Source organism: Hippoglossus hippoglossus, chromosome 19 (genome assembly GCF_009819705.1).
Source record: "Hippoglossus hippoglossus isolate fHipHip1 chromosome 19, fHipHip1.pri, whole genome shotgun sequence".
NCBI lineage: Eukaryota > Metazoa > Chordata > Actinopteri > Pleuronectiformes > Pleuronectidae > Hippoglossus > Hippoglossus hippoglossus.
In genome coordinates, this window is record NC_047169.1 from 17097981 (window position 1) to 17242159 (window position 144179).

A 144179-nucleotide genomic window follows, 5' to 3' on the forward strand; every position below is an offset into this window, starting at 1 on the left:
CAATGAACAGCTACTACATAGCTATGGGCACTCAACGTACCGCCCGCAAGCCGCCTAATACCGACGGGGAAGTCAGAGTCGCCCCGAGCGGACGGTGGGTGCAATATTTATAATAATAGGTAGAACTTCAGCAGGAGGGGGAGTCACGTGGCTAGTGCACAGGCTGGTCCCAGCCTCAAGGCACTGGAATTCGCCAATGATGAGGAGCCGCTCCCCGTTTCGTCCCTCCTTTGACAGTAGCTGGGAAAATCTTCACATTCTGACAGTGTTTGGTTTGGTGTTTTAAATCAAGCCTTGAGTCGGCTGACAGCTTGTGAGCTTTCAGTATGGCATGCGCCTTTCCTATCTGTCCTTCAGACCCTAGTGGCCGCTGCTTGAATTCTTTCTAAGGGTATGTCACAGTTTTTTAACAAAACAGTGCATTCATCTATGTGTGATTTTTGAAATAAAGCTAATGGAGTTTATGCTGTAATATAGTAAGTTAGGTATGAGAACAAGTTAAAGTACAGTGTATTGTCTGCCACAGATGTACAGTCTTCTCAAACAGGCATTATCAGACAGGTGCAAGACTGAACTGCGATGTGACGCACACACCCACACACAACAATCAACTTCAAGATTAAAACCAGCCAGCAACGGCTACTATCAGTCACTATGTGAAGGCCGCACATTCTCCCACATATTCAGATTCAGCCCAAACTGCCCCTGCCCCCACCCCTGTCCAACATACTGCACTTGTTTAGAGTTCAGTTTCATTGCCATCTTCACAGACACATATTCAAAGAAAAACATAGATTTTAGTCTTAACAAATATTCAAAGGAAAACATAGATTTTAGTCTTAACAAATATTCAAAGGAAAACATAGATTTTAGTCTTAACACCATCTCTTAGCACGTTTCCCAAATATGTAACCTCTGGCGAGCAGATCTGTAGCTTAGCCAGGGATGCTCTGTGACCACATTCAGGAAGTCTCTGCAACAGCAAAATAGAGAAATAGCGACAAGCGTCATTTGACAGGGAGACTATCAACAGGTCATCAGCATACTGCAGGAGTGTACTGCCACCAGGCAGGTGCAGGTCATCAGGTCACGTTTTACCACTGCTGCATACACTGCCAGACTTTCCCTGAACAAACAAGTACGGGCTGTCTGTGTGGAATTAAGATAAGTCTGTGCTCATATCGACAACTGTATAATACTTTGAATCTGGCAGCAATAAAGCCAAAATCAAATTGGTATCTGAATAATTGATATCATTAATAGCTTGCAAATGCTGAACAAATCTTCACTCATCAGTTTGGTTTTCTTTTGGAATCGGCAAGATGGGAGTATTGAAAGAACTGGTGATTTATACCAACAAACCTCAGTCCAGCAGAGATGAATCACTCCTTCAATGTCTGTTATCGCTCTGGGAGGCAAGGCATACTATCTAATTCCATGTAGCTTAGCATTAGCATTTACTCTCACTTTGTGAGGCAAGAAAATTCAACATTAAGATGCACTATGTAGAGATCTTGGCTAAAAGACTTGTAATTGGTTGGTTGTGAATAGAGAAGCTACATACTGCTTCTCTCTTTGGCTGGCATGTAGCCACCATCTCTTTGATATGTTTTGGTTCACAGACGCATTTCACAACCACAGCAACATGTGGATATGTGTCACTTACTCTAAACAAATTACTTTGACTATTGAATTTGCAAGGTGCACCATTGTGGACCAACAAAATTTGTTCATATTTGAATGATTGTTTTGCATCCCAAAAAGCATTGTCTTCTTGATTGTATTTATCTGTAGAATTGAATGCTTCTAAGCAGTAACACTGCAAAACAGGTCTCATTGCAAACATCAATGCCACTCAAGCTGGACATGTTTGTATTAGGGTGATGGGTAAAACAGTAAACAAAACTTTGAAGGCTAAAACAACTATTTTAATTGAGTGTAAAGAGAGATACGATCAATTGTGTAATTTTCAATTTAAATAGTGTTGATTTATATTAGAATTGTATCTATTTTGTAGAAAGCACAGTGACACTACAAGTTTTTTAAAAAACGATTATATATAAATTGTTTTATTTTAAATGAGTGTAAACCAAACTTTAGGATTAGTTGAAGATAACTTAAGGGATTGAGTCATACAAATTCAATTGTGGGATTGATTTGAAAATTATTATTTATTGTTATTTTTCTGCAAAGTTATCTGCATTTTATTTCAAATCACCCTTAAGATGGATACAAGTTTTAAGTTGTGTGGGTTTTTTGTTTCAACTGGAGGGCCTTTACATCGACGGTGTTTGCTTTAGTATCGCCCACTGGAAGTGATCCGCTTCTTCCCGTTTTATCAGTTTCATACAGAACAAAGTGAGAGTAACTTCTTAGTTAATGGCTTTAAACCTTTCATACAATAGAACATGAGGCACAGAAACCTTGGGAGAGTGCTCATTCATCTGTGTTACTTTAAATACATTTGAATTTAGTAAGGTGTGTTTTACATTTTGCAGATTTTTAACAGTATTGATTATTATTCTCTATTTCATCATATGTCTCAAATAGAAGAGAACAGTATTTAGACTGTCTGTCTCTCCCTGCTCTCCTTTGGATCTGAACTCGAAGGTCATCTATCTCTTTTTTGCATACTTATTTGATACAATGAAGCTTAACTTAACTATCTGAGTGGTAAACATTTATCAGGAACATTTTATCCCTGATATTTGTGTCGATTTTGTAAATCTGGGAGCATCATGCTTCATCTGCTCTAGCTTCTTTAATCCCGTCTGATTTTGATAAGTCGTTAAAAAAAAAAAAACTTTCTGGGGCATATGGCCCAGCAACTGGCCATTCACCATCAGTCCACTCACACATGAGTGCAGTGAAATGGATAACATGCAATAAGTCTATCTTTTTGTCTGACTATCAATTAATCAATCAAATTTTTTTGTATAGCCCATATTCACAAATCACAATTTGTCTCATAGGGCTTTAACAAGGTTTGACATCCTCTGCCCTTAACCATAAGAGTAAGTAAAAGCTAAAACAAAAAAGAAGTTTTTAACAGGGTAAAAAGAACGTAGAAACCTCAGAGAGAGCCACATGTGAGGGATCCCTCTCCCAGGACAGACAGAAGTGCAATAGATGCCAAGTGTAAAGGAGAACATCAGAAAGATATTTGTTTCTGAATCATCATTTACAATACATGTAATTTATTTCTTTGTCACCGTGTGGGTGCTGCATGAAGGACGCAGGAAGCCAAGCATTTATCCGTTTCACCCGGTCCCTGTCCGCCCTCCCCGCGATCGCATCAGGTGCCGAGTTCGCAAGTGCTCGGGCCCGCCCTGTGCTGCTCGCAGGTTTTTGTGTGGAATTCCTCTTTTGCTTATTTTTGATTTACAGAATTTAACAGGGCAGGAGGCAGACACTCTCTATGGCAGTGTTTCTCAACTGGTCTGGCTTCGGGACCCACCATCACCCCTTAATGACAAGACGCGACCCAAATCGAGGAACATTTTTAACTTCTCAATTTTATTTAATGAAAAGATGGTGCAGTTTGAACCTGAGATAGTACAGAATATCACAGTATGCCAACACAAAAAAACAAGTTTAATGATAAACCAAAATGACCAGCAGGTGGCGATGCTAGAGAGGGAAATATTCCCTTTTATACTAAATTAGCTGCATTTTAATTAAAAACCAAAAAGTGCATCTTAAGGAAACAAGGTAATACAACATACATAACAATTCAGTAACTTCAGCCTTTTTTAACAGACTCAACAGTGCTTTCATGCACAAACATGAAATAAAAATGTCCAACTACTGAGAAGTAGTTTCAAAAAGACTCAAATTATATAGCTTTAGCTGAGAATACTCACTCACTGAATCTATGACAACCAACACTGCACTATGGAAAAAATTGAGTGTCTTGAGTAACAGCTTTTATCCACAAACTCAAAATAAATTAAACAAAAAGTGCAATTCAAAAAGATTCAAGTATACAAAATTAACTTTTCTTCTGATTACCTTATCAGTAGGTAAATACTGAAAAACATTTAGCTTTGAAGAAAATTAAGCAGCACTCACTTCAACCTTAGGTGTAACGCTGACATAGACCTGAGTTTGGAGGAATTAATGGGAGAACTGGGCATTTGAAAAGAAACTTTGCGGGATTTCTTCTTTGCTGTGAAATGGCGGGTGTCTATTAGCATTACAAGGCATTAATGCCAAATACTGTTTCACCGGAGTGTGAATAGACGGCACTCAGCTGCATCAAAAATCCCCTTCAAAATAAAAGAACAGGATCTTCTTCTTAACTTTTTTTTTCTTTTTTCTTTTTTCCCAGGCAAAGGCCCCGCAACCCACTGGAAACGCGCTTTTGGGTCGCGACCCACCAGTTGAAAATCACTGCTCTATGGGACTCTATTGTGTCTATTGTCTGACTGATCTAAAGGGAGCACTGAGTGTATAGCACTGCAAGTCTGCTTTCTGGTCCCAACTCTGGGTTGTCAATTCGGATTTATAAGCTGTGTTATATTCCTAGATAAGAGAGCCACTCCATCCAAAGTGGGATGAACGTCTTCTCACATCATAAGACCAGGTTTCCTCCAAAAAGTTTTCAGATTGTCTACATAGCCCACACCATTGGCAGGACACCACCTCAACAGCCAGCGGTTTAATGACAACATGTGGCTAAACATTCATGACCAGTCATCACTGGTCACATTAGGTAGTGGTCCAGAGTAAATTCCGTCCAACATTGTTTTGGCAAATGCACACACCAATTCCACAAAAAATTTTAGTGACCTCCGACATACTAAGCCGTCGCCCTCTCTGGCCCCTAGCATGCAATCGACTATGGTCGCTGGTGTCGCTAACCTCAGGTTTCTTAAGACTGAGTCACCAATGACCAGAGTTTGCTTCTCAAAAGGTGTGTCGTTCGAAATCTGTTCGAAATGTGAACTGGTGTGTCCTTAATAATGGGCTTTGGTTTAGCACTATGCCGCCTCTGGACAGTCACTCAGCTGCCCTGGGCTCCCGGCTGTTCAGGAGAAGTCAAGGGACTGCTAGCGGGGAGCTAAGCTAGGTGGCTAACTTCAGCTAAAGAAGGTTCCAAGCTGCGGAGCCGAGCTTCTTAAACTGCTTTTATCGCTGCCACATGTACTATCATTATTAAAAGAGGCAGAGGAGTAACTAAACATTAGACACACAGAGCAGGAGAGAGCAGCAGTGCAGGAGGGAGGGAGAGAACCCATCGCTAATAGATTAGCCTTGAGGGTATGCTCAAACAGAAAAGTCTGGTGAAACGCAGATTGAAATACACAAAGTCACTTGAGCACCAGAGAGTAGGGAGTGATGGAGCAATATATGTGAATGTTTAACTGTAGATAAGCGATTAGAAATAGTGATATAGAAATTATCAGTTAGCGGAGGAGTAGTTCAGAGAGGGTAACCACCACCAACGATACGTCCTAATGCACACAGTTTAAGAAGCAACCAATGCATTCGATTTAGGCATGATGTGTCCACAGAAATAACAATGACCACTCATGCTAGTCAGCACTGAACATACCCCACGCGTTGGGGAAGAGTAATACCGTCATTGTTTGTTTTGACTTATAATGTTGTGACCAAGACCTACACTTTAGCCACTACTGGCTGCTGATGAGTGAGATTGTAATGACTGGTACTTTCGTAAAAATCTACTTCTTATTCCACTTTTTCCAATACTTTAATTATGAAATGTATTTGCTCACCAAAGTGTCAGTCACTTCCAATAAGGTTTGTAAGAAAAAGTAAAACAATAACCCAAAAAACGTAATTTCGAGCACCAGCAAAAACTGTTTGCTTCCCTGCTCTTTCATCATCAGCAACACCTGTGATGGTTGTCAGAACTTAAATATCCTGTAGCCAAACTGGCATCACCATACACCCCCTACTGCTTGGAGGAGTATTACGTCATTTGAACCCAAATCAAATATTGATAAGATAGTCAAATAGTATGGCCAGCTGGGGGTCAACCAACCCATGTGGGCCCTTTAAGTGAATTGGAGCATGAGCTAGGTGAAAAATCGGCAGGTGAAAAATGACAAAATGTCCAGTTTCCAAAACAAAGGTGATTTATTACTTACAATCAGCAGGGTTTCCAAAAACAAACAGAGCACAACCACTTTCTCTGTCGTAAGCCTATTTCCCAAAAACATGGACAATAACAATTGTTGTAACAGCATGAATACCACAAGGTACAATGACATCTGGCATGAGGTGGTGATCAGACCGGTCCTTCAATACTTCAGCAGTTGAGTAAAGGATTGCAAGATGAGTAACAGGTGTGTTGGGTTCTGAGGTCACCCACTAGCAGCACACACAAACAGGGGAGAACAAAGAGTGGGCACAAGGTGTCCAGAAAAAACATACAAATCACATACTTACAATAAACCAGCATAATATCAGTTTTAACCAATGGGACATGACTCGGTACAGAGAACTACACAAAACTAGTCCAAAGGGATCTTTAGCTTGCATTTACTAGAAAGTGGAAAGCATACTCAGTGGCAATAACTCCTGCCACTCACACTAAAGAATTGTGCAGTTCAGTTGGTGGACATTTTCTGTTTAATTTTTAATTGGTCACTCCAACTCCACAGGGTTTCTCGTCTATAGAAGCACTCTATAATTGTGTCTGTACCAAAAAATAAAGCTCCAAGGTCACCTTATAACTGCTAACTACTATAACTACTCTAGTAATTAAAGCTTTCGAGAAGCTTGACAAGGATGTGCTGTTTAATACAGTCAAATCAAACTTGGACCCATTCCAGTTTGCTTACAGGTCGGGCAGGGGCGTGGATGATGCAACAGGCACTCCTTTAATCATGATTTTTGCACACCTTTAGGGCCCAAAGACCTTTTTGAGAGTTTTTTTTATTGATTAACTTTCCTCTGCTTTTAACTGCATTCAATTGCTCTTCATGGACTAAATTCTCCTCTGTGAGCTTCCACTCTTTTCCAACTGATGCTGATCTTAGGGCAAAATGGGAAGTAAACATTCGAAGGGAAGGGTTCACTGTCACAAATCGGTCCAGGGTGTGTGGCAGGGATTTTCTACCAGAGGATAAGATTGAAACTCTGTGTGGACTTCATCGTCTCAGAAAAGGGGCCTTGCCTGTGTTAACCACGCTATTTACAGACACTAAAAAACATTCAAATGTACGAACAACGAACTCTGTATACATAAAACAAACGGTAGATACTATTTATGATATATACAAAGTTAACTGTGAGAGTGAAAAAAATATTGAAGCACGAGAAAATACTATGTGGAGATCAAGATGGATGTGAGATGACCAGTCTGGTGTCGACAGGAAGTGAACAGACGGGCAGTGCGGAAAGCGGAAGTATTATTGAAATATAAAATTTGAGAATTTTCTATAAGATTCAGTAAGAAAAATAAAATCTAGAAAGTAATCTGTCTCATGAACGCAGCAGTAAAGAAAAATGTTGTTATGAAGATATAGAAAAACTAATGGCACTACAAGCCAAATTAGATGATATGTATCTCATAAGAGCCATGGGTGCTTTTGTAAGGTCAAGTCAAGAGCAAAATAGATGGAGGAAGGCAAACAGAACACTTCTTATTTCAGCAATCTGTAAAAAAGAAGACATGAAAATAAGGCAATATCAAGTTTACTGATAAATGGAGGTGAATGCAAAGACACAACACTCATTGAAAAATACGTTTTCACATTTTACAGTCAGCTCTATACTTCTGCATACTCTCATACTGACACTGCTAGCTTTTTTGGAAAAAGTAAAAAATTCATACCAAAAACTGACATTTCTAGACAGTGGATTTATCGTATTCTTGGACTTTTATTTATTTAAACATTATGGGGGGGGGGGGGGGGGCATTTGCAGATGACACAACCCAATTTTTTTTTTTTTCAAAGATGAATTACAAATTTCCATAGTACTGGATTATATCAATCAATTCTCTAAAGCAGCAGGCGTACAATTTAAAATTGACAAATGTGAAATATTTGCCTTACATCTAGCACCCTCAATTTGTAATATAAAAGTTAAAACTGAAATTAGATATTTAGGCATCACTGTCTTGAGGAATAAAGAAATGAGGGAGCAGCACAGAGGCAGCAGAACGTCATGAAACGTCTGCTGAAATTTTTGATTGGGTAGTTCGCTTCATATTTGCATTTACTTAGTGGCCTAATTTTGTTAATGAGTTTGTTAAATCAGGAGGTCAGGAAAAGAGCAGGTGATATTTTTTACCAGGAAGACAAACACAGATATGACCCGCTTTTATCGGCCTGTGATTGGCTTAGAGGCAGAGTAGGGCGGGTGATGCTTTTGCTATCCAAGGAAAAATATTAACTTGCAGGACACGAATGAATGATGCGCACAACAGGCGATTTAGAAGTGGGTGTACACTATGCTGATATGCCGTATACCCTGCACCACACTACTGATAAGGTCAGATAGTTCATTACAGATACAAACAGCTGTGTAAGAAAAGTCTGACCTGTTACCTGAAATATTGAGCTTATGACGAGAAGTGTATACATTTTGCATATACACACTTCAGGAAGAACCAGTAGAATGTCCTGCCATGCCATTCTCTTGCAGGCATAAAACGCTGGCATCTGTCTTTTGCCTGGACTGGCTATTTTCCCAGTAGAAGTAGCCTTAACCTTATTAAACAGTAGCTAATTTAAACCATGTATATTCTCTCATAGAATATAATTTATTTACCATGTATTTATATTTACATTTATTTTATTTGTTGTTTTATTTATTCTATTCGAGGGTTGACAAGCTTTCTTTTCCACTTTGACATTACAGACAAATTCACAGAATGCCCAGATGTCCCAATTTTCCAGTAGCACTTAAAACCAGCAAGCATTTATGAGTCTCTGTGGAGCGGAGAGCAGAAGTAGTCTCAAAAGTCCACACACATGTGTAAGCTGATAAAATATAAAATATATATATTATTCAGTTTGTGATATGTGTATGTATAAAAATCTCCATATATATATATATATATATATATATGGAGATTTATATATATATATATATATATATGTATACTATATGTGGAGAAAAAAGGATGCAAATTATTTAATTGATGGCCAGACACCTCAGACCCAGACACATTTTGACACCCACACATTTTAAAGAAACCAGAAAATGAGACTGTGTTATCTGTGACATCCATTGAAAGTGTACCTCTCTTGTCTTTACCTTAAGGTAACGGTAAGCTGAGCAGGAGGGAGACAGTCTGGTGCGGTGGTGCTGAAGTCCAGATGATGGTGCATGGTATCGGTGCTCCCTTTCATTGCCATTCACTAACTGAGGTCCAGCACAGGATGAACCATGGTCATGTCCTTCTCAGCCTGTGACAGCAGTAAAACATACTCCATGGTTCTTGAGTAGCATAATTACATTTTAGAATAAAACTCAAAACTCATAATATATTTATATTTTTACAGCTCCTATCATCATCAGAGCTCACATGTCTGAGCATTTGACCTCAATTTGAAAATAAACCTATAGGCTCCTATTTTCAAATACAAGTATTGTTGGGGCAAATCTGTGTGTTTTACTGCCTTGTGATAAACTAATAAATGAAAAATGATTGTATGGTTCGTTTTTCAGATTGTATTGTTTACTTGATTGACACATACACAAATCTAAGAGTAACTCTCCAGTAAAATGTGCTATGAATGCTAATATCTGACTAAACTGAGGATTAAGGGCAGAGGATGTCACACCTTGTTAAAGCCCTATGAGACAAATTGTGATTTGTGAATATGGGCTATACAAATAAAATTTGATTGATTGATTGATAGATAAAATGTATACTGTGCATGAATAATAATTATAATCATCGTAATAATTATATTATTATTAAGGTTAGAAGGCTAACTTTTCCTGTGTAAACAGGGATGCTAGACATGGAGCCTACATGTGGATGAGGACATAGGTAGGGCCTTTGAAATGTTTACAGTTGCAATGGCAGCATGTGGCAGCATATCAGCCCATTACTGGCAGCTTGAATACAATAAATTAAAAGGGTGTGCTGGTTATTGCAGTAGAGGGAATAATATGTGAGAGTAGCAGCGACCCTTTGCTGGGCTGCCTAAATTAGCTCAAACAAGCTTCATTAGATGGGTAATGGAATTACTTTCAATGAAACATGGGCTGTAAAATAAATTTCTCTCAAAGACATGATCTGTAAAATGTACTTCTGCTAAAGAATATGAGACAAGAAATAAATTTCCGAAAGAAGAGCTATTTATGTTAAACTCAAATCTTATACTTGGTGATCATTGTGTTTATCATCATTATTTATCATTATTTGACATAATAAACTGATTAAGAAGGCTGGCTCCGTCATTGGCTGCAAACCAGACTCTTTTCAAGTGGTGGTGTTGGAGAGGGGGGCACTGAACAAACTGTTATCCATCATGGACAATCCCAAGCACCCTCTCCACCACCTAGTGGACAGAGGGCGGAGAACTTTCTCCAACAGACTGGTTCAGCTCGGCTACCGCAAGGATAGTGTTAAGATTAAAATCTAGGTTTTCCTTTGAATATTTGTTAAGACTAAAATCTATGTTTTCCTTTGAATATTTGTTAAGACTAAAATCTATGTTTTTCTTTGAATATGTGTCTGTGAAGATGGCAATAAAACGGAACTCTAAACAGATGCAGTATGTTAGACAGGGGTGGGGGCAGGGGCAGTTTGGGCTGAATATGTGGGAGAATGTGCGGCCTTCACATAGTGACTGATAGTAGCCGTTGCTGGCTGGTTTTAATCTTGAAGTTGATTGTTGTGTGTGTGTGTGCGTCACATCGCAGTTCAGTCTTGCACCTGTCTGATAATGCCTGTTTGAGAAGACTGTACATCTGTGGCAGACAATAAACTGTACTTTAACTTGTTCTCATACCTAACTTACTATATTACAGCATAAACTCCATTAGCTTTATTTCAAAAATCACACATAGATGAATGCACTGTTTTCTTAAAAAACTGTGATATACCCTTAGAAAGAATTCAAGCAGCGGCCACTAGGGTCTGAAGGAAAGATAGGAAAGGCGCATGCCATACTGAAAGCTCACAAGCTGTCAGCCGATTCAAGGCTTGTTTTAAAACACCAAACCAAACACTGTCAGAATGTGAAGATTTTCCCAGCTACTGTCAAAGGAGGGACGAAACTGGGAGCGGCTCCTCATCATTGGCGAATTCCAGTGCCTTGAGGCTGGGACCAGCCTGTGCACTAGCCACGTGACTCCCCCTCCTGCTGAAGTTCTACCTATTATTATAAATATTGCACCTACCGTCCGCTCGGGGCGACTCTGACTTCCCCGTCGGTATTAGGCGGCTTGCGGGCGGTACGTTGAGTGCCCATAGCTATGTAGTAGCTGTTCATTGCTTCTAAATAAATACTTTTTTGAACCAGACCGACTCTACCATCTCTACCTAAGGAAAAAAGAACACGACAATAGATACAAGAAATCTTTCCTGCCCAATGCAATAGGACTGTAGGTGAACCCTCAAAAACATTAGCCCTATAGTTTCTGTCCACACCAAAACTCTCAGATTACTCCTGTGAATCAATTTTGTGCACATTTTATATTTATATTTTACTGCACATTTTATGTTCATATTTATTCATATTCCTATTTATTTATTTTAGTCATGTTCCTAACTTTAACTTTGCAAATAACTACTGCAATTTTGCATGCTTGTGTCTGTCTATCTATCTATCAAGCCAGTCTATAATTAAAGAAATGCTCTATGATTTCATCCAATGAACCCATTTGTCTGTTTCACAAGTGAACAAAGGTCACAGTGTGCTTATTACGCCTGTTATTACTGTGTTACCACAGTAGGTCAATGGTAAAAAGAAAATCAAGCATGATGCTTTGTTAGAACATCATGCTATGTGAAGTCATGAACTCCAGTAACCCAGAGGAGTCAGACGAGCTTTTCTGTCTACGTCATCCTCAGGGCCCCGCCCTGTAATCACCCTATCTCCCAGCAGCACCCTCCCGCCTATTGTCATTGGATTAAACCTCACACCCCCAGCCTGTGATTGGCTAATTTATATGCTTCCCAGAACACTTCGGCGTGTGTACCCACGTGTCCCAAACCAGTTCTGCACTTTAACGTTCGGAAAGCCTAGTACCGTAAAATTCAACAGGAACATGTAAAGCTTGATGGGCTGCTTTTTAAGAAAAGGAAAAAGACGAATGCCTGAAGAAGTAAAGCATATGATATCTGTGTTGTAGGCTGTAAATGGTACAAATAAATTAATGAGAGGCACACTATCACTGTTTCACATTGCCAGTTCCACAATTTATAATTATTGATAAATAACAGGACAGGACACCACGCAAATAGGTTACTATATTATATTAAACCCTAAAACATCAACATGATTTAGCATTGACATGACGAGGTTATTAACGTGCTCTGTACAATTTCTCAATACCACTATTACCGTTAATACGTTTATTTTGAATGCCAGATTAATAGACCAGAAAGTCTTTGGACAAACATTATAAAAAGTAAAATAGAGCTGAGCAGTTGAATGCGTTGTTACTTCCAGTGATCTATGGAGTAACTTGCAACTACTTTATCCCAAGAAGATATCAACAGACCTGCAGACAGGAAATGCGTTAAGTTAAACGTTCTTATTTCATCTTTGGGGAGAAAACTTTGAATGCCATTTGATCGTCTGATGCAGCTGTCACCAGCAGTCTGGGTATCGTAGGAGGAGGGGGAGTATTTGAACTCCAGTAACCCCATCTCCACCGTTTTTTTCTTCTGTCCGACTATACGGGGGCGTTCAACGAATTACTCCATCACTGGCTGTATCCAAGAGGCCTGCCTCTTTTCTCATTGGACTGTGCGAGCTGTCAGCCCATGTGGCGTGGCCAGACAGAATGTGAGACATTTAAATTCATCAGAGAAAAAAGATTCACTGATGCGCCGAAGGTAACCCTTCACACAAGGGGACACGACAGAGGCAGCCTTTCCTCCCTACAGTTTAGGTTCGAGGAACACTACCGTGGACTATCGAGGTGTAGCTGACGCAAATAACGAGACAATACATCTCACCAAGTGGCCCGAAGTATTGCTTTTGCAGAGACGTCACACCGTCGGTGAAACAGGTAAGTTCACTAATGGTTACTAGCTTTGGTGTTCAGCTAGTTATGTCGTCACTAACATGCATGAATGTGTCGCTTACGGTTAAAACCTGTCATTGTTATTTGTTTGCAGTTAATGACAGTGTTATATTAAACTGAAACTCCTTTAATTTGGCATGGCAAGGCAATTGCATCTATGAAAGGGATGACTGGACATATTTTCTTTGGTCAGTATTTTTGTTCACCTCGAGATCACCATATGCAAATGTTAACTCGTTTGTTTCCTCTTGATGGAGATAAACTGTGTTGATGGGTCACATTCAAGCCAAAATTTGAAATTATTTCTTAGTAGTAGCTTATTCTTCAAATATTATGATATATATATATTATATAATATTAAGTATTGATTATGACTAGCAACCTTTATAAATGACCAAAAATGTTAACAAAGATTGATAAATGCCACAACCCCACAGTCATCAGGGTCATCAGGTTAGATCTTATTGATTTACTGTACTCAGAGTAGCTTAGACTGGTACTTGTACTGGATAATTGGGGGGGGGGGGGGGGCATTATAACTTGTAACAATTTGTAAGAAATAAATGTGTTAAAGAAATGCGTTACTTTCTCAACAGCCATATAATCTTGCACAGTTTATAAATCCTCAGCATACTTTCATGTGCAATTAGTGGCTGAACATTCAACATGCACACTGTAACAGTAGTGAGGGGAATGTTTAATATAAACTGTGACATATCTCTGCATGCATCTGCAAGGATGCATTGTAAGAACTGGATACGTATTGCACCAAAATGTTTGTATATTTCACCAAGAGATGGCTAAAACAGTGTGGACAGGGCTCCTCAACATAGTCCATTATTACTCTTTGTATAGTATATTTCAAGCCAAAAAGCACTGAAAAGTCATTTAATTTCTGAGTGACAGTACGGCTGGTATTCAAATATTTCTGAGTTAGGTACATCTGAAGAGAGTAGTATATGTGACCATTGGGTGTCACATTATGTCATAGAAAAAAAGATGTGGTGAAACTAGTGCAATAATAGCAATCAAGCTACATTACAGTCAGTGGTGGAAGAAGTGTTCAGATCCTTAAGTACTTTAGGATCATTACCAAAATGTGAGCTGCTTAGACATGCACTGAACTCCAGGGAATCTCCGTAAATTCTCGCAGAGGGCTGTATGTGAGATGTGAGAACACAAATGTCTAAGTGAGAGCCTCCATGAGTATTCTCGGTCAGACACAGTTCATGTCTGAAAACTGCTGGAGTTAAAGTATTAAAGTTGGGGTAAATAATTCTGGGGAAGGACCAAAACAAATACACCCCATTTCATCCCTTTCAACTCTCTGTGGTCTCTTCACAGTTGAAACGCATCACTGATGTTCACACAGGTCTTCGCCCTTTCACTGCTTCGTTATCTTCATTGGGTTAGCTATGAAAATTATAGTGGGAATAACATTCTGTGAGATATTTGAATGTTGTCCTCTAATCCCTTGATAGTAGAAGGCAGAGGAATGATTACGTTATGTACCTTTAGCCAAAGAGGATGTTTATGACTGTTCCCAGGGGAATCGCTGTATTCCCCCTGTCCTGTGCACAAGCACAAATACCCACATTGCTTATTGGTTGGAATAGTGATGTGCTCCTCGGGTAGCCCGGTTTTCTTTGTTTCCCAAATACAGAAACAGGCCTGTATATTGAAACCAGTATTAGAATTTGATAAAAACTTTATAATTCAAGTTTTTTAGTACATCCTTCCAGGCTAGCAGTGTGTTGATAACAGTGAAATAATAATAATAATAATAATAAGTCCTTTATCAGTCCCACAATTGGGAAATTTGCAATATTACAGCAGCAAAAATACATCAGCAGTAATACGTAGAAATATAAAAGAAATATATAGAGATATAGAAAAATATAAATGTAATTAAACTAATATATACAATGTAAAGAAATATATTATGTGAGAGAATATGTACAGTGAATGGATTGCACATGAACCGTTTATATTACACAGACAGAATTTTGCACAATTGAGAAATGTTAAAGTGATCTATTTATAAAGATAAGACAGTCCAAAGGCAAGGGGTCAATCATGTTGGCTTCCATCTCGACCCACAGTGAGTTCTGTCTCCCCAGTGACCCTGAGGTCACTAAATGTGGTGTAATATTTATTTCCAAATATTGAATTACATTGTAGACTTTAGCATTTTTTCTGTTGGTGTTATATGTAGGAGGTAAGTGTTGGATTTGTTAAAATAAATTTAAAATCCTGAATATTTTCTATATTGTTCTATTGTGCTACATATACATAAATACATGAAGGATCCATAAATATGTTAAAGAAGTATATTATTATTTGTTGGTTATGTTATAAGATGTAATGGGTTTGTATTTTGGGAGGATTATTTAGATTATTTGTTATTTATTGTTTACTTGTGATCCTATTAATTTGGCAGGAAATAGGTCATAAGGATAGGGGCGGGGTTTCATAGTTGATTGAAGCACCTGTTCAGGAAGGAAAGAGGGTGAGTAGGGACGCTGTATTTTTTTGTTGACCTCTAAACTTCGTTACGCAACCTGCTATTTTCTGTTTGATTGATTTAATCTATGAGTTTGTGCTAAGTCCAATAAGTTGATCTTCTTTTTCTTTAATAAAAGTTAAAATGGATTTTACGGATTGCAGTGATTTTAGATCAGCGCATCATTCAATTTATTAGGCCCAACCTCAGTCTCTCAGCAACATGTTTTTTTTTCACGAAGTCGCTGCAATATATGTAAAATTGTTTGGATCAGTTATATATAAAATTAAGTCATTAGCATATAGGGATAATTTTTTGTTCATTATTATAAATCCTCATCCTTCAATATTTGTATTGTATTGCAAAATGCAAAGGTGACAGTGGACACCCCTGTCTTTTCCCTCTGGATAAAGAGAAGAATTCAGAGGTTACACCAATAGTAATAACTAGTGCTTTAGATTTTTATAACTGGATTTGATCCAATCTATTAAATTAGAACACACATTAAATTGATTTAAAGCTTAAAAAAAAGTTTAGGGGGTCATTGCCACACAATGATATGTGCTACGTTCATAGATTGAGGAAGTGTTCTTTTGTGAATCATTGACGTAAAAATAGGCAGAAGATCAGTCCCGAATTTGATATAGAATTTGGCTGAAAAGTCATCTGGACCTGGGGTCTCATTTCTAAAACATAAAACATCAGGAGAATAAGTCACCTTCTCACTCAGAAGGTGGCGCAGGTTCTGGTCCAGGCCCTGGTCATCTCACGCCTAGACTATTGTAACTCCCTCCTGGCAGGTCTACCTGCTAGTGCCTTCCGACCTCTGCAGCTCATCCAGAATGCAGCAGCTCGACGGGTTTTTAACCAACCTAAATTCACTCACACTACTCTGCTCCTCCGCTCCCTTCACTGGTTACCAGTGGCTGCCCGCATCCGTTTCAAAACATTAGTACTTGCGTACCGTGCTGCGAACGGATCGGGTCCAGTCTACATCCAGGACATGGTCAAACGTTACACCCCAGCCCGTTCACTCCGCTCTGCTTCTGCCAATCGGCTTGTTGCTCCCTCACTGCGAGCTAACCACTCACACAAAATCACGACTGTTTGCTGTCCTGGCTCCTAAATGGTGGAATGAGCTCCCCATTGACATCAGGACCGCAGAAAGTCTACACATCTTCCGCCCCAGACTAAAGACACATCTCTTCCGACTATACCTTGGATAAAAATAAATTAAAAAAACACTATATACATATTAAGTCGCACTTATATGGCACTTACAGCACTTTCTAGTTTTGCCTTCGTAAAGTAAATTGTATTTACTTGATTGTTGTTCTGGGTTTGTACCCTCATGGTTGAATGTACTTATTGTAAGTCGCTTTGGATCAAAGTGTCAGCTAAATTAAATGTAATGTAATATAATCACATCAAATCCAACCTCCCCCCCACTCACTTTCTACTTATATGTTTACACCGGGGATCAGAGAGCATTTCAATCCTGTTTATGTCCTGTACATATGGCAGAATTGACAATAAAGCTAACTTTGACTTGAATTTGAAATTATTTCTCCTCTTAAAGTGGCTTTTGCAGCTTTCCATGTAATATTAGGATCTATAAGGGTGTCATTGTTTTCCTTTACATAGTTTGTATAGCCGAAGCAGTTGTGGCTGAGAGGGGTAGAACGGTCGTCCTCTAACCAGAAGGTCGGGGGCTCGATCCCAGTCTTCCCCATCTGCATGCCGAAGTGTCTTTGGTCAAGAGACTAAACCCTGAATTGCCCCTCAAAAATTGCTCATAGATGCTCTTTATGAATGTGCGTGTGAATGGCATTAAAACTGTACTCTTAAGAGCTTTGAGTGGTCATCAAGACTATAAAAGCACTTTATAAATACAGATCACTATCTATACTCGCATTCTAGATTTAAATTCTTCATCTTTAAGCAAGGAGACATCCAATTTAAATTGCTTGAAGATTAAGTTTTCCCCATCTAATTGAATAATTACATGAATTCTGACATGATCTGAGAGAATAATTGGATTAATTCTACAATCTTTTATTATGTACATATATTTTGAATGGATACAAAATAATCTATTCAAGAATATGAATTATGAACATTTGAGAAAAAGGTATAATCTCTGAAACCTAGCCTCAATATGCATCAAACATCTGATAGGCCACATTCTTTACATAACCCCTGAAGGACTTTTGAAGATTTTGAACTGAGGGTCTTAGTCTGATTGGATTTATCTAAGATAGAATTCATTGTGCAATTGAAATCTCCGCCTATCACCCTAAATCCTTTGCAGTTCTTATTAAAGAGCAGCACCCGACATGAATGGTGGTTCATCTGCATTGGAAGCATAAATAAAAGAGTAAATTCCCTGTAAATTCTATTCTGCATTTTACAGGGAGTCAATGCAGAGAATCTAAGACAGGAGTAACATGCTCCGTTCTTCTAGTTCCTGTCAGCACTTTTGCTGCAGCATTTTGTATCAACTGGTGGCTCTTCTCTGCTTTCAGACATGCACTGGACTCCTCAGGCCCTCCGTATTTTCTCCGGAGTATTCCGGAGTATTTCACGCGGACTCACTCTGACATAAATGTCAGAGTGAGTCCGCGTGACCACCTAGTATAAAGTCCATAGTAGTCCAGGAGAAGTCGACGTGAGAACACTTGTTAAATTGTTCGTTAGACATGTAATAAATAAACATTCTGCTAATTCACGGTAACCCAACAAATTTGTGCAAACCTCAACCAAATTTTGTATTGCAAAATATCACAGTTACAGAAATATGAAGCATTTTTAAGATTGTGCCGCATAGTGTTTACTCTGCTAGTGGGCTATCAATGCAGAGTAGTGTTAGCTTCTTAGCCTTAGGTAGCTTCGAGCCAGGAGAACATGTTTCAGCAACCAGTCTTTAATTGTCTAACCTCAGCTCCACTTCTCTGCCCCTTTTTGGATTAGTTAGGAATCAGGCATAGTCAGACACTGCCACAATCGCCACAACCAAGCCACCCTTGACCTTACAGAGGCTATATATCCATCCCTTATACAATAAATACTTTCAGATTTCAGCAGCATATTTTTCACCCTGTGTTTAGACATGAGCCCTCATCGTAGTTAAATTAGGGTGCTGCATAATTTAACCTGTATGCACAGTATGAAATAAATACTATTGGTATTTTTTCATTGTAATGCTGATGATGTTGTTGTCATATTCTGCACTGTCAGATACTAATGATGCCATAATTAACAACCTATATGCTTTTGGCCAACAACCTGCATATCACAAGTTATCTAGGACCTTTCTGATTTGAGGGTGGCCTTTGCTTGTTTTGTAGAGTATGGATAGATTGAAAATGATATGTAATGTAATATATTAAACATGTTTCAATGTGTTTAAAACACATTTTCTCAAATCACAAAATTAAATAGTAGGTTTAAAAAAAACTTATATAACAATATTTCATGTTGAAAGAAATCAATATGAACCACAATGGCAGTCAGTAGAGTGCATACCTCCACCTAGGCCCAACACTCTTATGAAACCAAATGAAAATTCTGGATTTTTTTGGGATCTAAACCAAATTGCACACACTCACTTAATATCAGTACACTTAAAATGCCTTTTTCAAATCAAGATCTATGAATAATTCTCTGAGAAATCAATGAAAATGTTAAATAAAACACTAAATCTTTCAATGATAAACAAAGAAAAAAAATCCTGGATTCACATCTGATCCAGATCTGCACCCAAATTTGATGGGATTTTTTTAGGATGGTGTTTTGCATTACACTAGTTTATTTCTGCTATTATCATAATGATTGGATTTTCATTTCTACAAAAAAACGTAGGTGAGGGGAAGTCAGCAACATGGGCTCAGGCAGTGTGCTAAATATCTAATGACTGTACACTATGTTTTGAGGGAAGGAATCAGAGGATGATGTTAACACTGTTGCTCTACACTGAGGTAGGGGTGCATGCTTTGATTTAGGGTAACATTGTCCTAAGCTGCTAGCTCATTGGCTGATGCATAACACAAAAAAGGCTTGACCTAGAAAGAAGCAACAAAGACCAAAGATACACACACACACACACACTGTTCAAAATTGATATGCTCATGTACACAGAATAGTCCATGAACAGACGACATTGTCAACTATAAGTGCTCTTTCATGCATGCTCAGAGGGACTCCTTTCCAAACCTGTCATCCGGTGTCAACACTTATAATACATTACAATTACAAATCTTATGTTGTGTTAATGAATATATTTTAATTTCTTTCACAGAGACATTTTTGAGAATTCATATTTCATATTTTGCTGCGAAGAATAATTTCAGGGACTTTGAATGACATTTTTTACACTACTGAGTGTTGCGCTGTTGACATGTGATCGGTAATTGTGCCTGCACATACTGAACCAGCTGCTATCACTCTGTGGGGCCCACAGCTTACAAGCACATGTCACACATACATTCAGAAATTCTATTTTAAGAATTTCTTAGAGTTAAAAAATAATGTCTTTTTTTGAATACCGATTAGGAGCTAGATGAAATCTTTTTTTTCTTTTCCAAAGTTAAACTAAACAGAAACAAGTTTTCAGCAAAAATAGTAATTTAGTGGGATGTATCATCAGTAGTGCATTTTAGAAGATGATCTCAGACATGATTAGGCTAAAGTTAAGTAGACACTGTGTAGAATGTTGAGAAGACATTATTCTTGATGTCAGTCTTAAACTCAAGATTATTCGTTAAACACCAACGTCCAATGTCATCAGTTTACGAGTGGCAGCAGTGGATCACAGATATAAATTTAATTGCATATTTCAAATTGAATGATGCCAATATTCGATCAGGCATAACATATATGATCATGAATTACAGAATATCTGAGTATTTTAGTCACCACTGTACTGGAAAAATTAACTAAGTATGGTTGAAACCTATGTTGTAGTTGAAAAGTAAGTTTTATGACCTGTATCTACATACATATACAACCTGTCCAAATACTTTATGACCTGAACTGTTTTATGGTCTGAACTGTGTTGACCTGATCATGTGTGCGTGTCGCTCCGCTCATTTTAACACTGAGTCCTGACTGTGAGCGTCACGTCTCGTGTTGTACTGAGCACAACATGTTGTCATTTTCATGATGTTTAAATTCAGTCTCATAAACTCTGGAGCGAATCAAACAAACACTAAGTTACTTCATGTACTGATCAGGTCCTGATAACTTGTGATGAGTGTTTATTAGTTCAAGTGAGAGCAGAGTGGAGGAGGACACAGAAACTCCAGCTCGGTACAAACCATCAATCAATCAATCAATCAAATTTTATTTGTATAGCCCATATTCACAAATCACAATTTGTCTCATAGGGCTTTAACAAGGTGTGACATCCTCTGCCCTTAACCCTCAACAAGAGTAAGGAAAAACTACAAAAAAAAACTTTTAACAGGGTAAAAAGAATGTAAAAACCTCAGAGAGAGCCACATGTGAGGGATCCCTCTCCCAGGACGGACAGAAGTGCAATAGATGTCGAGTGTAAAGGAGAACAACCAGCAGCTTCTGCTCTGATCATGACGCAGCGGCGCTGATCACTGAGCAGCTGAGACCAGAGAAAATCTGTATTTCACTGTTCTTCCACAAAGTCACTGACCGGCTGCTTCATGTGAACGAACTCCGAACTCACTGCTTGTGTCGCTCTGAGCGAGTGAGTGGGGGGGGGGTTTGCTCATTGTTCCCACAATGAGCAAGCACTTTGGCGACTATGGAGAGAAAAAACTCCCCCAATAACTGGAAGAAACCACTAGCAGAACCAGACTCAATGTGGGCGGCCATCTGCCTTGACAGATTGGGGTGAGCAGAGAAAAATGGGGAGGAGAGGGGAGATGGATGGGAGGGGGAGGGGGAGAGAGAGGAGAGAAAGACCAGGAACAGAATCAGGTTTCAGCTCTGACTAGTTGTTATAATGAAAACAATAAGAGTGATAATTATGGATGTAAAGATGTTATTAATGATAGCAGCTCGGAATCCTGCAGCTCTGGAGTCATAGATACCTGCAAAGAGACAGAGACAGAGACAGACTATGGGAGGGAAAAAACACAAAGTTAGTGACATGTAGTAAAATAAATAAATAAATGTGGGGGCAGAGAGACAGAGAGAGGGAGAGAGAGTGCTCAGTGCATGATGGAAGTTCCTCCAGCAGTATAGGCCTATAGCAGCATAATGAAGGGATGGTTCAGGGCCCACCTGATCCAGCCCTAACTATAGGCTTCATCAAAAAGGAATGTTTTAAGTTTAACCTTAAATGTAGAGATGGTGTCTGCCTCCCGAACCCAGAGTGGGAGCTGGTTCCACAGGAGCGGAGCCTGGTAGCTGAAGGCTTTACCTCCCATTCTACTCTTACAGACTCTAGGAACCACAAGAGAGGCTGTATTGTGGGATTGAAGTGATCTATTGGGACAATATGGTGTTATGAGTTATTTGACATATGAAGGGGCTTGATTTTTGAGGGCTTTGTGCTATGTGAGGAGCAGGATCTTGAATTCTATTCTAAATTTTACAGGGAGCCAATGCAAAGAAGCTAAGACAGGAGTTATATGATCTCTCCTTCTAGTTCCTGTCAGAACTTATGCTGCAGCATTTAACTGGAGGCTTTTCACAGACTTACTAGGACATCCTGATAATAAAGAATTACAGTAATCCAGTCTAGAGGTAACAAATGCACTGACTAGTTTCTCAGCATCCTTCTGAGACAGGATGTTCCCAATTAATGTTGTTGCTAGTCGGTCTGGTATCAATCATTCAGCACAGTGCATATAAAATGTGACATATCTCTCTTACACTCTGTTCACAGTAACTCAGCATGGATGAGATAGTCATAGCAGGCATATCGGGACGTTTGCCTGAGTCCAACAATCTGGAGGAATTCTGGGAAAACCTTATCAATGGTGTGGACATGGTGACAGAGGACAACCGGCGATGGACACCAGGTGAGACTCCACATAAAGCTGGATTTTGTTGATTGTTCTTCAGTGGAAGGTCAGTCCCACTCTCTCTCAGCCCTATTTTTTTGAAGTCAAAATCAGATTGAACTCAGCAAAAATTGATAGAGGTGGGTACAATTTGTAGCTATTAGAATTTTTTTTTATATTAGTTTCACAGAGCAGCAAAATCCAGTCTGACTACCACTGCAGCTGTGAAGCCAGCATCCTGTCATGTCTTTGTTTTAGTCTGTATAGCCGTTTTCAGACATGTCCTGTGGAGGATCTCAGCAGAATTGGGTCCGGACTCTCTCTGCAGTTTTCCTTTTGCACAAGAACAACGCAGTGGAAGATTCTCTGCTCTGTTCACAACAGCAACAAATTCTGGGTGGTACAACAGACAGAGACAGGATGTAACATATTAATTCTGCTGCGGAGACCACAGGATTTTGTTTCCAGCACATCGAGACCGTCGTCAGCTCTCATCACGACAAACTGTTGACATCTTTGTCAATTCAATTCAATTTTAGTTGTATGTCGCCAGGTACAGTTGTGTAACCATCATGTTTCAGCTCTGTCAGACTAGTTGTTATAGTGAGAATAATAAGAATGATAATTATAGAACCCAAAATGGGAGCTGGGTCCACTGCTAGGGGAGCCTGGTAGCTGAAGGCTCTACCTCCCATTCTATTCTTACAGACTGTGCGGTGCTATGAGCTCTTTGATATAAGGGGCTTGATTGTTAAGGGCTTTGAATGTGAGGAGCAGGATTTTTTATTCTATTCTGAATTTTACAGGGTGCCAATGCAGAGAAGTTAAGACAGGAATGATATGATCCCTTCTGAGACAGGATGTTCCTAATTTTCTAAATATTGCGCAGGTGGAAGAAAGCTGTCTTAGAGACTTGTAAATATGTGGGTTAAATTACCTGTCCTGGTCAAACATAACTCCAAGGTTCCTCACAATAGAGAATTTAGAAGTAAAAAGTTCTGAGTCATCCAGGCCTTGATGTTCTTGAGACATTCCTGAAGTTGAACTAAGTGATTAGATTTATCAGGCTTCATAGATAAGCACATCTATATAACAATGGAAGTGTATGTGGTGCTTTCTAATGATATTGCTAAAGCAATGCATAGGCTCAGAAACAGATATGGATAAAAAAGATGATCCATTTGAGGATTTCCAAGGTGGCTCAGCCTGCAGCAAGAGAGAGGGAGAGGGAGGGGGAGGGGGAGAGAGCACCATTACATTTTTTCTCTCGCGCACCCCCTAGTGCAGGGGTATTCAACTAAAATTTAAAGAGGTCCAGTTAGAGAAAATTTCTTGAAGCAAAGGTCCGGAAGATCATAATGTCTAACTATTTAGTGTGATATATATTTAAGTAGCCTAGTAGTTGTATCAACATCTGCATGTACTAAATACCTGACTGTCAAATCAAATGAAGTCAGTACGATTCAAAAACTTTTTGACAATATTTATTGTCATGTAACAAAGAACTGAACATATATGTATGATTGCAGATATGTATAATGTTCTCTCATTAACTAAATAAAAGTAGGGCTGCATTTCAAAATAAGAGAAAATAAATAAAATGTGAAAATTGTGCATGTTCAAATAAAGGGCTTAACTTCAGAAAAATAAAATAAAGGGAGCAAAAGCTTGAATTTCCCTTTTTCTGTTTCACATCTTGACTCAAAAGTCTCAACCAATTTTACAGATAATAAATCTCAACACATCTTAACAATTGAACAGTTTTAGAATCACTTTCTTCCCCTCTTATATCCCGCTCCCCCACTTTGTTCGTCTGTTTCTCTCCCTTTCTCCGTCTCACTCCTGTTTCTCCACTTTCTCCATCTCACTCCTGTTTCTCCACTTTCTCCGTCTCACTCCTGTTTCTCAACTTTCTCCGTCTCACTCCTCTGTTTCTCTCCCTTTCTCCGGCTCACTCCTCTGTTTCTCAACTTTCTCCGTCTCACTCCTGTTTCTCCACTTTCTCTGTCTCACTCCTGTTTCTCCACTTTCTCCGTCTCACTCCTCTGTTTCTCTCCCTTTCTCCGTCTCACTCCTGTTTCTCAACTTTCTCCGTCTCACTCCTGTTTCTCCACTTTCTCCGTCTCACTCCTCTGTTTCGCTCCCTTTCTCCGTCTCACTCCTGTTTCTCCACTTTCTCCGTCTCACTCCTCTGTTTCTCTCCCTTTCTCCATCTCACTCCTGTTTCTCAACTTTCTCCGTCTCACTCCTGTTTCTCCACTTTCTCCGTCTCACTCCTGTTTCTCCAATTTCGCCGTCTCACTCCTGTTTCTCCACTTTCGCCGTCTCACTCCTGTTTCTCCACTTTCTCCGTCTCACTCCTGTTTCTCTCCCTTTCTCCGTCTCACTCCTCTGTATCTCTCCCTTTGTTTTCTCTACCTGTATCTCTATCTTTCTTTTTCTTTCTACCGTCTTTCATGTGTAACTTGCCTCTAACTCTCTCATCTGTCCGCACTGTAGAGTCGCAATGTTTACCGCCGGGAATGCACAGACTTGATTGGCTGAGTGGTATCACGTGGGATGGCTTAACTTGCATGCAATTGGTCTGTGCGTTTCTCATCCGCTAAACCACTACCGTAAAGACTACAAAAGCTGCGCTGATTACAAATAGAAGCGCCCCGTCAGGTTTTAAATCATAACCTTCTGTTTTGGCTGTAGGTCCGGGTCCGTACGGGACGGCTTCTGGGTCCGGACCCGGACCGCGGTCCGCCTGTTAGTGACCTCTGCCCTAGAGGCAGCTCGTGCACCCCCAGGGTATCCTTTGGGAATCCCTGGTCTGAGTAATCGCATAACAGAAAATGAAGGGAAGGCTTGATATGGGTCTATAATTAGCTGAAACATCTGGATCAAGAGTGGGCTTTTTAAGCAGAGGTTTAGTCTTGTTGGGATAGGGTCTAAAAGACAAGTTGATGGTATGTATGAAGAGATTTGAAGAAAAATTATGAAATCTTCTTTTTCAGCGGGGCTGCTGGGTTGTTCGTAATGAGGCTGCTGTACAATTTACAAAGTCATCAACTTGTGTGGGAGTGTCAAGTTTTGGTAACTCTCCTGTATTGTATTGACACATGGCTGTGGAGTAAATGTCAGAGGAGTTGTCTCCTTAAATTTGTATACAGTAATATCTGATAAACACAGACTATAATACATGTTTTGTTCAGAATCAGTTTAGTTAATAATTTTTAGTTAAAAGAAATTGTCAGACAGAATAGTGTTTGGGGGAAATATTATTACACTTTCAATTTCTATGCCATATGTCAGAACAAGATCTAGAGTTTGATTGAAACAGTGAGTTGGTTTATTTACATGTTGAATAAAACAGCTCTATCTGTGCTAAGAGCCAGCTCAGATAAAAAATTTGAGAATTCAGATACAAATTCAGATTAGGGGGCAGGTGGACGATATATAATAACTAGATGACATTTTTTTGGTGATTTCAGGCTTGGATGTACTTGGATGAGACTTTCAAAAGTTATAACTACCTTAAGGTTGAGAGTTAATAGATAAGTCTGATTTAAAGATTGTTGCAACCCCTTCACGTTTCAAGTATTAATATGGGTGGGGGTGCTTCATTTAAAACCACATATTCATCTTTTTGCATTCAGGTTTCAGTTAGACACATTAAATCAAATTGATGGTCAGTCATCAGATCATTGATAAGTAGAGATTTGGAATTGAATGACCTGATATTTAATAAACCACATTTTATCCTTTTATCTTTTGGTTCTGATATGATGCTTGTATACATTTTTATTATTTATCTAATATTACTCCACACCGGCTCTAATAGAAGCACAGAGAAGCATTTAAGACTGCAACTCTGCCTCCTGGTCTCAACTCTGGGCTGTCATGGTGTTGCCTGTCTAAAGCGGAATGAATACCATCTCTCCTAATCACACCAGGTTTCCCCAAATTTGTGGACACCACCTCGGCAGCAAGCAGTGAGAGGATGACATGCGGCTGTACATGTCATCACTGGTAACATTAGGCAGGGGTCCAGAGAAAACTACGGAGTCCAACATTGTCTTTGCATAGGTACACACTGAATCAATATAAATTTTCCTGACTTCCGACTGATGCGGTCGGATGTCGTTACTCCCAACGTGAATAACAATCTTACTGTAGCTACATTTAGCCTTAGCCAGCAGTTTTAAATATAACTATGTTGCCCTCTCTGGCCCTAGGAATACATTTGAGTCTAATCGCCAGTGCTGCTAACTTATTGTTTCTCAGAATAGAGTGGCCAATAACCAGAGTTGGTTCCTTAGCGGGTGTGTCGCTGAGTGGGAGAAATTTATTAGAAACATGAACGGGTTGGTGCTGAACTTGCCTCCGTCCTGGCAAATATACTACATTTATTACAAGTACCATCATCGCTTAAGGAGGCAGAGGACAAAGTGAACATCAAGTTCACTGAGCAGGAGAGAGCAAGGGAGTTAGAGGTGGAGAGAGAAGCCATCTCTAGTTTCTAAAGCTAAGTTGCTAAGCTAACACCGTACCACCGTGAATTAGCGAGCGAGTTGCTAAATCCCAATTCATGCTTCTTGCTTCATTGAAGTGAGCAAAGATTGTTGGTAAAAATAAATTATTTATCCTTACATCTCTTTCTCCTCTGCTTTTCATTCAACTGACATGACTCCTCAATTCCCTCACTTGTACACAACGAATTATAGGCCCATTTAAAAAATCCCTGAAAAGGTGGTACGAACCCAACTTTTAGCTGTGTGTGATAATATTAACATTTTTGATAAATTCCAGTCTGGATTTCACAAATGTCACAGTACCGAAACAGCTTTCCTTAAGATTACAAATGATTAATTGATGTCTGCTGATGCTGGTGATTCCTCCATCTTACTGCTCCTTGACCTCAGTGCTACATTTGACACCATTGATTATAACATTTTCAGCAATAGACTAACACAGTGTGTCGGCATATCCGGAATTGACCTTAGATGGTTCAAGTCTTATCCCTCAGATTGAGAAATTTCTGTTTTTTTATTGAGAATAATGTCTCATCCTCATCCTGCAATAGGAAATGTCATCAGCCATTTTAATGAGATATCCTATCATTCCTATGCCGATGACACACAAAACTACCTGTCTTTTAAGCCAGACAATAGCCGCTTGAGTTTCTAACTGCCATTAAGGAATGGATGTCATTTAAGGTCATTCAGTTAAATTAAAACAAAACAGACATAATAATCTTCAGCCCTGATCAGCCTGCAGGCAAACTCATACCATTTCTCGGTCCCCTGGCAACCAATATTAAATCAACAGCTAAAAATGAAGCTGTCACAATTAATTCCAGACTGAATTTTAAAACACGCGTTAATGAGATCATTAAATCCTGCTACTTCCACCTACGAAATATATCTAAAATGTAATCATTTTTATCTCTCCCTGACTTAGAAAAGCTCATACGTGCCTTTGTCTTTTCCTGCCTGGACTATTGCAATGCAATCAATATATGCCTTAGTCAAACCTCAATAACTTGTTTGCAGCTTGTTGAAAATGCTGCTTGTATTTTAGCTAAAACAAACCATAAGTCTCATATCACGCCAATCCTTGCATCCCTTCACCGGTTGCCTCTTAAAGGGATAGTTCTCTCCGACAAAAGAAAATTCCCTCATTATCTACTCACCACTATGCTGATGGAGGGGTGGGTAAAATGTGGAGTTTCAGGGGTAAACAGCATTGCAGCAGAATCTAATACAATTGAAGTCAACGGTGTCCTCTTCTTCAGACGTAATAAAACAACAGAAAAAACATAACATGCCTCCATACTGCTCGTGTGGTGTCATCCAAGTGTCCGTAAGCCCCAAGATTAATATTCGTTTTGAAACATAGTCATTTACACCGTGTTTTAAGCCTAAAAGTCCACCGGAAGTGGCGATGCTAGCAGACTTAGCCACACGATGATGTGTCCGAGGGACCGTGAATGCACCTTGTAGGAAGATATCAGAGGACATTTGACCTCTCGCCAAATGTCAGCTGGTGTTGGCTCCAGCTTCCTCCGCGACCCTCGAAGAATTAGCAGTGTAGATAATGGATGGATGGAATGGATAGGCAAAGGTCACGGTAACGTCAAATGAGTCTGGAAAAAAAATTTGTAGACTGACACTGCACTGGTTGGCGGAGGCATACAACCGCATTACAGTATTTCTAGTTTATTTCAATACTTGACGTAAAATCTATCCTTGTTTTAATCTGCATTATGCATATACAGACAGAGACAAAAGTTTAAGCCATTTTCTGAACTGAACAGAAAATATAAAACGGCTGAATAACAATATTAGTTCACGCATGGTGTAATGTTATGTAACAACAGCCGTGCAGAAAAAGTCTGTTGCTGCGTTTATAATCCTTATATATTATGCTGTGATTATACATTTCTAATTTGCAAGGTTTACAGAGGAACACACACTAAAGTACCCCAACAAATAAACTGTTCATGGGCAAGGTTTTTTAGAATCAGCAGTGATACAAAAATGACTGGTGATGAAAAAACATTTAGAAAATGATTTAGAAACATTTCGTAGTGACTACAACTAACTGAAACACATACCTCATGTTCAAAAAGTAGGATTTATGATGCAGTGCTGTCTTTCTTCCATCTTGACCAAGCACTCCAGTGCTTTCACTTCAAGTACTCTTGCAGATGTAATGCTGTAATATGTCAAATTCTAATTATTAAGGACAGAGATTAAGGGCGGGGCATGAACTGGGTTTGATCATGGCCTTACCCATTTCCTTAGCATCGTTTTTAGTGTGTATGAGTCGGTCAATCATCCTGATCCCGTCAAAGAAATAAATAAAAAATATCCCTATTTAAAAGTTTTAGTCCCCAAACCACACTACCTCCTTTTTACAGATTTTTATGTTTTGATAACTGATTCTTTTTTGTTCATTGTCTCTGTTGCCCCTCTCTTTCCCATCCTCCATCTAATGAGTAAAAGACCCATCCCTCAGTGTCTGGCAACCATCTTGAGCTTGCATTCATTGGCTGAAAGGGTTGGACTGGGTTAGCTAACACTTGTGAGACCACACACCAGGCATCAAGGGAGAGCAGGGTGAATAGAAGAGGAAACAGAAGCATCCAGAGGACCAAGGGACATAACAAAAAAGAGAAAAAAAATGTTACTCAGGAACCTAGATGTTTTTTTCTATTTGCACACAAACAGAAATATTGAAACTGGTCTTAGGATGGAGTAATGTAAATGGTTTGTATTTATAGACCCCTCTACCCCTCAGCCACAGCCGCCCTGGTGCTGCTACTGTTTTTGTGTGAACAGTAGCAGCACAGGGAACACTCCCTGAACAAGTGCAGGGAGTGTAAGCAGGTTCCTTTAGTGTTGTTATTCATCATGTCTGACAAACCACACCACAAAGTATTGAGTGGACTGATCCACTGTCCACAAAAAGGGAGTCTGTTAGTCTGTCTGAACTAGAGCCATTATATTTTTGGGTAATATACAGTAAAAGGAGCAGCACTCCCTGGTGGCCTCTTTGGTAGATATTTTACTGGAAAAGCCCAAGATTAAGAAGGTAGTCTCACAGGATATGTTGGCCAGTAATTGTTCCAATAATACTTAAGCAATATTTCTTATTACTTTAAAACATTATCAGTATGTAAGAGGTTTTGCTCACCATGATCATGCATTAAAGGTTTTGGTTATGGTTAAAATTAACTGTTAATCAAAAATGAAAGTGTCAACTTAACATAACATTGGTCTTGAAAACAAAATCCTTATGTAAATTATATTTCCTTATTTTCTCTCTAAATTTGAGGAAATTATGTGTGATGATGGTATGATGTTTAGTCATATATGATACAAAGTCTACTTCCATTGTGCTGAGAATGAATTCTTTTGAGAGTTACCATTCACCAATTTTGCTCTTTTCTAGGTCTGTATGGTCTTCCAAAGAGGAATGGTAAACTGAAAGACATCAGCCACTTTGATGCAGTCTTCTTTGGAGTGCACCCCAAACAGGCCAACACCATGGACCCCCAGCTCCGTCTCATGCTGGAGATTGCCTATGAAGCTATTGTAGATGGAGGTGAGGAAACTGTGTAATGATTAAAAGTAATACGAGTGAAAGTGGATAGAAAAAGTGGAAGAGGAAATAAAGTAAATGATTTCTGGAAAGTTAATGAATTTCACCTTTTAAAAACTCTTTAGTTTAGTTTAAAGGCAAGTGTATGATCTGAGTGAGGCTACCTGATGAAATGCTAAGTGAATGTTTTAAAAACAGTATAATCTTGTGATGCAGGACTGAACCCGACCACACTGCGTGGCAGTAAAACCGGTGTTTACATTGGGGTGAGTGGCTCGGAAGCTGGCGAGGCATTCAGCAAAGATCCAGAGGAGCTACTGGGCTACAGCATGACTGGCTGTCAGCGTGCCATGTTGGCCAACAGATTATCCTACTTTTTTGACTTCAGTGGTATGCACACACATCTAGGTCCAACATAAGCTTTCATTCTTTGGCTTTTAGTTTAATGCTGGTCTGATAACATTATAGATTCATGAAAATACTAATTGTATTGTCAGTTAATAATCAATTAGTATTACTATCTCTACTCATTACATCTGGCAAAATAGTCTCTACTAAATAGTAGAGACTAACCCTAACCCTAACCCTAAGAATTATAAAGAACCATTACAAGGATTTGTCTGTATTAGTATACTGGATGTAGACTGAGTATAACCTTCCATTTTAGTGCTCATTTCAGGCCGCATTTTCCTCTTTGCTATATCAAACATCGAGAGAAACCTCCTGGCTGCTAACTTAATACTGAACATTACATGGACTACTGTGCTGAAGTGTTGTTGGGCTGTCAACACATATTTTGTAATTGCTCTGTGACATTCAAAAACCCTGTTCTGACTGCTTCAAAGTAAAGCAGTATTTGCTCCTAACTACTTTGGAACATCGCTGTGTAGTCACGTGTTTCTCACATTGTCTCTCTTTATCTTTTAATGTCTGTAGTGTCCTTGTTAGTGTCAGAGAGACAGGAAAAATAACTAAAACAGAAAAAAAAGAGCTTATCAAATAAACCAAAACTGAACTGGAGCTGATAACAGCAGGATTGTCTGTCACTGCATATTTTCAGGTATACCTGGATATAGATGCATTGTAGGTTATTGAAATTACTTGTAATTTAGAGGATTGTTTAGCCTTAACAGAGGCCTGATTATCCCAGGCTTATTTTTTTTTTTGCAGATATGGTTTCTAGATTTAATCCACTGTCTTCTCCTACCCTAGGACCCAGCACTGCCATTGATACAGCCTGCTCCTCCAGCTTGCTGGCTTTAGATAATGCATTCCATGCCATCCGCCAGGGCCATTGTGATGCCGCTCTTGTGGGTGGAGTCAACTTGATACTCAAGCCAAACACCTCAGTGCAGTTCATGAAACTGGGCATGCTCAGTCCTGAGGGGACCTGCAAGTCTTTTGACTCGTCAGGTAAAAATTTCTGGGTTTCTCTCTCTCTCTCTCTCTCTCTCTCTCTCTCTCTCTCTCTCTCTCTCTGATCACACGCACATTTTAATGCCAGGTGTGCATGGGTGAGTCAAGTGTTTTTAACTCTGTATTATTTACATTAGATGCACTCTGGTATAAAGTTAATCTTTATATCATTCTGTCAGGTAATGGATACTGCCGTTCTGAGGCAGCAGTGGCGGTGCTACTGACCAAGAGATCAATGGCTAAAAGGGTCTATGCCACAGTGGTCAACACTGGCAACAACACAGATGGATACAAAGAGCAAGGTGAGGAGGCACATTAACTGCCTGTAATCTCTATACTCTCATGCTTGGACGCATGAGCACTACATCCAATATCAAGATTTCACTGAAACCACATCTACAACTAGTAGATGACTAATGAATTCCCCCATTCACACATGTATTCATACAGTGCATCTATGGGCAGCACTTTCTCTGTCATACATCACTCATACTGGCACAGCCGTCAGGGGCAATTTGCGGTACAGTATCTTGCCCAAGAACAGTTCATCACACAGAATGGGAGAGACTTGGATCTGGTCAATGCCCTGCCCTGCCCGATCTCAGCCTGCTATCTACTGTCAATCAAACACAGAATTCTAACTTTTTAAGAAGGATCATTCTTATTTTACTTGTTGAATACCTCAACTGGTAGAATGTAAAATAACAGTTTTAGAAATTATTATGAGTAAACTACAGCAGATGCCATAGAAAAGCCTAACAGTTAATTAAACAGAAATTAATAAATAAACGGTTCTTTTTGACATTGTTGCATTGACTAAATGCAATAATGGAGTGTTGGGATGTATCAAAGTACACTGACTGTCGTCAATGTGCAGTTTCGAACTAATTAGAAATTGACTGTTATTGTACTTACACGTATAGCTCACATATAACTATTGCCACAATCTAAGTAGTTTGTTAAAGAGAAAACTATGCTCTATTGCAAAGTAGGAGTGGGGTTAAAAGTGGGGTTAATTTTGTAGCTCTGACAATAATTTCTATCAGTAGTAATAACTGCTTAACCATTGAGATATGGGCATACATTGACATCTCTGAAAAGTATACACTATGGGCACTCTCACTTTCAGTTTGACCTAAAAAGTGATTCACACAATCTTGATAATTTGTTCACAACCTATATCATCACCTGACTGGTTGTGTTTGTTACTCCTTTTTTTGTGATCTCATCACAATTAAATTGGCTAGAGATACTACACAGAGAAACTGAAAGAAACTCAAAAAGATCTTGACGCTCCCAGATTAATTTAACATTGCTGCAATGTTGTTTGGATACAAGAAATGACAATTCAAAAAATGTAGACTTACCGAAATATCTTGTGAAGGTCTATGCTATTAATTTGTAAGTAGAGTTACAGGTACCCAAGAATTACGGTATGTGTTTTGTGTCCTTACGCACTCCTCTTGGTCCTTCAGGTGTAACGTATCCTTCAGGTGAAATGCAAAGGAGACTGGTTCATTCTCTCTACCAGGAGGCAAATATAACTCCTGAGCAGGTGGAGTATGTGGAGGCCCATGGCACGGGAACAAAGGTCAGTGGATATAATAATCAAGTTTCATAATTAAACTTACAGCCTGTTTTCAGTGCAGGTATTTGTTTCACAAGACTAATAGATAATAAGACATAAAACAGTCATTCGTTAGAACATACTGAAATTGATAGTCATCTTCACACATACTGTACATCACAGTTCACTCTCCACAAGTGTCTTACCTCTATGGCATCTCTGCTCTCTACATGAAGGTTGGGGACCCACAGGAAGTGAATGGCATTGCTAGTGTGTTCTGTCAATCAAAACGAGACCCTTTGCTTATTGGCTCCACCAAATCCAACATGGGTCATCCAGAACCGGCGTCTGGTCTGGCTGCCCTTGCAAAGGTGAGGTTTCTTTTTTTTGTAAAATTTTAGCTGATGTTATAGATATTTTCAGCCTGCTTCTGTGTGTTTTACACTGTTCTGACTATGTCTTAACTGGAACGAGGGGCAAGAAATCTGCCGTTGTGGCCTCTTTCTTGTAGCACCCACAGTGCTCCACATCTCTGCAAAACTGGAATTGTCTTTATTGTGTCTTTGTAGTCTTAAAGGTTGAGTGTGTACGATTTATGTGAAAGGGATCTATTGGCAGAAATTGAATATAAAATAATCCTAGGGATATTTTCATGAGTGTGTTTCATCTCAATTGTACGAATTGTTGTTTTCTTTACCCTAAAATGAGCCCTTTATATTTAAATACTTTATATTTACATCAGGAGCGGGTCCTCTCTACGGAGGCCACCATGTTTTTGACAGTAGCCCAGACTGGACTAACTAAACACTTTTTGAATTTTTATGACTACTGAAGGCCACAGGTTCTCTTTAATGTTTGAGGGTGAGGTAGGGGGTATACAGCTGCAACATGCAACTTTACCACTAGATGTAACTAAATCTCACACACTGAACCTTTAGCACAAAGAATTGTACACCTTTCACACAGTCTTCGTGCACACATTGTGCGGCGCATCGCAGCCGATGTGAACAGCACAATTGAGTAACAGGGGGGCGGAAAGGAGGCACCCGGCTTTTCTTGGCGCTGCCTGGCGCGGCGCTTCCGCGTCCGTTGTGAACCTGGCGGGATACGGAACTAATGTAGCGGAACTAATGTTTTTACGTCGGAATCTCTTTAACAGCGGAACAGTAAACAAATCGTTCTTTCACCGTAGCTATAGTGTTCGGTCAGCAACGTGGATGAAATGGACAGATATTTGACAGGGACGAAAAGGAAAACAAGCGATGATTCCGAGACAAACAAGACACAGTGTTCAAAAACCAAGTTGAGAAGAAAGTATGACGAAGCCTATCTTGCTCTTGGGTTCACAGTGAATGCGGTAGGAGATGAGGAGAGACCATTGTATATTATATGTCTGAAAACTCTGGCAGCTGACAGTATGAGACCCAACAAATTAAGAAGACACTTAGAAACATTACACCCCAGTCACATCAATAAGCCACTCAAGTTTTTTCAGAGAAAACTTGAGGATATATCGTCAGCAGGAACAAAGCTTTGTGAAAGCTACATCGGTGAACTGCAAAGCAACCATGGCATCATTCAAAGTTGCATATAGAATTGCCCTGTGCAAAAAACCACACACGATAGCAGAGGATCTCATACTCCCCGCAGCTTTAGATATGGTGTCAATGATGCTTGATGAGACCAGCGCCTCAAAACCGAAGGTTATTCCCCTGTCCAATGACACAGTTGCAAGACGTATATGCGACATTTCAAATGACCTCGAAGAACAACTCACCAAAAAAATGAAAGACAAACGTTTCGCCATACAAGTGGACGAGGCTACTGATAGCAATAAAGACTGCTTATTAATTGCTTATGTTCGCTTTGTCACATCAGAATCACTCTGTGAGGATTTGCTGTTTTGCAAGTTCAAAGTAGAGCCACAGCTGATGAGCTCTTTAAGCTTCTTGACTGTTACATGACAGAACATGGACTGAAGTGGGGAAACTTTGAGGGTGTTTGCACGGATGGAGCACAGACCATGGCAGGGAAAAGGAGGGGATTGCAGGCACTGATCAAGCGGGTCTCGCCAAATGCGCAATGGACCCACTGTGTTGTACACAGAGAAGCTCTAGCGTCAAAGCAGCTTAGTCCTGAACTTAACAAGGTTTTGGCTGATGTTGTTAACGTGGTTAATTTCATAAAAACCAGACCACTGAAAGCGCGGCTGTTCTCTGCACTTTGTGAGGAGATGGGCGCTCAACATTCAGCAGTGCTGTTTCACAGCGAAGCGCGAGGCTCTCGCGAGGTAAAGTGTTGTCGCGAGTCTTTGAGCTCAGAGAGGAAATTCGGGTGTTTTTGTTGGAGGAGAGGATGCATGAACTTGCAAGCAAGTTCAGTGATGAACTATTTCTGATGAAACTGGCCTACCTCAGCGATGTATTTGGAAAGCTGAATGAATTAAATCTTCAGCTTCAAGGCAGAGACAAGCACCTTCCACACCTGGCTGACAAGATCAGTGCATTCACCCGAAAGCTTGAGATGTGGGGCAGGCGACTTGATCAGGGAAATACTGATTCCTTTGAGAATCTGAGTGAGTTTGCTGACACCAGTGATACTGGAGCCACCACAGTGATTCCATGTCTTAGGGAGCACATCTCAGATCCATTCAATGCATCACCACCTGCTGATTTCAGCTCTACTGAAGAGGACCAGTTCATGTCACACCATGTTAAAGCCCTATGAGACAAATTGTGATTTGTGAATATGGGCTATACAAATAAAATTTGATTGAATTTGATTGATTGATTGAGATGACATCTGACTCCACCCTGAGGCTGAGGTTTACAGCACAGACACTGAGTGAATTCTGGCTTGGTGTGGAGAGGGAGCATCCACTCATAGGGCAGAGGGCTGTGAGGATTCTGCTTCCCTTTGCCACATCCTATCTGTGAGATGGGCTTTTCTGCTGTTGCCTCACTGAAATCAAAGTACAGATCTAGGCTCAATATTGAAAATGACTTAAGAGTGGCATTATCAAGCCTGCAACCCCATTTTGAAAAGATGTGCAGTGCTAAACAGTCTCATTGCAGCCACTAATACAGTTCAATCAGGAGAGACTTGATTCACAATTTAACGATGTTTATTTGACAAATGCACAGAAGTAATGTGAATGTTTTAGGCATTTTAGACCCCTGTGTGATGTCATCAGGATTAGATTGGGGTGGAGCAGAGCGTCGAACAGGAATACCCCCCGGGGTCTAGACACTGGTGGTGATTCATCAGTCAATCGATTGTTCGGATGGCCCATATTATGAGCATTGTCCTATTGGACTTCCCTAGGTGTGACATCCTCTGCCCTTAACCCTCAACAAGAGTAAGGAAAAACTACAAAAACCTTTTGACAGGGAAAAACGTAGAAACCTCACGAAGAGCCGCATGCGAGGGATCCCTCTTCCAGGACGGACAGAAGTGCAATGGATGCCACGAGTAATAGGTATATTGACAGGCAGTCTTGTAGATTTTTAAGTCCGCAATCAGCTGCCACCATGATCGGGTGCCGCCATAGTCCACGATCCGTTGTCATGATCCACTGATACTATTGGGATCCATCATCATGGTCCATGATCGCTGCCAACACGATGTGGGATTTTAAACAGTACATACGATCAGTTGGGGTCGGGATCCGGAAGAGGTGATGAATATTCTTCTCAAGACTGGAGGAGATTGGGGTGGAGGAGGGGTTGTGCGAGTCACTGAATGACGGCTGACTGCAGAAGAGAGGAGAAGGGATTTTTAAAGTTTGACAGCTGCTGAATGACTGGCTGGAAGAGACCACGCAGACCTGATTGGATATTTAGGAACGCCCATAATCAGCTGATCAGTATGCAGGTTAAGTCTTCCTGACTGAACTTACGCTAAGCTTCATTTGATAAGACTTGAGTTCTCACATAGTGACTTGCCCATCTTTCTTGCCAAGTATCTGCATGTGTTATTTTTGGTTGAGCTATATCATCTTTGAAACAAAGTGATTATAATTTAATTTATTTTTTCTCTATTTTTGAAAAAGTACGGACTGATGGAGGAAGGTAGTGACAAATGTCACAAAAAGTTGTTTGAAAAATGTTTTTTATTTGCATATCAGAAATTCCTGAAAGTGATGTGAATTTAATGTTCATGTGTATGTTATTTAAAATACACAAGTTAAACTTGGCCTATTTTGTCCTAATTTTGTTGGGGCAGGGGAGTGGCTGGGGCATGAAAAATATTCTCGCTCCAAAGTGGGGCATGACAGAAAAGTTTGAGAACCACTGGGCTAGTCTGACTTTGACTGACTGGTCAATATATTTGTGTGTGAGAGAGAAAGATAGAGCGACAGCAGGGCAAAGAGCACAGCACAGAGCTTCACAATGAAACAATGGAGCAGAACACAATGTCAGACATCTTTTAAATTGTGTAAAAAAAAGGGTTTCAGTTCATTTGTTGTTTTACATCTCCCAAACAGGTGTTGCTTTCTTTGGAACGAGGAGTCTGGGCTCCCAACCTGCACTTCAACAGTCCCAACCCTGAAATTCCTGCCCTCACCGATGGTCAGATTAAAGTTGTTGACCGGCCCACACCCGTTCGAGGAGGCATAATAGGCCTTAACTCATTTGGATTTGGTGGTTCAAACGTTCATGTAATTCTTCGTCCAACTGAGAAACATGCTGACGCAACTGTACCACCAAGGATTGTTCCCAAGGTGCTTAATGCCTGTGGCCGTACAGAGGATGCAGTGAAAACCATGCTCCAGAAGGGGAAGGAACACGCTGCAGATGACAGCTTCCTGTCTTTGCTGAATGACGTCTCAGAAGGCCCGCTTACTAGCATGCCCTTCAGAGGATACACTTTGATTGGCTCTCAGAGTGATGTAATGGAAGTGCAGCAAGTGCAAGCCCCAGCCAGGCCTCTCTGGTATATCTGTGCAGGTGAGTCATCAATCAAATTACCAAACAAGTAGATGGAATTTCAGATATCAGTTTGATAAATGTTTTTTCCCGGCAATTCCCCATCACAACCAGCTCACAATTCAGTCTTTTGATTGTCTGCAGTAGTGGTCGACCGGTTTTTAAGGGAAAATGCCATTTTATTTAGAGCAGGTCGGCAAAAAAACATTTTGTTCTCCTTTTTCTTGCATCAAATAAAATACAACAATTTAATAATAATACAAAAATTATACACAAATTTAATAATTTTAACTTAACATTTATTTAAGATGAATTTATTATTCACTTTAAGAGTTAAAATATTTGATAGTAAAAATATGATTTGTCTCCAAGTGCTAAAAACTAAAAAGTCTAAAGCTAAAAAGTCTTCAGTTGACCTGTTTTCTTAGCACTTGGATATACCATGACCTGGATGACTGAGAATCTCCAGAGACGTTATCTCTGTTTGCTTATGTACATTTACACTATACTTATGTTGAATTAGAATGAAGTAAATGAATTAAACAATATTTATCAGTAATCTGTAGTATCTGGTTTCTAGAAAGAGATTTTGCTCTTAATAAGGATACTTTTTCAATATTTCAGTATTGTATTCCGCGAAGAGAATTCTCAGTAACAGATATTTCAAAACCTGGGCAAATAAAACCAAAATTCAATTAATTGACCCATTAAACATTTTTGTAGAACTGAGGATTTTTTTTGCACGTTCACTCCTAATGGTATAACAATTATACAAACTATTTGTCATTGGTGGCATCCATATACAAGAATACAGATTCACAATTGTTGAATATCACTACAGATATTGTTCAAACAACATTTTCTAATGAGCACTTCAATGGAAGTGTTATTTCAGATGTCCTTAAACAGATGACGACGTCAGTATTTGTATTGCTGAATTAAGTTCTGTGACTATTTATTGTATTAACAGGTGTGGGATCACAGTGGGCAGGTATGGGCCGCAGTCTCATGCAGCTGAAAGACTTTAGAGAGTCCATTCTGCAGTCAGACGCAGCCCTGAAAGACACAGGCCTGGTCGTGTCTCGTTTGCTCATGGAGGCTGACGATACCACCTTTGAAGACACTATTCATGCCTTTGTTGGCCTCACTTCAATACAGGTAGAGTGAAAATATGGTCTTGGATGTAGGAACCTTGATATGGCTAATCAAGGGCAAATTTCTGTCATTTTCATATGGACTATAGAGTCGGATACTTAAGGTGCTCCTGTAAATATATTGACTTGTATTTTAGGAACAATATATGGATAGAATGTCTGTGCCTGTGTGTAATTTGACTAATCTTCAAGGTTCTTCTGATGCTATAGAAACCCAAACAGGAAGGAGGTTAGTTCTCCTAATCTTGTTTTTAGCAGTAATTTTAACATTAGCAGCCAACATTCTTCATGATGTTTCGTCACCACATGCACTTGAATAATAGTTCCTGCCTAACTGGTCACTGAATGAAACTCTTCTCCACTGCCAATCACACTATCACTATTTCACTAACTTGCTCCGCCCACCAGTGTAAGACATATACAGTACATCAGTCACAGCAAACAGAGAGATTCAAAATGTCCTCAAAAGATCCTACTGTCACAAGACCAAGGTCCCTTAATTTAAATTTCAGTGGTATTAACTACCAGAGTTGATTATATTGTAAGCTAAAATCACCTCGTTAAATGTAGGGTCAGTGTTGAATGAAACCTTTATTTAAAATTATTTCATTATTACAGAAACCATTGGTGTCTTATTTTAAACTGAAGAATGGATAAGACCAGATGATTATAGTCAGTCCTCCAAATATGTCCTCCAAATTCACTTCTTCAGGTCCCTAGGGGTCGGGTCTGCTGTCATTTTTTTTAAAGTGCAGCCATATTTTGAACATTAATTTTGAGTTTTGAGGTTACCTCTAACCTTGTTTTAGAATTAATTTAGAATACTTTTTATCTCTTTTCTAATCACAAAAAAATCTAGTGCCAGAGAACACAACATAGCTCCTCACAGACTTAACCGGCTGCAGGTCTGCCGCTCTATGTCTTTTCACTGTTCCACGATGCTGGTCAAAAACAATGTGATAGAGCCTTTGCAGTACTCAGCTCTAGAAAATCCTTCCACAGACTTAGATCAGCTGACTCTGTTGCTACTGTTAAAGGTTCAGTATGTAAGATTTAGTGACATCTAATGGTGAGGTTGCATGTTGCAGCTGAATACCCCTCACCCTACCCTCCCCTTTCAATCATGAAAGAGAACCTGTGGAAGCCTTCAGTTGTCTTAAAAACTCAAAAGATTGTTTAGTTTGTCCAGTTGGGCTACTGTAAAAAACATGCTGGCCTCCGTAGATAGGACCTGCTCCTGATTTAAATATAAAGCGCCCATTCTAGTGTAAAGAAAACACAAATTTGTACAATTTAGATCAGTGTTCACCAACCTTTTCGAGCCCAAGATCACTTTTTAATTCCAAATGTAAGCTGAGATCTACCACCCTGATATCTTCCAAGAGACCCACTTAGGAGGGTCATATTTATTAGTTTTTGCAATTTCTGTAAAGGCTGAATGTACGAGCATAAATATACACAAAGAAAGGCAGTTGTTTAACTTTATCTATTCAATGTACAATATTCACATTAATATCAATTCATATTTATCGCATCTGTTCAGTGCACAATATTTAGCTTCAGTTCAACAACATGTTCTGCAGAGGAGCTGCTGCAGCACAATGTTTTTACATAGGCTTTGCCTTGAATATGGCCATAAATATGATTATTTCCTTGTATGAAAGAAGTCCCTTGTACTGAAATTAATACCAGTACTATACAGTATGAAGATGTGCATCTTCTGCTCCTGTAAATATTTCACTATAAAATCTCCTTTTTAAACAAAAGAATGGATTCCTTCAACAGAAACGCTGTTTTTAGTGTTTTTATTTTGAAACGCATACAGAAAGTGGTTTTAACATTTAAAAATGCACGCTTGTGACATAATTTCAACAGATAAACATTAAACTCATGTGAAATATCATTTTCTCTGTTTATTGTGCTGTGAACCACAATGTTTATCTGTCTATGACACAAATGTATTTACAACACTTTCCGAACCCGTTTCAAAGTAAAAGCACTCCAGCGTTTCACTTTCTTAATCCATTCATTTGATCTCACGGGGCTTTGATTGTTATCGACAGATTGGAAGATGCTCGTCTTCATACCATAGAGTCCTGGTGTTTAGTTTAGTACATGAATCGACTTGTTTCGAAGGCAAAGCAGTAGATAAACCAGCAGCGGACAAACTGCCGTGTGAACAACAGACAACCGACATACAGCTGATCTGCGGCGCGACGCAGCCAGTGAGTCCAGAGAGTTCGGAGATCGACAGTGAAGACTGCGAGATCGACCGGTAGATTGCGATCGACGGGTTGGCGACCACTGATTTAGATGATTACACACAAGTGAAAACATTACTACGATTATTTTATGTTACATTTTTCCAATAGATCCTTTCACCTAAATCTTACAGACTGAACCTTTAAATCTATTCTTAGAACTTACTTTTAGAGAAAGGCTGTTTTTTTTAACAGATAGATTTTACTTTTATATAGCACTTTTCTAGTCTTGATGACCACTTAAAGTGCTTTACAGTACAGTTTTGCCATCAATGCTTTTATGTGCAGCACTTTCTCAATCACACATCATTCATACACTGTTGGCACAGGCATCAGGGCTTGGTTTGCTATTTGAAATCCAGTTGCAGAAGGAAGGCTCCATGCAGTGGGAGAGGCAAGCAAAAAGTATAGTTCAATGTTCAGTTCTTGGGAAACTTTTAATAAAATAAGTCCTTGAGCTTGGGCAAGGTTACTTAATGCCACAAAAGCAGATCCATGCTGTCATTTAAAAAACACAAGCAACTGAAACTAAACCCATATATGTTCTCTGGATCCCCTTGTTACAGATCGCTCTGATTGACCTGCTCACTAAGGTCGGTCTGCAGCCCGATGGCCTCATAGGACACTCAGCAGGAGAGCTGGCCTGTGGCTATGCTGACGGTTCCCTTGGCCACAGTGAGGCAATCTTGGCTGCCTACTGGAGAGGCCGTTGCGTCAAAGAGGCCAAACTTCCTCCAGGAGCCATGGCTGCAGTTGGTAAGAGGAGAGCAGTCATTCTTTTCCATATTTCAGGAGCTGGTTTCAGGAAATAGGCACATTTTCCAGAGGGAAGGAGTTTTATTAAAATAAAATAAATTATATATATACAAATCCATTCTCAATCCCAGACACTGACATGCAGATATTTCAATGGACCATGGGACCTGGTCATGCACAACCTGCAGATCTGACTACATGTATACCAGGGATGAGGTTACCTTATCACATATTATATACAGTATATGATGCTATTTCACAGAGAATTCACTAGGATTGATAGGTATATGTCTTCCACAACCTGTCCGTTTTGCAGTTAGCCGAGTAGTGTTGACACTGATATTAGCCTTCTTGTTGAGATTAGTCATCTCAAGACTGTGTTGATGGCTGTGGTGTATCAGTATACCTTGAGCTCAAATCTTTACTTATCACACTTCTCATCAAGATCACTATTTTTCTGACTGCTGCAACAGTGAGTTGTCATTTAATTAGTTGCAGCATAAATGTGTATTAAAATTTTTCTCATATAGTAAAATTCACATTTACATACTTTATTTCTGTTTTGTTTTTAAAAGGTAAACTAAAACCAATTAAATGTAAATGTCACTTTTTTAATATGAGGTAAAAACTTGAAAAATGCACAATAAATGCCCTGAACTGGAGGAGGCTCTGGACCATGTTCAGAATTTTATAATTTATGGGCAAGGTCATTTGGCTTTTGTTGTGACAGAGATTTTTAGGGCACAAAGGCCACGCGCCAGGGCAAAAAGGCCCCTGAGTAAAATAAACAAAACCTTAATTTAAATTGTGTTACAATTCCCATTAAAAAAAATTCAGAATCCTGCAGGGTAATGAAAAGGATTGATGGGGCAATGCATGCCATGTGCGCAAGTTGTATATACCCAAATGGGGCACCGCTTATGAGGGGATTTGTTATTGGTCACCAGCCCCCAATTTTGCATACCACCAACAGCAATTGACACACATGTAAAATGTATGCCTCCTAAAGCAGAGGTCTTCAACAGGGGGTCCGCAGAGGTACTGCAGGGGGGTCGCGACATTTTTGGTTGATTAGACAATTTTTTATATTTTTTTAATTTAACATTTTTTTTCCCAACCAATTTTTATTTGAATGTCTTTAAATACACATTAACATGAATCCAACATATTGTAGCGAACGGATAAATGGAGGCAGAAGACGTTATCTTTCAGTCAGCAATGCACACATTCAGCGACACACAGGAGCTCTCTCAATCTGGGCACCGGTTCACTCCATAGACTGTATGGTTCACTCACAGCACGAGACTAGCCTATTCCTGTCCCTCCAAGCCTCCTGTACACAAAGAGGAGGACCCGCCCCTATCGCTGCTGTGCCAATCACGAGGCCGCATGTTACGGCCAGTTCACCCTTAATTGGCCGAGAGCCTATTCAGTCCCCAGCTGACTAAGATCCCAGACACACGGACGCACGCTGCAATATTATTGAAAAGAAGATACCTTTGTAAAAAAAAAAAAATAGGACAAATAACAAATAAAAAAACTACGACATTTAGTTCACCCACAAATCCTTTTGCAATCATTTTTGCAACATATTCCTGGTTCTTAGTATTGAATGCACAATAACAGGGTAGCTATGTTTATACATGGCACTAGGCCCAGTTTAATATAAAACAATTTTATACAATATATATAGTAGGGGGTCCCTGCTCCATCTCTATCAGTTTGGGGGGTCCTTGGCCGGAAAAACGTTGAAGACCCCTGTCCTAAATGATTATCTTTCTTCTCTTTCAACTAAAATTGTCTGTATAATTGTGTATTAAAGTAACCGGTTAAGTCGGTTGTTTTTACCCAGTTTACACATATGTCTGATTACACTGTTTGTGTGACAGAGAGAGAGAGAGAGAGAGAGAGAGAGAGAGAGAGAGAGAGAGAGAGAGAGCTGTTTTGAAGAAAGATGTGATGATCACTGTTAATAATGTGACGTCATTTTAAACAAATAGTGATGAATTTGATCCGGGACAAATGTGATCACTAGACATTTCCACTGTATAATTTATTTGGGCGGAGCGAGATTTGACGGAGCCGCCTTGCAGTTCTCTGTTTTCTCTCTATTCTCTTCTTCCGGCAATGATTAATTGGTGGAAAAATGCGTCAACGATCTGAAGACCTTTAATTTATTATTTAGAGCAGCAGGGCTCCATCTGATTGGCCAAATATATTGACATGCAGAGCGTGAATACATGACACATGGAACAACCTTTATCTCAGTTCAAGCAGTCTTTTGCAATACGTATATTGCGCATGTTGATATTGCGATGACAATATATTTAAGATATATTGTGCAGCCCTACTGTTAAGCCCCAAAATTCGTATTGGGGGAATTGGCAACTTATTAAGGGGGATGGTTTTTTGATCATTCTGATTTAAAGGGGATGCATGCTCCCTCATTTCCGTACAAATCGCCTACTGGTTATATTTTTATAATGCCTTTATAATAAATCAACACACATACTGTGCATGATAGCACCAGATGCATAGTGAGAGCAGGTCTGTCTATCTGCTAAGAGATGTATGCTCATCATGGCAATGGAAACAGTGAAAGCGGTACTTGATTGCCACAGCTTTTTTCATTACGTTTTTGACGGTTGTTCCTCTGTCTGTCCCATTCTCATAAATACGATATCTGAAGAATGCCTTGAGGGAATTTCTCCAAATTTGGTATAAATATTCACAGGTCAAGGTCACAGTGACCTCACAAAGCACATTACTGGAACGCCATCAAGGAATCCTTTCACATTGGGCTCAATTATTCACTTGGACTCCAGGATTAAATCACTCGATTTTAAGAGCCTAAGGTCAAACATCAAGGTCACAGTGACCTCACGTCCTTGTAGATGTGATTGTCAGGAATAGGTAAGGCAGATGGACCCAGATGCAGAGTTTGAACTAAAGTCTTTTTAATAAACAGTTTTTAACAGAAAAATAAGAATAAACGCAGGAATCTCAAAAGGTAAAACTGAAGAAACAAAAGCACATGGGAGAAAACACAGGAGGCTTACACAGGTGAACAGGACGGGAGCTCAGGAGACACAGGATACAGAAACACAGGAGGACAGGACATAACGGCACTTAGACAACGATCGGACAAGGACAAAGGGGAGCACAGAGACTTATATACACACACAGGGAAGGTAGAGGCAATTGGACACAGGTGGACTGCTGCAGACAATCACAGACAGGAAGTGAAGAAAGAAAACACACAAGGAACAGAGACTACAAAATAAAACAGGAAACAGAACACGGAGTGTGAAAACATGAAACACAGGAACAACTCAAACAAACATATACACAGGGATGTACTAATAAACAGAAAACACTTCTTCAAAAAGAGGTGGAACCTAAACACTGGCAAATACAAAACCCTTACAGTGATATATTAGGACTGCCCGTAGGCAATTTCATTCCATCTGGTACAATTCATTTGGACTGATTAAAGGGATAGTTCACCCAAAAATGTAAATTTACTCATTATCTACTCACCAGTATGCCAATGGAGGGGTGGGAGAAGTGTTCAAGTTTCAGGCGTAAACAGCATTGCAGCTCTCCTCGTGTAATGGCTGGTCTCCTGGTATCTCCTCCATGCTCTTGAGACCTTCTTGCGACCGCACATATGGATGTGCTGTCCTGGAGGAGCTGGATTACCTGTGCAACCTGATTGGGCTGCAGGTACCACCTCATGCTACCAGTAGTAACTAGGACAAAAACAATCATGGCACAGATATCTGTATATATGCTCTGAAGGAAATTTTTAGTAAGTGTAGAAGACATGACACCTTTATATTGATGTGTTTTTGGGATGCATCTAAAGCATTTGACTGAGTTCCCCCATACTTGATAAGGATCTTGCACTTTTGGTATTCACATCTAACCATGCAAGTTACATGGGGTAAGAGTACATCTGCACCACTCCCAGTGGCCAATGGTATCCAACAGGGTGGAATACTGTAACCTGTTCTTTTCGATCTGTATATGGATGATCTTTCCAAAAAAAGTTAGAGTGTAAGACTGGATGTGTGGTGGGGGACAGGCTTGTCAACCAGCTTTTATATGCTGATGATTTAGTCATACTGTCTCCCCCTATAGCGCTGGTTTGCAGCAGCTGCTTAGAGTCTGTTCAGATTATGGTTTGCAGTTTGATATTAAGTTTAACCCTAAGAAGAGCGTGGTTATGATTGCTAAAACCAACAAGGATAAAAAGCTATCATCTGGGATGATTTTTGTGATGATGACGATGTTCACCTGAAGTGTTGTAAATTGTATGCACAAGCCAATATGCTGGTACGCAAATTTTGCATGTGTACAGAGGATGTTAAAATATCCTTCTTTTGAGCCTACTGTACTCCATTCTATACCGCGCACTTGTGGCGCAGTTACAGTAAAACTAAAATGAAAAAGCTTCAGGTGGCATTTAATGATGCATTTAAAATCTTTCCAAGGTTTCTCAAGCTGGGCTTGTGCAGGTCACATGTTTGTGGCCTGTAATGTTCCTACTTTCCCTGCTGTCTTGAGGAATTTTATGTACAAATGTAGGCGTTGATTAACTTATTCGAGAAATGTTATCATAATGGTCTTAACTGAGCCTCGACAGAGGGACACAAGGTATTCCTCTTCTTTCTGGAAACACTGAAACAAATGCCTGTATGTGTTTTAATAATGATTTAATAATCTTGGATATGGACCTTTAGTGTCTGTAATAAAGTTAAAATGAATAGTCTTACACTTGTGCTCACTGTCTATCCTTCAGGGATGACCTGGGATGAGTGCCTGGCTAAGTGTCCTCAAGGAGTTGTCCCAGCCTGCCACAACGCTGAGAAAACCATCACCATCTCTGGTCCTCAGGTCAAACATTCAATCAGACTTTGTCTTTTGTTGCCAACATAGACAACATCAATTTTACACAATTTAACAATACAGTTGTTGAAAATCATAGCAGTGACAACATTTTTTTAAAGGAGGCTTTAAACTATGTTAGGTTGTAGTATTTCGTTGACAGATGTGATATGTGTGTTTCATTAGGAAGCAATCCGGAAATTTGTATCTGAGCTGAAAGATCAGGGAGTGTTTGCAAGAGAAGTGCACACTGCTGGTGTCGCTTTCCATTCCTACTTCATGGCTTCCATTGCTCCCAACCTGCTGGCTGCTCTAAAGAAGGTACATAGCTCTGCTGTATTTGAATTGTCCAAAACAGTAAAGTCATGACGCTTGAACAATCTAACAGCTACGTGGGAGACTTGGTAATACATTCCCACAACTATTTGGTATAATAATTTGTAAAATTTATAATTTGTCTGGTGTTTTTATGCCATACCTTTAATTGTCATATTTATAGTTAATTGATTTATAATGATAAGGTCTAAACCTGTTTTTTATCCTGCATCATAATGATAGTTTTTGTTGAATTTATATCTAAAACTGTTATACCAGGCTAGATATGTCAGATTATTAGCATCACTATTATTATTATTACTATAGTAAGAGTAATAAAGTAAACCAAGTTGCCTCCTGCACATCTTTTCATGCTTTTTTGATTGTATTTGACTATTGATCAATTATTAAAAAAATATTTGAACTACCAAATAATAATTTTGTGTTTAGGTGATCAAGGAGCCATGCCAGCGTTCATCCCGCTGGGTAAGCACCAGTATCCCTCAGTCTGCGTGGGATTCTCCTCTGGCTCTGTACAGCTCAGCTGAGTACTATGTCAACAACCTGGTCAGCCCTGTGCTGTTTAAGGAGGGCCTGAGTCTGGTTCCCGAAAATGCTGTGGTGGTGGAGATAGCGCCTAATGCCTTGCTACAGGTACAGTCAGCATGCCACAAAGGCCACAAACATCAACATTCCAATAAGCAGCAGTTTAAACATTTACACTCCTCATATTAACACACTGGTTACTGTTTCTACAGGCATCAAATGACATGATGTGGGTGGTCTATGCTAGCACGTACCTATGTATCATTAGTGAAGAAAACATTGGGTGAGCCCTTACTGGCTGCTTAGAGAGTCAATCATCAACCCTGTCTTCAAAAAACTTTCCCTTTACACGCCACAGATAAGATGGCAGGTGAACTATTTGTATTGCATGGAAGTGTCCATAGGGAAAGGCAAATGAAATATAGTTGATTGTTTTGAATTTATATTTCATATTGTAACAGCCAGAGGTCTGGACTCGAGTCTTATATTCTAACTTGACTGACTAGTATTAAATTGATTTATTTTAGGGTTTCCACTATTTTGATTTTGCAGTGGCAGCCTGTTCCGTATTAGCCTGCCACGTGTTCTCACTCCTCCTCTGAACTGTGCTCACTTTACTCACTTTAACAATAAACACCAACACTAAACACAAGTTATTATGACCTGAACAGTACTGAAGTTTACTTTGTGTTTGTTTAATGTGGTCTAGAGTTTATGAGCATATTTTAACACATTTAAAAGATAATTTTTGTATGCATTCAGTTTGCCTGCTACACACAACACGAGATGTAACGGGACACACACAGCCAGGACATCAGGGTTAAAGTGACTGGAACAATCTGGATTCATGATCCAATACCATAGATTAATAACTGAATAAATGTGATTATTTTTGTCTGTATGAAGAGGTTCAGAGACGGACAGACACAGACAGACACACACACACACACACACACACACACACACACACACACACACACACACACACACGACATAACATGTAAGTTACATAACAAGACAAACAATATCTTGGTCCTCCCTCTGGTAGCAACTAGGGTTGTTGCGATAATCCAACATTGATGATAATATAATTTTTAGATATAATTATTGTTGTTTATAATATGTACATGATAATATGACATCTCAACTATTAGGTGTGTATTCCATTATGATAAGTTTTAGTTATTTGGGTAGAATGAATAATTCAAAATCTGTGATGAGCAAATCATGTCTCTTTATCTCTCTCTCTCTCTCCCTCTCTTTGTAAAATGGTATATTGTAAATGGCTGCACATAAATGCACTCTATGATACATCACACATAAACTGCTGGCAACTCCGTCTAGACCAATTTGCGTTTCGGTATGTTGCTTGGGGGAGACTGTGATCGAACAGCTGACCTTCTGGTTTGTGGATGACCTGCTCTACCTTCTGAGTTTAAAAATGTTTACACTTGTTTTCGGCATAGACCATTCTGAAGCGCAGCCTGAAGCCTACTTGTTCCGTCCTTCCTTTGATGAAGGTAGGACTCCCCAACAACCTTGAGTTCTTCCTCTCAAACCTTGGCAAAATCTACATTAATGGGTCAGTAAATGCCTTACTCTATTATTTTTTGTGTATCAGTTTAGGTTGGGGGATATGTTGTTCCGGATGGGCTTTGCTGTTTCCTCCTCCTATTTGAGCACTCTTAGATGCAGTTTGTTATCATTAATATTATAATTCTTTTTTATGCACCTCTGTAGCATCAATGTGGATGTAAACAGGCTCTGGCCTGCTGTGATGTACCCTGTGCCAGTTGGTACCCCTTTGATCTCTCCCTTGGTCCAATGGGACCATGCCCAGACTTGGGATGTCCCCAAGGTCGAGGATTTTTCTTCTGGCTCCGGAGGATCCAATTCAGCCAGCATCTATAATATTGGTAAGGACTGCACAGGTGGAATAAAACTTGGCATCCATATTCTTTTGTTATGTAAAGGAAAAATATTAAACTGTGCTTTTTCATTATACTTGGTCACATTGTGGGTCGGTGTCCATAACCAACAACAGATGTAAACCCAGAGTCAACAAACAACTACCTGATTGGACACTGCATTGATGGGCGTGTGCTCTACCCAGCAACGGGCTACCTGGTTTTAGCCTGGCGCACTTTTGTGAGAAGTCTGGGTGCTGTCATGGAAAGCACCCCAGTAAACTTTGAGGACATCACCATCCACAGAGCTACCATCCTACCAAAGACAGGTGAGAGTAGAGCAGCAGGGATGGGGGTGTATGGAGATCGATGAAAGTGATGATGAGGACAAGCAGTTCATCAGTCCATCTGTTTCTGTCACTCAACGTGTCATTTCTTTTCATCTTTCTGCACTTCTCAGGTTCTATCCAGTTGGAGGTGCATCTCATGCCTGCCACCAACAGATTTGAGGTTTCAGAGAATGGAAATCTGGCTGTCAGTGGTGGGTATTTTTTGTATTTGTTATATGTAGTTTTTGAACTGAAAAATTTCAGGCCATATTTCAGAATATGAATTCGTATGTCAATTTGATATTTCAGTTTTTCCTTTGTAACAGTCAGGGGTCTGAATACTTTGCATTGTACTATTATGAGCTACTCAAACACACACACACATACACACACCTTCCCTAATACAAACACATGCATATTCACTGTATATAAAAACATCATCATGATTTGGCCAACAGGATTTAACAACATCTGACCTCATGTTTCCACTCAGTTAAGCAATCATGTAGATAGTGCAGTGCCTGTTCTAAACCTGCCTGTTTGGAATGGGGTGTTTGCTTGGCCTGTTGTAACGGACATCAATTTGTTAGATCATAGACAACAAATCAGAGAAAATGTCAATGTTTTTATTCTGCATCTTTCGGGCGACTGTGGCTCAGGGATTAGACCAGTTGTCCTCTAACCAACAGTGGTGTATAAAGTACTTGAAAGCCATACTTGAGTAAAAGTACAGATATCTTACCTGAAAGTGACTCCGGTAAAAGTTAAAGTCACCCGTAAGAAAATGACTTGGGTCAAAGTCTTAAAGTAGCTCATATTAGATGTACTTAAGTATCAAAAGTATCTGGTGTTGAAATGTACTTAAGTATCAAAAGTAAAAGTATAAGTACCAAAATTAAAAATGCAAAGTGCTTTTTATAGTAGGCCTATACAGACACAAAACAACCCAACATTTTTCTCTTCAGGCTTTATATCAACTGACTGAAAAATTATAACAAAAATATACATATACTATATAATTTTACAAATTTGGAACCCCAGATGCTGAGGTTCAAATAGTAATGGACTAGTGCATCTGAACTTCTAGGGACAACAAAGAACCAACACAACAGAATAAACAAGTGCCTCTTGTGTCTGCCTAAGAACACTAATAGACCACAGTGTAACCACTAAAGAATTCTGTAAATATCACTAAACATGGACCTTTCACTTTCTAATCAGTAGCAGGAATGATTCACACTGCCCCTTATGATAACTCAGCAAAAGGAAACAAGTTCTAGGCACACAAAATAGGATAGTTTCTCTTTTGTTAACAACCTGGACAGTGCTAGTACAGAGAAGAAAAAAAAATCACTGGACACAATCTAGTTTTGCTGCAGGCCACACTTCAGACAGAATAATGAAGACTGAACTGAACCGAGCTCCTGCATGAGCACCTGGATAATTCTAAAGGGAATATATGGATGGGGAATGTGCTCGTGTTGATTAAGTCCCTACCCTTTGTACACACATCGCTACTGCCCATTGGATGGTTTAGTGAGGTCCTCGTATCGGCCCTGCCAGAGTTGGTAACGGCCCTGGAAGAGCGCCGAGAAGACGATCAAACTTGACTATCTAGAGGAAGTAAAAGTCTTAAAGTTTCTGAAGGTGAACCTGCGGAGGGATCATTACCGGTATAGCCTGCTCGACCCCGGTCGACCAAGGCAGCCCGACCAACCTCCGGACGCTTAGGGTCTTGCCCTGCCCCCCCGACAGCAAATACGCCGCCGGGCCTGCGTATCTCCCGAGGCAGGGGGCACGCGAGTGAGCGAGAGAGAGGTGCGCCGTGCATTGCGCCAACCGCCACTGCTCAAGTAACGAGCCTGTTTCGAGAATATAAGAAGTAGAAAGTACAGAAATTTGTGTTCAAATGTATCGAATAAAAGTAAAAAGTCGTCACGAAAATAAATACTCAAGTAAAGTACAGATATGTGAAAAATCTACTTAAGTACATTAACGAAGTATTTGTACTTCGTTACTTCCCACCTCTGCTAACCAGAGAGTCGGCGTTTCGATCCCAGTCTCCCTATTCTGAATGCCGAAGTGTCCTTGGGCAAGATAATGAACCCCAAAATGCCCCTTCTCATAGAGAAAATACCATTTACCGTTTATCTTTTTTTCAGGCAAGGTGACCATTCTGGAGGATGCCGCCCTCAATTCATTCCATAGTCAGATAAGTCAACAAGCTGGCAATGTTAATGATGACCCGAAAGTGAAGCTGACAGCACATGATATCTACAAAGAGCTGCGCCTGCGTGGCTATGACTATGGAAAGTCATTCCAAGGCATCTTGGAGTCCAACAATACAGGTAAAAGGGATAGGTGTAAGTGATAAGTAAGAAGTGTGTATTTTTTTTAAAATCTTTTTGAATTGTTTAGATTACTATTACATCTGTTGTTTTGTTTTTAATAGAAATATAAATGCAATATGATAGTATCTCCCAGCCTAAAGTAGCAATAGGTTGCTATGCAATGCTTTTGCTTCAATTGTCATTTGATGGGCTGTTTCCAGGAGATAGTGGGAAGCTGCTGTGGACAGAAAACTGGGTGACATTTCTGGACACCATGCTGCAGATGGTTGTGGTCGGGCTGTCGGGTCGAAGTCTGCGTTTGCCAACCAGAATACGCTCTGTGTGTATTGATCCAGCTGTCCATCTGGAAAAGATCTGCGAGTACACTGATGGAAAGAAGGGTGTGTTATCATTGTATTCAAAGCCAATTTTAATAGACAATATGCATGCACATTATTAGTAGCATATCTCATGAAACTTTCATCTCATCGGCTTCATGCTTAGCACGTGGATTGTTAAGGGCTCAAGGAAGTGTAGTGTCAAATTTGGTGCAATTTGGACACGCGATACATTCAATATTTTTAAACTTTGAATAAATAGGCGACCAGCAGGCTCTAGCCGTGGCGACTGGGTTTCCTAAACGTAACGCATTGTTAATTATGACAACAGGTGCGTTCATGCCAACAACAACTGATTCTCCAGTTTGAGGTTCTGCATAATGACTCAAGCTTCACTGAACTTTGAAAGTAAGTAAAATCTGGCTTCCCGCAGCTGGTTTTACTTGCCATGACTCAAGTACTGCAGGTCACACTTTTAGAAAGGAAGCTGCAACTGGCATTAACACCAGCCAAGCAAACAGCCCAATCAAAACAGGCATGTCGATTTTTTATATACAGTGACTATGTGTGTGTGTTTGTATTAAGCGTGGTATGTGTGTGTGTGTGTCGTTGTGTGTGCCTACGTGTGTGTGCGCGCGTGCGCAAAGTGACTAAGAAATCTAGGGTCACTCCAGCTGAGCTCCAGAGATCCTGTGGAGATAGGTGAAACTTCCAGAAGGACAACCATTTCATATTTCCTGGGTTTCTTCTACACAAAGAAACTTTTTCCTGAGTTTCTTCTACACAGGACTCTTAGGACTGAGGCAACTCAATACGCGTGCGTGCCTGCGTGTGTGCGTACGTGCGTGATAGGCTACTTGTCGACAGATTTTACAGATCTGATTAGAAACACATTTACGTGCTGTTCATGTAAATTCCAACGTCAAACTTTTCTCTCTTTAATTTCTCTAGCTGTGGATGTCCATGTCGACAGTTGCCTTGACAAAGTAGTTGCTGGTGGAGTCCAAATCTGCGGTCTGCATGCCACTGTTGCCCCACGTCGGCAGCATCAACAGAGTCCACCCACCCTGGAGGAATTTGTGTTTGTTCCCTATGTGGAGACAGAGTGCCTAACAGCCGATGGGAAACTTACAGACCAGCTGAGAATCTGCATAGGTAAACAGATTGAACCCTCTGTCATAGTTGGGATGTATAACTTTCCATCACTTCAGATAACATTTTAAATTTTAAACACCTTTCAGTGATTTGATTTAATATTTATTTTAAATTACAGCAATGCAGTCGTTTGATACATAAATACATAAGCTTATTGTGGCAATGGAAGATATTAGATGCCAAGGGGCTGAAGAGGTGTCTTTTATTTACCAACTCAGGTGTAGCATCCTCTTCTTTTCTTCTTGGACTGCAATATTCTACAGCAGTATTCATAGTTGGAAGGCTTCTACTTTAGGTGTTACTCAACAACAATTTTACCTATTTGTAATATACATGGATACCATATAGTTAATATAAGGTGTAAAAGTTTGTAAAGTTGGGGTGTTGATTATTGTTGATTATCCATTAACTCTGAGATCTTAGATATAAGAGTTTCCACCAGATTTATAAATAGTGTTTGATGACGTTTTTTATCTTATAAAGCCATAACCAGCCCAAGGCTGATGCTGATACCAGGGGTCTCAAACAACCACAATTATGATCATCTTCACATGGTGTCTGTAAGGTCCAAACATGCAAGGTCTGTTTAACACTGTTGTTTGTTATAGGGCAACAAAATTAGCCATTTGTTGTTTCAGTTTTACTAGTATTATTTACGCTGTGCTCTCAGAAGCATCAGCTTATGTTTTTTTTTTTTATTACTGACACTTTATGTCTCCCTTTTGCAATCTTTTAGAATGTTCTTTATATAGAACACCTCTGAGTTGTTTTGCTTTTTACACTTAATCCCACTCTCTCTAGGTTTAATTCACAGACTGCAGCGAAAGTTGGCCCCTCATGGTGTCAAGCTCTCCATCCCTGGGCTACAAGTGGAGTCAGACAGCCCATTTCCATGCCCTGAGCCCTCTCAGCCAGGCCTGCCGCGGCTGCTGGCCTTGCTCTGTGCCTTGGAGCTGAATGGGAATCTTCAGTCTGAACTGGAACAGCTGGTGGAGAAGGAGAGGGCATGTCTGCTGCAAGACAGCCTGCTACAGGGACTGCTAAACAACCATGCTCTCAGACACTGCCTGGACATCACTTTGGAAAACAGCATGCCCGGCAAGATCAAAGTCCTTGAGGTAAAACTGAAAACTCACAATAAGTCTTATGTAAAAAATAGGCAAATTTCATTCAGATGCAGAATGACTGCATTATGCTTAAACCCTCCTAATTTTGACCCCTACCAGGCTCTCACTAATGATGGCCAGCTCTTCTCTCATGTGGTACCCCTCCTAAATGTCCAGCCCATGCTGCGTGTGGACTACACTGCCACAGCATCCAACTTGGATCTTTTGACCCCCTACCAAGCCACCTTAGAGGAGCTGGCGGTCACTTCAGCTCAGTGGGATCCTCAGATGGGCCCGGCTCCTGGAAGCCTAATAGGCGGGGCAGACCTAGTGTTGTGTAATCACGCCTGGGGCCCTCTAAGGATGGACCCTAAACTGCTGGTGGCAAATCTGTCTTCTGGAGCCAAACAAGGAGGGTTTGTTCTCCTCCACACCCTGCTGAAAGGAGAGACACTGGCTGAAACAGTGGCCTTCCTTTCCAACACAGCCCAGAGCAGCAACCAGCAAGGACTACTCACACAGGTAAACAGGTTTCTAATCATTTAAAGAAACTATAAATACTCTTAATAATTTTTGTGTATTTTATATCGTATTGCACTGATAACTCTAAAAACGGTTCACAGTTTGATAGATGCATAATTTTGTCAATCTATGTGAGTCAACACCTCTGAAGCTGATAGTTCAAATATATATTTTTAAATTTTCAGTGACATTATCTTGGAGATGCTAGCATCACTTTATGGGAGTGGGGATGATGTTTACTGATAGTATCTCCTTCTTGTCACAAGGCTGAGTGGGAGAAGGTCTTCTCTGAGGTTTCCCTCAGTCTGGTGGCTGTCAGGAAGTCTTTTTATGGCTCAGCCCTCTTTCTTTGTCGCAACCGGTCTCCAGCCAAACAGCCTATTTACCTTTCTGTGGACACTACCGACTACAAATGGGTAGAAAAACTCAAGGTGGGTTCTATATCCTTCTGTGAGTCTTACTTTCAATTCAGAATGTCAGATCAAAGAGAGATCATAATGTTTATATTGAAAGTACTGTATATCAGTATACTGTTTTATTGTGACTTCAATCATCATTTACAAATGTCACGTTAGTCATGACTGTGAGTAACTATGTGGATCTGTCTGGCAGGCAATGATGGTGGAGACAACAGACTGTCCAGTGTGGTTGACTGCCTCTCAGGCCAACTGTGGCATTGTTGGAATGGTCAACTGTTTACGGCAGGAGCCAGGTGGCAGCCGCATACGGTAGGACATATCTTCTATCATACAATATCCTACACTAGTGTTGACACAGGTATAGAATTTGGCCATATGTAATAGTTTTCTATATATTGGTAATATATTTTCTATATTTATCATAAAGACTCTAGTGATTAGGTAGCACTGCACTCACTTTCTAGGATTTGCTTTTTTAATTCTGTGTTCTGTTTTCCTTTTCTCGGTTTCCTCCTTATTTGTTACCAGCTGTGCGTTTGTGTCCAATCTAAATGAGTCTTCAGTTGCACCAAGCCTCCAACTGGCTCCTAAGTCCATGACGTCAGTGCTGGAAAGAGATCTGGTTGTAAATGTGTTCAGAGATGGACACTGGGGCGTCTTCAGGCACCAGCTCATCACTTCTGGTAACAGTATATAAAAATATCACTTATTATTTGGTTTAACTGATGTGGTTCTGATGCAGACCATTTACCATACATCTCTATTGTAAAACAGCTCAACAGTGCTTATAAGAAATGTTGTACATTTACTTCGAGAAAAAAAATTACAGTTTGCTGACATGTGTAATTTCAGGAAGGATATTTTTTTATAGTGGCAGACATGAAAAGTTCAAAACAATTCAGTGTTCGAGGGGAAGCAGCATATTTTACCCTATAAGCTACTGGACAACTTATATCTTTTTAAGAATTTTCTTAAATTTGTTCTTATGTTTCAAAAGAAAACTTGTGTTATTAAACTACAAAATTGTTTGCACTTGTGTTCTTATATTGATGAATGTCATGTCTCTGTAAGTTCCTAATTAGCATAGAGTTATATGAGCTGAACCAGCGCATCATTGGCAATATTGCGTGTTTTAAATAATATCCGTTTCAGGTCGGTCATGTTGGCTTTTTTATACTGTTCTGACGTAAGAACAAATCCCAGATAAGAAAATATTGGAGAATGTCATAATCTTTGTTAAAACTACGCAAGTGGGTTTTAATAAGAAATTTCTTCTTAAGAACAGTTGGTGAATAAGGCACAATTTTTGGACCTCCCTGCATTTTTTTCCTGACGTGGATGGATGGATATCTACAATATATGTTGTCTACAATATCAATATGTGGCTCAGGTCAGAGAGTGGAACCACTGGAGTATTAATGAAAAATAAACAATCAATTGATTAATGGAGAAAACAGAAATAATAAATAATCATTAGTTGCAGTTATCTTCTACGATAAGCCAATGGCTGGTATCAAGGAACATCTGTGCCAAGTATCGGCTGGAACAAAAAACGCTGAAGAAAACATAACCTACTTGGAGGTTGGAGGTAACGAGAAGGATGCTCTGAGAGCATAATCCGTCGCCAAGGCTAATGCCCTATTTCTCCATGTCAAAGCAGTGTTTCTCATTAATTATATAGACTTTGCAGGCCAACTATATTCTAATTTGTCCCTCCACTGTTTCATAATGAACCAAAACATTTTAGGATTTTGAAAATTTTCATAAGAGATTTCTCGCTTGTTTTTTTGCTCCGTTGCTGCATTATACTGCTGTGAGCAGTGCTATTGCATGCTTAAGCGATGGTCCGTAAAGTGTGTACTGTCCACATAGACAGTCAGACGTCATAGTTGTCAGTTGCAGTCATGCACGTACCGTTTAGAGCAAAGTCTAAAGCCTCCTTCACGTTCCAGCAGGTCCTTCCGTTGTCCCGACAGCTTTGAATATACTGCTTATACAAATCTCCTGGTTGGGGCAAAGAGGTTGCATAATTCCTGAAAACAGAACATACCTTTATAAATCTGCAACATGCTGATACCCTTGGAAGTTCAATTTAATAATGTTTTAATATTATGATATAATAAAATAATATTTATAGGTCAGTTTTCACATTGAACTGGAGGGATTGTTAATTATGTCCAGTTAATAAGAATTAAAGAAAATAACAGAAATATTAGAAAAAAATTGTGCATCTCAACAAAAAGTGCTTGATTGAAAACAAATTCAAATGGTGTAAACTAGAATGGCGCTCTGAGAACACGTACAGGTACCTCGAAAATGCTCTATCTCGCCATCTTTCCCATTAATTATTTAGACTGTGGCGGGTTCACAATTTTTTGATTTGTCCTGCCACAGTTTCAGAATTAACAAAAAATATGTCCAGCTCAGCTTGATGCTAATAACTTGTTTTCCTTTGTGACATCCTCTCTGTTGAGAAGAGTGTTTGATATATTTTAATGGGTTACAGTTTCATTAAAGCATTTGTTTGTGTTTTGTGATTGCCAGATCAAAATGAGGAGTTGACAGAGCAGGCCTACATCAACGTGTTGACTCGAGGTGACCTATCTACTCTGCGATGGATTGCCTCCCCACTCTGTCATTTTGTGGCCAACAGCTCTGAAATGCAACAATGTTGCGTATACTATAGCTCGCTCAACTTCAGAGATATAATGCTTGCAACTGGCAAACTTCCACCAGATGCTATTCCAGGTGCGCATTGTCAACATCTGTCAATTTGCACATCAAGCTCTCACAATTTATTAAATTCTACTTTTCATTGTACTTTCTGTAGGGGGTGTAGCTCTGCAGCAGTGCATGTTGGGTATGGAGTTTTCTGGTCGTGACCCCAGTGGTCGGCGTGTGATGGGCCTGTTACCTGCTAAAGGCCTGGCAACAAGTGTGAACGCTGACAGACGGTTCCTCTGGGATATTCCCTCCTGTTGGTCAGTTTTCTAATTTGTAAATATGCTGTGTTTGTGTGTATTGTGTGTGTGTTTTTTTAATCATCCCACATCATGTCCTTAGGCAAGATACTGAACCCCGGATTGCCCCTCATAGAAAAAGTGCTTCCCATAGATGCACTGTATGAATGGGAGAATGACAAAAAAACGTACTGTAAAGCTCTTTGAGTAATCACCAACACTAGAAAAGTGCTATATAAATACAGACCATTTACTATTTCACTGGAAAACAACATATTTATCCAACCTGGCATGCCATCACTTATCTCACAGCTAGAAAATCACAGTCCCTCTCACATTGTTTGAGAGGGACTAAGTGGAGGAACAAGTAATAATCACCCATAAACACAGATTTAAGGGGGCAAACAGCTTCTCGATTCCTTTTAAATATGGGTATTTAAATAATTTCTCTCCACCACTCGTTAAAAGTAATGGTAAATGGTCTCTATCTATATATAGCTCTGATGACCACTCAAAGCGCTTTTGCAGTACAGTTTTACATTTACCCATTCACACACACATTCATACAGTGCATCTATAGGCAGCACTTGCACTCCCCCATGTCAACTACTTCCTCTCAGTGCTGCCTGTCACACCAGGAGGTTCAAATCTATTGCCATGGACAGGCCCACTGACAAACTCTCAAAAGTTTAATTGTATGGCATCACCAACTCCTTTAGGCTTTCCTGATCAAATTCCACATGCAATGGGTAAACGAGCTAGCCAGAGGAAACCAAAATGTAAAACATGACATTTGCTGTTACAGCTACGGGGTGTTATGAATATTATTCAATATTACCATAAGGGTCTGTTCAGGGTGGGACCTTTGTCATACATGAGAAGGCAGATTGGGCAATATACAGAGAAGTTATATGCACTTCCTGTATTCTGTTCTGTTTGCCATGCCCCCTGACAAAAACTCACCGAAAATCGCCACGGGCATGCTGTTTAAGGAAAACTTATGATTAGCACAATTTTTCATTGTCAAGGTTGTTTGTTTGCAATAACTAAATTTGAACTTGATGCAATTAATTATGTAGAAAGAGTTTGTACAAGGTCATTGAAATGACAGAACTTTAGCAGAAATGTAAATTAAATTGCGCAAAGGTTTGCTGCGGCTCTGTTGGGTTTCAGCATATGAAGTGCAGACCAGACCATGAAAATATAATGTCAATCAAACATGTATATTTTTTATATATGCAGCACAGTATTGTATTTGTTGTTACCGATGCAAGATTCAAGATTCAAGACTTTATTGTCATGTGCACACCAATTACATTTAGCAGTCGCTGGCAATGAAATGCTTGGGTAACAGGCTCTCTTCTAGCAATGCTCAAAATATATCACAAGCAAAAAAAAAAATATATATATATATATATATAGAATAGAATATCAAAAAAAATAAAATGATAGTTGACAGCCCTAATATATATATATATAACGTGTGTGTGTGTGTGTGTGTGTGTGTAGGACCCTTGAGCAGGCAGCCTCAGTGCCAGTGGTCTACGCCACAGCCTACTACTCTCTGGTGGTGCGTGGCAGGCTCCGCCATGGGGAGACTGTTCTCATCCACTCAGGCTCAGGGGGCGTCGGCCAGGCTGCCATTGCTATAGCACTCAGCATGAATTGCAAAGTCTTCACCACAGTCGGTTAGTATTTAACTACTCACAGACGCACTAGTAGTGACATTACTCACTGTTATTTATTTTATATGAAAGCTTATATCTGCCACTTAAAGAGAGGCCACCAAAGTTTTTGTTATTCAATGCTTTCTTTATCGTAAGTATGACTTGTTATAGTTATCATACAATCTCACTCTTTCAGAAATTATAAAATCTCCTTTTCGTATGTGTTATCACAAGGCTCAACAAAGAAGAAGGCCTACTTGCAGGAGAGGTTCTCTCAACTCTCGGAAGAGTCCTTCGCTAACTCCAGAGACATCTCTTTTGAACAGCACATCTTGCTCCACACACAGGGCAAAGGTCAACATCTCATATTGCAGTAACATGTTGTGTTATGGTTTTTTGTTTTTTTTAAAGTATTTCTGAAATAAGGACTTAGAAATATTGATTTGAAATAAACATAACACCACACTACACCAAGTCTTTATTTCAAAAATATTATGGAGGTTCCCAAAATTAACACAATTTGGAATTAAGTTAAATTACATTGTTAAATAGAGCTGCAACAAAATGATGATTGGATGATTACATTTCAAATTTTTTAAGTGGAATTTCCTCAGTGTACAGATTACCATACGAGATACAACATACATAAATGATAGCTTTGCATTGTTTAGTTTTTTTATGTTTTTTTGAACAAGAAACGATTCAATTGCATTTTCACATTTCTGTGTGTGCTTCAGGTGTTAATGTAGTTCTGAATTCTCTGGCTGAGGAGAAACTGCTGGCTAGCGTTCGCTGCCTAGCTCGCCATGGACGATTCCTGGAGATCGGCAAATTTGACCTTGCGAACAACTCTCCACTGGGTCAGTAGCAAGCCTCAAGATTACATAAATGTTTTTAAATGTTTCTTGAAATATCAGAAGACATTAGAGTTGTTTAATAGTATATAGTATATGTATATAGTATATTTCCCTATACTGCAGCTATTTAAATTTCTTGTACTTCCATCACAGATAGTTGTGTGGCTAGGTCATTTGAAGGTTTGTAAGGTTTACACCCTGTCATGCTGTTACTCCTGCATTGCTTTGTAAACACATTTGAAGTGATGTGACTAAGTAAATGCAAGTGGTCATGACTTGAATGTCTGACTTTTCGGAGACAGTCCGAGTTAGCACTGAGTAGTATAATCATGTTGTTGTGATCTCTTCAGGTATGGGTCTTTTCCTAAAGAATGTAGCGTTCCATGGCATCCTGCTGGATGCTCTCTTTGAAGAGGGTAACCAGGAGTGGGAGGAAGTATCCCAGCTACTGAAGGACGGCATTGTGGGAGGTGTAGTTCAGCCTCTAAAGACCACAGTGTTTGAGAGGGACCAAGTGGAGGAAGCATTCAGATATATGGCTCAGGGCAAGCACATTGGCAAGGTCCTGCTGCAGGTTAGTTTCACCTCTGACCTTCAAACTTTGATTTTAGTGTGAGGATAATGGAACATGGTCTATTATGGTCATGGTCTATTAGAGAGAGAATATTGAACAATCCTAATGCTAAAGATCCAAAGACGTTTCAGGTAATGCCTTCTACCTCAGTTTGTGTTAAACTCACATGATTGTTTTGCTTCTATTACTTGATAGTACAACACATCAGTATACTGTATATCCTCTTAGTTGTTTTCTCTTCACACAGGTGCGTTATGAGGAAAGGGGTGCAGAAGTCCAAACTGCTTCCCCCTTGTCTCTTCTGGCGATCAGACGCACTTATTGTGTCCCCTCCCACTCCTACATCATCACTGGTGGACTGGGTGGCTTCGGTCTGGAGCTTGCACAGTGGTTGATGGAGAGAGGAGCCCGAAAACTGGTGCTGACTTCCAGATCAGGCATCAGGAATGGTAATGCACAACAATTATAATAATTATAATATTAAAAATAATAACTGTATTTGTATAGGACTCATATGAACAAGGTTAAAAAGTGCTTCACAAACTCGATGGCAAAAAAATGAATAAATCATTTTTTTTTTAAAGGCGAGTGGAGAAAAATGGGGTTGGGGGGTACCAGGAACAGTTATGTAACCATCATATTTAAGCTCTGTCAGACTGGTTGGTATAATAAAAGTAAAAAAGCAGAACGTCAGGGTATGCTGAGGCTAAAGGTAAAAATCTGACTGGCTACTGGCTTGTATGGCAGTACTATGAAAGCCATGTGGCCCGCTCAGTAGATCTGACATCATTACCTCAATGCCTTTTTAAACTAAAGCAGCAGAGTCAAAAACGGTCTCAGTATCAACATGATATAAAGCTGTAGAAAGATATGAAGCTAGGGAGCTGTGGAGGAATGCTGTCCTTCTTATTTGATCGAAATATACATGTTTGTTGTCGTCTTTTTTACATGTTTTTTTCACATATTAAAGGGATAGTACAATGAAAAATTAAAATTCACTCATTATCTACTTACAACTATGCCGATGGAGGGGTGGGTGAAGTGTTTGAGTCCACAAAATACTTCTGACATCTTCCTACGATGTTTAATAAATGTCTATGGTCTTGAATAAAAACCTTGGATGCGCTGATGCACTGATATAAGATTTTGAGAAGTAGCATGTTCTTGCATCTTTCACCATTGTGTTTTATAGCCATTCCACCCTCTGCTCTTATCGCTAAAGGCTCTGGACAATATGCACAAGTCAAATGTTTGACGTTTATCAATATCATACAAATGCATATTTAGCAATATTAAAGAGGTTTTAGAAAATTAAAGGAGACCTGGTGCAGTCAATTAGTTGTTTTTAGATCAGTCCATACAACTGATGCTTCCTGTTAATTACTATAACTAATCTCTACTCTTTATGCCTTAAAAATCCAATAATCAAATTTCACATTGAGGCTTATCAATATTTTTTGGAAATCAAATTGGTTAAATATACCACTTAAACACTTAATTTGACAGTGTACACACATTTCTTTATTCTTATGACGAAGTATGATTTATTTGTATTGACTTCAATCAAGTTCTGGTAAACAATTAACTGAGATGTTGGTAGAGGGACAACCCACACTGCTTATTAGTTTGCCTATACCTTTTCAACAGGACTGATTCTAGGATCAGAATGTTAGGGGTGCTCAGCCCCTAATGAGAATGTGATTTTAATGAATAATAACAGATTTCAACACACCTGTTTTTGATGGGACCTTCAGTTAGTGAAGTTACGAACTACATTGCAATTAATAGGGGCCAAATAGAGGCTGTCTTTGCATTTTAACTATGTGGTCTTGACTATGCATCCACTTTCTTACCTGGTTCTTCCTGCTCCCGCTCTTTATCTCTTTCCTTTCCCTGTCCATCCTCCTCTCCTCCCTTTTAGCACTGACACACACACACAAACACACACGCACTGTGATCAACTAAAAAATGTTTTATATAATCATGTGGACAGTAACGGACTATACTGAAGTACAAATTTGAGGTAGTTGTACTTTACTTAAATATTTGTATTTTATCGTTCAATTACATTAAATCTTAGAGACAAGTGTTAGATTAAACTAGTCAAAAGTATATAAAGTAGTTCAGACGCGCTCAACTTTTAAAATCAACAACAGCAAAAGGCAAGATACACATTACAGTAGGTAAAGTAACTGCATATAATCTAATAATAAATAAAGCAAAGTATTTGTGACGTACAGTAAATAAAACAGTAGGTTAGAGAGAATCGACCTTTGAGAACAGTATATACACTGATAACTTTGTTGTGAAATTGTGGGGTCCACTGCAATGAATCTGCAGTGAATGCGAGAATTTATAATATATATATAACTTGTGTCTACAACATTGCCTGAGAGCATGCTGGGAGGTGCCGCCCATCTCCCTCACACTCTCCAGGAACAAAAGTCCAGTTTATAAGTTGTATTGAAATTCATCCTGTTCTTTTTTATATGTTTGATCCTGGATTTAAATCTGGTCAATGGGGCTTCCTCTTTCGCTATTTAAAAGGCAGTGTTGAATTTGATGACCATTCCATTCTCATTTCGTCTCATCTCAGAGACGAGTGAGCCAGAGAAGGAAAAAAAGCTTCTACTTTCAACCTAATTGGCATAAGCAGTACCCATGCCAGAGAACCACCAGAGCACCTCATGTACTCACACAAATGCAACCTCATGAAATTCTAACTTTTTTTGAACACTCTCAAAACATAGTGGCATATGTTGCAGTATATAGCCCTGTAGTTGCATTGTACATAAAGCAAACCTGAAGCTTTGCTCTGGAATCATCAATGATACAGATTGGTGTACCACGTGCTGCTTGAACAAGTTTTTACTAACAGTTTACTATATAACTGTTTATAGGATACCAGGCAAAGCGAGTGCATGAATGGCAGAGTCAAGATGTGGAGGTGCTGGTGTCAACAAGTGATGTCACCACGCTGGAGGGAACAGAGAAACTCATCGCTGAGGCCGGTGCACTGGGTCCAGTGGGCGGTATCTTTCACCTAGCAATGGTAACACACCAAACACTCACCGTCAGTCCCATTAAAACAATTGCCCTTGAATCCAACCAGGGTCCCTCTACAGTTGGGAGGCATAATTCATGTTTACCTTTGCCAAGGAGGCTATGTTTTTGTTTGTGTTTGTTTGTTTGTTTGTTTGCAGCATTATGCAATAACTACTTAACCAGTTTACATTAAATTTTATGAGGAGCGAGGCATGATCCAAGGCAGGACCTATTTATTATTTATGTGGATCTGGATTAGGGTGCAAATCCATGATTTGTTTCCCTTCTTTAACATTTTTGAGATAGGGTTTTTCAACATTTTTGGTGACTTCTCAGAAAAGAATTTGTGGATCTTGATAAAAAAAAGTTATATTTGTTTTGACTTTGCAGATAAATCTTAATATACCAAAAATAATGAAAGGTATTGAAGGAGTGATGCATACCCTACACCCATGTTGCATATAGACTACTATATAGAGTTTCATAATGATACAAATTTTTTACACAACATGAATGTCTTTCACTTAATGTTTTGTGCCGTTTCCCTAATGTACTGTAGTGCTTTGAACCTTACTTTACTCACAGTTGACACTCATCTCAAATTATGGTATTAATGCTCAAAAACTACTTTTCAGTGATTTCACTTCCACCTAAACTCCATTAACATGATTGATATGTCATTATCAGGTATTGAAAGATGGCATGCTGGAGAATCTGACTCCTCAGATGTTCCTTGAGGTCAACAAACCAAAATATGATGGCACCATAAACTTGGACAAGTAAGGCACAGTCTTCATTATCCTTCTATTCAAATTAGGGATCTTATAGGCACTTCTATTTACTTCTCTCTTGATCTTGATGCATTCACTTAATTTCCTCTCCAGGGTGACAAGAAAGTTGTGTCCAGACCTCAAGTACTTTGTGGCCTTCTCCTCAGTCAGCTGCGGGCGTGGCAATGCTGGGCAAAGTAACTACGGTTATGCCAACTCAGCCATGGAACGCGTGTGTGAAAAGCGTCGTAACGATGGCCTACCTGCACTGGCAGTCCAGTGGGGTGCTATTGGTGACGTGGGCGTGGTGCTGGAGATGATGGGTGGCAATGATACAGTTATTGGTGGCACCCTACCACAGCGCATCACATCCTGCATGGAGGTGCTTGACCACTTCCTGTGCCAGCAGCAGCCAGTGGTGTCTAGTTTTGTTCTTGCAGAGAGGATAGCGGTAAAGACTGAGGCAGGAAGCCAGAGGGACTTGGTGGATGCTGTAGCTCACATTCTGGGTAAGAGCCAAGCTATACAAAATCATTCCCACCAAAACACACTTTGAAACACATGTTTTTCAAACAAGGTGTAATCAAGCTTGTCATCTGTTATAAATGCTGACAATATATTGGCTCATGTTGTGCCTTTGCAATGTGATTGGATGATTGGATTTAAAGTCTGTTATCAAGTGTTATCAAACAACATGAATGTACAGTACCTTTTAGGAAAAGCAGGGCTGTAGTTCACTGCCAAAGATCACTTAAGTGAAGCAAGTTTAAAATATCTGAAAGTTCATTTCTACAGTGTAGCGTAGGTTTTCTCTATTTCACGGTAAGAGAGCTAACCCGGATAGCTTGTTAACCTTGCTACAAAAGTCATCAAAGGAAAAGTAATCACAAAAAATCAATTCAGTTAACCAATATATATTCAATTAATTATTCAAATTAAAATAACAATCAAATCAAAGAACATCTAGAACTCTTTTTCACCAAAATATCAAGTAATCAATAGAAAACTAATTCATTTCCAAATAAGAAAATGATCTCTCCATTTAATAAACAAATGAAATAAGTGTTCATTAGAGTTCACTGAGTATAGTCCGAGTTCAGAAGATTGTGTGGGGAGGGTGTTCAGGAAAAACAGTTTGTATATTATATTCCTTTCAGTTCATAATTTGGTCAGTAGAGAGGTATGTGAGTGTGTATGGGTGTGGGTGGTTGTTGGAGAGGGGAGTTAGGGTCCAATGAAAGTGAAAAGTGAGGGAAATGTGTGTGTTTAAGGGGGTCCTTTGATCTCCAGGGAGAGGGCAGATGAGGGGTGAATTTACTAGAGGCAAAGGGAATCGGGGAAGCTAGGAAAGTTTCAGTATGGAGAGACAGATTTTCAAATCTTCTCCGTCAGGCTCCAGGGATCAGCTCCTTTGCCTCTTGGTCCAGGACGATTGTGAAATAAACCCAGCCGGTTCTTGGATCAACTGTCCAGAAACTAGTTTATCTTTTTGTGATCTCCTTCCTTCAGTTACTCTCACTGCTCAGTTCTCTTCCATGCTGCCTTTGTTTGTGAAAAATAGATGAAAAAAATTCCTCCACTTACCAGTATTTCACAAATCTGCAATTTTTGGAAATAAGATATACCATTAATGTCAGCAGCAGATCTCTAATTTAACTATGAGATAGCAGAGAGAGAGGGTCAGAGTCAGCTAACCGTCCTGGGTTATAAGTAAGTAACATAGATTATAGCAGGCTATATGAGTCACCTTGAGTGATGCCAGTCCTGTAAACTGTGATGTCAAAAAGTACAGTATATTTAGACCTATTTTAAGAATAGCCGTCATCGCAGTCATGTGTTAAAGGAGAATTCTGGTCTTTTTCATCCTGTGCCCTATGTTTATAAATTTGGGTGTGTAAATGAATGGTACTTAAAAAAAACATTTGGAATCAATTCAAATGTCCCTGTCCGCAGCTACGACATGGCAGCAGTAACTACAATATGATCTAATGGGGCAACAGTAACAGTCCGAGAAATGTCCACTCAAAGTACTTTATTTCATCAATAAAAGCCTCTAATTGTTATTCTTGGTCATTGCTATGGGTCTGGCAACAATACACATGTCTCGCTCAACGAGGAAGTCTCACTCGCAACCGACAGCCGTCTCAGTCTCTCTCTCTCTGGTGTTATTGTAGGAAGATGGGGGTGCAAACATGAGTCAGAGAGAGTAATTAAGTCCCATTCATTTACCCACATTTTAAACATAGTGCCCAGGTTTTAAAATACTGTAATTCCTCTTAAATGCCCTCGAAAATAAATAAAAAAATACAAGTAGCTTTTAGGTCTTTCAATCACCTGCTCTCCCTCTCTAGTCAGCATTTACATTTTATTTTACTTCATTTATTTTATGTGAGTTATGGAGGAAAGATATAATAAAAACACGGAACCCACCAATTACACTGCAATAAGGGATAGCTAGCAGAAGAGAACTGATTAGTTTACTATGTATAATCTGATATTGGTTCACATCACTACTCAAGTATATGTTTTAAATACATTTACAAATAAGATATGTTTCAAACAATCAAATCTTTATGATGTAATTATAAAACAACAACAAACAATCAAAATTAAAATTCAATATGTTGGAGATTTGTTAGAATTTGGTTCGATATCCTTCATCTCATTCTTTTTATGGGTAGGACATATAAGAGGAGAGGAAACAGGATGGGACAGCAGAGATGAGGAGTGTGATAGACAGATGAGACACCAAAGGATAGCTACTGGAGAGAGGTAGAGGAGAGCATAAGACAAACAGAACAGACACAGAGTTAACACAGTATGTCCAAGTTCAAAAGTACTAAAAACCAACCAATAGTAAGAGGTCGGTAGTAACGCATTACATTTACTCCGTTACATGTACTCAAGTAGTTTTTTCAATAAATTGTACTTCTGAGAGTAGTTGTTTTGCAGAATACTTTTTACTCCTACTCAGTTACATTGGGCCACACACTTCTCGCGACTTTGCCATGTCTATGATTTTTTAATTCCGCAGCTTCCTAGGTTAAAAGTTTGTTTTGGAAACTGAATGCATGTGCACACACAATGCAGGCTGCATCCAAGCCTTCCTATGAGGAATCAGTGACGTTTTTTTCTTGATGTTTGAAAGCAAACAGTGCTTAACAGCATGTATTTTGGCATTTTATGAGTACTTTTACTGTTACTTAAGTTCTTATTTTTATGAGTACTTTTACTTCTACTTGAGTACTGTTTCTATTTACTCTACCCACCACTGCAAATAGTGAAGCAAAGTAGATGTTTTATCTGTAGATTTTTAGAGGGGAGAAAGAGAAATGTATCTGGTTTATTAGTTTATTTATTTCATTTTGTTTTTATCCAGCCCTAAAATGGCATAAACACTGCCCTAAATTTATTTTACATTACTCTTTGTCTTACTTAGGATGGACATGTTGTTCTTATCTATTACTTTTTTTATTTCTTTAGGTAAGTGTGATCATGTCCATCTCCCCAATCTTTCAATGCCCTCTTTATCCGCAGGTGTGCGCGATGTGAACAGCCTGAACACTGATGCGTCATTGGCTGACCTGGGACTGGACTCCTTGATGGGTGTGGAGGTCCGTCAGACCCTGGAGCGTGACTACGACATTGTCATGACCATGAGAGAGATCCGCCAACTCACTATCAACAAGCTGCGAGAACTGGCCATTCGCAAGCCAGGAGGATCAAATGGTATTATTAAGTGCTGTTCTCATCACGCATTTTAACAGAGATAAATGGTATATCTTCTGCTTCCATTTTAATATTAATATATATCATTCAAGGCCTACCGACAATGTTTCAAAAGAAATCAAATAAAACTGATAACTCAGTATTGTAAATGTTATCACAAACAGGTGAGTTATTAGCAATAGGCATATATTCATATACTGATATCATAATATAATTTCAAGGTTCAGTGTGTAAGATTTATATGAAAGGGAATCTATTGGCAGAAATTTTATATAAAATAATCCTAGTGATGTTTTCACAAGTGTATAATCATCTAAATTGTACAAATTGTTGTTTTCTTCAGCCTAGAATGGGCCCTTTATATTTAAATACTTTATATTTACATCTGGAGCGGGTCCTCTCTACGGAGGCCACCATGTCTTTTACAGTAGCCCAGACTGGACAAACTAAACACCTTTTGAGTTTTTATGACATCTGAAGGCTACCACAGGTTCTCCTTCATGTTCAGAAGGGGAGGGTGAGGTGAGGAGTATTCACCTGCAACATGCAACTTCACCACTAGATATCACTACATTCTACACACTGAACCTTTAACACTACTGGCCAATATCCACAATGGCCAGAAGTATATTGGAGAGTGTCTATTTTGAAATGCTCTGCTTATGGTGTATTTTGAACTGCATTCACTCATGTCTGACACATACAGAAGAAGAATGAACGTGTTCTTGTGCTTTTCCCACCATTTTTCTGAAATAGCATGTTGCTTTTAAAATCCTGTGTTTGCACTCTCACCATAAGAATACAAGCTGTTTGTCTTTGCTTCCTCCAACTATCCAGAATCTCATCGTGCTAAGAGAGATGGCGAGATGGAGTCTGATTTCACCCAGCTATTAGTAAACCCCAATAGTCCCACAGTGACACCACTCAATACCATTCAGAGCCAAAAGAGACCACTGTTCCTGGTCCATCCGATTGAGGGCACCATTGCCACCTTTAAGACACTTGCCTCCAAGCTCAGCATGCCTTGCTATGGCTTACAGTGCACAAAAGGTACAGTATACAGAGATATTAAAATATGTATGTGGGGAGTGTTTACATTGAACTGATTCTACAGTGTACAACCAAGCTGATCTTAGTTTATCCCCTCTCTCCCAGCCGCTCCTCTGGACACCATCCAATCCCTGGCAGCCTACTATGTGACCTGTATCAGACAGGTTCAGCCAGAAGGGCCTTATCGAATTGCTGGCTACTCCTTTGGTGCCTGTGTGGCATTTGAAATGTGTTCTCAGCTGCAGACCCAGAATCAGTCTGTAGAGTACCTCTTTCTGCTTGATGGATCACACTCCTATGTGGCAGCGTACACACAGGTTAGAGAAATAAGCTAACACATTCACATATCCACAACAGTCACAGATTCCAAAATATGACCTAGTTTAATGACATGGAACCATAACCATGAGTGGTACATTCCAACAACGTAAACTATTTGACACATTTTGATGTATTAGAGGGTTGTTACAGACTAACCTAAATTGGATCATAAATAAACCAAAGAATGCACTCAGCAGAAATTAAAATGTGAATATTTAAATTTAATGATGTAGGTTGGGGAAAAACTGTAGATTGAAATAACTGTAAGTTGATTATGGCAAGTTGAATCAGTATTTTGTTTCCAGAGCTACAGAGCCAAGCTGACACCTGGGAACGAGTCTGAAGCTGAAACTGAAGCTTTGTGTGCCTTTATCCAGCAGTTCACTGGCATTGAGTACAACAAGGTATGCTGTCTGCGATGGATGTGCACACAGATAGTCGCTCACCAAAGATTTTCATTATTCCTCTGTGCATTCCTATTGGTGGCGTGTGAAACATGAAAAACTTGAAAACTTGTGAATACTGTGAATATTGCAGAGCAGGGGTAGAGACAATTTAGAGGTCCAGATAGAGAAAATGTCCTCAGGCAGAGGTCCAGAAGATCATAATGCCTAGCTAGCTAAAAAGCTAGATAAAAAGCCTTTGACAGAGTCCAATGGTTGTATCAATTTGGAACTGGCAGGTTTTGGCCCAGAATATAAGATAATATAAGTGGATAAGACTACTCTATACCAAACCTTGTGAAGAATACAAATGGAATAATAATAGTATCTCAAACTCTGTCATGATAAATCTAGGATGTAGGCAAGGGGATCTTCTGCCCCCATTGTTATTTATTATGCCAATTGAGACATTAGCTATTGCAGTAAGATCAGATGAGAACGTTAGACATTGGTCAATTATTCTATTGAACCCAAAAGAAAGAAAAAATCAGATAAAGAACTATAGAAGCTGCTCAATTAAGGGTTTTTGATTGTTTAACATATTTAGCTGTTTGAATTGTACACTGATGATTGTACAGTGCAGAATGCCACTTTGTGTAGAGAGACCACACGCCACAAAATGCTGCAGAAACATTGGTCAATGTGAACATATTTATACCCAGATAACTTCAATAAATATCCTATTAATACATTAGAACCAAAGCTCTTCTTATTCGGGTTATACCCAACCAATAACAACATTACAATGAGACGTGCTATCAGGGGCAAGCAATCCCAAAACATCTGGGCTCTCTTAATATGTTATCTAGAGAAGACTTAACCCATATAATGGAAGCACAAGGAGATGCTCTGGAAGTGAAATGCGTCCTTCTGCAGTATCTGCATGAATGATAAGCATACAAGATGTTTTTACCAATATTGGTATATTTCAGTGTGATACTCAACTTTTTTCTTTATTGTAGTTTTATTTGTATTCTTTTCATGTTTTTTGGTTGGGGGATGGATGTGCTATTGTATGGTTGTCATTTTTTGGTTGATATATTGTTATGTGTCTATATGGGGACATTTTGCAATAAATTGTCTAAAATTAAATACAGAACAGAATATAACGTAGATGAAATGTCTAGACATTTTCATGTATGCGACATCATCTGTAACCTATAAGTCTGTCCTTGTTTAAATCACGAGTTGGATCTATTTCTATATATTGCTTCAACTAGTTAATTTCTGTAGTGTTCTTCATCCAAATTGTGTATGAATTCTCCCTCTTATTCTACAGCTTCTGGAGACTCTTCTCCCACTGTCAGACCTGGAGGCCCGTGTCAACGAGGCAGTGGACCTTATCCTCTCCAGCCACAAGAACATCAGCCGAGAGTCACTGCTCTTTGCCGCTACTACCTTCTACTACAAACTAAAGGCTGCTGATGGTTATGTCCCTGCGACAAAATACCATGGCAATGTGACACTACTCCGTGCCAAAACCAGCAGTGAATACGAACAAAACCTGGGAGCTGACTACAACCTTAGCGAGGTAACATGCACTAGCACACATTTGCACAACTATAAAAAAAAATTAAGGTTAGATCCTTTTATGTTCACCTGAATTAATGTGAGAGATCATAAAATATCCAGGGAGCAAAGGGAAAAAATTACTATTTCTAAGGTCAGATTTTGAGGTTAACTGAATGTCAAGTTTTCTTCTTATTCTTTGTTTTTTTCAAAAAGGAAAAAGATTGGATTGGTTTTCTCATCATTGTTGAGACTCATTCTACATAGGTTTGATAAGCAATACCCTACTGATACACACATGTAGTAAGGTTTGGAAGAAAGAAGTTCTGTGTTATTCTGTCATTTTAGAAGAATCACACAGACCGTGACAGCCTAAATCATATGAGCCCTTTTTTTTAAGACATTAACGCCGGAGAATGTCTGCACAATAGGGTTTGGACTTTATCCGGAGTTTACCTTTCACATATGAGAAATTCCGGTGAACGTCTGGAGCTCTCACTCAGGCATTTGCGTTCTCACATACAGCCCATCCGAGTAACTGGAGGGCAGCTGTCCTCTGTTGAGACTGTCTCCAAGGACCATCAACAAATCCCTTCTAATCACAGGCCAGAAAACCGTCAATGCCTCGGGCCTTAGAAAGATGAATGAAAAGATGGTGCAGTTTGAACCTGAGATAGTACAGAATATCACAGTATGCCAACACAAACATTTTTTTATGATAAACCAAAACGACCAGCAGGTGGCGATGCTAGAGAGGGAAATATTCCCTTTTACACTCAATTAGCTGCATTTTAATTAAAAAACAAAAAGTGCATCTTAAGGAAACAAGGTAATACAACATACATAACAATTCAGTAACTTCAGTCTTTTTTAACAGACTCAACAGTGCTTTCATGCACAAACATGAAATAAAAAAGTCCAACTACTGAGAAGTAGTTTCAAAAAGACTGAGAATACTCACTCACTGAATCTATGACAATCAACAAAACTGATCCTATTCACACTCCTGAACAAATACTGTTCAGGAGTGTGAATAGGCACTCCCCTGCATAAGAAATCCCCTTCAAAATAAAAGCACAGGATTTTTTACTTAACTTTTTTTTTGCCCAGGCAAAGGCCGCGACCCAATGAAAACGGGTCCGCGACCCAATGAAAACGGGTCCGCGACCCACTTTTGGGTCGCGACCCACCAGTTGAGAATCACTGGTCTAAATCACGTTGTGTCCTTACGACTTGCCCCTGGTGAAATATGCAAAAGAGTCAGTTTGGTGCCTCTCTGTCTCAGTCATCTGAATTAGATGTGAAAGTCCATGAACGTAGACACTACAATGTACTGCTAGTTGGCCCTTTATCTATAACCTGACCTTGGTTATTGCTAGGAGAGAAGGGAGTATAGGCTCTAATCTCATAATGGTATTGTGCAGATGCAATGTTTGAGGATGGTCAAAAATTCTTCAACAATACTCATTGATTTATAAGATGCAAACACATGGAGAGCAAAAAGACAGAAAACAGACACAAAAAAAGAGAAAACTTACAAAGACATGCTCCAAACACTCTCCACCACCACAGAGAGAGTCTAGGTAGGCTTTTTAAGCAGAGGTTTATTTAATGCTAAATAATTTCTGTTTCTGTCTTGATTCAGGTATGTGATGGCAAAGTATCAGTCCACATCATTGAGGGAGACCACCGCACCTTCCTGGAAGGAGAGGGGTTGGAGTCCATTCGCAGTATCATCCACAGCTCTCTAGCATAGCTCTGTGTCACGGCAATGTAGGGCTGGATATGCCCATCCCAACCTCACCCTCCCTCACACTAATTCCAAAACATTCCCAAAATGGGTCTTTCCTTTAAGTACTTCAAATTATAGGATTAATTTATAGACTAGGTCATAGAATAGGTTCAACAGTCTTTGGACACTGCATGTTTACATGATATGCCCTAATATCCCAAATGCACCTTATTGCTCCTTTCTGTACCTTTTCAAATCTCATTGGTCAATCACACACTCTCTCTAACGAATTACAGCTCTTAATTGAGAATAGCAATATATTTTTTGTTTTCTATGAAACAGATAGTTTTAAATGCGCAATTTGAAGAGACACTTTTAAATTCAGTATATTTGATAAGGGGTTTGTTTTTGTTCTTAATTTGAAATGCAAATAGTTAGCAGTACTTATAAAATACCCTTATGCATGTTTTCTAACAACACCACTGTTTACTTGTTGGACTTCAAAAATAATGCCGTTAAAGCTGTTTGGCATTACTCTTGAACTTTCTGGGCCAGGCTCTGGTAATTTAAGCTGTGCCTATTTGTCAGTTACACACTGCTCCCAGGACTGCTCCCGCTCACCAAAGTTACATTATGTAAGAACAGGTATTTGGGGTGAGGAATGTGAATTACAGTAGCTCCGTTGTCCCTATTCCAAGTCAGTGTACGATCAGAATTACGGTGAAGCTTCTGTTTTAAGGTTACAAAAATGATGTATAGACTTGCTTTAACACAGAGCACTTTGGTTGGTGTGCAAATTAGTTAAATGCTTGTGATGTACTGCAGCTTCAATGAAAATTATGTTATCTTCTAATACATACTGGTTGTTTTGGGAATAATCAACCAGTTGGCAAGGGTCATTTAGGTAGTAGTAAGTAATCTCTCATCTAAAAAGTTGACAAACAGCTGTTATCTTTATACTGCAGTACCTCAAATAAATGTTTGTAGAAAATTCTGAACTGGAAACCCCTGAGCAGCTAGGGGATTCACTCTGTCTTGGGATCTTTGCTGAAAGGCTGTATCCGCATAGAGCTGTCTCTGACTCCCATGACCTCACCTGGCTTTATAATCCCAGGAACTCTTCTTGTCCCACATAACACCAGTCAACCTGACTTCTGAGGCTTCCAATCTAGTCTATGAAGGGTCAAGTGACTGGAGGCAAATGTGATGACTTATTGCAGTGAAAAGGAGAAGGAAGTGACAGTATATGCTACTCTCTTATATTGTAATATTGTTATGACTAATAAATGTTGGTACCAAGTACTTTGACTATTTTGTGTCTTTTTCCACCTATAGTTGTCATCTAAAATATAGAAAATAAACATGATGTGTAAATGTCTTTCTGTAAGGTACTCTACAGGACACTGAATGTATACTGTATAGCACGGAGCCAATGTGTCACCTGCAGGAGACGTTCTAAAATAGTCACCACAGATCTTTATTGCCACCGCTGATCAGAGCAGAAACCATAGGCAGGCACACATAACATGTCTGGTATCCTTGTACTGTGCTTTGTTACCATGCCACATGTCCTCCCTCCTCACTCCCCCGCTGACCTGCGGTCACACACTTTAACAATAAACATCACTAATCATTTATTTATCAGTTATTAGGACCTGAACAGGACTGAAGTTTGATTCGCAGAGTTTATGAGAAATGTATTTAGACACATTGAAAAAAAAAGCCTGTGTTAGTAAGGAGCTTTCAGTTAGTTTGAGCAGAAGCAGAGCGAATTTAAGTGCAAACGGGCTATTTGAGTGCAAGGGCAGGGTTTTGATGAAAAGTAATGCTCTCAAACTGAAAGACCACGCTCTTGAATAAAGATAGAAAAAAAGCTCCATATGTTAATAGTTGGAAAAGAGCAGAGGAGCAAAGTCTCTCGTTGACCGGTGCGGAGTGACCCTCCTCAAAGCAGTGGCGCTGTCAAGGGGGTGGGGGGTCAGGGAGGGGCTGTGATTAACTGATGAGATTAACAGTGAAATAATTAAAGTTGCATGTTAAAATATACATGTGTTTTCCTATGATTGTTAAATAATAATTGTTAATGATTGTGGGGAATCATTAACAGTAATACGTAAACATACAGCCTGTTAAATGCATAACACAGTTTACCTATCAAACAACAAGTATAGCCCTCCGTATTACTCGTTGTCCTTCAAGTAGCTCTCGGTCTCCTGAAAAAAGGTTGGTGACACCTGCTGTATTGTTACAAAGAACTAAATTGAGTGAACCCAGATGCAGACACAAGATAACTGAGGCAGAGAGTCGGTGCAAATGATAAATACATTTGAACAATACTTAGACGTATTCTCTGGACCTCTACCTAATAAGACCAGTGATGACATGTTTAGCCGCATGTTGTCATTTAACTGCTGGCGGTCGAGGTGGTGTCCTGCAAACGGTGTGGGCTTTGTAGACAATTGGCAAACCTTTTGGAGGAAACCTGGTCTTGTGAGGAGAGACAGCGTTCATCCCACTTGGGAGGGAGGGACTCTCTTATCTAGGAATATAACTCAGTTTATATAATATTTATATAAATATGATGTTAATACACCATCAAGCACAGAAATAGCTGAGAATCTTACCAATTATTTAGACAGCTTCTCTCTGATCACCCTTGATCAGCTGACCAAAATAATCTCATCTTCTAAACCCACAACTTGTATTTAAGATCCCATTCCTACAAAGTTACTTAAAGAAATTCTGCCCCTAATTGATAGTTCGTTACTGAACACAATCAATCTTTCATTTTCATCAGGATATGTACCACAGTCCTTTAAACTAGCTGTAATCAAACCCTTTCTCAAAAAACCCACCCTGGACCCGGAGGTTTTAGCCAATTACAGACCGATAACCTCCCCTTCCTGTCTAAAATCCTCAAGAAGACTCTATGAAGACTTTCAGTCGGGGTTTAGAGCTAATCACAGCACGGAGACAGCCTTGGCAAAAGTCACTAATGACCTTCTAATAGCTTATGATCAAGGTTTTGTGTCTGTCCTCGTTCTGTTAGATCTTAGTGCAGCATTTGACACTATTGTTCATACAATTTTATTACAGACTAGAACAGTTAATTTGCATTAAAGGAACCGCCATAAGCTGTTTTGAATCCTATTTTTCAGATCGATTCCAATTTGTGCAAATTAATGATGAGTCATCTGTGCGCACCAAAGTTAGCCACGGTGTTCCTCAGGGTTCTGTGTTCGGCCAAATTTTATTATCATTATATATGCTTCCACTAGGAAACATTATCAGGACACAGTCTGTAAATTTCCACTGCTATGCGGATGACACCTAGTTATACTTGTCAATAAAACCTGAACAATGTAATCAATTAACTAAACTCCAAGCATGTCTCAAGGACATAAAAACCTGGAAAACCCTCAATTTGCTCAATTAAACTCAGATAAAACAGAGGTTCTAATACTTGGCCCTAAACACAGGGGCGGCTCCTGGCATAGGTGACCGGCTGGCTCGCGATCTGCAGCGATGGTTTCGGGGTCTGTTCTTTGTCTGCTCGCCGCGAGCGAATCGGGCCAGAAAACACACTGAAAATCGATATTAAATGATATAAGTGATATATTATGTAAATGATCAAATATACATCCCATAATTTTGATTTCCCCGCTGTGTTCCTGGAGTTTCAATTTCCCCGATTTTTGCACATCGATGAGAATTGCACATCATTAATGTTTATTTTGGTCGACATGATTTCAGACTCTTTTTATATTTTTTATTATATATTTGTATTATTTTTTATAGCCTACATTTTGTCTGCCTGTGTGTGCATCTGTACACAGTCCAAAAGTTCTTGGGGATGCATGACAATTTGACAGGCTATTGGAGAGCATGTGAAATAAATAATGTATAGCATTTCCTCATGTTTAACATATCCATATGTCAAACCTTGTTCATATTGCATTAAAACGCAGACACCAAATGGATTCTGATGTGCATTTTCTACACATCCAGTATTTCATTTTCAAAATATTTTTTTTGTTAACTTGTTTTATGAACTAATGTGTGTGCGTGGGGGGGGGGCGCCAATCTGAAATCTCGCCTAGGGCTCCAACATTGACAGGGCCGGCCCTGCCTAAACACCTTAGAGATACATTATCTAATGATATAGCTGCGCCAGACGATATTGTCCTTGCTTCCAATGAAACAGTCAGGAACTTGGGAGTGATCTTCGATCCTGATTTGTCCTTAAATTCTCACTTAAAACTAATTTCTAGGACCACTTGCGTAATATCTCAAAAATCAGACATGTCCTTTCTCAAAAGGATGCAGAAAAACTAGTCCACTCCTTTGTTCCATCCAGACTTGATTATTGTAATTCCTTATTATCAGGCTCCAGCAGTAAGTGGTTAAAGACTCTGCAGCTTGTCCAACATGCTGCAGCACGTGTCCTGACAAGAACCAAGAAAAGAGACCACATTTCTACAGTATTAGCTTCACTACACTGGCTTCTGGTTAAATCTAGAATAGAATTTAAAATTCTCCTCCTCACCTTTAAGGCCCTTAATAATATGGCACCATTATACCTTAAAGAGCTGATAGTACCTTATCAACCCACTAGAGCACTGCGCTCCCAGAATTCAGGCTTACTTGTCGTCCCTAAAGTCTCTAAAAGTAGAGTAGGAGCCAGAGCTTTCAGCTATCAAGCTCCTCTCCTGTGGAATCATCTCCCACTTTCAGTTCGGGAGGCAGACACCATCTGTACGTTTAAGAGTCGGCTTAAAACCTTCCTTTTTGATAAAGCTTATAGTTAGAGCTGGTCCAGGCTTGTCTTAGGCCTGCTCTTAGTTATGCTGCTATAGGTCTAGAAGGTCTGGGGACACATGAAATTACATCAAAGAAATTAATATCCCATCAATACATGTTACTGACTTGACTTCTTCCCCCGGAGTCCCTTTGCCTTATCATCCGCAGATCCAGGTCTGCGGCTGCGGCCACATCATGGATTATGATGGTGGGTCACGTATCAGAGATCGTGATCGTAATGGCGGATCCTGTATGGTAGATTCTGTATCATGCTGGGTGATCGTGATAAAAATGGCAGATCCTGTATCGTGTTGGCATCTGATAGTGGTGGTGGACCACGACTGAGGTGGCAGCTGATGGTGGATCCTGATGGCGGCAGTGGACAATGATTGTGGACTATGGTGGCATCCGATCTTGATGGTGGATCATGATCGTGGTGGCTGCTGACCATGAACTATGATTACAACAAGACTGCTTGATCAACAATAGGTCTACTCAGATACTCGACCATTACTGACAGTTTGATCTCTGAATGAACGATGTTGTATAACTTGTTGACTTGGCTTTAACAACAGCCAAACATGTATCCATGTCGAGCCAGAAGATAAATATACAAACGACTTCCAGGAAACACAATATGAGGATATGAGAAAACTCCCGATAAGGAAAAACATGCACGCACACATGTCAGCATTGGTAACGAGAGGTGTTTGTCTAGGGTTATAAACACGGATACAGATGCTGTAATAAACCAGATTCCCCTTGCACTGAGATGCTGCCTCTGGGTGTTCTTCACAAAGACATATTCTAGAACATGAGCAACATTGAAGGGGCACATCATCAAAATGCCCCCAATATTACAGACCTTCTGTATTCCATTCTTCACAGCCTTGTGCAGTCATCACTTGCAATATCAGTGGGAGACATGAAGCTTGTCTTTGTTTTTCAAAATTCTTTCATTAGGATCCAGCTGACTCACTGACAGAGTGAGGATGTCATGGAGGTGAGAGTCAGACAGTGAGTTTCTCAGCTTACACTTGTTTAGATTCATCACACTGAAAGTCTGCTCAGAGGGACAGCATTACCTGTGCGTGTTTGAGGATCTTTGCATTCCTGTCTGCTTTAACACATCTGTAGAAGTCCAGTAAGGAAGGCGCTCTAAACTTGTTTTGAAGTTGTGAATCAGACTGTAGTTCAATAAGTTCCATTTGGAGCTCCTCACTGACTGTGTCCACATCAACAGAAAAGGGATGCGCAAATAGCTCAACAGTGGCATTGTCTCTGAAGTCTTCAAAGCGCCTGTCAAACTCCTGCACAAGATTGCTGAGAACGTCCATGTATTTGGGTACATTCTCTTCTACCAAGCCTATCTCTCTAAGACTGGGGAAATGGGCCAAATTCCCTGAATGTTGAGAGAACTAAAAAAGAGACCAGTGTAAGAAACTAAGAATGCAATCTAAACATAAGCATACAAAAGCTGAGGAGAAAATGGCCAGGAGTACATTAAGCTATGGCATTATAATAAAAAATAGTTTAAATAAATAATTAAAAACTTGATTAATGGAAATACAAAAGGCCCCACGACTTGAGGCCTACTAAACACAATAATATTTATATATATATTAAAAATATTGTACTTTTTGTGATCATTTGAATGTTATAAGGAGGCATGTCAACTGCTGAGAGATGTCTGCTGAGCAGTAGTATTTTTGCTTGAAGGCTCTGACATGATCAAACAGCTGACTGATTATCTGGTCCTCCCCTTGGAGCTGGAGATTCAAAACGTTGAGCTGTCACATCCATTAAAAAAGCCAGGTCAGAAATCCATTTCTTATCCGTGGGCACTTGAATGTTACCTTCCTTTCTTGCTTGAAAAGTCCTGATCCTGTCCCGCAACTAAAACAATCGGCGGAGAACTTTCCCTCGGCTCAGCCATTTCACCTCCTGGTGTTACAGCACATCACCATATTGCGCATCCATCAGAGCCTTGAACTGGCGGGGAGATATCGCTTTGGAGCCCATATTGTTGACAATAGAGACAACGTCGGACATCACACTCTTAAGCCCGATTGATTTGGCACACAGCTGTTCCTGATGTAATACAATGGTATTTTTAAAACTTCCGCACACTCGCAGACTTTCTGCGATACCAGAGCAGTGAGGCCAGATTTCTTCCCTACCATTGCCGGGGCTCCATACTTGGCCCGCGGGCCCCAAATTGGGCAGCCCTGTTTTAGATGAATAGACTAATGAAGTCAGCTCGGACTGATCTACAGAAGAAATATAAATCTGGTGCTATATTGGGTAGCTCCATGAACATTAATTCCATGGGATAAATAGTTTTACTTTTAAGGCTTGAAATATTTTTCAGATAACACAATACTTTTACTCATGTATAACATATCTCTTGCACAGATGGTCTGTTCAACAAGCACTGTTATAAATGCTACAAAAAAAGCATGATTCTTCTAAACCTTCCCACCTGCTAAAAATGTCAGTGTTTGCTGATGCATCAGGCCAAGACAGAAGCACTGATTGAGACAGGAGTACAGCATTTATTTACATTTAACAACATGTACTGTGCACCCCTTGCCTACATACACAGATAACTTGTAACTTGCACAGAGCCATTTACCATTGGTTAACAAGGCAACAATTATTCAGTGAAATTAAGTGAAATCAAAGCAAACTTTTGAGTAATCACATTGGCTTTTGCTGCGGCAAGTAAATATTAATGATGTAATTGTATATATGAGCAGGATATTACTGATTTTGGATTGCACTCATACACTAACAACAAAAAATCATGAGAAAAAGGAATCAGCAACTTCTAAATCCTATAAAATAGTACAGAAATGCCATCAGCACATCAAGAGGGATCAACCCTTAATATGGATCTTAACACAAGGATAGAACCTGATATGAAGATGATTCATGTTATTTTAATACTTGGCATTATGTCAACAATGTCTTACAAATCTAATATAAAGGACATCAGAGGAAGAGATCCGTGTGGCTGACGTGTCAATACAGAACTTAATTTGAGAAATCTACAAAGAATAAGCTCTGAAGGTAAAACAAAGGATATTTTTGAAATTATTTTATGGCGGAACATTATTGAATTCTGTATTTATCTTTATTTCATTTACATATTACATTTTTGTTGTAAGACAATTAAATATAGTATAAAATTGGGATATTATTGCAGCCAGTAATTGATTACGCAGTTAGAATCCTTCCTGAATGTGTCTCCTTTGATCAGATCTCACTTCTCTGCACTATATGCAAATAAACATTTGTCATTTCCGTTTGGGATGACAACATGTTGTTTTTAAGCAGTCTAACTATATAGATGTGTCAGTTGTAAGATGGGTGTGTCATCGCACTAAGTGGCATTATGATGAAATAAAAAGTCACTAATTTGACCAAAAAATCATTATGTAGTGGTCAGTGTTAATATTTTAGTGGTGGCTACAAATAAATGGCCACTGAGAAGTGTAAAAATACTTCTGCTTCATGGTGAAACCGTCGTGGGCCAGAGGACATCAGCTGAGTAGGCTCTTTTCAACGTGGCTCAGGAACATTTCCGGTCACATTGCCTCCCTCTCTCTTACCACTGCCCTCCCATCCACAGACGCAAAGTGAAACTTCTTTTCTACCTTCTTTTAAACTCTCTCTGTATAAAAAATACTTGATAGTTGCAATTGTGTACTCATGAATCAACAGAGGATTAACTAAATTAATAATTTCAATATGCCACCTTTTGTCCTTCACTGATCTTTTATTTCTGGCTGCAAGGTGCAGATTATAATGACCAAATGGGACAAGGTTTGAGATGAAATACAGTGAAACAGTATTTAATCTTAGAAGAAGGAAGTGTCTGAAGAGAAGGCCCCTGCCAATCTGAACTCCTCCCTCACCAACACACAGAAGAGCCGCTGAGGCAGAGCTTTGGAGTACGGTGCCGGTCGAGGGACACATGTACGCAACAGAATCTCCCTGCCTGCCGGAGAAGGGAAGTCAGGCACTTTGTTGCTTACTCCATTTGGCTTCCTGACATTTCCCAAATCTTCGTCCAGTGGTGTCAGGAGAGTAGCCTGAGGATGAAGACAAAGTGAAGTTACAAACCAGCAACTAAAAGGTAAATTGGAAGGATATTGAAGAGGTCTTTATGTAGTCTGTATAACTGCTTTCCGACATGTACTGGACTTCGCAGATCAAGAGGAGGTGAATATGTGAACGCAAATGCCGACACCGGTGTCGAGGTGCTGTAAACATGATCACGTTATCAATGCAGCGGAGTTAATACGTCACTTCCTGCATCCGGCTGCTCCACCCCTCGCCTGAATAATGCAGAGGATTTGTTGCTGCTAACGTGTCTGTGCAGAGAACCCTCCGCTGTGTTGTGCATGTGTGAAAGGCAGAGTGTGTGTAAACTCCGTAGGCAAGTCTCCGGATTTTACCCTGAGGTCATGTCCGAAAACGGCTTATGTGTTTGAAACCAAAAACACACAAAGTTGTTCACATGTACATTTTCACAAGTTCCACGTGTTATTTAGAAAGATTATGTAAAAACAACTCAATCAATTTCCATGAAATTTTGTGGAGGGATGGGTCATGATCAAAGGAAGAACTCATTAAATGTTAGTGCAGATCTAGATCAGGGGGCAGATCCAGAAATGTTTCATCTTCTATTATATTGTGAGATGGGGGACTTTTCAACATTTTTGTTGATTTCTCAGAAAATAATTCACAAAACATGAAAAGAATGAGGCATGTTTAGACTGATATTTGAGTGTGTGCAACTTGGTGCAAATTCCTAATCAAGTGTGGATCAAGTGAATTTAAATGTAGTTTCATATGGTGCCTTGATGGAGGTATGCATTCTACTGAGTGCTGAACTAGCATTCAAAGTAGAATTCTTTGGCGGAGGTAACCAGGTGTAAGCTACTATGTGTATTGAGAAGGAGAAAAAAATCCAGGATGTGGACATGGAGATCGCATCTGAATGACTTAGTATTTGGATAAACCTGCCATAGGGAACTGGAAGCCCTGATATGCTGCTGCAGCATCCAATATCGGTGGAGAGAGCACATTGAATGGGCCTGAGAAGAGCGGCAAATTCCAAAATAACAAAAAATGGTCTGTATGGTCAATGGTCAAAGCACTTTTCTACTCTTGGGGACCACTCAAAGCACTTTACACTACAGCTTTTTGCCATTCACACATACATTCATAAGGACCATCTATGTGCAACACTTCCTCATCAACATACATCACTGTTGGCACAGCTGTCAGGGACAACTTGGGGTTCAATATCTTGCCCAAGGACACTTTGGGGTTGGGTAGACTAGGATTGAACCACCAACCTTCTGGTTAGAGGATGACAATTAAAGCTGCAAGCAGGATTGAAGGATCCTCGATGAGCACAAGAGAGCGCAATGCGGATGCTGAGCCGTTACCCAGACAAAACAGGATTTAGAACCTTTATGATCTTTCGGTTCTTCAAGAAAACTGTTCTGTTGCTGTTCAATGCTAACTTTTCACTACTGTATTAATGAAATTTCATAATGATGTTATTCAATCAATAAATCAATTAAATTGTGACCATTTATACAAAAAAACCTAAAATAATCGGTTGATCTAAATAGGCTGTAATTCATGTCTCTAATCATATTGGCTATATAAACATTAGGTCGAGACTACATACAGTATACAGAGATACCTAAAGAAAAATAATTTTTGAAATGTGCATGATGCCTTCTTTGTGACTTCATGAAAAAGTTACAGTATAGGTTCCTCAAAAAATACTGCAGTATTTTGGTTATAGGGATAGTTCACAAAAACTACCTCTAAGCCTCTAACTCTTCTTGTCAATGTTTCTATCAAAACTGAGAGAGAGAGAGAGAGAGAGAGAGAGAGAACTTTTAAAATAACTGCAGCCCTTGTGAGGTTTATGGTATGATCACTGTGTTTTAAAAGTAGTCCTGTGTACTCAAATAAATATCGATACTATACAGTATAAAGCCATGCATATACTGCTACTGCAAATATTTCAAAATATAAAAACTTTTTAAAACAAATAAATGAATTCAGTTAACATAAACGCAGGAGTGCTTTGATTTTGAAAATGGGTACAGGAAGTGATGCAAACATTTACGTTTGGGACATATTCGACAGATAATAAAGATAGATGGAATTTATATATATATATATAAACTGGTTCTTTAGATGACATGCTCTTTTTAGGTAAAAGGTAAAAGATGCTGAAATGCTCTCAGAGCTGTGTTCAATTGCAGGCTTGGTAATATGTCAACGTACAGTGTTTCCGCTGGTAACATTTCTGCGTAACGGCCCGCCACACCAAAATCTTGGCCACCATGGCAAAGACTGTTGTTGCATATGTGATCTAACATCTGTGAAGTGCGACTACAAGTTCCTTGATCTCCCAGGTGCACCTAACATTAAGCTAATGTGTCTCTGTGAATTTTTGTTGAGTCGTGTCCCCTCCCTCGGCGAGGTGGAGTTTAAACTCACACACACAGGCTCCGAGATGGGACTCGCCCCCAGTCACTGGCACACAGACGATTCACACACATTGTACTCCTCCTAGAGGATTAATCCGATCTACTTAAAATTTTGTTAGTGCAAAGAAACAACCTCAACTATGAAAAGTTGTACGCTTTCCTTCAACAGCATGGCCGTGGCGATATCGCCATGAAACAGGAAGTTCCATTAATTTGACTATACATTGTCCAATCTGCACAAGACTTAACATGTTTGATGACTTGGCGTGACCACATTTACATACCTAAATTCAGCATAGTCATAGCACCACCTACGAGCAACAGGATGCCTGCATCAACAGGATGTGACATTTAACCAAGCAATACCAAGCCATATCAACCTACCTCTAGCAACTACACCACAACGGCAGCACACCCAGACACATGCGGACTGCAAGTGCCCGACCATTGCTGCTTGCAGCTTTAATTTAAATTCTAATTAAAATGTCAGACTGAATATTCTTAACAATTAAAAGTTCATTGCTCTTTGAAAGAGGGTACTTGCATGATTACGCTCTAATATTGTCATTACGTCAGTGGTATAAAATAGTTTCAAAATTATGAAAGTAATATCATTTATCGCAACAATTTCTGAGTTTTATCATCTAACCAGTGACAGGCTTAACTTAATACTTAATAGTGCACCAAGTGAGAGGTTCCTTGCATAGATTACAGCTATAGTTCTCTGTGAATTTCTTTCATATCCGAGCCAAATTTGTATCGTATAATGAAATAACCTTTAACTGAATCAATGTTTATGTATGTATATGTACAGCAAAAGTCACATTTCATTTTTTCTCGACACCTAACCCCCGTCCCCAACAAAAAACTAATTGTCCCCATGCCTAACCTCTTGATCCACAGGAAACACCACTACATTTGTTCACCAACTTTGAAATTATATACTGTAATTTGCTAAATTATTATTGTCAAATATCAATTACTCAACTGATAACATAAGCAATTAACTAAAGCTGAAAAATAGAACTTAGACTGCAGAAATCACATTAGGCACCATACACAGACTATACCCAAAAAATTATCATATTTAAGTCTTGCAAAGTGAATTAGGTGTAAATTAAATGTTGAATCAACCCCAGAATCCCGCAAAATATAGAATTTATATATTTTCAATAGGAGGCATAAATTGTACAAGTAGTGCATTTCTTTTAATAATAAACATGGTGGTTATTAATGATGCACACAGACTCCTAGAAACCATAAATATATGCTTATTTGTGCATTTCATGCGTTTGTTAAAATGGCGCTGAGGATCTTTAGACATGTTTTATGTATACATGTTGTTGGAAAGAAAGTCTCATTGTTAATTGTTACCTCATCACTGGTGAAGTCAGTCAGCTTGACACAAGCAGCAGGAGGAGAAACAACATAAAAACATTGTCGAATGGAGGAAATGTACAAGAAAAAAAGTTTCAAGAGGGTTTGAGGAACTGCCTGAACCATTTTGTGGTGCACAAAAAATGCAATGCTAGGGAGTAGCACAATTTAATATTAGACATTTTAGCTTATATGTTCAATAAGCTGTGAGCTTTATTACAATATCAGAACATTATACTCACAAAGGACTTGTCTCCCCTCTGTTTGCAATATTCATGACAGTGTGTGTGTGTGTGTCTGTGCATACACTGTCCTTGTCAGGACTGGTTGTCCAATCCATTTGTAGCACTATCTAATTTTGCTTCCCTTCCCAAACCTAAATACCAGGAGTTTTCTCCTGGTAAGATACATTGCGCGACCATATAAGATAACCATCCCTTGTGAACAGTCTCAATGGACCATAAGAGAGAAAGTGAGACTGCTTACCCTCTGAGCGCTGACAAAGAGTCTGTGGATGATGCTGCCAGCTGGCCCCTGGCCAGCTCCACTGACTACAACCTCTGGTTCTTCCAAGAGGGAGCTCACAAACCTGGAGAAATCAAATACCAACAGTAATACATACAAACCTAATAACAACTGATACAATATATAGTTATCAGAACTAAACGTTTTACCTCTAGATTCAGAAAAAAACAGAAGTCATTGTAATTGGCCCTAAACACCTCAGAGAAACATTGTGTGACCCGATCACACACTAATGCCATCAGTCACATTTGATGGCATTAGCATGGCCCCCAGCTCTACTGTGAGGAACCATTGAGTTATGTTTGACAAGGACACGTCAATTAACTCACACAAAAAACAAGTCTCAAGGACAGCCTTCTTCCACCTGCACAATATCATGAAAATTAACACATCCTGTCTCGAAAAGGTTGCTGAGAAATTAGTCCATGCCTTTGTTACCTCTAGACTGAACTATTGTAATTTAGGGATTTCACGATATGAAATTTTGGTGCCACGATTATTGTCAGAGGAAATATCACGGTTTCATGGTTTCACGGTTTTCACGATTATCGATACTATAAAAGGAAAAAGACACACAACAAGCAATATATAGCTAATACATAGCTCATAATATAGCTAATGAACTTAAATGTGTATCATTATCATCAATTACATCCATACTGAATGTTTGGCTATTTAAAAGTAATTTATGTAAGCTATTTTATTTAGTTGCCTCATTATGGAAGGCTGGTCATTGAATTTGTTTTTCCTGTCATCATAAGCAGTGTATCTGTTTGGGACTTTTATTGTGAAGGGTCAGCAATGGAAGTTATTCTGTTCTGGGAGCGAAGTGTTGAATAGTTGTGGAAAGTAAACAAGCATATTGTCCTGGTTCAAGCACACATTCTTCGTGTCCTTATTATACTATTACCTCTCAGTATAGGTGAATTACACTCTCGGCTACATTTATAATGGTTAATAGGAAGAGAGAGAGTGTGTGTGTGCGTCCGCATGTCAGCCTCTCCTTCGGAGCTGGTCAGAAACCTGCCCCCCCTCTCTTCCCTATTTTTCTCTGCTCACCGCAGGCGGTCGAGGCACACTGAGTCTGGTTCTGCTAGAGGTTTCTTCCAGTTAATGAGGGAGTTCTTTCTCTCCACAGTCACCAGAGTGCTTTCTCATTGAGGGAACTAGATTTCTCTATAATCTTTAAGGTCAAAAGTACCTTGAGATAATGTATGTTATGATTTGACGCTATACAAATTAAATTAAATTGAATTTGCAGCTATAGGTACAAATCAGGGGGAGCACTTAAGTCATTTGCCATTTCAAATGCCGAGTTGCTGACTGGGGTATTAGTTTAGTACAATTCTTCCAGGAAGAGTAGAGTGTTCCTGCTCAAATATAAAACCAAAATTCCTAACTGAAATGCAGCTAAAATAAAGCAATGTCTCACTTACTTTTCTAATTCAGCTGTGTCCTCTTCACTTTCACCCTCATTGACGGCAAACTTGGCCTTGAGTGAGCGAGCTTGTGTGATGACTGTTTCCATGGTCATCAACTGGTTGATGAAATCCTGCAGACAGAGAAAGGTCACACAAACACGTTGTCAGAACAGGAACTCAACTAAAAAGGCTTTGACTCCACCATATTTACTCCAAAAATTCACTACCTCCTCCCAAAGAATAGCACGGTTACATTGTCCAGTACAGTAGCCTTAGGTTTATACTTTGCTTCTATAGTTCTTTCTGAGCTGACTTCACTAGTCTCCTAATCTATACCATCCACGTCTATTAGATCATATTCATCCATACATTTTTCTTTTAATTAAAATTTCTATATTAAATCAGATTTAAAAATGACTATTAACCGGCTATAATAATAGCTCATTATTAAAATGAATAGTCGATACCTCAAGTTAGACTCTTATCTTGGCACATAGTGTATGCAAAATCGTAAATGGTCTCAATCTACATAACACTTTTCTAGTCTTGATGGCCAGTCAAAGCATTTTACAGTTTTGCCATCCACCTATTCATTCATACAGTGCATCTATTTGTCGCACTTTCTCAATGGCACAGCCAGCAGGGGAAATTTGAGGCCCAGTGTTTTGCCCAAGAACCCCTTGGCACACGGAATGGAAGGGCAGGGAATCAAACTGCCAACCATCTGTTAAGTGAGCCACCTGCACTATCTCCAGAGCCACAGCCACCCAACTACAGGTAGGCACTGTGTCTGTTGGCTGGCGTGGTCAGTCAATAAACACCATATTGTAGAAAGCCTGATCTATAATGACTCTTCGCAGAGCGCAGTGGAATCTCAGTACAATGATGCCCATGCTCAAGAACACTTATTTGGGAAGTCTCAAATGCCAATGGAGGTGTTTAGATGATCCAGGTGGTAAACTTTTATACCATTATATATTATTATCAGTGCTGTTTTGGACAATATTGGACTAAGGATTGGCCTTTCTCTGCCTTATGGCCTGCCCCCCCCCCACGATGAGGACCCTAACCAACTATCGACAAGAAGGCCATCAGCTGGGAGCAAAGATCCATGAGAAGGTAGTTTATGGCATTAAAGTCCACCCTGATGTGTCACTGACCTCTAACTTCTTGTTGTCATGGATGTGGGGCTGCAGCAGCTTGCTGGCTTGAGATATAGCTTGCTGAATGCTTTTTTTGACCGATGGAATGTCTTCTACTAACTCTGTTAGAGAGAAAATAAAGAGGAGACAGGGGATAAGAGTAATAGTAAGAAAGTAATCCATTAAAGCTGGGAAAATATAAAATGAGAACTTTCTTTCAGCTGAAAATTGTATTAAGTTAAACTCTAAATTGAACTGTAACATGTAAATACACAGGAGATGACATTCATCTCATCCTCTTTGGAGAGAAATAAACAGTACTATCTGCTGTATTAATCACCACATTAGAAAACAAAATAAGGCACATATGAAATAACATACAGAAACACACAGATACACTGCCAGTGGTTTTATTTATTTATTTATTTATTTATTTATTTATATATATATATATATATATATATTATGGCGCTCGTTAACGCGAACGCCATGACATACTATGCTGTTGACTCTGCTGAAATTGCCTCATAATTTGGACTTCAATTGTCCTATCGTTATTAAACTTTCCCAGTATTCCATTAAAAAACGTTCAAATGAAATACATCATTTTACATTACATTTAATTTAGCTGATACTTTTTTCCAAAGCGACTCACAATAAGTGCAATAAACTATGAGGGTACAAACCCAGAACAGCAGAAATCATGTAAGTACATTAACTTAACACCAGAAAGAATAAACTGGTCCTCAGTCACATACTCATCCTATATAGTACATTTTAAAAAACGTATTACCGCTACTTTAAAAGTGAAAAGGTCATATGTGAAGTTTTAATCTGAAAAGATCACACTAAGCACCAGTGTTGTGCATGAACGCGTTCATATTTTTCGTGAACGATGAACTGAACGAATCAGTTTTCATATGACTCCAGCGAGAGTGAACGCCACTTACGTTCACGTTAATTTTTTAAATCATCATCGCATCATGCCAGAAACGAGAGAAAATGTGCGTGTGTGCTCCAAGACAGCACGCACGCACGCACGCACGCACGCTGCAGTGAACGTGACAGTGCCATCAGGCGCACAGAGCGCACTGGAGATCACTTACAAAAAATTAAGAAAAACTATTCACTTTAGACAATAATATTCCAGAGTGGAGGCTAGGATCCAATGATGTGAGGTTATCGGTCCGATTGCTCTAAATAAATAAATACTGCCGTGACAATGGTGCATAATGCTGTGTGATGGATGCACGCGAATGGAAGGATGAGGAGGAAGCGAGGGTTCAGCGATCACAAAGACTTTTTGTCCCATGATGATGACTGATCAGCTGATATCGTTTCTATAGATCTGTGATGTGTGATCTTTGTGCTAAACTGAGTCCAGTATCACACAGAAAGACCGACGGAACCGAACCATTCCAGTACAAACACAAGCCAGTACAAACACAAGTTAAATTCTATAGATTGGGGACATCACAGTTGTCTCTGAATTTAATAATCCTTCAGTTTTGAATGATTAAAACACGAACATGAGATTCAACAAGTTCCCCCACATTCTGACAGTGTGGTTTTTTTTTTTGCCTCCACCTTTGAATGGTCTTTTTTTATTTGAGGCTCTGTTCTCTCTTGGCGTCCACGTCGACAACGGACTGAAGTGGAAAACCATCACCGACGTTGTGTACAAGAAAGGGATGAGCAGACTCTATTTCCTGAGGAAGCTGAGATCATTCAACATGTGCAGCAAGATGTTGGAAATCTTCTATCAGTCTGTTTTGCTGTGGTCTGCTGGGGGAGCAGCATTGGAGCCGGTGACACCAACAGACTTAGAAACTGATTAAGAAGGCTGGCTCCGTCATTGGCTGCAAACCGGACTCTTTTGAAGTGGTGGTGGAGAGGAGGGCTTTGAACAAACTTATTCATCGTGGACAATCACGAGCACCCTCTCCACCACCTAGTGGACAGACAGCGGAGAACTTTCTCCAACAGACTGGTTCAGTTCCTCTGCCGTAAGGAAAGATACAGGAAGTCTTTCCTGCCCACAGCAATAAGACTGTATAACTCTCACCAATTATAGTTTCTATCCACACAAAAACTCTCGGATTAGTTCCTGCAATAACTGTGAATTTATATTATTTAATTTTTCCCACATATTATATACATATTCATTTTATACTGCACATCGTATAGTCATATTTATTTATTTTAGTCATGTTTCAAATACTGCAATTTTTACGCTTAGCCTTTTTCATTGCTCTTTGGGAAATTGCCCTTGAAATGCTGCTGTAACACAATAATTTCCCAAATTGGGATCAATAAAGTACATCTATCTATCTATCTATCTATCTATCTATACAGTGACCAATATTGGTTGAAAGTTGGGTCCAGGGGCAGGTTTTGTGTGAAGATGAAGGACCCTTGGAGACTGAGTTTTGGAACCTCTCCTTTGTCTTCAGAACAAAGAAGACATGTGGTCGCAGGCTTTGGCTACACATGTAGGCCCAACTATTCTATCATGTCCAGAGTTCAATTTATTCATATACATATGGACTTTACACCTCTTGTCAAATTGTTTTCTTAATGTATTTATAGATTGATAATATTGGGGTAGCTTGCTAATACTAGCAGTGCATTCTTTTATGTTTGATTTAAATTTTCAACCAAACAAATGTGACTTACCCTCTTCCTTCAACTTCAGAATAGCAGCATGGAGTATGCAGGGCAGGAGATGGTCTGTTAGGTCAGCAGGTTTCTGTAGAGCCAAATAATGCAGAACCTACAGAGGCAAAATCAAAATCCAGGCTTAGTTTCCCCCATTTATCTGCATTTTAGATTTTTTACAGAGGTAAATCCACTCAGGGAAACCTTTCCTGAATATACTGAAAATCGTTCTAGTTCTACACAAAATTACCTTCTCGGCTTCCTTAGTGTCATCAAAAAGCCTTCTCTGGCGGCGTGCAGGTATAATCCTGGCTGTCTCCCAAGTCTCTGCCCACATGTTGTCTGGGATCTTCATCCTGGCACTAAGATTCCCTTTCACCACTGTGTTACCCTCCTCATCGATTACCTCCTCCTCTATGTAATCCCTTGGTGAATACCAGCGCACAAAGTCCTCCAGAACACAGCCTGGATTGGCTGCCTGCGGAGACACAGGGACATTTTTTATTTCAGTATATATTCTAGTATTTAAAGTGAATAATACTGAGGCTGGGTGAGGGCTGATACTCAAGCTTGACCTATATAGATTATTGGGGGTTGATACAGGAAATTATATTAGTCAGTTAAATATTCCTGATACTGATAAATTGGCCGCCATATATATATATTTTAGGTAAATTATCTGAAATAGCTTACATGGTGAGAAATTCCAAGTGTCAACAAAGTCACTCACTAATTAGCCAGCCAGCATCTTGTGCAAGGCGCATGACAACTGCGCTATTTTGTAGCACAAAGGAGTTGTGGGCTCACCTGGACATTATGAAATTTAGCATGTACATGAATGAATGTAGGATTATATTGTAATTCAAAGTGCAGAGTTAAACAGAATAATCTCAACATGTCGTCTTTTCTATATTTATTTATAATGTAATAATTTATAATTGCTCCAAACTAATAAAATATTTTAACCATCAATGTAACATTTTATCTGAAGAGTAGTTTTTCTCCTACAATCACTCGTAAGCACAACTTAATAACAAATCAGTTAGTACCAACAGCCAATTTTCAGAAAAGCATGAGCTAATAAATTGTTTCTAACTTAACACTAGATAATACTAGTTAGAGCACAACCGATTTATCAGTTGGCCAAAATTATTTGGTCGCTATGAGCTTTTCACAGACATATCTGCGATTATGACTGTCAATATGCGGTGATGGAAACTATATGATTTTACAGAATAAACAATGCAGAACACGTGCATTTATTTCAAGCCTTCTTTTTATGAATGAACACTTCTGACAAATTGTAGCCTTATACGGTATTATTGGGGCGTTAATTATGGTAATTTGCTAAATTCATAGACACTCGCGCATATATGCACAGGTCATTTACACTTAGAATTGTTTAACAAATCTGACGTGGCATGTTTGTAAGTAAAAATATAGAAGAAATTTACGTAAAGAATACAAATATGTTCTCACACGAGGCACAATGTTCATACATAGTCTGCCTGTTAACACATTAACACACACACGGGAGAAAACAATACCCAGCTTTGCAAGTTGAACTTACTATTTAAGGGTCTTTTGTCTTTATACACTGCACAAAAATATTAAGGGAACATTTAAATCACACATCAAGACTGGATGAACGAATTATTCAAGTTGGAAATATTAACTGATGTACGTTGTATAATTTGTTAAGAACAACATGACGTAACAACGGTCAATGGAAACCAAAATCATCAACCAATTGAGGGCTGGATTCAAACCCAAACCGAAAATCTAAGTAAAAAATGTAATCACAGGCTGATCCAACTTGCATGAATTTCATCATGGCAATTCATAATGTGACTCAGAAGTGTTTATGGCCTCCACGTGCCTGTATGCGATCCCGACAATGTCTGGGCATGCTCCTGATGAGTCGGCGGATGGTGTCCGGGGATCCCAAACCTGAACAAGGGCATCAGTGAGATCCTGGTCTGTGCTGTACTTGGCAGCAATACATAACTTCCCATAGGTGCTCAATTGGATTTAGGTCAGGGGAACGTGAGGGCCAGTCAATGGTCAATGCCTTCGTTAGAAAGACGGCGCCTCCCTAGTGGCCGCCTGTTGCAGCAGCTCTCGCTCACTCTGAGCATTTGTTTTTCTCTAACTGCTTCCTTTTTCGTTCTTTTTTACTCTCTTTAGTTTATATTTGTTCTACTGATATTTGTGCACTATGGACACCAAGTGCATCACGCTTGCAGAGTTCTTTCTCCTGTACACTTTCAACTGTGTCCGGATATCCTGTGTGGAGCCATGGCCCTATTGTTTACAGTAGGGATCAGCTGTTAGTGGTCAGTAACACAGCGTTGCTGCCCGAGGAGAGACCAGATGTCCCCCGCGAGCTAAGGACAAGGGGGAATCGTGCCGGAGTCCAACTTCGTGCCAGTAAGAGACCCTATAGACCCGTGCTGATGTCCATTGTCATGGGGAATGTTCTACCCAATCAGATGGACGAGTCAGCGGCGTTGACCCAGCATGAGAGGGATTATCAGCGGTGTAGCATCATGCTGTTTACGGAGACATGGCTAGACAAATTCCTGCTGATACGGGCGGACAGGACAGTGGAGAGCGGTAAGAGGAAAGGAGGAGGGCTGGCAGTGTTTGTAAATGACAGATCGTGTAACTCTGGGCACATCACTATTAAAGAACAGCCCTGCTGTCAGGACATTGAGGTTTTAGGTTCTCCATCCTCCACTCTGCCATCCTTCACCCAGTACATCACATGCCACACCAGAGACAATAAAACACTGGACCTTTTCCATGCCAACACCAAGGAGGCATCTGATCACAACCTGGTTCATCTCCTGCCTGTGTACAAACCTTTGGTGCACAGGCAACCAGCTGTGACCCGCACAGTGAAGAGGTGGTCTGACGAGACAGATGAGGCTCTGAGGGACCCCTTCAAGTCAACTGTCTGCGAGGGTCATGGGGAGGACATCGACAGCCTAACTACCTGCATCACGGATTACATAGACTTCTGTGTGAAGAACACTGTACCCACCGATACTGTACAGTGCTTCTTTAACAACAAGCCATTGATTAATCCGGATATAAAGGCCCTCCTCAAGGAGAAAAAGAGGGCTATAGGTCAGGAGACAAGGAGGAGCTGAGAGCTGTTCAGAAGGAGCTGGGGAGGAGGATCAGGGAGGGGAAGAACAGCTACAGGAGGAAGATGGAGGACCAGCTGCAGCAGAACAACATCAGCAGGGTCTGGAGAGGCCTGAAAACCATCTCTGGCCACAAGAAAGATGAGTCCCAAACTGCAGGGGACCAGAAGTGGGCAATTAACCTGAACATGTTCTTCAACAGGTTTGATCAGGCACCTGCCCACCCACTACCCTGCCAGCCCAACTGCAACCCCCTCGTCTGTTCCCCAAGTACACTACCCCACCTCCTTTTCCAAAGCACTCAGGTCTCAGTCACCCATCACCACCAGCCCAGTCCCCACTCCACCCGGCTCACCCCCCCACTGCTCCAACCTGTCCCTCACAACAAACCAGGTGAGAAAAGAGCTCAGTAAGATCAAGGCGAGAGAGGCGGCAGGACCTGACAGCATCGGCTCAAGGCTTCTCAAATCATGTGCTGACCAGCTGTGTGGGATTAAGGAGGTCTTCAAACATGAGCTTGGCGCTGGGGAGAGTAGCACAGCTATGGAAGACCTCCTGCGTGGTACCTGTGCCAAAGATTTTGCACCCAAAATACCTCAGCAGCTACAGGTCCTTGAGGAGGGCCTTTATATCCGGATTAATCCATGGCTTGTTATTAGGGAAGCACTGTACAATATCAGTGGGTGCAGTGTTCTCCACACAGAAGTCGATGTAAACCGTGATGCAGGTAGTGAGGCTGTCGATGTCCTCCCCATGACCCTCGCAGAGTTCTTCCCACACAGTTGACTCGTTGTCCCTCAGAGCCTCATCTGTCTCGCACTAATGAAGACCCTGGAGCGCCTCGTCCTTAAACATCTCCGCCCCTGGTGAGACCATCGACGGACCCGCTGCAGTTCGCCTATCAGCCTGGCATCGGGGTGGATGATCTACCGGACCTCCACCTCATATTGGACTACCAGACCAACAGACCCCAGTATGTGAGGACCCAGGAATGAGTGTCCTACACGGCTTTCGGCAGTACGGGGGCCCCACAGGGAACAGTCCTGGCTCCGTTCCTCTTCACCCTCTACACTGCAGACTTCACCTACCACTCACCCTCCTGTCACCTGCAGAAGTTCTCTGATGACTCTGCGATTGTCTGCCTCATCATTGCATAACATGTCATTTAGCTGACGGTTTTATCCAAAGCGACTTACAATTACTATTATGAGGGGCCTATTTTGGGGTTCAGCATCTTGCCCAAGGAGACTTCAGCATGGGCTGGGATCTGACATGAACATCCAGGGAATGGACATTAGTGACCTTGTATAAGTACCTGGGTGTTCACCTGAACAATAAACTGGACTGGACCGATCATGCCAGTGCACTATTTAAGAAGGGCCAGAGCAGACTGTATCTGCTCAGAAGACTGTGGTCTTTTGGAGTGCAGGGGTGCTCCTGAAGACTTGATGACTCTGTGGTAGCATCTGTCGTTTTCTTTGGAGTAGTTTGCTGGGGCAGCAACATTTCAACTGCTGGCAGGAAGAGACTGGACAGACTGATTAGGTTGGGCCAGTTCGGTCCTGGGATACCTGCTTGACCCAGTGGAGGTGGTGGGACAGAGGAGGATGATGGCAAAGCAGTCTTCTATGATGGACAACCAGTCCCACCCCCTACAGGACACCATCACAGCACTGGGCAGCTCATTTAGCAACAGACTGATTCACCCTAAGTGTCTCAAGGAGAGGTATTGCAGGTCATTCCCGCAATAGAGAGCAATTGTCTGTGGCGACCACATGCAAAATCATACTCTTTTTTGGGGTTGTCCTGCTTTTGCCTCTTCATTGCACCTGTTGTCACTTTTATTTGCACCAAAGCAGGTGAAATTCATTCACTATCACTTGAGCTCCCTAAATGTACAGATTGATATCCCTATAATTTAACTGACTTGCAGTTATACTGTGATTACCCTGTTTGTTGTATTGTAAGAAACATGAGGAAACTCTGCCTTTATAAACACAGTCTACTTCCCAAAAATGTTCAGGTGTATTTACTTGCTACTTTAGAAGACATTGTCAAGGGATTAGTTACTTATACACACTCTATTACATTAAATGTTGTGTATGACTGATATTATGCCTGACCTAATTAATGTATCACAGATGGTTGACCTGAGAGGTCTGAAAGCCTCTGCAGGAATGCTGAAGAAAAGATTAGCTAGATGTCTTATGTTTTGTTTTGAGAATTACCATCCTGTCTCTGGTGTTGTGATTAGTTGAACCTTTATGCCCAATCCAATTTCACCCCTTAGCCCTTCCCCTTCATTTTGCGCATTCACGTGTAGGGGTAGGCTGTCCCAATACCTGTTGGGTCGGAGGGGTAGAGCTAAGTGGTAGGGCTTTATAGCCCTCGAAACAGAGATTTTTCAGACCCTCACTTGAAACGAAGGGGTACACAGAGTGCCTTGCGAATCAACGGCAAGCTGGGAGAGAGACCCACAGATGTAGTATTTTCTCCATTAATAAGGATTTAAAAATTACGATAATGATAGTAATATCAATGCATTTCAATGTATTATGGCCACTTTTTTCACAACAACCAACGTGAGCTCACTAGCATTAGCATCTTTTTTTGTTGTTGTATGATAATCCCATATTTTCACATTATTTCATGTCGCATCCCCACCCCCCTCTTTGAAGATCCACGGTGCACTGTGTCTTCTGAACTTATCTGCTCCTCTAATAACAAAGCATCCTGGCAGGGTTACCTACAGACCACTGCTAGCAGCCTGAAGCTGTGTGCTTTTGATTCATTTGTGAAATGATGCAGAGCATTCAAGCTTTTCACTTTCAAATGTCATTGATTCACCTGCATTAGCATAGATGTTATTTGGATATTATAGGTTTGTCACTTTAGTTACTGCAAACAATAGCATTGGTATATTTAAGATCTCAACAATGTTATTACAATGACATCCCCAGCAAAACTGTCTCATCTGTTTACTTCGACCACTACAGATGACTTGTCGGGTTTTCGCGACGACTAGTGATGATGTAATGGCTTCTTGAAGGGCTGTCCCAATTCGTAGGGGAAGATTTAAACCACTACCCCTTGTGACTCTGTTTCAAAGGGGGAAGATAACCCCTCGAAAACAAGCGGTAGGGGTACGGCCAAGGGGTGAAGGATTGCGCCTTAGAGTCTGCATCTCATGAGGATAATGAGTATCTTAAAGGGGACATAGCATGCCCATTTTACCACAAGTTGATATGGTTCCTTGGGGTCTTAATGAAATGTCTGTAACATACTTTGGTCAAAATACCACAAGGATCATTTAAAACAGCACCCTTTTTATCCTGTATAAAACAGCCCTCCACAGAGTGACCTGTTTTGAGTGCCTGTTCCTTTAAATGCTAATGAGCCAGCTCCCCCCTCCCCCTCTCCCCCCATGATTTTAAACGATATAAATTACATATTTTATATGATATACATTATCAAATATGCATCCCATACTTTGTATTCCCCTTCTGTTGTCCTGGAGTTTTAATTTTCCCAATCACATAATTAAATGTCCCCCTCTGCCCATCCACTACAAGCACACAAGTAGACAGACAGAGAGAGAAAGAGAGGTGGGGGGGGGGGGGCTATGAAGACCATCATTTACCCCCAAACCCCGACATTCAACGGGTACAACAACAAGCGGAGAAAGCAGAATCGCGGGCTGACCTTATATATACAGTCTATGGGGCTGACCAGCGCGGAGAAATGCACGTCCCGTGTGAACAGCCAGGCGGCTGCGCGCTTGAGAACAGCGCTGCGCTGCCTCGCAGCCTCGCAGCCTCGCAGCGGCGCTTCCGCGTCCGGTGTACCCCGGCGTAAGGAGTGGGGGGGCTCGGTGTGTTTGTGCCGGTGTTACAGTAGTGCTGAACACTGCGGAAGTCTTCCACACTGCTGGCTGTGTGGCGCTGACACAAATTCCAGCTCACGCATGGGAGAGCGAGCGGTCGCGCCCGAGCAGCTGCTGCAGCCTCCCAGTCCCAACGATCCAGACAAATGCCACATGTGAGTGAATCGCGGGCTGACCAGCGGAGAAATGCTCGTCCCATGTGGGAACGGCGCTGCGCTGCCTCGCAGCCTCGCTGCGTCCGGTGTAAACCCGGCGTTTACACCGGAGGGGGGGGGCGACGGGGGGATGAGGTGGGGGGTGGGCCAAGACCATGTAGGGAGACTTCCAGTGCCTTGTTACGACACAAAACCCAGGAAGCTCAATCGAGTCGCTCAAGCATGACGTTTCTGACTTAGAGGAACCATAACAAAACCCGCGAGTGTTTTTTTCCCAGAGTTTTTGGGTTGGTAGACATGCCAGATACCCACATTAACCTGTAGAAGCACTAACAAAGTGGAATTTGCATGCTATGTCCCCTTTAAGATATGATAAGACTTTATTAATCCTAAAGTAAATTATTGTGCCAGCTTGCTCCAAGATTACAGTACAGCACAATATAATATATAGTAGAATATAACAGTGAATAAAACTGAGAATTAAGTCTAATAAGTGAAAAATAAAAACAAAAGTAAAAGTGTATTGTAAATTAATTTTTTAGATGAAGTGTATTCCGAGTAATGCAGAGCCAGTGCCTAAAGGTAAATATCAACAAAAATTTGAATAAGATAAGCATAAGCATAAAATAAGCAAGTTACATTACACAGAGAAACTAATACAATTTGCTTGACATGACTTTTAGTGATGTACACTGCTATCTGTTCCCTCCCATTTGGGTTAATGCTGAAATGCCTCTATTGTGCTTCACATTTTTGGTTTAACTGTGTGCATGTTCTTTAGATCAAGAATCATCTGTCTACAGATCCATGTTATAATAAACGCATACATTCAAGTAAGGACAACTGAGGCTCATCAAGTTCATTCTTTTAGTCACCAATGTGAACAATGATTAGAAATTCAGAAGATGTTTCTTAATCAAAAGGTGGTTGTGTGGTGCTGTCCTGCCAGTAATGGGAAACACAGATAGAGGATCTCTGTGGAATTCAAAATGTTAACAGTTCCATTTTTAGTCTAGGAATTTAAAATAACTCAGGCATAAAATTACAATTCTTTAAGACTCATATAAATGACTAAGTCTATTTATTACAATAGCATAGAATTCATACATGAAATCCAGTTATAGGTTCCAAGAGCACAGTTCTTCCTTTTTTTTATAAATATGATATTTTGCTAATCTAGCACCCATCAAAATTATTTTCACTGGATGTCTATGTTGTTCCCATATTCTGACTTTTGGTGTGCCACCCCCAAGATTTTTAGTGGCCTCATTTGGCCACGCCTATTTAAAAATTGTAGGGCACCACAACGAAGCAGGGGAGAGACAGGTGGACAATTTGTTTTGTTAAAAGCAGATATCGACTGCAAAATAGTCAGGACAAAAACATCAACATTTGTTAAATGCACGCAATTTGGGGACAGTAGATGCAGCAGGTGCTAACTATGGCCAGAGCACTAACAGCTCTCCTGCTGTTACTGCTGCAACTGTGGTTTGGATACTTGCTTATTTTTGGTTGATCCTGGACAGTATCAACCAAAATCACCACGGTGATTATGGTAAAGATTGAAACAATTACAATTGTCGGGGATTTTACTATGGTATACCTTGAAACCGGTAAGTGTTTCATTCCAAGAGGTAATAGCATTATGCCTCTGTCTTCGCTGTTGTAACAAATAGGTTTAGCCTACAGGATTAGTGGTCTGGTGGTTTAAGTGAACAGGGTGGCAGTGGCCTGGGATGGAGTCAAATTCCCGGCCTGAATTAATGTTTCAGTCCGCCACTGATCCCCCATATTCATGGGCTGGGCCAGCTATCTGGGCTATCAATGTAAAATTGTAAGGCAATAGCAGCTTAGTAGCTGAGCCTTTGTATCAGTAACATTATTGATAGTAACCTCCAGTAAAAGTAAATTATACCCTATTGTCAGTAATACATGGGGCAATGTTGTTTGTTTATTCCAAAAGAGCAATGTCCAAAATAACATGGCAGAGTTATACCTACAATATTTTATTTCTTACAATGGTGAGGAAGAGGTTGAAGTGCACCTGGCTTCAGCAGTCTGTCTAGTGCACTCACACAAACACCCCTCTGACTTACTAGCTGGAATAGTGTTTAGTGGCTCAGTCATGAAGAGAGCAAGGGCTATTAAAAAAAGCCAGATTTTTTCAGCACGCACACAGAAAAGACAGCCAGCACACTGTAAGGAGATATTCACAGAATGTGACAAAAGTATTGAATTATAATTTTATACTGTTAAAATAATTAAACAGCACAGGAAGTCCTCACCTTAAAGGACTCCATGTCAGAGAGTAGACAGGCACTCTGCATCCGGGCACGGAGGTGGGTACCTTCAGCTGATGTGCCCAGTTTGGCCAGTACTTCTGACTGCTCCTCTAACAGATCCTCTGTCATGGGAGCAGGTTCCTGAAAATCAAACACACACAAGCTTCAGTCTTCTTCCATTCACTAATGTCATTTCCCCAATAATGAGTGATTAGTTTTTGTTAATATGTGGTTCAGTGATTTTTATTCTTTCATGCTTTGCAACAGCAAACGGCCAAATGAACACTGATAGAGGTACCTATTGGTGTATATTATCTTGTCCACACTGCACTGGATGCACAGACTTCCCTAATTGACGTAATTAAGAGATGGGGGACACACTTTTTAAAGAAAAATCCTTCATGCTTTTATTGACATTGGGACTAATACAAGAACGTTTTGTATTCTTATCCTAAATCCTTGCATAAACTTGATGAATGACACCTAATCCCATATTAGAATTGTTCATTCATGAAAATGGCATTAAAGAGTAACTTTGAGTACAGAGATGTCCTGCTCTCCAAGATGCATAGAGGAAAGTCTATATATCTAATCAGCATCAGCACTGGAATTAAGTCAGTGACTAAAGCAGTGCAGGTAATGCTGTGGGTCACACGGTCACTGAAATATTTAAGAAATGGTTTAATATGAAAATAGCTTGAAAAATGTCACCATGGCAAGGCAATCAATGAGGTTGTCAAGTCTTTTTCATTTATATGGGTGAAAAAAAGAGTTCAATAACAGGTGATTGTTATGTGCCGGACAATAAAGTTTATGTGTGCACTGAAGTTGCGGTCCGCAAGTTACTTCTAGACAGCACATTGGTGACGAGAATGGAGTTCTCTTTCCCACCTCTCTCCCCATTCCTCGTCCTGCCAGGTGAGCCACCTGTCCCATGGACTCGCTGGTATGTATCCTTTGAAACATTCATAACAGCCATTGGACTAGCGGATACTAGAAACGACCGTGAGAGAGCCATGCTCAATCGCAACCTGGGCAACGGATTCTTCAGACTCTCGGACCCGCCGGTACATATGACGTGTGTGTCAAACAGGTGTCTGGTCATTTTGCCACCCCACAGAGCATTATGCTCAGGCAGATCGATTTCCACCAGCGACAACAACGGGCAGGTGAGTCAGTTCACCAGTACGTAGCCGACCTGAGAAGTTTGGCCAGCCTGTGCAAGTTTGGGGCACTGGAGGATGAACTAATAAGAGACCAACTAGCCAAACACATAAATAACCTGAAACTTCTAAATGTCTCCCGGTGATCTAACTCTTAATCGAGCGAGTGGATGCCTCCCCTTAAATTTCAAATTTAGTGAGGGGCCTGCACCCCAAGTGAACGAGAAGACTTTCCCCTCATTCACTTTCCAAGTGTCCCAACACAGGGCCGACCTCATGGGCATGGACGTATTTTGTGACTTGGGCTTCTCCCTCTTTGATCACGCTGGGTCCACCATCCTGATGTGTAGCTCACCTTTGGTAGCAGCACTGGTCTTCATTCAGGCCCTGTACCGCCTACCACTCGCTCTGCGTAACGATATGACTGTTGGACTGCAAAAGCTATTGGACGCGGGCATAATCGATCGGGTGGATGCCTCCCCTTAGATTTCGAATTTAGTGGTGGCAAGGAAAAAGTCGGGGGGCCTGCACCCAAGCATCGACCTCAGGTTACTGAATAAGGCTGTGATTCCAGATAGGTACCCACTGCCGACAGTGGAAGAGCTGACTGCCAAATTCAAAGGCTCCACTGTGTTCTCAAAAACTCGACATCCGCCAAGGCTACCTGCAGGTCTCGCTACATCCCGAAAGCCACAACCTCACTGCCTTTGTGACCCACACTGGGATTTTTCACTACACACACACACACATGCCTTTCAGACTCAGCTCTGCCCCAAGCTGCTTCCAGAAGATCATGAGACCACCATCTTCACTGACATCCCAGGAGTGGACATGTACCTGGTTCATGGTGTGACACCAGCCCTCCACGACGAGAGCCTGACAAAGTGGTTGCGGCAGTGTTTTTACGATAGTGAGCCAGAAAGTGTGTTGTTCTAATCTGATTAATAAATTAATCGTTGAGTCTAAGTGAATGTTGGTACCAAATTTGAAGACATTCCCTCAAGCTAATCTTATATTACATTCAAGAAAAACATAAACATGATTTGTAAACCATGACCTTGGCCTTTAGCTACCAAAATCAAGTGGGTTAATTGAGTATAAGTGAATGTTTGAGCCAAATGTGAAATAATTCCCTCAAGGTATTCCAGAAATATTGCATTCATAAGCCTGAGGCGGACAACCCATTGATATAATGTCTATGACCACTGGCTATCGAATAACAGCAGAGTGATATCATGTGAGTCTTATAACAGTTAGGACCATTCGTAAATGTTGTTCTTACCTGTAAGAAAATTTAAGATACAAGAAAATATGAATGATTCTTGCATGAGGCCCAATGTTTCGTTGCTTAGTCATAGCTAGCAAGACATAAGGGACATTTTGTCTAAAAAAAGGGACCTTTTAGAGGAAGGCTTCGAAAGTCTCCTAATGTTGAATATCCCTTGTACGTTTGAAGGTCTTCCGCACAATTTAGGTTACCATCTACCAGCAGTCTACCGCAAATTGATGTTAGCATTACATTTCATTTAGCTGAGGCTTTTATCCAAAGCCATCAGACCATGAGGGTACAAACCCAGAACAACAAGAATCAAGTAGTACAATTTGCTTCTAAAAAGCCAAACTACAAGTGCTACGTGTAATTGCCATATAGGTGCAACTCAACTGAATTCTTTATTTTTTGTTTTTTTGATTAACTTAAAAAAATATATATAAACACCAGAGTTGACGGTGGTTTATTAGACATTATCTTCTTAACCAAGATGTAGTCGGAAGAGATGTGTCTTTAGACTACAGCGGAAAATGTGTAGACTTTCTGCTTTTTGCATTTATATTTGTACACTAGGGGGCACTAAGCACCAGACCAGGCAGGGTTTAAAATAAAGGTAGCAGGTGTGTTGTTACGTGAAACACCAGGAAGGGACATGGTTTTTTACCAGAGCAAGACAGAACATAGCAAAAGAGAGAAGCTGAAGGAGGAACACATGTATGTTTGACTTTGAACTAAAAAATAAACATACCCAAACGTGAATAAAAGGTAATTTGTGTGGATGCATGAGTGAAAGAGACAGAGAGAGACCCTGACCTGTGTGACAGGAACATAGAGAGGATCTGTAGAGTTGAGTAGAGTCATGTTGTTGAAGGGGTGCAGTCTGCCCTCTGCTTTACTTTTGCTTCCATCCTTCTTTTTCTCAGTATATGGAGCTTCTACCTCCCCCTGGTCACTCAGACACTCATAGAATTCCTCCTCACTGTCGCTCCAAGAGTCCCAGGATTTTCCCAGAGACATTTCCCTTGTTGAGGTGGATGCTGTTGTTGTTACAATTGGTGACTCTGGTACAGGAAAGCTGTTCTGGTGTCCACCAGACACCCTGCACTCTCGTTCTTTGTTTCCCTCCAGCACCTTGCGAGCCTCATCTCTGGCCCTCTTTCTCTCAATGCAGCAGTTCAGCATCTATGCAAAAGCATTATCCCTTTTCAATCATGGAATACTGAACATTGTTGTCTTCATTTTTCACCCAGTGTCATGTTTCCCCATTCATAGCCATTGATTTATTTGTATTTTAAAAAACTGACATTTTCAAACACACATTTAGTTTGTTATACATAAATGGCTACCTGTAGCTTCTGATGCAAAAGACAACAGCGAAGATCAGGAGGTCCTACAGCCAGTCTGCAGATAAAGAAGCATGAGGTGATGATGGATAGAAATTAAAATCACTGTAGTATTAGATTGAGAAACTAAAAAACCTCCACTTGTATGGTATATATTTCACTATCTTGAAAAAATCTAAGCATTTTTTGTACAAGGTAGCACAAAACACAGGGCAGTTGTGACTATGTTCCCTGAGATGCAGATCTCAAAATGATAAAACAAATATAGTGCTATGCCTACAGCACTTAACCCAAGAGCAGTCTATGTGTGATGTACTTACCCATAAATGAGGTGGTTGTTTTCCCAGCGGTAGCGCAACTCTAGGACAAATTCCTGCCAGAGGTGGGCAACAGCCCGCAGCCCACCATAATTGTAGTTTGCCAAACACACACACAGTGCTAGTCGGTAGGTCAGACTATCACTGGGTGCTGACTTTAGCTGGAGGAAAAGGTTCTGGACACACAGAAAGAAAGTAGGGGAAGTAATGAATAAACATGTACAGTATATCGTTATGGAAAAGTTCAATTCAGAGCAGGACTCAAATGAAGGGGGAAAAAGTAAACCGTTACTGGTACAGTAACAAATTTGGCACACATAGCACGACCTACTGAGAACAGGAAATGTATTACTCTGACATTTTCTCCCACAAGGTTAAGCAGATATTCCTAAAAACATGATGAGAGCAGGGGTATTGCATTAGAATTAAGATAGGTCCAGATAGAGAACATTTCCACAATGAAAGGTCCAAAACATTATAATGTCTAACTAGCATAATGATTTATTGCAATAAATATTGAAATATTAGATGTATTAATATCTGTGTTGTTACAGACGATGTAACTATGGGCACAACACTATTACAGAAAAGCACTGCTGTGATGACATTTGTCAGTTAGCGTGAGACCTTACTATGCGCCATGGGAAAGCACATGTTCTCCCCTCTGCTAAAGCTGATGCAGCCTGTGATGTTCTCCTCTCTCTGATGTGCAGGCTGCAAACACAGCACTCACAGCCCCTGTTCAGACGGTATTAAGATCCATGCTAGAGATGTGATCACAAGTGGACAGTGTTACATTTGTCTGTCCACAGCTTGCATTAAAATGTGTCTTAAATGTGTCTACGGTGTCTAATGTGGGATATCATTTTCCCACTCTATATGTCAATAATGTACATAATGTGTGTTTTCAAAGACAAATGATGACCATCTTGGATTCTGGAAAAAGCTGGCCTAAAACTTAATCTTAGATGTCACAACCAGGTGACATGCAAGGTTTCAATCAAGTGGTAAAGGAGCAGTGAAAGAGCCAACTTACACACACAGAGTTTTTATCTTGCTCGGCTTTCTCACAGGAGTTTGCCGGTGCAGCTTTATTTTTGCTGTTCTCTGATGATCTCTCCACAGCAGCATCTGGGAAGAGATACTGAGACATACAAGAATACAAAAAAAAGAATCACTTAACTATAAAAGTACAATTCACTTACACATTTACATAAAATCAATTAATTATTATCCAAATCATTTGCCTGCCATTTTTGTTAAAATCCAGCTTAACTCAACCATTGTGCTACATTGACATTTAGAATAAATGAGACAATCATGTTAAACTGGGCTCTGCAAGGGGATGGAGCAAAAGTTTGTTTTAGCAAAAGATCATAACCTATTTTATTTCCAATGAATTACCAAATAGCGAATGCCCCGACTGGAATTTGAATTGAAGTCACCAAGTCCCCAATGAGTGATCTTGTCCCTACACTATTCTGCATTGGCCCAACATAAAACACATTAATTATAACTAGAATTCAGTTTTTGGTAAAAATCACTTTGTGTTGGGTGTGGATTGAAGTCATTACTGTCTTATAGTAGTACAGCACATTGTGCAGGATTCCTCTTCTCTCACCTGCATGTGCTTTTTCTCCTCCAAACCTGTCCACTATATTTTTGAAGGTGTACATTGGCCTTTACAGTGTAGCTATATAAATTTACCATTTATAACTAATACATTAGTCAACCAGTCCCCAAGCCTTTGTCCCAGATCATCACTCCACTCTGTCCAGTCAAACAATATTTTTTGATTGCCAAAACCATGTAAAAAACAGTTTTTTATCGAAATTACATTCATTGAGGCATTAAAATAATGACATGCTGTCATTGCTGTAATTAGCTGTGTTCAGTTCAGTGACAAAGAGAAAAACACAAGGTAAACTTTGTGTGATTTCTTTCTTTTAAACTCAATGGTCTTTAATTAAATTTCATTTTTCTTTCGGTTAACAGAAGTTTTTTTTTGAGTAGTTGTTCCCATTGTCATGATTATTTTCTGTGAAAATATTAACTATATATAACAGTCAGTATGAATTTGTCTTACCAGAAGGACAGAGTTGAGTATTTCAGTGTTCAGTTGTGACTCATCATCGTGTCTACGGCGTCGGATGTGCTTTCGGGCGCTGTGCACCATATTGGAGACAGATAGTTTAGAGATAGGCACTGTTGCTGCTGGCTCTGTCAGCTTGGATAAAGCAGTGCTGACGTCACTATTTTCTACAGGGACAAAAACAGAAGTTGCTGTTAATCACATTAAGCAATCACTATCTAATATTTTATAATGTGTTAATTATGCATTTATATATTGTTTCTTTGAGGGGAAAGGGAGCATTTAGAGTTTTTGAGATGAGTAATAGGTCTAGTTTGTTCCTTTTGAATATGGTGTGCTTTATAACACTACAATAATAAATTGTTTGGACCGGGTATTTGTGAACTACAGTTCGGCCTACATGTGTAGCCAAAGCCCTGAGCACATGTTCTTTGTTCTGGAGACAAACCAGAGCCTCCAGAACTCAGTCTCCCAGGGTGCTTCAACGTCACACAGAGGTGTGAAGACGGACCGGGGACACAAGTTTCAACCACTTTTGGTCACTCTGGGCTCCATGACCCATGAGGTAACCAGGCAAATATAATCCCAGTTCTCCCTTCCTTCTTCTCTCTTTCTACGCAACCCTCCGAGAGGAGAAGTGTGGCTGTCCAGCTCACCTCTCTTTCTGCTCAACTTCAATGGAGGAGAGGTGCAGCTCTCCAGCTCACCTCACCAAGGAAACCTCCTCCCAATCCAAGCTCTACCAACCTTCAAGCAGGCCTGACTGGAGCAGACTGCTAAAACCTTCCAAAAGGCAGCGACGCAAAAGCCTGCCTAAGAACTTCAGCAGAAGAGCTGCATCACACAGCAGAACCACAACAGGACCCGCAAACCAGCAAGACGACTTCACTGGACTTCGAACAGCACATCAATCTTTTTTCCCTTTTCATGGACGGGTAACACAACTGGGCTTAATAATTATACTAGGCTAAGCAAAGACTGTTTATTCTATTCCGTGTGATGTTTATAAGTTTGATATGTGTTGCGGTTATAAGTTATTTGAAAGTTAATGTTAGTTATGTTCTTCACAGTCTTTCTTTGCATGCAACGAGCTACGTTCTCTAACTTGGCACCGACACACACGCATATCTCTCCACACATCTCTCTGACCCCCGCCACATGTCGTAAACCTTCCGAAGGGGGGGGGGTCCCGTTATCTAAATAGTGGCCTGCCGCCATTTTGAAAGCACACTCACTCACACACACACGCATACTCACATACACATCTTTATATAGTAAGTACATCTTTAGAAATTTGTGTTTTTATACTTTACTATCTTCATAATAAATGTTTTTCTTTCACAAATGTTTTCATTAATGTTGCATAAGTGTGAATTTTGCCAACCTCTACACTGTCATGAACTATATATCCTTCAACTTAGCTAACTATCTATATGGTAATTTTGGTTCTAGTTATTCATTTAATTGTTAATCAGAGTTCCAAATTCGTAGTTAGTACTTTCATGAGACTTAATCAATAAATTGGCTATCTTTTCCCTTCGTTTGAAGGGTGGTGCCCCGAGGTAACTTTAATCAATTAAAGTTATTATTTAATATTAATATTTGTAATATTAATATTCAATATTTTTTCTGATAACCAAATTTATTGAATGCCGAAAGGCACACCATTTAATGGTGTCACGTTTAATGTATTATTGCACACCAAAATTAAGCAATACACAAGCAATACAGTGTTACAGTACAGCCGGTAACCTGACCTTTGCCCTCATCTTCAACCAATCTTCTTCCAAGAATCTCCTCTGTAGACTCCTTCCTAAGGGAGAGCTTCAAGAACTCTGTCAGTAAGTCACCTGCAAGGGAAGATAAAACTGGGTCAAACTGTGGAACAAGTTTGACCCTGTGGAACAAACTAGAAAAATGTAATCAATATTTTGTCTAAAAGGTATTGTAACCACAGATACAATATCAAACAACTGTTCTGTCTTTATGTCTGTCAACAGTCTAGGCTAGTGGTGTGGTGTTAATATTTCAATATTTGTAATGTTTTTTCAAATACAAAAAAACCTCTATGCGACCAACCCTATTACAAACCACATCCACAAGATATGATAAAATAAAAACAACTATAACCAAATTTTGTAAAACACAAAATAAATTCCACATATTATATATTAACCCTTAATTAGATTGTAGTCCTATGTTCCACTATCTCTAGAAGGAAATTCAAAGTTTAAGTAGTCAAAAACTGGCTGCTGGACCCTAAAAGAACCTTGAATGGATCCCCTGGTGGAGAATTTCAACTCTCAAGTTTTAAATGTACCATCACATCCCCAATGCCTGTGTGTAGGCTCTACAGTTACAATATAATAAAATAGGGCATCTAGCCAATAGTGATGAAAAGGCAAGGCATCTGACTGGGCAACAGATACTGCTACCTACCAAGATACCACATCAATCGCAGCCATCGTAGGATTAGGGTTGTATTCTCTTATTTCCAATTGCCGGGAGTCACTCTAGTCACTAAACTGTCAGCTCCTCACAACCAGATTATTACTGATGCACTGGTTGCTGAGTGGTAACATATAAAAGAGAGTGCAGATAATAAAGAGAGTAAGGCTGGGTATATTAGTTTATGAATATTGGTTGCCCAGTAAAACTGTAGGAAGTTTGGTGATGCCAACCCTCCAGCCTCCCTCTGCCACCCCAGATGTGCCTTTTTTATCTGTGGTATTATTCCAGATAAAGGCAGACGTGGTGGTGTAGGCAAATGGTTTGTTGTGGGCCTCGTAATATCAATGGATCAATCATGGTTTGAATGCCACAGTATTTGAGTGTTGTTGCTGACCATGTTCATCCCCTTATGGCCACAGTTAACCATCTTCTAATGGCCTCATTTGTCCCTACCAGTATTGCACTACTGAATAAAGTTGGGAAAGAACATTTTTCTGTTGTAATACAGCATTCATAATTATAATTATAAATGTAATATCGTTACATCTATTGCACTTCTGTCTATCCTAGGAGAGGGGTCCCTCAGATGTAGCTCTCTCTGCGGTTTCAACTGCTAAGAGGGCGTTTTTGGTAGTTTTTCCTTACTCTTGTTGAGGGTTAAGGGCAGAGGATGTCGAACCTTGTTAAGCCTGATGAGGAAAATTGTGATTTGTGAATATGGGCTTTACAAATCTTATTTGACTGATTGACTGATATGATGTAGAGTTCTTCTGTGTTATGTGTATTGGTCTGGGATTATGGTGAGCTCCTTGATTATGGTGTGGGTCATTGTTGCCTTGTGGTCAGGGTTTCGGCAAGTTTCAACGACTTAAATTTAAGACTTTTTAAGACCATAATGAATGTAACTAAGGACCTATGTCTAGGGTTGTGTATTGTTTGAATTTAATTGATTTTGATTCTGCCTATTGATTCCAGTTCTTTGGTCAGTGTGCACCAGGTTTCCGGTGTTACCTCCAGTTTGCGAGTCCCAGTGATGATTGGCCCGGCAAAGCACAGAGGATTGATGAGGTAAGATTTCTAGATTTCTAGATCTGGATTGGCGAATAGCAACTTTACAAGCAGTGGACTGATTTTTGCTTTACCAGGGATTGGCAGGCTAGCAGCTGACATTGGGACGGTCTGGCCACTTCTTAGGTCTGTGCCGGTGTAAGTATGCACCATTTTCAATGTGTGCATTGTGGGGAGGTGAGTCTTTAAAAAAGGGACAGTTCTTCAAAGCTCATGGATGTCACTACACTGAATTCTGCTGTGCTGGAGTCTGACTGTCTGATGCTGCTGAATATTTTGCGCCAGCACATTTATGAGGCCTTTTGCAGCAACAATAACATTGTCCTCAAACTCGTAAAAATGGGCGGAGACTTAGCTATCATTAGCCATAGCTTAGCTAGCTAGGTGACATGCATAATACATAAATATAAGAACATTGAAAAAACACTTCAAGTTAAACTCCCATTGTCGAGTTGATCAGATGAGAAGTGTCAGGGGGAACTGTGTTATAAAGGTCTTCTTTATTAAAACCCCTCTTTTTCCGCTGCTGAAGTGATGCAGTGGTCATCATGCCCCCCGGTTTGCATCCAGGAACACTTACTTTTAGAGACTTTGTGATAAGGTATAATTTGTCTTGGAAACAGGTGAAACAGTATCATCTCATTGCCTTATATTAACTTTATATAGTTGCATAAATTGTGTTTGGAAATACAAATTGGACACAAAGGAATTGTTCTTACCCAGTAAACATTGAGGGTTTTCAGCAGTCCTGACTCGAACCGACCAGTGAGGAGCTTGGAGAGGGTCAAGGTCACTGCCAGGTCACACAAAGAGAGTATATTTGGTTAAATCACATTGACTGTTGCTGGTTCACATTTCTGTCAAGATTAAGTACCTACGACACAATAATCAAATTGATATAATAAAACATTCTTTAAAAAAAAGCTAGTGATTTTTATTGTTTTGTTTATTACCCTGCAGGCTGGCTTAACAGGGTAATCTTTTCAACCCTTTCAACCCCTTCAACCCAAATTCACTAAACTTGGTGGGAATATTTCTTGGGAGGATACCTCCAGAAGATCAACTGTTGGAGCTGATTGGTCGTGGGGGGGTATGGGGTGTACAACATCCTTGTATGCTCTTACAGAGCTTGGCCCATGTTAAGCATAAACTCAGATGTGCACGTGTTGTGTGTGAAAGTTGGACTGCGCGTGCACACATTTTGGACTTTTTTCAAGGTGTTTAAATGCGTGCCTCATAAATTCTAGAGCGAATTAAACAAACCCAAAGTATTCCCTTCAGAGCTGTATGTGGGCTCAGATACCTTTTCCCCTTCATGTGCCCAGCACGCTGGTTCACTGCTGAACTTTGCACCATAAAGGCCTCAACTGCAGCAGCTCTACAAAAGATCTGGCCTTGCTGTCCACCTGGAGGCCTGCAGAGACCATGTGCAATCATACAAGGCAACTCTCTCCCATACCAAGACACAGTTCTACTCCTCCCTCATAGGCAACCTCCAAAAAGAGTTGTACTTCACCAACACATGTCTAACCACAAGCTCTTTGAACCCCTTCAATCCGGATTCAGTCCCCACCACAGCACGGAGACTGTGCTGTGGGGACTCAGGCCTTAGTATTGTTGGGCCATGGTTTTGTGTGAAACCACACTTCGGCCTACATGTGCCATCAAAGCCGGAAGCAGCATGTCCCTCCAGGACTCCGTCTCCCAGGGGCCATTAAAAACCAGAGCAAGGAACTCAATGTCCCAGAGGGCATCAACTTCACACAGAGGGGTGGAAACCCCCCCCCCCAGGGACACAGGTTTCAACTCCCATTGGTCACTCTGGACCCCATGACCTGTGAGGTCACCGGGCCAATATAAGCCAGGTTCTCCAGCTTCTTGCTCGATCTCTCTCTTTCTAAACTCCCTCAACGGGGAGAAGGCTGTCGAGCCTCTCTTGCTACACTCCCTCAGAGGAGGGAAGGCTGTGGAGCCTCTTCTCCAGCTCACATCTTCTCTTCCCATCCAACTCTTCGAGAGGAGCACAAAGGTGCAGCTTCCAGCTCATCTCACCAAGGAAACCTCCTCGCCCTCCAAGCTCTACCAACGTCCTAGCAGTGACTCGATGTCCTGCTTGCAAACTTCAGCCAACAACTGAGCTACACCGCTCAACCGAAACCAGCAAGACGACACAAAACTGCGAACTGCACAGCAACTTCCTTTTTCCCCTTTCCACGGACTGGTAACACAACTGGGCTTAATAATTATACTAGGCTAAGCAAGACTGTTTATTCGATTCTGTGTGAGGTTTATACGTTTGATTTGTGGTGTTGTGATATTTTGGGTACAAGTTATTGAGAAAGTAATGTTAGTCTGTTATGCTCTTCACAGTCTTTCGTTGCATCCAATCTAGTAACTTTCTCTAATTTGGCACAGACACAGACACACGCATAACTCTTCACCTCATTATCTCTACAGGTCGTAAACATTCCAATAGGTGGGGGAAGGGTGTTGTCTCTTTGGCCAGCGACCATCTTGAAAGCACGCTGACTCACACAGACACACACACATGTATACACACATACCTATCTTTGTTTAGCAATTATACCGTTAGTAATTTGTGTTTTTATACTTTATTATATTCATAATAAATGTTTTTCTTTCACAAATGTTTTCTTATTAATGTTGCATAAGTGAATTTCGCCAACCTCTACACTGTCAAGAACCCCATATCTTTCAACTTAGCTAACTATCTATATGGTAATTTTGGTTATAGTTATTAATTTAATTGTTAATCAGAGTTCCAAATTTGTAGTTAGAACCTTAATCAATGAGACTTAATCAATAAATTGGCTATCTTTTCCCTTCCTTTGAAGGGTGGTGCCCGAGGTAACTTTAATCAATTAAAGTTATTATTTAATATTAATAATAAAATATTAATATTTAATATTTTATTTTGATAACCAAATTTATTGAATGCCGAAAGGCACACCATTTTATGGTATCACGTTTGATGCATTATGGCACAACATTAATGGCGTCCCTGGGTGGACAGAGTACAGTTGGCAAAAATTCATAATTATGTAACATTAATTAGTAATTTTTATTTTTAATAATTTTTTCCAACATTAATGGCGTCCCTGGGTGGACAGAGTACAGTTGGCAAAAATTCATAATTATGTAATATTAATTAGTAATTTTTATTTTTAATAATTTTCTCCAACATTAATGGCGTCCCTGGGTGGACAGAGTACAGTTGGCAAAAATTCATAATTATGTAACATTAATTGTTTTTTCCTCTTCCATTTTTGGCTAACATAAATGGTGCCCCCGCGTGAGGGAGAGTACAGTTGAAAAATTCATAATTATGCAATATTAATTTGTTTTCATTTTCGGCAAACGCCAGAAATAAGTGGAATTTTGAATTTTCAGTCAAGCCAAAGGTTTGAATTCAATTCCACTAGTCTGCCATCGGAGTAGACATTCAACCGTATTTACAAACAAGTGCATTGTGGTGAAATTTAATTTATTCATAAATTAAATGTTTATTAATAATTAATTATTCATAACTACCATTTTAGGTCCTCATAGTGTTACGCTAAAAGATTGCTATCGTTGCTAATAACTCCAGTTGAATATTCGTTGTTGAAATTTTAAGAATTTCTTTTAACATTTGAATATCACATATTCAATGTTAACTGGTCAAGCTGTGAAATTTCCTGTAACTGTTAAGTGCTTTTGAATGAAGACATAGCGCGCCACCGGCCCTATGTAACAGAGCTTGTACCTGGCTGTTACTGCCAAGCATATCAGCCCAAGTTGGATAAGAGAACCTGAGAAAGAGCCACAGCGTGCTTCCAGCCCTGTGAATTTATAGAACCCCTAACTGTTACTGCCCTGCATATCAGTTAGTGATTAAAAGTTTGGTGAACTGTTTAATCCACCATAGTTTGGTTAGGCTAGTGTACGATCAAATCCACACTACCAGGTGTCTGCCAGTGCAACACCAAAGCCAACCACACTGCTTTTTGATTTATAAACTTGTAAATCTAATTTTCAATTTCAGAACCAACAATGGAGAACCCCTGTGTAGAACAATTTGTTTTTTCCATAGCACAGAGCCTGACCCCTGGCTATCCTGAATTCATCAGCAAGTTGAACTTCAGTGAGTGTAATAAAGAAATAGATTCTCTACTTAACGACAGGTGTGATGCACAAACAGCATCAAAGGGTCCATTGTTGAGATGCATGATTCTAAATTTCCACAGGCAAATCAACCTTGCCTGTCAGAGCAAAGCAGCTGTGGAACAGGAGGTAAATGCCCTAAGAGCGCAAAATGCTTTTCTTTTCCAGGAGGTTCAAACTGCTAGTAAGAAAGCCCTGCACTATTTAGAGGACCTGCACTCAGCAGAGTCAGATCTCATTTCACACAAGGAGGAATTGTTAAAACTTAGATTAGAAGGCCCGGCCTCACATCAGTTTTTGAACCAATGCGATTCTGGTTATTCCGATTCACACTCCTCCGATAGTGTACGGTTAACTCCCTCTTCACTCCCAAGATGGGACAGAATCCCATCCGACCCTAAGTCTTCGGGAAGTAAGTCACCTCCTGATCCTCCACTGACAGGAAGAGGTAACAGCTTCCTAACTTCCCATCTCCCTGACTCTGACACTGACATTGACGACACATGTAGTTTATCTTCAAGAACACATTGTGCCTCATATGCTTCTCATCCACGGATGCATGACACATTTTTCCGTGCACAACTCTCCAAAGGGGGGACTTCAACATTTCAGGATGTTTTAGCACCTCCCCCTCAACCAGAGAAACCTGGAGCAGGTGATGCACGTGCCCGGACCTCACAGTGTCCTCGCTTTGATTTGCTTGAGTTTCTAGCTAAAGATATTGAACAATTTGATCCAGACAACTGTGATAACAATATTGATAATTACTTTAGAGAACTAGATCTCAGCTTAAGTGATGTGCCAAATGCAACAGAAAGAGAGAAGGTTAGACTTGTGTTAAAAACCAGCTCTACAGCTGTTCACAAGTTTATTCAGTCACTTCCTTCCAGTGTCACAAGTAACTACACAGAGCTCCATCAAGCACTAGTCGAGGAATTCTCTTCTACTGCTGACGAGATAACATCCATTGTTACAGCATCCCAAATTAAACATTCACGTCGCGAAAATCCCAAAGATTATTTTCGACGTTTGAGGCATGTTTATTTTCAGGGAAAGAACGCACCAGGCCTAGAAGAAAATCCCACCTTCAAGTCCATGTTCTTACGTAACTTACATCCATGTATACGCACACATGTTGTACTGATGACACAGCAAGGAAAACCTTCAATGCAGCAGATCAGGAAGATGACACAGGTGGCTTGGGAAACTGTTATCACTTTCAAGGCTACAGTAGGTGCAACCGAGCCCGTCAAAACAAACAGCACGGTGTCAAATTCATCCGCTGCCTCAAAACTTCACCCTCACAACAAAACGAAGGGGGGTGACAGAAGGCAACGTAGGGACACAGAGCGTATCCGCCATGTCCGCCAACTTCCCAGAGATAGGCATTCCCACAGTAGAAGCTGTAGGAAGCCATACTCTGAAATTCTGGCTCAGACAACCGACCACTACTCAGAAGATGACGACAGCGTCTCTGAGTACAGTTTAAAATATGGTTATGACCGAGCACACAGTGACAGCGCCTCTGAAGTCCTCCTGGACTCTGGCTCCCCAGAGCGTTACGGCCCTGAGCCACGACACAGGCGATCCAGAGCTCGCTTCTCACGGCCATAACCAACACAGTTAACCCCTGGACTGACAGTCAGTATTAAGTTTCTTGCAGTTAATAGGAAAACTGTTTTGTTAGCAACAGCAGCAAACTTCAAAACCTAAATTCTGATTAAACTTATATACCACTGCCAACTTTGTAAATATGTTTGGATCGACTACTTTCCATTTCATAATAATGAAGTCCATACCACACATGTTAGGACATTAGCATATTCTTACAGGAACAATGATACAGTCATTTGGATCTTGAGATTTTGAAAAATTATGACAACCTTCCGCAGGAAAACCTGCTGAAGATTAAAATTGTTAAGTCTAACAGATCAGACTGAGTACTACATTGTGTAGGATCCAAGGAGTGAACAAAACTCTTGGACATTCCAGAAATGACCTTATCATTGTACGTGCCACTCTCTCTGCATCTTATCTTACAATTCACAATGTCTTATTTTTTTTCCTTTTTCTCCCTAACCTAGTGAAGAGCACAGGTTATTCATATTGTACTGTCATTGTAATCTGAATTATTTGTCTAATTTGAATCTTGCTTAGCCAAACTAGATAGTATACACAAATGCCCAGATGTGACAATCCAAATGAACTGACAATTGACTTTTCCAGCTTTGGACTAAACATGTTCAAGTTCGCCCTCAGGAACCCACGTCAGGTGCGATCCTGAGAACGAAGGGGGGATGTTGGGCCATGGTTTTGTGTGAAACCACACTTCGGCCTACATGTGCCATCAAAGCCGGAAGCAGCATGTCCCTCCAGGACTCCGTCTCCCAGGGGCCATTAAAAACCAGAGCAAGGAACTCAATGTCCCAGAGGGCATCAACTTCACACAGAGGGGTGGAAACCCCCCCCCCAGGGACACAGGTTTCAACTCCCATTGGTCACTCTGGACCCCATGACCTGTGAGGTCACCGGGCCAATATAAGCCAGGTTCTCCAGCTTCTTGCTCGATCTCTCTCTTTCTAAACTCCCTCAACGGGGAGAAGGCTGTCGAGCCTCTCTTGCTACACTCCCTCAGAGGAGGGAAGGCTGTGGAGCCTCTTCTCCAGCTCACATCTTCTCTTCCCATCCAACTCTTCGAGAGGAGCACAAAGGTGCAGCTTCCAGCTCATCTCACCAAGGAAACCTCCTCGCCCTCCAAGCTCTACCAACGTCCTAGCAGTGACTCGATGTCCTGCTTGCAAACTTCAGCCAACAACTGAGCTACACCGCTCAACCGAAACCAGCAAGACGACACAAAACTGCGAACTGCACAGCAACTTCCTTTTTCCCCTTTCCACGGACTGGTAACACAACTGGGCTTAATAATTATACTAGGCTAAGCAAGACTGTTTATTCGATTCTGTGTGAGGTTTATACGTTTGATTTGTGGTGTTGTGATATTTTGGGTACAAGTTATTGAGAAAGTAATGTTAGTCTGTTATGCTCTTCACAGTCTTTCGTTGCATCCAATCTAGTAACTTTCTCTAATTTGGCACAGACACAGACACACGCATAACTCTTCACCTCATTATCTCTACAGGTCGTAAACATTCCAATAGGTGGGGGACGGGTGTTATCTCTTTGGCCAGCGACCATCTTGAAAGCACGCTGACTCACACAGACACACACACATGTATACACACATACCTATCTTTGTTTAGCAATTATACCGTTAGTAATTTGTGTTTTTATACTTTATTATATTCATAATAAATGTTTTTCTTTCACAAATGTTTTCTTATTAATGTTGCATAAGTGAATTTCGCCAACCTCTACACTGTCAAGAACCCCATATCTTTCAACTTAGCTAACTATCTATATGGTAATTTTGGTTATAGTTATTAATTTAATTGTTAATCAGAGTTCCAAATTTGTAGTTAGAACCTTAATCAATGAGACTTAATCAATAAATTGGCTATCTTTTCCCTTCCTTTGAAGGGTGGTGCCCGAGGTAACTTTAATCAATTAAAGTTATTATTTAATATTAATAATAAAATATTAATATTTAATATTTTATTTTGATAACCAAATTTATTGAATGCCGAAAGGCACACCATTTTATGGTATCACGTTTGATGCATTATGGCACAACAGTATCCTCATCCACCTTGACCTCTCTGCCATCTTCGAAAGTCTCCCATACCATCCTCCTCAACCGCCTATCTGAACACATCGGCCTTACTGGTACAGCTCTCTCCTGGTTCCAATCAGGAAACAGTTCGTCACCATCAGAGGTACCAGCTCCATCCCAGCCCCAGTAAACCAAAGGGTGCTGAAAGGCTTGGTGCTTGGCCCCCTTCTTTTCACCATCTACATGCTCCCGCTTGGTCATCATCCGTCAACATGGCCTTAACTTCCACTCCTACGCCGACTAAACCAAAATGCAAACCTTTGGAGACAGAGCCTTCTGTGTAGCAGCCTCCACCCTCCGGAACTCTCTTCCCGCTGAAATCCACAATTCTGCATCTCTGGATAGCTTCAAAAAACTCCTCAAACACCACCTGTTCACTAAGGCCTTTGACTCCAGCCTGTCATCAGTCTTTCTATCGTGTTTTGTGTGGATTACATAATATGATTTCGTTATGCATGCTTTAGGCTCAACTATCCAATCGGTTGCGAACACCTACATGTAAAATAGAGTAGCAGCAATTCTAGCCTTTCATGGATGTGCTGTTACAATGGGTAACCAAAGCAGGGTAAGGGAGATATATTGGGATGCTGTGTGAGACATCTTCAGACTTGGGGGTGACAATTGCTCATGTTACTCTGTTAGCATTGGTATACTGTTCCACCTTCTGGTCTCCTTGATGCATCAAGTCTATGTTAAACTTTTCTGCATAAGACATCAACTGCTGCCTGAGTTCTCATACATCACAAGAAGTGGTATGAAATGGTTTCAAAATGATGACAATAATATAATTTATATCTCCTAACAAAATTTGTTTTAGTGACAAAATATATATATTAATACTTTCAATAATGCACCAAGTTAGAGGTTCAGACCTTTAGTTCTCATTGTCATTCTGCATGCAGAGCATTTGTAAACTAATAGTATATTAAAAGTTAACGTAAAGAACTCCAGGTGATGGGCAGTAGGCTCTCTCACACACACACATACACATTTATGGTAATTTTCCTGTGTAAAAACAAACCGTTGCAATAGCAGAACTACAGAGCTGCTGATCAGCAGCAGAACTGAGGCTGCTGATCAGCAGCCGGTGTGAACAAATGATCACCGCGACACGGAGCCATCCCGCATAGCACCGTTTTTAATGACTGGGTATCGCAATACCTTTCTAGTATCGGTATACTGTGCAACACTACTCAGGTGGTCAGGAAGAATGAAATATAAACTGTGCTGTAGTGTTCATTTATCATAGAAAATAAGACCAATAGTGAGTCAATCATTATTTTTCTCGTTTTTTACATGATATGCAATAGATATTTTTCGAGTAAAAAAGTATTAAATCGTATGAAGAACATCATGACAGAAGAATATGGTGCAATGGGAGTTATAAACAGTGCCGACAGGGAGATCTATGACACCCTTACCTGTAGACTTCATTATCCACAACTATGCCCTCTGTCAGATGAGGCCAAGTGGTTGCAAGATGAAGTTCACTACAACAGCCAATGACAGTTCAACCGTTAACCCACATTTACAAGAAGGAATAAATTGATGAGAGAGAGAGTGAGAAAGAGACAGAGAGAGCAAGAGAGAGATACACAGCTATACAGTAAAGCACTGTATATATTCTCATGTTCAACTGTTCATGCTATTATTTACACTTAAATAACCCCCTTGTTATATAAAATTGTTGTATTGGATTCTTTAATATGTCACAGTTCATTGTAATTAGAATTCACTTTGTTTGTAGAGTACTGTCCCCAAATATAACAAATGTACCTGATTGGCTCCTCGCAGGCTCCAAAAGGAAGTTTACCAAACTCCACTCCTCCCACTTCACCTCCAAGAAGTGTGTCAAAGTCTGCCAATGAATCAATTAATACATGCATAAATGAATTAAAATACATATCAAGAGAAAAAAAATGCTGTACTGCTAACTGCAATACAAGAAACTATCAGGGAGGCCATTACTCTGAAAGAGCTACAAACATTCAGTTACTTCAGAGTGAGGCAAAACATGTTACTAACATCAAATAGGGTTACCTATGTTTTCAGTATTGCACAACACAAAACACAGGCAAAAATTGGCAAAAAAGAGTAGACAGTTTCTTTTATAACAGTATTCATGCAGTTACTCTTCATTGAAAATAAAATGTGTAATCGCTGTTGTTGTACGTAGGTTCTAATTTATCACATTTTTTGATAGGATGTTTTTTTTTTTTCAAATATGTGTATTATTAAAATAAATATGATATTTGCCCTTTCTCTTTCATCCTTTTCAAATCTTTTTATGGTGTGATGTTTAATAATTTTTTGGGTCCCCTGATTGGATAACTTATGCAACATCAGCTTTGCATTAGGGAAACTAGATTGGATACTTGTGCGCAGGCCTTTTTTTTTTTACTTTATATCATAAAACCAACATAAGCACACAGTGTGTGAAATTGCAACATACAGGTAATATGCTGTATGCTTGATTCAAAATCAAATCAAAACTTAAGGGTCTTTCAAAGAACAACAAAGCTAGCATGGCTGTGACATGTAGGTAGTTAGTGCATTTTAGTAATTTCTGACATTGTTTTATGAAATAGTCTTTAAGACAATCATCGTTTTCACAAATAACTGTTAAATTTTTTTGCCATATTATTGTTTTATTGGACTTGTACTTTAATATGATGACAGCATTTCTGTGAAAGCAACAGTATGTGATCAAAGAGATTATTCTATACTTTGTAATCACATGATCCTCTGTTTTGTATGTGCATACCTGGAGGCTGCTGTGGCCACAAATACTGCTGCCAGTCCTGGAGAATGTAGGTAAAACGGATCGCAATGTTGACTGGAGGTAGAGGGGACTGGTTACAACCCTGAGCAAAAAAAACAAAAAGCATTCAAACAAACAACAACAAAACAACAAGAAGATGTTAAGTGGTTTACTCCACTCTGTCTTTTTGTTGAAAAAGACACATTACAATGTAACGTTAAGCATGTCTTCACTGATCTTTTCTAAGAAATCAACTAAATAAACACTTTTTTCCCTCTTCCTCGTCTAGTCAATGTCATCAAAACATTGTTTTTTTCTATGCGTTTTATGCCGTTAGTTTAGGGACCTTCTTAGTTTTTGGCTTGTGACATTTTTGTTATTAGCCAACTACAATCTGTAATAACTATTTTCCAGTTTCTGAATAGCCAATAAAGCTTTACTGTCAGGATTGTATGGCTACCTGTTGGTATGGTATGCTTAACTGCACTTGACAGCTGCAATTTCATGTTGAGAGACATTAAGAGTGAAGGAGGAAAAACCCTGGCTGAAAAAAACCTTTTGTAAATGTGGACTGGGCCTAAGAAACATACATTTAAAATGAACAATGCTCCAAAAATCAAGTGCATATGAAGATATCCAGCCTGTCAGCAAACTTTGCACTTTTTGCTTTAATTGATCCACTGTACCAAAAGGTTTTTAAGGTCCTAAACATGAATTATCAACATTACTTTTCTAGCCCGAAATGTGTTTGACGCCAGTCACGTTATAAAAGTAGAATACAGGCTCCATTTCAATGCTCAAACACTGGCCTGCTACAGTAGCCAAGAATGTTAATGATTGTGATATTAAGGGCTATACTTGATTAGAATGAATTAAAGAAACAAGCCTAGAACTCTGCTAATTTTGGACAAGAAAAAAAACATCTGTCACAAATCTCATTACTGCCTGCAAATAACCTGCTTAGTTTGGCTTTTCTTAAAATGAATCCTATGCAGGACTTTGAACTGAATTAAACTCAGACGAGCGCAGGAAGATGGGGAGTTGACCCTGATTAGTGCCTTTTCCCACAATTCTTCAGTCAAATTTAGCTCAAGCTCCTTCTCCAACATACCCCTAACCTCCACAAGAGAGACCACACTCGAGCTGATATAAGCTTGTATAAAGTTGAAATCATACCAAGTTTCTCAGGGAACAAAAGCCCCACAACAACTGGATAATCCGTTGAAAGCTGAGGAAAAGATGTAAAGTTTGTGCGAACATATTCTTGTACTTAAAATACCAGAACAGATAAAAAAATGTATACCTAACACAGAGATCATTAAATGTGCCAATTTAATCCAGGGAGCGTAATTGGCCAACTAACTCAGCTTTGCCAATTAACTCTCCCTGGTTCACCTGGAGGTGCTCTGACGAGCTACCCCCACAAACACATTCATATTTTTCCCATTTAACTGTTTTACTGATAAATGTTTTGGTGATAGACAATTTACAAGATACAGAAATGTGGTGTTTTATTTAAAAGTCACAAGGTGAAGAAGTGCTTTAATAGGTGCTTTAAGTGATGAGAACAAACTCATTAAGTTAAATGGTGTTTTTTTAAACATTGACACCACATTAAAAAAACTATAAATGTAAACATATATGTGGTCAGCTCATTACTGTCACAACCACAACAAAACAAGTTAAAAATAAACTTACTCTTACAGAATTCCTATCCTTCTCCTCCCTTAAGAGCACATCCCCTCAGGACCACTACGGCCTGGCACCTCTGAAGGCCAACCCCTGTAGTATGTCCTTACTACAGCTCTTTTGCCCTGACTGAACCAAATACAGCCTCCAAGCTAGTTCCCTCAAGACTTATTCTAATCAGCTCCTCCACTGTGTCCACATGCAGGGTAACTCTGACATCAGGTTTAATCCTCTTCTGTGCTGAGAATCCTGTCATATATCAGGTCCTCCCCATTTTTCTCTGCTCACCCCAACCGGTCGAGGCAGATTGCCGCCCATATTGAGTCTGGTTCTGCTAGAGGTTTCTTCCAGTTAATGAGGGAGTTTTTTTTTCCTGTTGGGTTTCTCTATAATTTCTAAGGTCTTGACCTTCTATGTCAGAAGTGCCTTGAGATAATGTATATTATTTTTTGACACTATACAAATAAAATTGAATTGAATATATTATTCAGAAATTGGCTATTCTGCACTTTACTTTGCCTGCTACTTGACAAACATGGCAAGTAAGACCAAATTGTGTTCACAGACATTTTCAACCTGTCACTGCTCCAGTCTGTAGTCCCCACATGCTTCATGGAGACCCTCATTGTCCCTGTTCCGAAGACAACGAAAACCCTCTGCCTGAACGACTACCACCCAGTAGCACTCACCTACACCATCATGAAGTGTTTTGAGCGGTTAGTCAAATCCTTCATTACCTCCTCCCTCCCTGAATAACTGGACCCACTTCAGATTGCCTACAGGCCAAATAGGTCGACTACAGATGCCATCTCCCTCACACTACACACTGCCCTCTCCCACCTGGACCAGAGGGACACATATGTGGAATGCTGGTCATTGACTACAGTTCAGCATTCAATACCATCATGCCCTTGAAGCGTGTCACCAAGCTCAGAGACCTCCACACAGACACATTAGGAAGACGGCCAGACAGCGGCTCTTCCTTCTCCGCAAGCTGCGGAGGCCCAACATGGATTCCAGGATTCTCTGCAACTTCTACAAATTTTTTTAGCAAAAATATTTTATTATATTAAAGCCAATATGGTATCTGCTCGCTCCAAAGCAGGAACAAACTCAGCATCGTTTTTTCTGTTCATTCGGTTTAGACAACCCTTGGGAGCACAAAAGAGAGAGAGAGAAGTTGTTTTCATTTAAATAATGTGTTTTGCACCAGAGCACTTACTATTTTAGACTTGAAGATGTCGAGCAGGCCAGACAGGTGGTTATACTGACTTGGCACCTTCCGCAGGTGGACCATCTCAAAGTCAGTGCGCACCCCTGGCCCCTGGCACTCTCCAGCATACATCCGTCTCCACTTCTGCTGGATCTGAACAAATATGGGGACCTGGCTGAATAAAGATACATCAAGAGGAAAAATAATTAATACAAAATCTTCTGTCATTTGGATAATGCTCCAATCCATTTCTTCATCTTGTAACCAGGTTGCTACTCTGAATCTACCCAAGAGCTGGTTGACAAATTCCAGTATTAAGTTATCGCTAGTTCCTGGCTACTGTTACTGTTAGTTGACCTAAACAAACTTTGTTCCTCTTTACAATCAGTGTTGCTGAAACCTATTTACTGTAACATATTGTCATGTTACCACCACCTGTGTACAAATGGAATAGTCAAAACATTGGCTACACATACACTGTTCGGTAACATTATTTGTTGTCAACAGGAACCTTGAAAGTTAGGTTTGCTATATCAATTAGAATAGTTTCAGTTAGTTCAAAATGAGCTTTGAGTCAATAATACCATATACCTAATTGTCAAAACACCAATTTCAATTTGTCTGATTACAAATGTCTATACCACCAACACCATATGTGAGGATGTAAACCTTCCTAAATTCAATGTCATTGTGGCTCAGGAAGTAGAGCAGGTTGTCCACTAAACAGAAAGTTGGTGGTTCAATCCCTGACTCAGGACACTAAACCCCCAACCCAAACCCTCTGTGCCTGCAGTGAGTGAATCATGTGTGATGGAAAAGTGCTGTGTATAAAAGCACTGTATGATTCTGTGTTTGAATGGATGAATGTGACTAAAAGTGCTTTGAGTGGTCCATGAGTCTAAAAACAGGTGAAATTTTTGACCATCCTCACATCTGTACAGCACCAGCTAAACAAAGCAAGCACCATAAAAAAAAAAACTCAATGCAAGGTGGAATGACAAAAGGTAATAAAATGCAGGTACAAAATGCTCTTAAAGAATTGATTGATGTGTGTGGTGAAGCAAAAAGCATGCATGAATCTGTGTTAGGTCTGTTACTGTGAAGGAATTTTTGACCATCCTCATACATTACATCAGTACAGCACCCGAAGAGGAATAGAGCATGTCTCATTCCACACATACTCCCTTCTCTCTTCGCAGTGTCCAAGGTCAGGTTATACATAAAGGGCCAACCAGCAGTATATTGCAGTGTCTACGTTGTAGGGACTTTCTTACCTAATTCAAAGACAGACAGAGAGGCACCAAACTCCAACTCTTTTGCGCATTACACCAGTGGCAAGACGTAAGGACACAAGTTGATTTAGGTATGCATGCTTTAGACTTAACTATCGTATAGGATGTGAACACCTGCATGTAACAGAGAGTGACAGCAATTCTAGCCTTGCGTGGATGTGCTGCTGGAATGGGTGACGCAAGGTGAGGGAGATAATTTAGGATGCTGAGTGAGGCATCATCAGACTTGGGTGTTGACAATTGCTCATATTAATCTGTTAACGTTGCTATTGTGTCATCCCGGGTCTCTGATGTACTTTAAGCTTGCAATAAACCCTTCTGCATAAGACCTCAGCTGCCGCATGAGTTCTCCTTTCACCAGCTTCCAGAAAACTTCCATCACAGATATAAATACACTCCATTTCACTTACACAAGGCAATTTTGCAATAACTTCTCATGTTTAGATAAAAATCCCATATATCTATAAAATAAATATCCTTGTTTAATTAAATGGTAATTAATATAACACAGATTTATTAATTCATCAGAACTCCACTCTGGATTCAGACTGACATTTAGTTAATTCTGGATTTATAACAACTGTTCACCACAATCTGACGTAGACTGTATTTGAGCACCACATCACTACCATATTATGTTGTTCTGTGAGCCTTCTCACAATTTGGCTGAGTCAAACTCTGCAGCAAATTTTTGCTCCATATAACCCTAACCCTTTTATCCATTGTATTGTACAGCTTTTGTCATTCCTCTGCTAAACAGATGTCCTACTGGTATTATTGAGATAGTAGGGTTTGTGTTGATCTCATGATCAAAAAGGGGGAAACTGTATATTATATTATATTATGTATATTATATCTGTACAGGAGAATAGTGCCTGTCTTAATTCCACAATTAACCACAAATCCAATGTGGTAGCGAAGTATGACACACTTTGTAGCTCATTTTCAACGTGGCGCTATTCTCATTAACATTGGCTGTTTGTGTTGTCTGTCAAAACATCGATGAAATGAGTTCTATCAAAGCTGTATCAACCATGTCTTATATTTCTATCGACAAAAAGTTATATCGAGATAATTATCTTTATTGTTTTATCACCTAAACTACCTTCTGCCAAGGAGACTGCAGAGGTAGTCCTGTCCAATGTTTGTCGGCTTCATGGTTTTCCTGGGGATGTAGTGTTGGACCAGAGACTCCAATGCATATCACAGCTCTGTGGCAACATTATGGATCCTGAGCTCATCCGGGACTTTGATCGGTCTCATCCGGATCCTTGTTTATGTTTGCGGCTCCTAAATGCCAAATCATCCACACATCTGTGGTTTATCAACTCATCAAACTGCTGCATTATTTAAGACTCTTATCGCGTCTTGCATGAGTAAACCAAATACTTGGCAAAAATATACTGCTATGATGGATTAATCGCAGAGGTATATAAAAATGCATGCATACTCTGTGTCTGGAAAGTGAGGCCAAATCTGCATCCTCTCGAATGACCAGCAAAGGGCGAATCGACTAGTTGCAACAAGAAGTTCATGTCCATAGAAGTGATCATTACTTGAATAATAATAATAATAATAATAATAATAATACAAACTTTATTCATATAGCACCTTATAAATAAAACATATAGCACCACATAAATAAAACATTAAGAGAGGATCACAGGAAGACTAGTCTATAAAAGTGCGTTTTGAGAAGAGACTTAAACGAGGTGATACATTTCGCCATCCTGATCTACTGAGGCAGGTTGTTCCAAAGTCTGGGGGCATGAATGGCAAATGCTCTGTCACCTTTGTGCATAATCCTGGACTTTGGAACAACCAAGAGGGCAGCATTTGAGGATCTCCGAGAGATTTTGTGCTACAGACGGAGAAAAGGGAGTTGCAATTATCTAACCAGGTTTATATAAATGCATGAACGACTGTTTCTAGGTTTTTGGCAGCGAGAAAAGGCTTAATTTGAGAATTCTTTGGTTTGTATTTAATTGTTTCTTCTTTTTTCTTGATCTACAAAATTTGTAATACATTTCATTGTTACTCAAGAATCATCTTTCCAATTGTTGTTGTCAAGCTTCAGTGTTTAGCCCAGCGGTTTCACAATCATCGAATGTCGGCGGATGAAGGTCGTTGGAACAATCCCAGTCTCCCCCATTCTGCATGTCAAGCTGTCCTTGGGTAAGATACTGAACCGCAAATTCTTCCTAACAGCTATGCCAGAAGTGTGTGATCAAAAAATTGCTGCACAGACATGGACTGTATGAATGGGAGTGTGTGAATGGATGAATGGCAAAAACTGTACTTTAAGTGTGTGGTCATCAAGATTAGAAAAGCCCAATATAAAAACAGACCTTTTACATACAATGAAAGAAAATAGTAGGTTCAAATAATGAGAAATCACACTCACCAGCCACTGTTGGCCAGAGAAATGGCGATGGAACTGAGGAGAAGATTGCATTTTGACTCACTGACGATGGCCTCACAGTTGGTGCCAGGGGTAATGACCACAAATTCTCGTATACCATACCTGTCACCACAAAAACAGTCAAAGCAGAAAATATTCATCAAATAATGTAGTAATAACCAATTAGCTGCAGACAGTATATACAGCTTTAATGTAGTAATTACTATGATAATAGTTAGTCTTGATTTTAATGTATGTATTATGTGTGCTAATAAAAAGGGCACCACTGCACTACACACACAGAAAATTGCATCTCATTGAACATGAGATTGTCCTCAAGGACAAACTTCATTCATGTTTGCCTATCTTGGAGAACCCCATCCCTCTGTGAAAATCACAGAAGGATCTCCATTTACAACTTAAATCACTAACAAAAAAGCATGTTAGCATTTAAATATTATTTTCCACATGGACGTACACACACAATTTGAATTAGAGGGATATTTTCTACAAACATGCCTGTGGTGGTTTAGATGGGCTACCATTTCCTGAGGTCCCAGAGCTATGGGAGCTGAACACTAAAATATCAAATTTTAAAAATCTTGTTACATGAGTTACTACACATATATGACAGTACAATGTATTAATGGAACAGTAATTTTATTATTTATAACATGCTTATTACAGATATAACTGCTAAAAAGTAAGAAATGGAAGGCACAAGACACTCAATAGCCTGACAGTAGTCTGTCACACAGCACAAGGGGCCACAAAACAACATGGAAATTCAGTAAATTCTCTAAATGGGAAAATATGCATTTAGGGAGGTCCTGAAGTAAAAACTAAAGAGATGTTGCATATGGTCTGCAGTTGTCAGACAGGAGTTGGTCAATAGAGTATGTCCCTGTCTGTTTAAACTGATAAATAGCACATATTCAGTTAGCTCTCTAGGACAGAAATTATTCAAAAAGAAGAGATTGTCTGTCCTGTGACATAAACACAAAGACCGTTGCAAAAAATAATCCAACAAAATAATAATAATAATGATAATAACATTGTTAAAAATAACAATGCAGTCATTGGCTTCATGAAACAATGATGATGGTCTCTCACCTGCAAGGACTGTTTGTTCCCTGAATGGCCCCAATAGAATGAATGAATAATCGGTTTGTTATTCCTGCTTGCTGTTGATCAAATTTTAATAGATTTTTTTTAAATGTCATACATTTTTAATAAAATGTTTTAAATTAATTTGAGAGTTTATTTAGGCTAGGGTTCTTTATGAAGGAAATATTACTTTTAAATGTTAATATGAATTAATGACATTTTATGAATATTCTTATTAAATTTTTCAGAATGATTTTCAGAAATTGGTAATATTGAGTTTGGCATGCATAAAGCAATGTGATTACAGCTTCTTTATTTTAAAATGTAGATCTAATGAGTAAAACTGATTGGATAGTCGTATAATAAAAAATTGCAAAATATAGCAGCAAGCGGCAATGAGCAGCTTCGAGCATTAATTCGCTCAATAGGAGGAAGCAGTTCAATATGAAGGAAGCAGCTCAATAAGAGGAAGCAGCAGCTCAATAAGAGGAAGCAGCAGCTCAATAGGTAGAAGTAACTCAATAACAGACACATTGAGGTGGACTTATGTGTGAACTGTGTGAGGGGCGTAGCCTGTCAAATGTAAAAGCTCCACCATGTGGCCGATTGGGCTCAGATTTCTTGGGCATTACTTTTTCATCATTCCCAATGAATGTACCAATTTCTATGTTTCTAGCTTAAAATCTGTAGTAGAAATCCTGCAAAATATGCAAACGTTTGATAGGCCACGCCCACTTCCGCCAATAAAATCGTCACTTTAGATGTTAGTTTTTAGTTGCCTAGAGCATTCTGACCAAATTTCATGGAATTTGGTTCAGTGATTACTGCGCTATAGATTTTGGGAGATTTTAGCGCCCCCTATGGGTAAAACTCGACATGCTTTGCTCCACCTGTTTTCGGACACGATATAAACTTATCTACCCAGTTTGATGATTATTGGACCAAATGTTGATTAGTTGTGGCCAATGTTAAGCCCCTCCCCTGTCAACATTTTTGGGGTTAATTGCAGTTATGTTTTTTAACTGATTCAGCTCATTTATAATTGAAATCTGTATCTCTGTCTCACAATGCTGTGTACCAAATTTGGTGTTGATAGGATAAAAAACCAAAAAGAAGATGTCACATGACCATCACATCAAAGAACTCCATCACTGCAGACTTCTATGGTCTCATTGGCTTTTTTGTAGAACACAGGACTAATAACAGCGCCACCATAAGGCCAATTGAGCTCATGTTTCAGAGATTAAAATGCACAACCTGATTTCTCTGAGAAATCTGGTTTCTCTTTGCATGAAAACGTAATGAACGACTGAACTCACCATCTGACCAGGCAGTGGGCTCGAGGCGGGAAATCATTGTTCATACACAGAAGGTCCTCCATTGCCAAGGGGAAGGCATCTAGACAGGGAAGAAGATTACAAAAAGTTGTGTCAAACACTGAAAATTGGAGGGTTGATCTCATTTTAGGGTGAACTATTTCACTTGTTAACTCCCACTTAACATTACTTTCAAATCTCATCACAAACATTAGGCTAAAATGCAAAAGCTAAAACATTGCTGTTAACTATATCAGGTAACCTACATATTATGGAACAATCATGGCCATACCTTCCTCAATCTTGTCCTTCCCAGTGTCCTTCTCACGTTCTTTTTTCAGGAAGTGGTGAGTTATGAGGAACTTAAAGTCAGCAAAGTTTATTTCCTGAGACTTTTCCCCCCAGGTGCCTCTGGTGTATTCACCCTGTGTTCAAATAATGTTACCTTATAATAAAGTACAGTCAAAGAAACTCTTGGCAGCACACTACTTAGTGGTGTTAATTACCTGAATATTTAAAGATTAATAAGAGTAGAATACCTTTTCCAGGGACAGGTTTCCTGCTGAGTTCCCAATCAGCTTCCAGTCATTCAGCACTTCCTCCACTCTGGACACAAACCTTTAAGCAGGTAAAATTTGTTTTGTTGTGAGCAGTAAGGATTGGTTGTACGTACAGCGCCCACAGTTTGCCCACTTCCTGATTCTATTTTTTACACACATGTACATATGAACACACATACACAAATGCTGTATTATCATTTCAAACACACTCTGTTTGGCACTGCATAAAAATATATATATCTAATGATTGTTAACACCATGAATCAACACATAACAATGGACTTTTGGCTTGTTCTGCATCTTTTAATTTATCCCAATGGTCTAAATGTGTTAAAGGACTACTCGCCTCCAGGTTCCTCATGCTTCTTTTATCTTAACATACACACAGCACCTGAAGTGTATGGAGTTCCAAGGGCTGGCCGATATGGGAAAAACACGTATCACGATAATTTTTTTGCATGACATTCATATTTTTTGCTGAACTGAACAAATCAGTTTATATATGATGAACGTGAACGTGAGAGAGAACACCACTCACGTTTTACCACACAACGCATGATGTCTCCACAGAATGAAGTTCAACACCACGTTACATCCTAAATCTGCGGGAAGAATTTATCTGCCGCCTGTGTCACTTGTTGACCTGCGCCAGTGTTGTGCCAATTCACACTTAAAAAGAACTAGTTCAAAGTTCAGTTCATACAGATGAAAATAAATTCTGAAGTTAAGTTCACAGTCCCAAAAATGACCTAGTTAACGTTCTTTGTTCCGTTTTTTTTAATGGGATGGTTATGATTAAGATGACATACTTAAGATCATGTATTTAGTTATTAATCGATGGTGTCTGATCATGTAACCAGATTCTCTGGTCACTTTAACACTGAGTCCTGGCTGCACACGTCTCGTGTTGTACTGAGTGCACACTTAACGTATTCGACTAATTTTTCATGATGTTTAAATGTAACCTCATAAACTCTGGAGCGAATCAAACAAACACTAAGTAAACTCCATGTACTGATCAGGTCATGAGACTGTGTGTGTCGCTGTGTGAGTAAGTTGGGGCTGGGCCTGTGTAAACTCTAACTCACTCCCAGTCTCAAACAAACTGGGCTTCAGGAGACGTCTGTGGAGACGTCATGCGGCATCGTTTTCATAATTATTTTCCATATCGCCCAGCCCTACTGACTCCACACTACCACTTGTGGCATGATCTTCAAGAGTCTGACTGAACATTCTGGATGACTATCCTGGGTATCCCCTATAGGTATTTGATAAATATCTTTAATCTAAACAAATTAATTCAATTAAATCAATGCACGCTTTAAGCACAGATTTGTGGGCAATGTTAGTAAATGAGGCCCAATGAGAGTCTTTTGTCCCCATTTAGCCAAGTTGGCTAAACGCTAGGGTGTTCTCCAATGCAGGGGACATTGGGCCTCCTTTACTAACAGTGTGTACGCAGAAATCTCTGCTAAAAGCGTTCGTCAGAACGTTTGACACACGAATCTGGGATTCATCAATATGTTCGTACCTAAATTTGTTCGTACTCTGCGAATAAATTTAGAACTTCCTCAGACTATGTGTACGCACAAATGATGAAGGCCCGGCTGTCCTAGCAAATGTAAACACACACCATTTTAACTAAATGCATAGTATATTTAAACTCCATTTAATAAAAAAATAAAATAATTGTAGATAGCACACCGCTCTCTTCATGACAAACGAATGTCCTTATATGGAGAAATAGAGGCGTGGCAGAGAGCGGACACGCGCCTGTCAATTTAGAATGATTCTGATTCACAAACATACGCGTGGTGGTGAGAACAAAATCAGCTGTGTGTTAGTGTTAGTAAATGAGTCCCATTGTCACAGCACAGAGAGCAGGCCTCTCACCTGAGAATGTGGACATGATGTTGTTCTTGGAGAAGAACTTTAAACTTAATTGAAATGTCTGGTTAATACACCAACCACTGATGATTTTTCATAGGTTCTGATTGTGAGTGTTCATTTCTGATTTATTTATTTTTGTTTACTTAGACTGTTTTGAAGATCCTTTTTTTGTTGTTAGCCCAGAGAGCAGGCCTCTCGCCTGAGAAAGTGGCAGAAATTTGTTGATTTCTTTTTGTTTATGTAATTAATAAATGATAAGTCAAGTCCAACATGTTCTTGAGTGTGTTCCTTACTGTTCCAAATATTGGTGATTTAATAAAACCCAGTAAATAACCGCCCCCGCTTCTTCTTGCGTACCGCTAACCTATGGTTACCTGTGGACTGAGAGGATCTTAAACCCTCCCCCTTTGTCTATGTACCATACCATGTATGTCTGTAAAACCTCAACTGTTCCGGCTGCAGCTGATTCGCTACCGGGATGTGTTCAGGTCATGCCGTCTTTACCATATGCGTCATCGTGGTGCATTTAGGTGTACCTCGGGAAACTGATTAATATGCACGTAAATGTCCAAGGAAGTTGTTGAACATGCAAACGTTTCTTTCTTTTATAAATGTATGTTTCTTTATTGACATCTGCTTATATTGAAGAAGTTAACGTCATTATACCATCATCTTAAAAGATGAGTTAAGACGACCGCGTTGCTCAGTCCGAAGCGTAGATGACGTGCAGTAAAATAACATGACACGTATATTGTCACACAACCGCGATGATGAACCTTGTTACCACAGGTACCTTGTTTGTGTGTGTAACATGAAGCAGATGGTGTATTGCTTATTTGTGTTACAATGAGCTCGCCTACCGTTCCCACTCTGACGCTGTTGTGAAGTCGGTGATCTCAAACACCTCCGACTCGGGCTGGAGAAGACATACACTGGTTAAAGTAGACCATGAACTCAGCACGCATTTAGACACATACACTGCACTGACTCGTTTTCCTTAAAGAACTCATTTAACATCAATGGAAACACTTACTTCGCTATCGGCAGCCATGCTAGTATCCTGATTAAGCTGTTTTCGTTGTTGTTGTTGTTCTGCTTCTTCCTCCTCCTCTTCTTCTTCTGCTGCTTCTGCTTCTTCTTTTGTTAAATGACTGTTGGCAAATAACTTACATGTGCATTACCGCCACCTTATGGAACGGAGTGTGGATCAAAACGGCGGTTGAATCTGGCTGGATTAATTTCTTTTCCATATTCACGTGCATTCAAAGAACCTAAATAAGCCCTGCATCCTACACCCCCCTAGGTTCTCCACTGCATAACTCTGACATTTAGTGTTTGTGGGTTCCTCTGAAGAGCTTCCTAAAGTACCTGCCTCTGTTGCCACTCATTTCTCCTACTCTCCTCTGAAAGCTACTGTGGTACTGTCCCACTGTTCTGTCTGACTTGATTATGCTTTTAATATCATCCTTGCTATATGTGACAGGGTCAAAATTACATGTGCATGCCATATTTAGCTGTGTTTTATTAGATTTCTGTTTTTATTTGACTTGCATGTGTTTTATTATATCTTACCTGGCTTTCTGTGATTTCTGTGTCCTTTATATACTAATCTCCTTGGTGTCTGTTGTGTGGTGTGTGTTTTGTTTTCTTTAACTGTTGTAATGCACTCCAATGACCCTGGGAGCGACACAACCACACCCTATGTATTTACCTAATTACCTGATGAGTGACTGGTGGAGAAGGGTCTGGCTGCAGCGTGCAGCATTGAGGGCTTGGCATGAACCTCCAGTTAAACCTCCAAACCATAATGCGGCCTGTAAAATTGGGAGGCGTGGTGTGAGGGGCGTGGCATGAGCCTGTGGCACCTCAAGCCAAAACCCAAAAGCCAAATCCTCCAGAACTGTGGTACCTAAGCTGCGCCATATAGAGGCCATTTTTTACCTCAAACCTCGCTGGAGATGTATTTCTGTGCAAAAGATTAATTCTACCAATAATACAACATACATGTTATGCCATCCCAAAGGTCTGGAAACAATTTAAAACTAAAACTCCATCTTCGTCAGTACAAATTAAGATAAATTGTTTTGTTACCAAACTGACACAAACATAATAACAGAACAATGCCTGGGGCAGACAGACTGTTCTGATTATTACAGTTTCCTGACAAAGTCTGGGCACTCCAGAGCAGACTTTATTCGACTGGCTCTCTCTTGTAACTCCTTCTTTATGTCCTTGTCGACATGTTGAACAAGTCAAAGCCAAGTATGTCCAGCTCACTGAGAACATTCAAACAGGCCATAACAACAATGTAAATGATAAAACAGACAATAAGTGCATTCAACCATAAGGGTACAAACCCAGAACAACAAGAATCAAGCATGTATGCGCCCATCCTTGGAGGACCGTTGAGAAAGGATGGCTCCGACTCCACGCTGGAGGCATCCACCTCAACCACAAACTGCTTCCACCTCAACCATGAACTTTGCACAGGATACGACCATCCAATGCACTGGCCCCCAGGGGAGAGGAAAGGGAAGGATCTGGAAAGCAGTCTCCCAGCGAACTGATCAGTCCATTAAATTAGCACCAGACACTGAGTCCACCAGCGCTGGTTGGCTGAGAGAGAGAGAGAAGAGGAGGTCAGGATAATGGATAGATGAGCTCAGGAAGGACAGAAAGGAAACGTGGTATGACTAACTGCATGGGTTACTCCGAAGCAACATAGGCGCTGTAGGAAGAGTCACGTGACTGCCTGGCCACTACAAAGGACACTTCCGAAAGTTTGCCCCTACAGGCATGGCAGGGAAATGCGAGTGTATGATCTCTCTCATTCTCTCTCAAAAAGTATTTTATTCATCTTTATCGTCAGCGCTATAAGTTCAACCAACTCCTCTGGAAGATCCAGGAGGACTAAGTGATCTTTGAGAGAGTCAAAGAGGCCGTTAAGGAATGCGTCGACCAGCACAGCCTGATTCCATCCGCTCTCTACCGCTACAGTCCGGAACTCAATGGCATAGTCAGCCTCTCTTCTCTTTCCGTGCCGGAGCTGGACGATTGCTCGGGCTGCCTCTTTCCCCAGAGCGATCTGCTGAAAAATCTGGGAGAAAGTCTTAGAGAAGAGCTGCCGAGAGTTCAAGATGGCCGACTGGCGACTCCACTCAACGGTGGCCCATGCCTCCGCTCTGCCGGTCAGGTGGGAGATGATGTAGGCTACTTTGGACCGGTCAGAGGGAAAAGCCACCGCCTGGAGCTCAAAATGTCACACTGGGTCAGGAAGGCACTGCAGTCACCCGACTCCACCGAGAAGGACACTGGGCGAGACAGGTGTAGCGGAACCATGGAAGCCGCTGGAGCAGGAACAGGAGCAGGTGGAGTGGGACCCAAAAGCACGACTCGATAAGCTCACAGGTAGGTACAAAAGGCATTACTGGATGAGGCAGGGTTTGGTACACAAAAAGACAGTCCAAGAATTCAGGCAGAGGTATCCAAAATCTGCTTGGCAAAAAAAGGTCAAAACGTACAGAGAGCAGGTTGTAACATGAGGGAATACACCGGAAGAATAATGCTGGAACACTGACACAAAGAGAACAGGCGATCTGGCGCAGACGGAGGGGAGCACGGGTTTAAATACATAACACAAAGACAATTGGACACGGGTGCCACACATTAGGGAGGCGCAGGTAATCACAGGAGTAAGAAACCTGAAACGAGACAAGAGGTGAGTATGACAAAATAAATCAGGAATACAACACACAAAAACATGAGGGAGAAAACAAAACATGACCTCAACTATCTTGGAGACGGGACACCATGAAATGAAGTTCTTACCAAAGCCACATTTTTGTGTAAAAGAGATATTTCCACTCCACATGATCAAATGCCTTTTCCGCATCTAGATATCACAACTTGTGGTAAGGACATCGTAGGGAGATAGTAAATAGTTATTAAAATTTGTCTTAAGTAAAAAAAAGAATGTCTCTTTTTAATGAAGATTGTTTAAGGGAAATAATAGTTGGTATCACAGTTTCCAGATGCAGGGCGAGCATTTTAGATGGCAATTTAAAATCCACATTCAACAAACAAATTTGGCGATAAAAGCAGCAGGCAAGAGGGTCTTTATCCTTTTTTAAAATAAGGGAAATGGAGGCACGATTGATTGTTGGAGGTAGACTAAGTGATTGAAAAGACGTACTGATTAGAACAGGCCCAGGGGCTAATTTGGGTTGGAATTTCCTATAAAATTCTACTGAATAACCATCCTGGACATATGCCACCTTGCATGGACATAATAGCAGTAGATAGTTCAGTATTAGATAGTTAGATAGATAGATTCTTCAACCATATTTGGGTGCAGTAAAGGGATTTCACGAGTGGAAAATAAAGTTATCAAAATCTGCCATGTCCGAGTTGGTTTCAGAGGTGTATGATGAAGCATAATAATCCTTAATCATTTATTCATTTTAACAGGGTCAATTGTAATCCCTGTAGATGTCCAGATCTGGGGAATTTTGTGAGAGGATGTAGTTTGTTGCAACTGGTGGGCTAACTACCTACTGGCCTTATCACGTTGTTCATAATAATTGCTTTGGGACTTAAGAAGTAGCTCAACTGTGTGATCTGAAGTCAATGTGTTGAATTCTGGTTTGGGAAAGATATATGTTCTTTATATAAATCAAGGGTTGGTGAATCGGCATATGGAGCATCCAGCCAAGCAATAAGTTTGTTCTGTGAGTTTTCCCATTTTCAGTTTTTTCTCATGACTTACATAAGAAATTATCTCTCCTCTAATATATCTATATAAATCTATAAATCACCTATTTTATCCATTCCACCAGTTTAGGTGAAATCCAAGGAGACATAATAATACTAACATATGCATTTCTTGATCCAGGAAGTACAGCTAATTTAGTTCAGAATACCTTATAAGGAAATTAAATGGAAGGAAAGTCCAAATCAGTTTACAAACCATGGGCTCCCAATTGGTTCTAAGGGGTGAATCGGTCCAAATTCACCCCTTAGCCCTACCAGTTGGTCCTACCCCTTGGTTTTGCGTGTGGCCATGAAGATGTAGTGTTGTCCCATTTCTCTATGTGATGTAAGGGCACTGGCCATCTAGCCCTTCAAACACCCCTTCAAACATAGTATATTCAGGACCCCCCTAGAAACGAAGGGGTAGACGAAAATTCCTGCATCCTTTAAGAACAGACCACTGCAGGTAAAAGAGTTCCAGGGATATACCAACGTCTAGTCTTGGGCTTTGACCACCTTTATGTACAGTATTTACCGACCTTGTCTTAGCCTCACGTCTTTTTGATACCTCTGCCTGTCTTTTTGGCTTCCGTGTACCGAACCCTGACTGGAAATAAAGACCACTGTTTTTGGAAACTGGACATTGTATCAGAGTTGTGCTTTCGGTTCTCAGTTCATGAACGCATGGAGAAAAGATCGTGAGACAAGAGGAGGAACTACGGAGCCTGAGAGAAAATCTTGCTGCTACCAGCAGCCAACACACCCAGATGCCGACTTCATTTGGTGAGCAACTTACCTTCCTCACCAAGCATGTTCAAAGACTCCATGAGACAAACGTTCCCAGCGAAGCAGCGAGCTGACAGGCACGGCTTTCCCCTCCTCCACCGGTGCCGAAGTTTCAGCTTCACCTTTGTTCACGTCTGCCATGCCTCCCAGCGTCCCCATGACCAGACTCGGAGGTTTTCCCGCGACTCCGGTGACTGCCGCTCGTTTTTAACGCAGTGTGAACTCCATTTTGAACTGCCGGCTGTAGCATTCCCCACCGACCGAGCCCGTATCGCTTTTATCATCTCACATCTCAGCGGTCGTGGGCCACAGCAGAGTGGAATCGCCGGTGTGTGTGAGCCTCCAGGTGTGAGCCTCCAGGTGTTCACTACCACGGCCACCAAGGTTTTCCAGCGAGTTGATTGTCTAAACCTTGTAACCATATAGGCTTACATTACATCATGCATACATTTTATTATGACAAGATTCTATATCAAGAAGGTATGAACAATAGCTCTGGAGGGCATGTTTGATGAAGACTGAGTCAATGTCCTTCTTCTGCAGCTGCTGGTACATCATGTCAAAGTGAGGCATGATTTGATGAAAAAGCTGCAGGAAAAACTGGAAATCATCATCCTGCAGCATCCTCTGGAAGCCAGATGCCTCCCTCACTGTGGCACTATCAAATAAGCTGTCGGTCCTGATGGTCTATGAGGTCATCTAGGTTCTCTAAAACAGTGTTCACGATTCTGCTGTTGAAGCTCCATCTTGTGGACGATGCTCTTGGCAGCCTTCGTGCAACAATCTGGTCGAGGATGCCAGTGTGTTTGGATGTTCAGGTAAAATAACTGGCAATTACACTGATATCGGAAAAGAAAACTCTCACTGCTGGGATGCAAGAAGTGGCTTGCTGCATAACAAGTTCAGCTGGTGTGCGTAGCAATGCACATAATGGGCATTTTCATAATGTTCATGCACCTTTTGTTGCACACCAGCCCTCTCTCCCCTCATCACACTGGCCCCGTCGTATGCTTGCGCGATGAGTTTGCCTTTTTCATCCTCAGAGATAAGACTGTTCAGTCTCCCCAAAATCACACTCGTAATGGAGTTGGCCGTTGCATCCAAGATAGGGACAAACTCAAAGAAGCGTTCCTGCACAGCATGGTTCCCGTCGATGTATCTCAACACAAGAACCAACTGAGTTTGGGTAGAAACATCAGGAAAACATCCATCTGCTTGGATGGCTATGAATCTAGCCGACTTCCTCTCCTGCATGATACGTTCCCTGATGACTGATAACATGCAATCCAGTAGCTCATTTTACACAGTCTTTGACGTACCCCTGAAGACTGTTGCAGCTTTCAGGTGTTCCTCAAGCACCTTGTCTAGCGACGCCACTAAGTCGACCAGTCCACGAAAATTCCCAGGGTTGCTGGAGCCCTCACTTTCATCTTTGCCTCGCAAAGCTAACTCGAATACTCCACAGAACTTCACACAATCAATAAGACAGGCTAAAATATGACGGTTCTTGCTCACCTTGTCATTGTGACGGTGCACAGATAACCTGTGGCTCCCACTCAACTGATTGGCAATGTTAACCCTCCCAACGCCGATAATTTCAGGCAACTGTCCATATGCATCTTTGATGTCTCAGGCTTTTTCACCTTCTCTAACAGATGATGCATGTCAGTTACCCGTAGTTGTCAACGCTGTGTCCGTGCTGCCATCGGGGTGAAATAGAATATGGGGTAGCAAAACAAGGCGTTAGCTAGTTCGCATCCTGTTAACCATGTTTTCCGGTCATATCAGCTCCGTGAAAATCCCTGTTTATAGCATTCCTCCTTTTGTAGATGCTTGCTTGATGTTTAAATTTGGTCTGTGTGGTCCTTATTCTTTGGTTGCCAATTTATCCTCATTGCTAAGACGACCGAAAGGCCTTTCTTTTAACAAAACGATCAAGTTGCTCCCGTTAACCATGACTGTGACAATGGCGTGCCGCGTAATCATAGGTACGACGTGATTGGACCGCCCAGGTGCATGTGTAACAGCTTACGTATGACAAAATCACGTTAGTGCGAGCCCTCCCGGAAGTCACAGGGAATGCATTGCAGTGCCTGCAGTTGGAAAAAAAGTTTCACGATGAAAGACTATGAGAGCGATGTGGGGCGATTTTCAGCCATATGGAAATCGCAAACAGGGCTCGGCGCTGCAGCTGATTGGACGATGATATTCAGAGGTAGCAGGCAGGACAAACTGTCCTGATAATTGTATAATTTAATACATTTTTTAAATAATAATGATGATTATAATGATAATTAACAACATTTATCACTATCACTTTGGGAGGGCGGCGCCCTATCACCCCTATTGACCAGCCGCCCCTGCATTGTACTAATTGCAGATGCTACAGCTCCCCGCAGTTCTTGGTCACTTTGGAAAGCTCTAGAGACATTGTAAGAAAAGGACTAGTGCTTTCTGCACAAGTGCAAACTAACAAGATCCTGCTCAGGCCATTGACCAAACTTTGTATTCTTCAAGGAGCAACAGCAGTTGTAACTTAACTGGCTTTACTAATGACCTTATATACATTATTGGTGACCTCTATGTTATTGAGTTGCTGTTTTGTTGTTTTTATTTTTATATTATTCATTGTCTCCATTATACAGATATATTTTTTAAAGTTTATGCCCTCCTTCCATTAACAATTAGGGGCCAGTCTGTTGGAGCCATAATATAGTTTTTGTTTGTTTTGTATTTTATGTTTATGCAGTATTCTGGTGACCACATGTAATACATTATTTAAACACAGGGTGGAGCATTGCAAAATAAAGTGCTTATAGGTAACCTCCAGGTGAGGAGAGGAAGTCTGTATGACAAAGGACGAAAACTGTTTTTTGACCACGTCAGTGTGGCATGTCTGTTGTGTTAGTATATCGTGTCAGTGTGGCCAATGGTACTGTATATTGTGTTTGCTGATTAGAGATGACGCTGATGAATTGAAACAGGGACTGCTTCTTACCTGTGATAAGGTGAATATAATAATGATGAATGACATTAACAGTGTTGTGATGAAAATAAATGGGTCACCATACTTACAGAAATACATCAATTGGACATTGGTTTATTGTTGGAGCCCACAAGAACAGGCGTATGAACATGTTCTCCCCTTACACTCATCAGTGCCTCAAATGTATTAAGTGTGACTAGAAGACAATACAAACACAATCTATGCTTATATTTCTGTTCCGTTCAGTTCAGCTTTTCCTCCACTAGTGAACCATTCTTCCCAAACAAATCGATCTCTGATGATGATAAGGAAGAAGTGAAGCAAAGTTGAGAGAGCTGCTGGACTTACCTCCACCACTGGGCTAAGTCTTCGTTTTCACAGCATAGAAGTTTCCAGTGTTTGTTTGGAGACAGACCTATGTAACTGCTGCTGGAACAGATTTTCAGAACTTCATTTTCTTTGCTTTCAGTGGCAGGTTACAAATCAATGTTAAAGGTGCATGCCACCACCCTCTGTATAGGAGTGTGTAATATCATAACTTTACG

General features: G+C 40.2%; 2 protein-coding genes across 3 annotated transcripts; one reads left to right on the top strand and one right to left on the bottom strand.

Moving 5' to 3' along the window:
- The first annotated feature begins 12857 nt into the window (after positions 1 to 12857).
- fasn (fatty acid synthase) lies at positions 12858 to 76670 on the top strand. The gene is made up of 42 exons (XM_034571119.1): positions 12858 to 13173; positions 22555 to 22695; positions 30619 to 30771; positions 30985 to 31158; positions 31981 to 32181; positions 32364 to 32486; positions 33660 to 33775; positions 33988 to 34122; positions 38238 to 38700; positions 39650 to 39837; positions 42661 to 42850; positions 47655 to 47749; positions 47927 to 48061; positions 48506 to 48709; positions 50068 to 50183; positions 50342 to 50517; positions 50646 to 50837; positions 50969 to 51049; positions 53000 to 53185; positions 53389 to 53568; positions 54457 to 54660; positions 55462 to 55778; positions 55887 to 56288; positions 56555 to 56719; positions 56901 to 57016; positions 57236 to 57390; positions 59252 to 59455; positions 59538 to 59688; positions 61177 to 61355; positions 61569 to 61688; positions 62072 to 62194; positions 62542 to 62765; positions 63013 to 63214; positions 65666 to 65817; positions 66498 to 66589; positions 66695 to 67089; positions 70118 to 70309; positions 71147 to 71359; positions 71465 to 71676; positions 71986 to 72084; positions 73403 to 73654; positions 75278 to 76670. The coding sequence occupies exons 2-42, from the start codon at positions 22569 to 22571 to the stop codon at positions 75386 to 75388; spliced, it is 7515 nt and encodes a 2504-aa protein (XP_034427010.1). The 5' UTR covers positions 12858 to 13173; positions 22555 to 22568; the 3' UTR covers positions 75389 to 76670.
- A 6898-nt stretch (positions 76671 to 83568) lies between these two features.
- Positions 83569 to 136258, bottom strand: rab3gap1 (RAB3 GTPase activating protein subunit 1). 2 transcript variants are annotated; one of them, XM_034571135.1, is made up of 25 exons: positions 136147 to 136252; positions 135974 to 136029; positions 133203 to 133281; positions 132956 to 133088; positions 132667 to 132745; positions 130244 to 130363; positions 126557 to 126722; positions 123649 to 123748; positions 122661 to 122742; positions 122306 to 122374; positions 113710 to 113783; positions 111229 to 111321; positions 109466 to 109638; positions 108416 to 108523; positions 107383 to 107555; positions 107066 to 107120; positions 106533 to 106901; positions 103290 to 103427; positions 94065 to 94292; positions 93833 to 93929; positions 91175 to 91278; positions 90030 to 90145; positions 88555 to 88657; positions 88066 to 88089; positions 83569 to 84261 (listed from the first exon to the last, which is right to left on the bottom strand). In XM_034571135.1, the coding sequence occupies exons 1-25, from the start codon at positions 136162 to 136164 to the stop codon at positions 84028 to 84030; spliced, it is 2991 nt and encodes a 996-aa protein (XP_034427026.1). In that variant the 5' UTR covers positions 136165 to 136252; the 3' UTR covers positions 83569 to 84027. The 2 variants fall into 2 exon arrangements, with proteins under 2 accessions (XP_034427026.1, XP_034427027.1); XM_034571136.1 differs by lacking the exon at positions 88066 to 88089 and having other exon boundaries at positions 136147 to 136258.
- Between the last annotated feature and the right edge of the window lie 7921 nt (positions 136259 to 144179).

What these genes read in the sequence shown, in the direction of transcription:
- fasn (XM_034571119.1), top strand. Translation starts at nt 22,569, where the DNA reads ATGGATGAGATAGTCATAGCAGGCATATCGGGACGTTTGCCTGAGTCC. An exon ending in TGAAGCTATTGTAGATGGAG is followed by an intron (nt 30,772 to 30,984) that starts GTGAGGAAACTG and finishes CTTGTGATGCAG; the next exon opens with GACTGAACCCGACCACACTG. An exon ending in TCTCTGGTATATCTGTGCAG is followed by an intron (nt 38,701 to 39,649) that starts GTGAGTCATCAA and finishes TTGTATTAACAG; the next exon opens with GTGTGGGATCACAGTGGGCA.
- rab3gap1 (XM_034571135.1), bottom strand. An exon ending in AAACCCTCAATGTTTACTGG is followed by an intron (nt 111,322 to 113,709) that starts GTAAGAACAATT and finishes CTTCCCTTGCAG; the next exon opens with GTGACTTACTGACAGAGTTC. An exon ending in GGTTGAAGATGAGGGCAAAG is followed by an intron (nt 109,639 to 111,228) that starts GTCAGGTTACCG and finishes TTGTCCCTGTAG; the next exon opens with AAAATAGTGACGTCAGCACT.